This window comes from Eleutherodactylus coqui, chromosome 1, assembly GCF_035609145.1.
Source record: "Eleutherodactylus coqui strain aEleCoq1 chromosome 1, aEleCoq1.hap1, whole genome shotgun sequence".
NCBI classification, from domain to species: domain Eukaryota; kingdom Metazoa; phylum Chordata; class Amphibia; order Anura; family Eleutherodactylidae; genus Eleutherodactylus; species Eleutherodactylus coqui.
Window position 1 is genome coordinate 449,938,273 of NC_089837.1, and position 122,997 is coordinate 450,061,269.

General features: G+C 46.6%; 3 protein-coding genes and 1 non-coding gene across 6 annotated transcripts; 1 reads left to right on the forward strand and 3 right to left on the reverse strand.

Moving 5' to 3' along the window:
• Nucleotides 1-62,357: 62,357 nt before the first annotated feature.
• Nucleotides 62,358-65,804, reverse strand: RASL11A (RAS like family 11 member A). The gene is made up of 4 exons (XM_066583333.1): nt 65,618-65,804; nt 64,416-64,472; nt 63,485-63,564; nt 62,358-62,945 (listed from the first exon to the last, which is right to left on the reverse strand). Exons 1-4 carry the CDS (start codon nt 65,775-65,777, stop codon nt 62,481-62,483), a joined length of 762 nt encoding a protein of 253 aa, XP_066439430.1. The 5' UTR covers nt 65,778-65,804; the 3' UTR covers nt 62,358-62,480.
• Nucleotides 65,805-75,047: 9,243 nt separating this feature from the next.
• On the reverse strand, nt 75,048-81,119 carry RPL21 (ribosomal protein L21). Its single transcript, XM_066583349.1, has 6 exons — nt 81,038-81,119; nt 79,424-79,502; nt 78,027-78,088; nt 77,596-77,708; nt 75,368-75,518; nt 75,048-75,176 (listed from the first exon to the last, which is right to left on the reverse strand). The coding sequence occupies exons 2-6, from the start codon at nt 79,488-79,490 to the stop codon at nt 75,087-75,089; spliced, it is 483 nt and encodes a 160-aa protein (XP_066439446.1). The 5' UTR covers nt 79,491-79,502; nt 81,038-81,119; the 3' UTR covers nt 75,048-75,086.
• Nucleotides 77,435-77,568, reverse strand: LOC136594570 (small nucleolar RNA SNORA27). Its single transcript, XR_010788592.1, has one exon. It is a non-coding gene; the product is annotated as a small nucleolar RNA SNORA27 (small nucleolar RNA).
• An 18,054-nt stretch (nt 81,120-99,173) lies between the features above and the next one.
• On the forward strand, nt 99,174-118,794 carry MTIF3 (mitochondrial translational initiation factor 3). Of its 3 annotated transcripts, none has more exons than XM_066583380.1 (5): nt 99,174-99,194; nt 102,733-102,775; nt 105,599-106,078; nt 115,003-115,157; nt 118,509-118,794. In XM_066583380.1, the coding sequence occupies exons 3-5, from the start codon at nt 105,607-105,609 to the stop codon at nt 118,725-118,727; spliced, it is 846 nt and encodes a 281-aa protein (XP_066439477.1). In that variant the 5' UTR covers nt 99,174-99,194; nt 102,733-102,775; nt 105,599-105,606; the 3' UTR covers nt 118,728-118,794. The 3 variants fall into 3 exon arrangements, with proteins under 3 accessions (XP_066439477.1, XP_066439460.1, XP_066439468.1); XM_066583363.1 differs by lacking the exon at nt 99,174-99,194 and adding an exon at nt 99,307-99,448; XM_066583371.1 differs by lacking the exon at nt 99,174-99,194 and adding an exon at nt 99,337-99,452.
• Nucleotides 118,795-122,997: the final 4,203 nt, after the last annotated feature.

Consider the following 122,997-nt stretch of genomic DNA (forward strand, 5'->3'; position numbering starts at 1 on the left):
ACCGCGGACATGCTAAAGATACTCGTTGTCACCCTCATCCATTCCCAACTCGACTACTGCAACTCGCTGCTCATTGGCCTTCCCTACACCAGACTCTCCCCTCTCCAATCCATACTAAATGCAGCTGCTAGTATCATCTTCCTATCCAGCCCCTTCTCAGATGCCTCTAGCATTATATCACCCAGCCCGTGTTTTCTGTTCTGCTAACACACTCCAACTAAACGCCCCTCTAATACAAACTTCACATGCTCACCTCCAGGACTTCTCCAGAGCAGCACCAGACCTTTGGAATGCACTACCCCAAAATATGCGGACATTTCCCAATGCACAGAACTTCAGACATGACTTAAAAATGCACCTCTACCTCCCCACAACATGCCCCCTGCCCATCCCTATGGCTCCCCACATTTTGTGCACATTTCCCTGCCCCTGTACCTCCTGTCTCACCCCCACCCCGTTTGCTTCCAACTAATTGGATACGGGATGTAATTGTCGTACAGTTTGTGTTCCGCCGTGCTTTGAAAGCGCTGCAGAATAAGTTGGCGCTATACAAAGATTATTATTATTCCTTCTACAGTCCCAGCATAGACCGACTACCCACATTAATTTGGCTTCTAGTCAGATTCTTCCTAAGAAATGCTAAAATCGTAAAAGACCTAATGTTTATCGCTTATATAAACAATATTGCTTCCTGTTTAATGATCTCCTGGGATTTCACATTTGCAAACCATTTCTGTAAATGTGATGTTTTCTGAGAAACCGCTCCCATTATGAGAAACTAATCGAGATTTTCATTGTGTGCCTGAGAATAATGTCTGATGGTATATAGCTGTCAGACCATCTCAGACATCGTCTCTAGGAGGAAATTAATTGATTGGGGTGGATTTTCTCAGCCAATTCATTTTTCCATCATCCAACAGGAGATGCAAAGTCATAGGGGAATACCAGAAAATGATTCTACTTCGGAGGAGCTTAAAGGGGATTAAAGGGGCTTCCTGAAAAGAAAAGCTTAAAGTGGTTGTGCAGAGGCTTTAATTGGTTTATAAAATGGGGGAATTCCTTAAATTTGAAAAAAAAAAAACTGACTACACTCACTTCTGTTCTCCCCTCCGCTTTGGTCCACTACACTCCATTCTCCTGGTTTTCACTCACTTCTGGGTAGCACAAACATGTGTCTTCTAAACACTTGACTACTGCGTCCTGGATTGGCTGCATTAGTCACATGTTTAGGCAGCACATGATTTGCTGAGAGGCAAGTGGAGACCAGTGGGGTCTGGAGAGACAGTGACCAAGTGGTGGGGGCAGTGAAAAAGGTGAGTATGGTCTGTTTTTTAATTTCACAACATCCCGCCGCATTATAAAAAAAAAGAATAGAGCCGCTGGACAACTCCTCTAATTATTGTATAGTTATTGCAATATTATATTGCATGTTCTCATCAGTGCTTCTTGTCAAAAAGTGATAACATTCTTGTTTACATCCAGAGACTGAAAACCAATACAGATCTAAGACTTCTCACTGCTTAGGGTTTGCAATAATTATATCTTCAGACCCCTACATTCATTCATACCCCCCAAATCAGGCTCTAAAATTAATTCAAGCCCCAAAACCAGACAAAAAAAGAAAAAATATATACTTATCACCAGGGATACTTTAACCATAGGGCAATTCTGACATCTGCAACGTGCTTCCTGGCATCGGCACAACTTTCAACCATCCTCAGAATGTGGATAATGTTGTAAAGTATTGCAAAGTAAAAAAAACTAATAAAACAAGATATACTCACGTCTTAAGTGCCCCTGCTCCTCTAGTCCCGTTATCTCCCCTCATTTCTGGGTCCAGCGGTCATGAGCCCATTTAAACACTTGACCACCAGTTACCAGTCTCAGTAACCTTGAAACCAGTGATTGGCCACAGTGGTTACATGCTTAAATGGACACATGACCACTGGACCCAGAAGTTACTGGAGACCACGGGAACATTTGAACCACGGCGCGCCAGATTGTATAGTCCCTTACCTTTACATCATATCATACTTTTCTCATTAAATGCCAAAAATGAATTTATTGGAATTTAGTTTACTCCTGGAATGTACAAGGCTATAACATTTCATAGAATGAAGATTCGTAGAACACAACTATAGGAAGGATTGTTAGTGTGGTAATGTCCTGGTTCTTTCATAACATGCCCACAAGGCTTTTTCCTTCATTCCTCTCATGTCTGCGAATTCTCTGACGTGCAATGTAAACCTCAGTCTGCTACTATATTTAAGTCCATAGTAGTTCAGGTAAAGTTGTCTTATTTGCATATTTAGTTAGGAATTAAACTATTGACTTAATGACTTTGCCCAAATTCTAACATATGAAAACAAAAGAATGAAAGTGAACAGTTATGATAGCACGGTTAACCTTTTACCTGTAAAATGGCTTGTTAATAACTATGGCTAAGTAAATCCTAGGAAATAATATTTTGTATTCAGTACAAAATAAGAACACTGCTGGTATAACAGTATCAATTATGCCGTAAACTGATCAGTTCCGTTGAACATAAATACAAATCACGTAACGTAACACAGTTTCTTTTTAAAGGGTTCGCACTCTGTAATTGACAGAGTCGCCTAGAAACCTAGTGTTCACATCTGCTTGAGAATGTCTCTCCTTTCATGAACTGGTGCATCATCCCTTATATGTTTTCTAAATCTGACTGCCACGGTGTGCGTGATGAATGTTCACTCAATTGCATGATGTCTTCCTCACAGTTTGTAGATTAGTTAACAGGCCTGTTGACTTTCCAAGATCTTCCTTAATTGTGTACACACCTATTATTGGTATTGAGGCTGGCCCCACTTACAGTTCTATTGTATACTGCTACCGGTAGTTCCTTTCTACACTACTACTGACTCAGGCTTGCCCAGCTTCAGGAGTGCAACTCTACTGTACAGTTCTCCTTGGTTCTACATCATAGTCAATTGTTCCTATGAGGTTGTGGCTGTAACACAGCTACTTTTTTACTTCTTGACAGCAAGCAGTCCCTGGTCCCTCTGCACAGCACTCTTTGCCCTCTCTAAATGGCATTTTCACCTCCAGAAATACAGGCTTCTGCTGCTCCACTATGTCTCTCCAGCAGCAGACCCTCTGCAGATTATTGCGCCTCTCCGGACAGTGCTCCAGCAGTCACAGTCCCTGCACTCTTCAATAGTGCAGTAAGAAATTGTCCTTTTATTTGGGTAGCCTAAGCCAATGAATAAGGGTCCATTGGGAATGCTCTGTTTTACCATGCTCTGTTTGATGCAAATTTTGGTGACATGATAATTTGGTGCATACAATAATTTGGTGCAAATTTTGGTGTGTCTTCTGTCCACTGTCGCAGCACCTTTTAACCCTTTATGGAAGCCCCTTACATCCACCTGATTTCCCGCGACTGTATGCAATGGTCATGCCTACAATGTATGCCACTGCTGACATGGTCAGTTTTAGAGGAAGTGCAGCCTTGGGTAAAAGTAAAATGAGGCCCAAGTGTTGAACTATTGTACCAATAACACAGCGCTATTCAGACAATTCAGAAGGCGGTGATTGAGAAACTACAGCTACATCTGTAGTGCTTCTGGAGCATTGCCAGGAACTTTAAAAGATTGAGAGCACAAGCCACGAGAATTTGTCTCCACCCAAAGAAACATAAAAAATGATGTACATGATTTATATACATATATGGTTATTAACCCCTTAAGGACACGGCCTATTGGACGCAACGATTATTGGCGGATTTTCATCTCCATTTTTCAAAAGCCATAACTTATTTACTTTTCCGTCGACACGGACGCATAAGGGCTTGTTGTTTGCGTGGCGAACTGTAGTTTTTGATGGTGCCATTTTTGGGTCTATAGACTATATTGTAAAACTTTTATTATTTTTTTTATGATAACAAGAAGAAAAAAACACATCAATTCTGCCATAGATTTTTTTGGGTTTTTTTTTACAGCGTTAATCATGCAGCATAAATGACACAATACATTTTTTGTGCAAATCGGTACGGTTACAACGATATTAAAATTCCTATATTTTTTTTAGGTTTTTCCACTTTTCTGCAATAAAAACCCTTTTTTTGGAAATCTTTTTTTTTCTAAATCACTGCATTCAAAGTCCTGTAACTTTTTTATTTTTCCATGTACAGAGCTCTGTGAGGGCTTATGTTTTGCAAGACGAGCTGTAGTTTTTATTGGTACCATTTTGGGGAATATACAGCTTTTTTGATCACTTTTATTGCATTTTTTGGGAGGCAAAATGCTAAAAATTACATAGATCCTGGCAGGGAAGGGGTTAACAGCGGGGTGCGCATCTCCGATGCACCCCCGCTGCTGCAGCAGGAGGCCAGCTTTGACTGACAGCCGGCTCCCGTTGCAGGATAGCGTGAGATCTGTCATGATCGCGCGCTATCCCTGTGACGTAAGGGTACGTCATTTTGCGGGAAGTACCCTGCTCCCATGACGTACCCTTATGTCATGGGGAGTGAAGGGGTTAAATAATAATGCTCTATCAAGATCAAATACAGCAATTAAATTAAATAAAACACTCCATGCAAAGTTCATTATCATTAGAGATGAGCGAGCACCAAAATGCTCGGGTGCTCGTTACTCGGGAGGAACTTTTCGCGATGCTCGAGGGTTCGTTTCGAGTAACGAACCCCATTGAAGTCAATGGGCGACCCGAGCATTTTTGTATTTTGCCGATGCTCGCTAAGGTTTCCTTGTGTGAAAATCTGGGCAATTCAAGAAAGTGATGGGAACGACACAGCAACGGATAGGGCAGGCGAGGGGCTACATGTTGGGCTGCATCTCAAGTTCACAGGTCCCACTATTAAGCCACAATAGCGGCAAGAGTGGGCCCCCCCCCCCTCCCAAAAACTTTTACTTCTGAAAAGCCCTCATTAGCATGGCATACCTTAGCTAAGCACCACACTAGCTACAACAAAGCACAATCACTGCCTGCATGACACTCCGCTGCCACTTCTCCTCGGTTACATGCTGCCCAACCGCCCCCCCTCCCCCCCACAGCGCACACCAAAGTGTCCCTGCACAGCCTTCAGCTGCCCTAATGCCTCACCACCCTCATGTCTATTTAGAAGTGCGTCTGCCATGAGGAGGAACCGCAGGCACACACTGCAGAGGTTGGCACGGCTAGGCAGCGACCCTCTTTAAAAGTGGCGGGGCGATAGCCCACAATGCTGTACAGAAGCAATGAGAAATAGAATCCTGTGCCACCGCCATCAGGAGCTGCACACGTGGGCATAGCAATGGGGAACCTATGTGTCACACACTATTCATTCTGTCAAGGTGCCTCTGCATGCCCCAGTCAGACTGGTAATATGTACCTTAACAGTAACCGCGTTGGTGGTAATGTGGTGGTGACTGCGGACCTAGTAGCGCGGTTTTATTTTGTTGGTTTTCGGAATGTGGCCAGGATTAAGTGGGCCGTGGCGGGGGGATGGTGGGGGGGCTCTCTTGCAGTGTCGGTAAAGGTGAAATTCTTGGACTGCCACCAGACGAACCAATGCAAAGGCATTTGCCAAGAATGTTTGTTTTCCCTGTTGGAGGAGGAGGGGGATGTTTTTGAGGCACTACGTGTCCTCTACACGTGTCCGTGGTTATATGCACCTTTACAGTAACCGCGTTGGTGGGAAATGGCCTCGCCGCCATCATGTCTTTGGGAAGCCTCTGTTTCCACACCCCAGAGACATACCATTAGCAGCGGTATAGGCAGAGCCCAGAATTCGTAACATTTCAGCCGTAGCATTAGGACAGGCCCCACTAACATATCACTAGCAGCATTATAGCGGGAGCGCAGTCTTCGTTCCATGTTAGCAATAGTAGCACTCAAGACAGGCCCCACTAACATATCACTAGCAGCATTATAGCTGGAGCGCAGTCTTCGTTCCATGTCAGCAATAGTAGCACTCAAGACAGGCCCCACTAACATATCACTAGCAGCATTATAGCGGGAGCGCAGTCTTCGTTCCATGTCAGCAATAGTAGCACTCAAGACAGGCCCCAGTAACAATTCCGAAGCAGCAGTATAGTGGGAGCGCAGTCTTCGTTCCATTTCAGCAATAGTAGCACTCAAGACAGGCCCCAGTAACAATTCCGAAGCAGCAGTATAGTGGGAGCGCAGTCTTCGTTCCATTTCAGTAGCTGCAGTATAGCCAAGGCCCAAGTTACATTTATGTAGCTAAAGTGTAGGCCAACCCCACACACACTTCTGTACCATGAGTGCAGGTGAAGAACATACAAGTTGCTATGATTACACTGTAGGTGAGGGCCCCAAAAAATTGGTGTACCAACAGTACTAATGTACCTCAGCAAAAATTGGCCATGCCCAACCAAGATGGCAGGTGAAACCCATTAATCGCTTTGGTTAATGTGGCTTAAGTGGTAACTAGGCCTGGAGGCAGCCCAGTTTAACAAAAAATTGGTTCAAGTTAAAGTTTCAACGCTTTTAAGAGCATTGAAACATATAAAAATTGTTTCGAAAAATTAGATGAGTGAGCCTTGTGGCCCTAAGAAAAATTGCCCGTTCAGCGTGATTACCTGAGGTTTCAGGAGGAGGAGCAGGAGGAGGAGGAGGAATATTAGACACAGATTGATGAAGCAGAAATGTCCCCGTTTTGGATGGTGAGAGAGAACGTAGCTTCCATCCGCGGGTGCAGCCTACGTATTGCTTACGTATCGCTGCTGTCCGCTGGTGGAGAAGAGAAGTCTGGGGAAATCCAGGCTTTGTTCATCTTGATGAGTGTTAGCCTGTCGGCACTGTCGGTTGACAGGCGGGTACGCTTATCTGTGATGATTCCCCCAGCCGCACTAAACACCCTCTCCGACAAGACGCTAGCCGCAGGACAAGCAAGCACCTCCAGGGCATACAGCGCTAGTTCAGGCCACGTGTCCAGCTTCGACACCCAGTAGTTGTAGGAGGCAGAGGCGTCACCGAGGATGGTCGTGCGATCGGCTACGTACTCCCTCACCATCCTTTTACAGTGCTCCCGCCGACTCAGCCTTGACTGGGGAGCGGTGACACAGTCTTGCTGGGGAGCCATAAAGCTGGCCAGGCCCTTAAAGACTGTTGCACTGTCTGGGCTGTACATGCTGCTCGATCTATGCACCTCCCCTGCTACCTGGCCCTCGGAACTGCGCCTTCTGCCACTAGCGCTGTCGGATGGGAATTTTACCATCAGCTTGTCCGCCAGGGTCCTGTGGTATAGCAACACTCTCGAACCCCTTTCCTCTTCGGGAATGAGACTGGGAAGGTTCTCCTTATAGCATGGGTCGAGCAGTGTGTACACCCAGTAATCCGTAGTGGCCAGAATGCGTTGAATGCGAGGGTCACGAGAAAGGCATCCTAACATGAAGTCAGCCATGTGTGCCAGGGTACCTGTACGCAACACATGGCTGTCCGCACTAGGAAGATCACTTTCAGGATCCTCCTCCTCCTCCTCCTCCTCAGGCCATACACGCTGAAATGATGACAGGCAAGCAGCATGGGTACCGTCAGCAGTGGGCCAAGCTGTCTCTTCCCCCTCCTCCTCATCCTCCTCATCCTCCTCCTCCTCCTCCTGAACACGCTGAGATATAGACAGGAGGGTGCTCTGACTATCCAGCGACATACTGTCTTCCCCCGGCTCTGTTTCCGAGCGCAAAGTGGCTGCCTTTATGGTTTGCAGGGAAGTTCTCAAGATGCATAGCAGAGGAATGGTGACGCTAATGATTGCAGCATCGCCGCTCACCACCTGGGTAGACTGATCAAAGTTTCGAAGGACCTGGCAGATGTCTGCCAACCAGGGCCACTCTTCTGAAAAGAATTGAGGAGGCTGACTCCCACTGCGCCGCCCATGTTGGAGTTGGTATTCCACTATAGCTCTACGCTGCTCATAGAGCCTAGCCAACATGTGGAGCGTAGAGTTCCACCGTGTGGGCACGTCGCACAGCAGTCGGTGCACTGGCAGATTAAAGCGATGTTGCAGGGTGCGCAGGGTGGCAGCGTCCGTGTGGGACTTGCGGAAATGTGCGCAGAGCCGGCGCACCTTTACGAGCAGGTCTGACAAGCGTGGGTAGCTTTTCAGAAAGCGCTGAACCACCAAATTAAAGACGTGGGCCAGGCATGGCACGTGCGTAAGGCTGCCGAGCTGCAGAGCCGCCACCAGGTAACGGCCGTTGTCACACACGACCATGCCCGGTTGGAGGCTCAGCGGCGCAAGCCAACGGTCCGTCTGCTCTGTCAGACCCTGCAGCAATTCGTGGGCCGTGTGCCTCCTATCTCCTAAGCTGAGTAGTTTCAGCACGGCCTGCTGACGCTTGCCCACCGCTGTGCTGCCACGCCGCGCGACACCGACTGCTGGCGACGTCCTGCTGCTGCTGACACATCTAGATTGCGAGACAGAGGTTGAGGAGGAGGAGGAGGAGGGTGCTTTAGTGGAAGAAGCATACACCGCCGCAGATACCACCACCGAGCTGTGGCCCGCAATTCTGGGGGTGGGTAGGACGTGAGCGGTCCCAGGCTCTGACTCTGTCCCAGCCTCCACTAAATTCACCCAATGTGCCGTCAGGGAGATGTAGTGGCCCTGCCCGCCTGTGCTTGTCCACGTGTCCGTAGTTAAGTGGACCTTGCCACTAACCGCATTGGTGAGGGCGCGTACAATGTTGCGGGAGACGTGGTCGTGCAGGGCTGGGACGGCACATTGGGAAAAGTAGTGGTGACTGGGAACTGAGTAGCGCGGGGCCGCCGCCGCCATCATAGCTTTGAACGACTCCGTTTCCACAACCCTATACGGCAGCATCTCAAGGCTGATAAATTTGGCTATGTGGATGGTTAACGATTGAGCGTGCGGGTGCGTGGTGGCGTACTTGCGCTTGCGCTCCAACACTTGCGCTAGCGACGGCTGGACTGTGCGGTGCGAGACATTGCTGGATGGGGACGAGGACAGCGGAGGTGAGGGTGTGGGTGCAGGCCATGAGACGGTTGTGCCTGTGTCCTGAGAGGGAGGTTGGATCTCAGTGGCAGGTTGGGGCACAGGGGGAGAGGCAGCGGTGCAAACCAGAGGCGGTGAACGGCCTTCGTCCCACCTTGTGGGGTGCTTGGCCATCATATGTCTGCGCATGCTGGTGGTGGTGAGGCTGTTGGTGGTGGCTCCCCGGCTGATCTTGGCGCGACAAAGGTTGCACACCACTGTTCGTCGGTCGTCAGGCGTCTCTGTGAAAAACTGCCAGACCTTAGAGCACCTCGGCCTCTGCAGGGTGGCATGGCGCGAGGGTGTGCTTTGGGAAACACTTGGTGGATTATTCGGTCTGGCCCTGCCTCTACCCCTGGACACCGCACTGCCTCTTGCAACCTGCCCTGCTGATGCCCTTGCCTCCCCCTCTGAAGACCTGTCCTGAGTAGGCGTTGCACACCAGGTGGGGTCAGTCACCTCATCGTCCTGCTGCTCTTCCTCCGAATCCTCTGTGCGCTGCTCCCTTGGACTTACTGCCCTTACTACTACCTCACTGCAAGACAACTGTGTCTAATCGTCATCGTCCTCCTCACCCACAGAAAGTTCTTGAGACAGTTGGCGGAAGTCCCCAGCCTCTTCCCCCGGACCCCGGGAACTTTCGAATGGTTGGGCATCAGTGACGATAAACTCCTCTGGTGGGAGAGGAACCACTCCTGCCCAATCTAAGCAGGGGCCCGAGAACAGTTCCTGGGAGTGTTCCCGCTCCTGAGCAGGTGTCATTGTAGTGGAGTGAGGAGGCTGGGAGGAAGGAGGAGCAGCAGACAGAGGATTCGGATTTGCAGCAGTGGACGGCGCAGAACTGTGGCTGGACGATAGGTTGCTGGAAGCACTTTCTGCCATCCAGGACAGGACCTGCTCACACTGCTCATTTTCTAATAAAGGTCTCCCGCGTGGACCCATTAATTGGGCGATGAATGTGGGGACGCCAGAAACGTGCCTCTCTCCTAATCGCGCAGCAGTCGGCTGCGACACACCTGGATCAGGAGCTTGGCCTGTGCCCACACCCTCACTTGGGCCTACGCGTCCTCGGCCACGTCCACGTCCACGTCCTCTAGGCTTACCCCTACCCCTCAGCATGCTGTATTACCAGTGATTTGATTTCCCAGGCAGGAAATAAATTGGCGCAAGCCTGCAGGCCAAATATAATTTCTTTTCCTTTTTAGCAAAGGGAAGACCCCACTGCGTATATTCAATGAACAAGAAGTTTAATATCTGTGGTGTGGCCCTCAAAAAGTGTCACACAACTATAGTGTAGCAGAGTTATTAACTCTAGCAGAGCAGGTATTTGCCAGTCAGGAAAGACAATGGCGCAAGCCTGCAGTAAACCGTAGCTGGTTGCGTCTGATTTTTGTACGTTGTCCACGCAGCACACACGTACACGGAGACCTTAGGACTGACACAGGCAGGCCAAATATAATTTCTTTTCCTTTTTTGCAAAGGGAAGCACCCACTGCGTATATTCAATGAACAAGAAGTTTAATATCTGTGGTGTGGCCCTTAAAAAGTGTCACACAACTATAGTGTAGCAGAGTTATTAACTCTAGCAGAGCAGGTATTTGCCAGTCAGGAAAGACAATGGCGCAAGCCTGCAGTAAACCGTAGCTGGTTGCGTCTGATTTTTGTACGTTGTCCACGCAGCACAGACGTACACGGAGACCTTAGGACTGACACAGGCAGGCCAAATATAATTTCTTTTCCTTTTTTGCAAAGGGAAGCACCCACTGCGTATATTCAATGAACAAGAAGTTTAATATCTGTGGTGTGGCCCTCAAAAAGTGTCACACAACTATAGTGTAGCAGAGTTATTAACTCTAGCAGAGCAGGTATTTGCCAGTCAGGAAAGACAATGGCGCAAGCCTGCAGTAAACCGTAGCTGGTTGCGTCTGGTTTTTGTACGTTGTCCACGCAGCACACACGTACACGGAGACCTTAGGACTAACACAGGCTGGCCAAATATAATTTTTTGTCCTTTTCTGCAAAGGGAAGGACCCACTGCGTATATTCAATGAACAATAACTGTGTTGTGGCCCTGCCTACACAATTCTGTCCCTGTAGTATCAATGGAGGGTGCAATGCTCTGCACAGACGATTTTTAGAAAGAAAAAAAAATGCAACACTGCTAACAGCAGCCAGCACAGTACTGCACACGGTTAAATTTGGCCCTAGAAAGGACCGTTGAGGTTCTTGAAGGCTACACTCACTCCTAACACTCTCCCTGCCTATACACCACTTCTGTCCCTAATGCCGGGTGCAATGCTCTGCACTGCCGATTTTGAGAAGAAAAAAAAAAAAAAACACTGCTAGCAGCAGCCTACACACAGGTAGATGTGGCCCTGAGAAGGACCGTTGGGGTTCTTGAAGCCTACACTGACTCCTAACGCTCTCCCTACAGCAGCACCAGCACGATAGTACTTTCCCTCAGCTGACTCACAAGGCATGTGTGGCGAGCCGCGGGAGGGGCCGACTTTTATACTCGGGTGACATCAGATCTCCCCAGCCACTCACAGCAGGGGGGTGGTATAGGGCTTGAACGTCACAGGGGGAAGTTGTAATGCCTTCCCTGTCTTTCAATTGGCCAGAAAAGCGCGCTAACGTCTCAGAGAGGAAACTGAAAGTAACCGGAACACCGCGTGGTACTCGTTACGAGTAACGAGCATCCCGAACACCCTAATATTCGCACGAATATCAAGCTCAGACGAGTACGTTCGCTCATCTCTAATTATCATCATTGAACCAATAATGTCATTATAAAAGACCCAAATAGTGCCAACACACTATAATCACTACCATTATCACTCAATAGTGACTCCACAATATCACCATACTGTTAATGAATATAAGCCATAGCGCAATGAATAGAATTACCAGCATACAGTGGCCATAGAGTGGTAGATACCAGCTCTACACAGACCATATAAGTAAATACAATACAGTTAAAACCAAATCCAGGTAACGTCTTCTCTAATTCCAATAGTTCACTTTTCCTAACTTTTTTCCATCTGGATCAGACCAACAATAACACTTCTACCAGCCCTGACTTGTATCTGCAGAGGAGTTTGCCTGCACAAACACCTCACCCTGCTGCTACTATCAATTCTGTGCCTATTGCTGCACCATTTGCCCTGGTTACTGTACTTGCTTTTTTACACAGTGCCTCCAAATACCATACCAGAAATAATGGTGTCAGAACTAATGAATTCCCCTCTCCTAAAAAAGTTCCACAAAGACAGGTGGCACCCCTTAAAATAATACTACCAGATAGTGCCCGACAAAATAATAATGCCAAACACGTAGTTCCCCTTATTGTACCCCAAATTGCAATCAGTGTTCCCTAAGAGATAATACTGACATAATTTTCCTTCCAGACTACTCCACAAGGTTCTGCTGTCTTGTAGGCTGACCATTGCATTGCCATCAATTTCCTTACTTGATACAAGAGTTACCCTAAAACTGTTTTCTCATAGACATCCGTTGTCAGATTTACTGTGCGCCCCAAAATACATACTAGAGAGTGCAGGTGGAGTTCAACCTCAAACACCCTACTGATGGTTCCTACAATGCTAGAAGATACCGGTTTTTTCTTAACCCCTTAACGACCAGCCCATAGTGTTTTTGCGTCCTCCCGAAGTGGGCTTTATTCTCTGAGGACGTAAAAACATGTGTCCTGCAGAGAATAAAGCCTCTCGGGCTCTGGACGTGACAGCTCCATGCTGTCGGTGTCCGCAGGTCGCCGACAGCATGGAGCTGTCATCCCGGGCTGTTCGGACCCCCCCCCCCCCCCCCCGTCCCCCCGGCATATCCAATGGATAGCGCCGATCGCAAAAAAGTAAACAAAACTGCAAAAAAAGTTAAAGATTCAGCTGCCCTGATGGATCGGATCCATGGGGCAGCTGAAATTACTCACCGAGGTCCGCCGCACGACTCCCCGCTGTCCTGATGCTCCGGGCGCCGTAGCCGTCCTTCTGCGCATGCGCACCAGGCGGCATTACGTTAGCCGCATGCGCAGAAGGCCCGGCGGCGTGGGAGACTTAAAATCTCCTGGCTCCTGTAGGTAGCCGGGAGGCAGGAGATGTCAGCGGGGACCGCGGTGAGCGGTCCCTGGTACTGTGATCGTCGTTTTCCAATGGATAACGACGATCGCAGAAAAGTGAAAAAAAGTGTAAAAAAAGAAAAGTTTCACCTCCCCTCATGGATCGGATCCATGAGGGAAGGTGAAAATACTCACCTCAGGTCCACCGATGTCCTCCGGCCGGTGTCGGGACCCTCGCTGGCTTCTGCGCATGCGCCGATGTGGCGCGCATGCGCAGAAGGCCGGCGACCCCGGCAAATTCAAAATCTCCCTGCACCCGGCTGTCACAGATAGCCAAGTGCAGGGAGATATGACTGGGGACCGCTGTATGCGGTTTCCAGTCATATGATCACCGTTATCCATCGGATAATGGTGATCATATAAAGTTAAAAAGTAAAAAAAAAAAAAAAGTTAAAAGTTAAAAGAAAGTTTAAAAAGTTAAAGTTTCATCTCCCCTTACGGATCGTATCCGTAAGGGGGGATGAAATTACGTGACCAAGGTCCCGGATTTGTTCCCTGATGGGATGTTGATCTGCGGACCTTACCCCAGCTTCGGCGCATGCGCCCGTCAGCATGATGGCGGACGCATGCGCAAAAGTGAAATATTGCCCAAGAAATGTAAAATCTCCCTGCTGCTGGCTGCCAAAGGTAGCCAAGAGCCTGGAGATGTCACGGGGAGCCGCGGTATGCGGTTACTGGTCACGTGATCACCCTTATCCAATGCATAATGGCGATCACGTAAAAGTTCTTTAAAAAGTGGAAGTTTCATCTCCCCTCACCGATGCGATCGGTGGTGGGAGATGAAACATCTTCTCGGAGGCTTCCGCATTTGAATCCAGATGCGATTATCCTCCATGGACCCTTCCGGCTGCTGTGCATGCGCCCGCCGGCAAAATGCCGGACACATTCGCAGGAGCTGGGGAGCCCAGGAAATTTGAAATCTCCTTGCGACCAATGGTCGCTGAGTGCTTGGAGCAGTGACTGGTGGCCTCGCTGAGCGGTCCCCGGTCACGTGATAAAGTAGCGATCTAACATTAGGCCGGTCACGCATGACCGGAGAGGAATTACAGGTTCTGCATGCGCTTGATCAGCGGTAATCCACGGATCAATCACATGCATTGGATTACACAATTCCCTCCAATTAGCAGGTCGGAATTACGTAATCCACTCGCAGAAACAGAACACGGCATGCTATATTTTACCGCGAATATCCGCGACCTAGAGCCCATTGTGCTCTATGACCGCGGATATACTCGCAGCCCATATGCAAATACATTGTATACGGGCTGCGGGTTCCCGGGTCATCTCTAAGCGACGGCGCGGGAAATGCAAACAAAAAAAAGTACTGCGCATGACCGCCTGTGTGAGTAGGCTGTTATGCGCAGTACATTACGCGGCCGTACGCAGGGTCGAAGCTGGGCTCACAGATGAGATCCGCTGCGGGCCTCCGCAAGCGGATTCTGCATACGGCCGTGTGAGCCCGGCGTTATTCAGACCGCTACCTGTAATCCGTAATTTACAAGAAGCCCCGGGAACGCTCGCCTTCATGCAGTTCCAGGAGCAGTTTGTTGAGCGCCTTCTCTGTGAGACCGCTGCACCGCAGCAAGAATACATAAGCCTCACAGAGCACCACTTTTTACACCCCATCCCCGCCGCTGAGGTTACGAAATACCCCCCAAAAAGCATGAGAGGAGGGGGGATACCCGGTTTTCTTGCCCCATGTGGCCATCCCAAGCAGCCTCCGTAATTACCCCTGTCTTCGGACATAAAACGCAGATTATATTATTACCTTTATCTAATATTTAGGGAATGCCAAAAAATGGGGATGGCGGGGGGGGGATTATTTTTAGGAAGTCAAATTTTTTTCCGTATAAGTGGGCAATGGGGCCTGGAATTTATTCAGTTCTGCCCTAAAAACCAGCGGGCATTCCCTCCATTATGGGCCTAGGCATGTGTCCTGTAAGTAGATTAGGGCCACAAGGGGTATGTTTCTGAACACGGGACAAACGGGGGGATCCATTTTGGGGTGAACGTCTTCATTCCTATGTACACTGTACAAAAAAAAACAGTTTTTAAATTGACAAAATTGCCAAAAAAACAAAAATCGTAATTTTTTCCCTTTGCTTTGCTTAGATTCATTCAAATACTGTGGGGTCAAAATACGCAGTACACCCCTTGATGAATTTGTTAAGGGGTCTAGTTTTCAAAATGGGGTCATTTGAGGGGGTTCTCTATCGTTTTGGCCGCTCAATGGCTCTACAAGTGGGCAATGGGGCCTGGAATTTATTCCGTTGTACCCTGAAATCCAACGGGTGCTCCTTCCATTATAGGCCTAGCTATGTTTCCTTTAAGTAGATTAGGGCCACAATGGGTATGTTTCTGAACACGGGACAAACGGGGGTATCCATTTTGGGGTGAACGTCTTCATTCCTATGTACACTGTACAAAAAAAAACAGTTTTTAAATTGACACAATTGCCAAAAAAATGAAAATCATAATTTTTTCCTTCTGCTTGGCTTAGATTCATTCAAAAACTGTGAAGTCAAAAAAGTCATCATACCCCTAGATAAATTCGTTATGGGGTCTACTTTTCAAAATGGGGTCACTTGTGGGGGTTCCCCATCGTTTTGGTCACGTAATGGCTCTACAAGTGGGCAATGGGGACTAAATCTCCTTCAAGCAAAATTTCTGTTTCGAAAGCCACCGGTTGCTCCTTTCATTTTGGGCCACATTGTGCATCCAGACGTAAGATTAGGGCCACAATAGGTATGTTTCTGAGCACAGGACAAACAGGAGTATCCATTTTGGGGTGCAAGTCTTCATTCATATATGTGCGGTACAAAAAAAACTGCTTTTGAAATGACAGAATTACCGAAAAAATGAAAATTGTAATTTTTTTCCTTCGGCTTGGCTTAGATTCATTCAAAAACTGTGAAGTCTAAAAAGTCATCGTACCCCTAGATAAATTCGTTAAGGGGTCTACTTTTCAAAATGGGGTCACTTGTGGGCGTTCTCCATCGTTTTGGTCACTCAATGGCTCTACAAGTGTGCAATAGGGCCTAAATCTCCTTCAAGCAAAATTTCTGTTCCGAAAGCCACCGGTTGCTCCTTTCATTTTGAGCCCCATTGTGCATCCAGACGTAAGATTAGGGCCACAATGGGTATGTTTCTGAGCACGGGACAAACAGGGGTATCCATTCTGGGGTGCAAATCCTAATTTTCATGTGCACTATAGAAAAAAGTCCTGTCTTTAAAATTGCAAAAATATGAAATTTTAGTTTTTCTCTTCTAAATTGCATTGACTCCTAAAAAAAAACTGTGGGGTTAAAATACTCGTGACACCCCTCAGTGAATACGTTAAAGGGTGTAGTTTTTAAAATAGGGTCACTTGTGGGGGTTTCTATCATTTTGACTTCTATGAGCCTTTCCAATCTTGGTTTGGTGTAGGAAAACAAAGTGTTCCTCAAAATGCTGAAAAGTAATGTTAAATTTGTACGTCTCCTAAATGGTTAAAAAAAACGAAAGTTTTTCCAATGTGCGCCAAAAATAAAGTAAACGGATGGAAATATATATCTTAGCAAAAATTTCTATATTATGTTTGCACATATTTGAGATATTGCAGTTGGAAATGTGAAAAAATGACGATTTTTTCAAAATTTTCCCAATTTTGGCGCTTTTAATAAATAAACACAAATTCTATCAGTCTTTTTTTTCCGCCTAGATGAAGTACAACATGTGGCGAAAAAACAATGTCAGAATCGCTTGGATATGCAAAACCTTTCTGGTGTTTTTCCATGCTAAAGTGACACGTGTCAGATTTGCAAAATTTGGCCTGGTCATTAAGGCGCAAACAGGCTTGGTCACTAAGGGGTTAAGATAACATATTGTGATGTTACATAAAATTTCCACCATGAACCTGCCTATTGATAAATTAGAAATCGTTCTTGTGCTAGCTCTACCTCCACTAACCAGTGACCGTAATAATCCAGGGGTAGTATTTGTGCAACTTGGGCACTGCCCTGAAACCTTGTGTTCAGTGCGACTCGCTCGTCCAGAAAATTAAACTAATTTCGACTGGTGTGATGAGACAGCGGGATGCCAATATACAATAAACTGCAAACAATGGGATATTATTCTTCAATAACATGATTTACATTCCCATAATTGCAACACAGTAGAAATCATTATGTAATGGTTTCAAGCTGAGCAAGTTGTTTGTCTTCTTTTTTTGGTAGCATAGTACAAAACACAACCCATGGCAATATAAAGATATGTCTACTCATTTGGCCCTATGTTCTTCTGATCTAATCTTAGCGAGGTCAATGAATACATTTCAGCTTAATTACAAGTTTAACTTGTAGCATGCTAACCCAATAGAAACTTGGATATCATCTTTCAAATCTTTTCTTCTAAGCATTATTAAGGTTTTGTTGAGTTTAATGAGGGTCATTATCTGGCGAGGATGTTGTTGTGAAACAATGGAATATCAAATCCAGGACTTTTCCAATAACAGCAGGATAATTCACATAGCCTTCTTCTACACACTGTGGGATTCTGTCTGGGGGTCCCATCTCAGGTGCCGAAAATGGCATTGTGATGGAACTCCGAATGGACGTATTCACTATCATTGGTCAAATGGATAACACTTTGGTGTCCATTTTACAACGGTCCCATTAGTTTCTGCTGTAGTTGGACTATAAGTAGCCTAGTTGAAAACACTATTGTATATTTCAAATATAGCGGAAACAAACAGAACACTTGTCAAATGGGTCACCAAGAGATACTAACTAGAGATGATCGAATATACTCGTTTCGAGTAATTACTCGATCGAGCACCGCGATTTTCGAGTACTTCCGTACTCGGGTGAAAAGATTCGGGGGCGCCGGGGGGCAGGGGGAGGCATGGCGGAGCGGGGAACAGGGGGGAGCCCTCTCTCTCTCCCTCTCCCACCCACTCCCCGCTGCAACCCCCCACTCACCCATGGCGCCCCCCGAATCTTTTCGCCCAAGTACGGAAGTACTCGAAAATCGCAGCGCTCGGGCGAAAAAGGGGCGTGGCCGAGTAGGTTCGCTCATCTCTAATACTGACATTTAATAGGTGAAAGACCATAAAAGTTTAGACAAACTGAAGGACCACTAAGGTTTGGTATAAAAGTAATCAATAAAAGGTGCAAGAATTAAAATAAAGTGAAACCTCTCCAAAATCCCATCTAGACCACAATTTTCTATGAGGGATTTTTAATTCCACTATGTTCTATGTATGGCTCTTTTCACAGTTCCTTCTTAAATCCAGCATTGATTCTGTCCCGGTTTCTGTCTTCTATACAGAAAACTGCATGGGGAGAGACACCAGGATGGAACCCATATATGAGATGAAGACCACCAAGGTCTCTGGTTTACATACTTTCTGTCTCCAGAAATAGAATAATGGCGCGTAGATTAGAAGACGAAATTCTGATGATATAGCAACCTCTGTCCCTTCATTATCTTGGTTATCAAGGTCAACCCCCACCAATTAAAGCGTTAGAGCAGACCCTTGCAGTATGACATGAGATGAAAAGCTGGGAATACCACTTTAACTGTGGCAGTGATGATATTAATATTAATACTGTGAACACTTGTTATTTGTACATTTACATAAGTGCATGCATCTGAAGTGTGAGATGAGTGGTGCTTGACCCTTACTTGGTATGAGGTGCTAAACATAATGAAGTGTCACTTGTTCTTTCTGTAGAAGAGGATGAGTTACATTTAGTGCATTAATTTCTTTCATTTCTAAGACTCTTGTTCAGTTATTTACTGTCACATTATGTCCAAGTAGCAGGATATTTCTATTTTCTACCACACAAGTGAACCACACTAAATAATCCCAGATATACTTTAGCAGAAACAGCTTTTAGTTTATTGGTTACTGATTTGGAAAGATGTAACTGTAATCCTATATTTCCCCCGAACTGTGCTCTGAAGGACATCCATCAAATTTGTAGTAACTGAAAAGTGCGCACACTATACTCTTCAAGGGGGAGATAAGTACTTGTATTTACCATGAGGATACAGTCTGTACTTGTAATGTCTTCAGATGTGCCCAGACCGCTTTACATTTAGTAAATATCTATTAATAAACATCTAGGGGAGTTCATCAGAAGCCAAAAATGTTTCAAAATTTGTTGCATAACTTTTTTTTTGTCCCTTACTTGATTTGGTCTTTAGGCTGTATGCCATCACTTTCGGAAAACAGTGGAAGTCTATGAGATTTCTATGTCAATAACTCGCATTCATTGTAGCCACCATAAACCACTTTGGTGTACTGACAATATAGGAAAGAACTTTGTGCCTTATTATGACCCCCATCAGAGAAGTTATAAAAAATAGCTACAACATTTTCAAAAGACATCATATCTAGAGATGAACGAGCACCCAAATGCTCGGGTCCGCATCATTCGAGTCGAGCTTTTCGTAAAATTCGAGAGCTCTACCCGAGTAACGAACACCATTGACTACAATGGGAGACTCGAGCATTTTTGTATGTGGAACGCAGGGTCCCGAGCTTTTTTTTTACCTTGTTTCGTGTCTCTCTTTCTCTCCCTCTCTCGCTCCCTCTCTCTTTCTCCCTCCCTCTCTCTCTCTCCCTCCCCCTCTCTCTCTCTCTCTGTCTCTCTCTCTCCCTCTCTCTCCCCCTTCCCCTTCCTGCCAGACCAAAAATTTTCAAATGACGCGTGCTGTGGTGGGGAGGGGCCAAAACAGGCATGTCACAGTGGGGAGGAGCCAAAAACAGGGGCTGGGTCAAACACGGTTTGAGTAACGAGCACCATCGAGTACGCTAATGCTCAAACGAGCATCAAGCTCGCTCAACTCTAATTATAAACCTTTCTACTGACTTATATAATGAATAAAGCTAAAATTCAATTCATGAAACTTATCCTTTAAGGATTAGCTAGGTGCTTTTCCATTTTCCATCATTACACTATTTGATCTGTGCACAGTCTTCCCCGTGTTGCAGGTGGAGGTGTAACGATGCAAGATTCAGGATACAATGTAGCAGATGGAGTAACCAAAGTATACAGTATAAATAAAAGCGCACAATGTATGGTAATGGTATACTACCAGCTATAATGTAGTAATTCCTTCTAAGCAATATTGGGAAGACTTTACTACTGGCAATGCAATCTCCGTGAAATACACATATAATACACTCGCAATGTCTCATTATCCAGGACTCGTACACTACTCGAAGGGAGCTGTGAGTGTGAGTAAAGTCTGTTTTACTTTCCCTCTTGTGAAACTACCTCTGTCTGTGATAGGGATTCAAGCAATGGGAACTTGTCAATGGTCCTGTTTCCTCAGTGTAGTCTCTATTCCCTGCAGCTGGTCTGCTGACTAACTATTCATGACCCTAATGATGTGCACACCTGAAGTCCCAGTTGAGGCCGGCCTTTTCCCCTGGTTTCATGCAAGGGAGCTGCTGATTTTACCAGCCCAAGTGTTGTCCAGGCTTGATAGCACCAGTCCTGTCAGTGTTTCTCTACCAGAGCAATTCAATCCTACTCCTCTCTGTCCTAGGCATGCTGCCTCCTGCCTCTCCAGCTTCCATTTGATGCCAGCTCAGCTCTCCCTGTCCCGTGCAGCCTACAATGCCGTAAGAAACTGTCCTTCTTATGGTGGGGCATCATGTAAGCAGTCAGTTCCCAGTGAGCATACTCAGTTTTGTTGCACCAAAACTCAGTGCAAATTTTGGCGTATCTCTCCAGTTCTGTGGCATGGAGTCCCTTACAACTGTCACATTTAGTCACCCCAAATTAGAAAACCAAGAATTATCTGATTTCTGTTACCTATTTGCAGTCCAGTGCAGCTCTCCTGATCCCTGCCAGTAGCTTTCTATTGCTGCTCTGTCTACACATTCCAACTGTTATGTCATGACACAAGCCATCATCCATTATAGTACAGGGTTGTGATGGGGTCCACTTCCATAAATACGGTAGCTGAAACTCTGGTGCTGATATTTGAGCCATCTTCAAAAGTAGAAAGGCAGCCCCTCACTAGAGCTCGTGGCACCCGCCAGCAAGCAGGGTGAAAGTAGGCCCCTATCCCTGCATCTGTTGGAGGGCCCTGATACCACCCAGGGGTCCCGCGTTTCACCAGTTTAGTGCAATGGATTGTCTTCTATTTCCAGATAAAGCCACTATTTTATTTGCCTACTCTGCTGATTCTAAACAATTTGAGTAAAGACCACAATTACTTTACTATTCAATTATCTGGGCGCTATTGGATCTCTAAAGTTATACAAGCTATATGGTTGTATGAAAGTTTATACAGAATTGTATTAAGTATGTACTGTTATGTGCATGGAGTTTTTTGCAATGCAATTTGCATATCAAAGTGATATCACTGAGATATACCATCACTTTTTGATTGGTGGAGGTTCAGCTGCCAGGCCCCCTACTGACTAGAAAGTGATGCTGTATTACAAAAATATGCTTCCCTTGCTTCATAATAAATTCACTTCCCTTCTTTGGACCTGTAACATATATATAAAGGTTCCCATCAAGTCGCCCTCTCTCATCCTTCTCCTGTAACATATATAAAGGTTTTGATTATGCCCTCCCTCTTCCTTCTTTCCTCCAGGCTATACAGATTAAGTTATTTCCTTGTAAGCTTTGCTCTTGAGACCTTTCGCCGTTTTTGCACACGGTCTTTGGATTTTTTATCAATGTCTTTCTGTAGGTGAGGTCTCCAGAACTGAACACAGTATTCCAGATGTGGTCTCACCAGAGCTCTATACAGCGGGATCATAATCTCCCTCTTTGTACTGGTTATACCTCTAGCTATGCAGGCGAGCTTCCTACTTATTTTCTTTGTTGCCTGACAACTGTGGACTCATTATGAAGCTATCAGAAATCAGAACCCCTAAATTCTTCTCTTCTGAAGTCCTGGATTACACAGAACAGCCAATACAATACTCAGTCCATGTTCAAGACACCACCAGGAGTATAAACCTTATTATACACTTGTGTGTCATTAGCAAACAGAGATTCATAGAATCATAGACTGGTAGAGTTGGAAGGGACCTCCAGGGTCATCGGGTCCAACCCCCTGCTCAGTGCTGGAGTTTCTAAATCATCCCAGACAGCACTAGCCCCATTGAAAAGAAATGGAGAATGCTGCGGCTGTGGCAGAAGTCCGCGGCATGCTATCCCATTGCTTTCAATGGGATCGTCACTTCCCCGATAATCATCAATAAGTGGTAAAAAAAAATTTTTTAAATTACACACCTCTCTGCCGCTCACACGCGTCCTCCGCCTGGCTCCCCTGCATTGCTGTTAAGCTCTCTCAGCAGGCTGGGATTTAAAAATCCCCACCTCCTGAAAGGGCTGTGATGATTGGCTGAGGGCTCAGCCAATAGCAGCTACTGCTTAGCTATTGGCTGAGCGCTCAGCCAATGACAAATAGCCCTTAGCTATTCATTTATGAATAGCTAAGATAGTGAAAGCAATGGGATAGCATGCCGCAGACTTCTGCCACAGCTGTGACAGCTGTGGCAGAGGATTCCTTAATCCTCGCGGTCCCCGCGGGGATGAAGGAAACTCCTGTCACAGCTGTCACAGCTGTGGCAGAATTCTACGGCATTTTCCCTATGTTTTCAATTGGGCTAGCGCTGCTGCCGCTAGCCCCATTGAAAGCACTAGCGATATGCCGGTTCTATTCCGGCGTCTTTCTTGCGCTGCTAGGCGAGAGTTTTCCCGTGCTTTCGCAGCGCAAGAAAGAAAATATCGCAAGTGGGTGTTCACCCTCACTGTCAGAAAGTTTTTTTCTAATATCTAATCTGTGTCTCCTCCCTTTCAGTTTCATGACATTGCTTCTAGTCTTTCCTTGTACAAATGAGAATAGGGCTGATCCCTCTGCACTGTGACATCCTTTCAGATATTTGTAGACAGCTATTAAGTCTCCTCTTAGCCTTGTTTTTTGCAAGCTAAACATTCCTAGATCTTTTAACCGTTCTTGGTAACTCTTCTCTGAACTTGCTCCAGTTTGTCTATGTCTTTCTTAAAGTGGGGTGTTCAGAACTGGACACAGTATTCCAGATGAGGTCTGACTAAGGAAGAGTAGAGGGGGATAATCACCTCATGTAATCTAGACTCTATGTTTGTCTTAATACATCCCAGAATTGTGTTTGCCTTTTTGTCTGCTACATCACATTGTTGACTCATGTTCACTCTATGATGTATTAGTATACCCAAGTATTTTTCACATGTGCTGCTTGCTTATCCCAATTCCTCCCATTCTGTATGTGTTTTTTTTTTATTTGTTTTGCCCAGATGTAGGACTTTGCATTTCTCCTTGTTAAATACCATTCTGTTAGTCGCCACTCACTGTTCATGCTTTTCTAGATCTTTTTGCATATGATTCTGCTATAGAAGCAAATTAGATTTGTCTGGCATGACTGGTTGGTTACGAACCCATGCTGACTCTGGTTAATTACTCAATTTTTATCTAAGTACTTGCATACATGCTGTTTAATAATTTGTTCAAATATCTTTCCCGGTATAGAAGTCAGGCTCACTGGCCTGTAGTTTCCTGGATACACCTTCTTCCCTTTTTTGAAGATGGGGACAACATTTGCCCTTTTCCAATCTTCTGGGACTTCTGTTCTCCAGGAATTTTCAAAGATTATGGCGAGTGGTTCAGCATTCACCTGCTTCCTTTAGCAATTCATCTGGACCTTGAGATTTGAATTCATTTAAGTTAGCTGAGTGTTCCCTCACCATCTCTCTGCTTATAGATAGCCTGCATTATTTTATTCCCCAATAGCACAGGGAAGATCAGTTGATGTTGCATCTACTTTCTGAGAGAAAACAGATGCAAAATAGGAATTTAAAAGTTCGGCCATCATTCTTAACCAATTCACCATTTTCATCCTGTAATCATCCAATAGCATCTTTAACTTTACTTTGACATTACTTTTTAAACCTTCTTCTATGTCACTTATGAACTTTTAAAAATAATAGGACAGACCCCTTGGTCACCACTTGTAACTGGTCCCAGCTCTGAATACACTCTGATATCTATCTTATAACCAACTGCAAATCCACCAGACTATCTAAGGATTAAGTCCAATTTTCAATAACATATCTGTGAACTTTTTATGTCGAAGTGAATCAAAGGCTTTATCGACTTCCAGATATACAATATGCATGGCATGGCATCGCAGGCTGCAGGTTGTGCACCCCTGCACTAGAGGGATAACATGTAGGAAGACGTATTGCAGTGCTTTTTATTCGGGGAGGTCCACCCAATTCCTAGGGACTAAAGAGTATTAGTCAAGTACCAGTCTGAAATATTTTCATATCTTGTTTATTCCAAAAAAGCATATTTTCTGACATCCAGAAGATCTAGTAACTTAACCCTACAATACATGCTGTAGGATTTTGGATACATATGATTAAAAATCCAAAATGGACACAATAAAAAAGAACGGATTAATGCATTGTAGAGTTCATTTCCTATGTACTTAATGTGTATTTGCAATTCAATAAACAAGGAAATTAAAAAGGTTTTCCAGAAAGGCTTTTATAGAATATTGACTGGATAGTGGGAGCCTGTCTGCTGGGAACCCAACAGTGTGGATGAATGAAGATGTCCGAACCCTTTTCCACCACAGAAGTAGCTGCTCTTTTTATATTAATATTAATGGGGAGTGACCACACATGAGCAATAACTTCTCATCTAGAAATAGGAACTTGGCTCACTCTTTCTCTGACTTTTATGGTTTAGATGGAAGTTCTATTTAAAGAGGACCTTTCAGCTCTCATGACATGTTTCTTTTAGTTAATAGTTGCATTCCCCATTAAGTCACAATGCCGGAGAATGTTTTCTTAGAAACCTGTGTTATGCCAGTCATTTGTTAGGCCTCCTGGTAATGTATAAAGAAGTTGAAAACAATGAGTTAAGACGCTTCTACATTGGCCAACAAAAAGCAAGAAAATTTGTTGGAATGTTTGTTTTCCGGATTGTTAGCCATTGTGAAGCTTCATCCAATCAGCCGAGAAATGAGCTAGTGTACGTTTGTCGGCTTTGTGCAGCAAAGAAAAAAATCGTTGGGACCCAAGGAAGTGCTGCTGACAACGATTAAAACAGCACTCTGGACTTTTGGGGGGTGAAGGGGTCCTGCTTTTATCCTACATTAAAGTATGTATGAGTAGTGCCTGGAACACACTGCGAAATTGGAGTTTGGCAGCCAGGATCAGAGCAGTTTCATCTACAATAAAGTGTCTGGTAACCATACTGCCCAAAAAAGCACCACATTCTTCACCATGCAGAAAGCCAGACTAGATAGGTCATCAATAGTACATTGACAGTGAACTGTCAGCTCAGTAGAAGAACTGTGTAGACAACAGGACTACCCACTATCCACCAAGGGGAGGAATAGCAGTCGGTGCACGATCCAAGAGTTAGGTCCACACTTAAGGACCCTTGAAGATAGTATGCATAAATCAAGTGGAGCAGATCAGCACTCTGGAACTCAGCATATTATTTAGCATAAAATCAGGTCTTTTTAGTTCTCCAGCAGTTTAAAATCACTGCAATGTTTCAGTCTTTGTCGAGAGTGATCTGTCAGCTAGAATCCTTGCCAATCAGCAGTTTACAAGGCCAGTTGTACACTGAGCTGATTTCTGCAGAAAGCAGGAAGCAGACAGCTCCCTTCTCACTGCAGTGGCTAAGCTTGGTATTGCAGGCCAACCTCTCATTGGAATTAATGTGAGTTTGGCCTGCAATACCTGCAGAAATCAGCTCAGTGCATGAGAGTGCCAGCCTAGCAAACAGCTGTTCGGCGAGGGTCCTAGGTGATGGACCCCCGCAGATATACTATTGGTGATCTGTCCTGATGATAAGCCATCAATAGTTCACAACTGGACAACCCCTTTAAGGGCCAGGGGAAAATAAACACTAGACCCTTCTTTTCTGCATGGTAAAATCCAACACTTTAAAAAAAAACATATTTTGGGGGAAAGCCTGGCTGAAGACTAGAGTGGACACTACTTAGTGAGCTCTGGGAACCGGGACCTCTAATATTTATAAGCTGACTTACCAGCGGCAGCCAGTGAGCCATACCAGGAACAGAAACCTGTAGTGTTGCTATGACACTCTGGAGAGCAGTGAAAACGGACCCAACGAAGCTCAAAGACTTCCTCATCTCGCGGGAGAGTGGAGGAGAGCTGGAGCTCCATGATGTCAGCCATGCACTACCCATTTCAGGAGCCTCCGCCATGATGGAGTCCACATGCAGAAGACAGTAGACAGCAGACAGCAGTCCAGACAGTAGCCAGACAGTAGACAGTAGGCAGAGAGTAGACAGCAGTCCAGACTCTATAAGAAACAACCCAGAAAAGAGGGGACCTAGAAGGGAGATAGCTCATCAGATCCAAGATGTATTACAAGCACAGGAGCAACCAGTAAGAGGAATTGCATTGTCCGTTTCTCCAGCAGCACTAGCAGACTACCTGCAGTAGCTCATTAAAATATGTCTCCCTGTCACTAGTCCAGAAGAACAATCCTCAGAGTGCAAAAATAATCGCGCCCTAGAATGCTCCCAGAAAATCTTCCGAGGGATATGATTACCCATATCCACATTTTCCACATCAAGGAATTACTGATGAGTTGAGCTAGGAAATTAACAAATCAACACTATTTGAAAAAATAAAGCTCTTCTCGGATCTGTTGCAGGCAACTATGCAGGCCAGGAAGAAATTCTACCCCATTACTTTAGGACCAGGAATGGTCAAGCAGACCAAAATCAAATACATAACACTTCTCTACAAGTTCCTGTTATGATGACAAATCTTATTTGGTTTCATGGGTTCCATGTTGAAAATTTAGAGATTCCCATCCTTTATGGCTGGAATTATTTTCCCCAATGAGTATTCCTTCACTTAGGGGGCCACACCATTACCCAATACCCATTACCCAAGAAGGAACACACAAAAAATCCTTATGGTAAAGTATCTCTTGTTCTAAGTTGCCTTTCCTACACACACCCTACCTGGACTTCACCAGTTGTGAATGACTCTTCCCTGGTGATAAATTGCATCCTCAATTGCCTTCTCAAGACAAAATTGCTCCACCATACATTGGACCTTAGCCTCTGGATTGATTCTGGAAAGCCAGTTATAAGCACCAATCTGATCCATCATCATGAGAACTAATCACAGGGACGGAAAAAGTCTATATAACTACAGGTAAGCCCTTTTCACAGTAACAGACTAAAATATAAGTTCTTTATTAGGGGTATATTAAAAAACATAAATGGGCTAACACACAAACAAAAAATTATATAAACCAAAAAAGTCAGTTACTTTTTGGTATACCACTGGCCTCCACTCAAAGACCGGATATGTGTGTGGGGCCAGATAGCAGATCAGTACTACAGGTAAGTGATAGGAAGAGCTTAGTCACTTCCAAAAATGGTAAAGATCATGCAGCATCAAGATTTGGAGGTAAGGTGCTTCTGCAACTTGATATTGAGATGCTGCAGTGATCTACCAGAGTGATTGCTGTCATTTTTCACAATCGGACACTCATAGTCGGAGTGTTAGAATGAACTGTGCTCGACGCGTTTCCCCACAATAGAAAAATGTGGTTCATCAGGAGCTCAGATGGGTTCGACAGGCATTCGTATAGCACTGTTTATAGTAATGAATTAACAAACGATATTTTAAAATGAAGTCAGATAGTACAGATAGTGCAATGACTTAGAGGCAATCTGTATGATTGCTCAGTATATCAGATGCATAGAAGCAAAATTGCGTATTCAGGCATCAACTAAAGAAATACACGTGCACTCCCAGCATTAGTATGCAGAGTATGGTCTCTCTGCTTGATCTTAGTTGATAGGAGCTTATCAGTAGGAGGTCTGAGAGATATTGGCTCAATATATTATGAAAACTGCAGCTAAAGTATAGGCTCCCTGGGTAACAGAGAGCTATAAAGCTGAAAATCTGGATGCAGTATCAGCTTGGCAGTTTAAATGATAGCCCAGTGTCATCAGGACTGTCTCGTCTAGATGATATAACGGAGATAAGAGGAGGATGTTAGGTATATAGGAAAGTGGTCACCATATAAGTGTGGCCGCCTCTATAACCAAACTAGACTTCAGACCCAGGCTGAAACTATAGGCTTAATTTTAAATAGTATAAAGAGCCTCCCTGCATGCTACCAGGTATAAGGCAGCAGCAGGTTTCTCTGATCTACTCCTTCCTACAGAAGATAGTTGTTATGCCCATGCATCAAAAAGTCAAAAAGCACCAAAAATAAATAAATAAAGAGGTAAAGCCTGTGGCACTGTGGCTCACCATCAGAGCCACAGGCTTTACCTCTTTATTTATTTATTTATTTTTGGTGCTTTTTGACTTTTTGATGCATGGGCATAACAACTATCTTCTGTAGGAAGGAGTAGATCAGAGAAACCTGCTGCTGCCTTATACCTGGTAGCATGCAGGGAGGCTCTTTATACTATTTAAAATTAAGCCTATAGTTTCAGCCTGGGTCTGAAGTGTAGTTTGGTTATAGAGGCGGCCACACTTATATGGTGACCACTTTCCTATATACCTAACATCCTCCTCTTATCTCCGTTATATCATCTAGACGAGACAGTCCTGATGACACTGGGCTATCATTTAAACTGCCAAGCTGATACTGCATCCAGATTTTCAGCTTTATAGCTCTCTGTTACCCAGGGAGCCTATACTTTGGCTGCAGTTTTCATAATATATTGAGCCAATATCTCTCAGACCTCCTACTGATAAGCTCCCATCAACTAAGATCAAGCAGAGAGACCATACTCTGCATACTAATGCTGGGAGTGCACGTGTATTTCTTTAGTTGATGCCTGAATACGCAATTTTGCTTCTATGCATCTGATATACTGAGCAATCATACAGATTGCCTCTAAGTCATTGCACTATCTGTACTATCTGACTTCATTTTAAAATATCGTTTGTTAATTCATTACTATAAACAGTGCTATACGAATGCCTGTCGAACCCATCTGAGCTCCTGATGAACCACATTTTTCTATTGTGGGGAAACGCGTCGAGCACAGTTCATTCTAACACTCCGACTATGAGTGTCCGATTGTGAAAAATGACAGCAATCACTCTGGTAGATCACTGCAGCATCTCAATATCAAGTTGCAGAAGCACCTTACCTCCAAATCTTGATGCTGCATGATCTTTACCATTTTTGGAAGTGACTAAGCTCTTCCTATCACTTACCTGTAGCACTGATCTGCTATCTGGCCCCACACACATATCCGGTCTTTGAGTGGAGGCCAGTGGTATACCAAAAAGTAACTGACTTTTTTGGTTTACATAATTTTTTGTTTGTGTGTTAGCCCATTTATGTTTTTTAATATACCCCTAATAAAGAACTTATATTTTAGTCTGATCCATCATCATGAGTATTAATCTAATCTCTATTAATGCTAAAGGACTGAACTCTCCACAAAGAAGATCCGCCCTTTGGAAGTATGCTTTATCATTAAAGGCAGATCTACTGCGTACATAAGACACATTTAGCAAGCCAGAATTGCCCAAAATTCTCCCACCCCAACTTCCCTATAATTTTTATAGCTAATGCAGAAAAGAAGAGGACAGGAGTTATAGTGGCTATTAGAAATTCTGTGGACATTCGACTTGTTGGATCTTGTTCTGGTATGTAAAATTAACGTATCTCTGATGACTTTAGTAAATATGCATGCTCCAGGTTCTGCACAAATAAGCTTTCTTAACAAAGTCATGAGAAGAACAAAGAAGATCCAAAAAGGAAGTATGGTTCCCTGTGGTGATTTTACCATTATCAGTGACAGAGAGGTCAACCCAAATCGCCTGGGCAGGATGTTTGCACCCATGCTGTCTTGGTGGCTGATTAAAGAGGAACTTTATGATTCTTTTAGATGTTTGAATGTGAATTATAGAGAATACATTTTCTATTATACAAGACAAAGAACATTCTCCAGAATAGATATGTTCTTGGCGGATTTTTCATGCTGCCTAGAATTAAGAGGGCCTCAATAAGAACAGCCTCTTGGTCAGACCATGCTCCTATTCTCCCGACCTTGATGATGTCTCCCTCATCTTACTTCCCCCACAAGCCAGTGTGATAATACCTTTTTAATGAAAATCCCCTCATATGAGAAAATGGTACAGGAGTCCCTACAAGATTTTTTCAAAAACAACGACTCTCCAGAAATAAGCCCTTTCATAATATGGAATGCCCATAAGGTGGTAATAAGAGGAGTAATGATCAAAGAAGGTTCTATATACAAGAGAGAGAAAAAAACAAAACCCTAAATTCTATTCTGTCCCAAATAAAAGAATTGGAACTTAAACTCCAAATAAATCCAACTACAAATCCACATGATGACCTACTTAAAGTGAGACATAAACTAAAATACATACTATTAGCAAAGCAGATAAACAAATTAAATCTCCAAGAGCATACTACTACACAGTTAATAGCAAATGTAGTAAACCTATGGCAAACAGGGTGAAACGAAAAAAGTAAAAACTAGGATACTTTACCTGAGGGACACTGGCACCTCACATAAAATAAATAAACCTATAGATATAGCAGGATCCTTTAAAAAATACTGTGAAACAATAAGGGCTATTAGATGTTATGGGTTGTATATGGACAGGGAGATTGGAGAGTTGAGGGAAGAAAAATGAAAAAGTTGTTTGTTTTGCACCACATGAGTTGATTATATGTGTGGTTTTTTTTGAATGTTTACCTTAGGATGAATACCCACTTGTGGTTTTTTGCGTGTTCTTTTCACGCAATATCGCTGCGTTTTTTAACGCGCAAGAAAAACGCAGGTGGGTATTCACCCTTAATTCAACGTTTCTAAAGGAACTTGCTAAAGCTTTCAAGTTTGTTAAAAAGTGAATAATTCAATAAAATTATTTTGAAATGTAACAATATTATGAAATATTATATAATCTTAAGGAAGATGATTCAAATTCCCGACCTTCTTTAGAAGGAATAGAGATGTTTTTATCCTCTTATCCATTTACCGTCTCTGGGCCAGGAACAACTTCCTCAATTCACCTATCACAATACAAGAAGGAAAAATAAAAAAGTTATGGGACTTTGAATGCAACTACTGTATTTTCCAGCATATAAGATGACTGGGCGTATTAGACAACCCCCAACTTTTTCCCATTGAAATGCATTAAAACGCCAATCATAGTGATTCTCTGCCCGCGGGGGGCAAATCGCAGCATGTCTGTCAGATAGGCTCACCGCAGAGATCCGTCAGCTGGCTCCTGCTCCCAGGCGGCAGGTCTCCACCGTGGGATATCGCAACACCCGTGGACAGGCAGCCTAAGGGGTTACGCAGCTTGAGCACATTATTTCCCCATGGTGCAAGGATGCATCTGCAATATATCACAGCTCTGTGACTCATGGTGGATGAGCAGGAAGCCGCCACAGAAGCATCACCACCGGTGGCAGGGGAAGTTTAAATGAGATATTGCATTGTTTTTTCAGCCCCTCATAGCCTGCAGCAAAGGTTCACGGTAGGACTGACAGTCACAGGTAGCACTAATTATGTTTATATGTATTCTTTGTGGCAAACCATGACCAGTAGCCATGCAAAGTATCTGTTGGGGAGGGGGGGGGGTTGGTGGGTCTGTAAGAGCACCCAAGTTAAACTTTTACATCGGGGCCCATTGTGAGGGTATATGTATATATTGCCATATGTTTTTTATGCTTTTATACCTGTATGCAAGTTCTATTCAAAGTTAAAATGAGAAAAACTTATACAGTATGTCGCCTTACATCAGATATTCCAAAAGTTTGCAAGGCTGAGAGAGATGTGTCCAGAAATTCAGAGATGATACAGAACCGAACACGAAGGCCGCGTGCTTGGCTGTTTTCCCAGAGGCGCCGTATCAAGATAACGACTGTTTAACTACGTATATGACTATCAGTGCCTCAGCCAGAAATCCGGACTTAACATATATGGTTATGTGGTAAATTTGAGCCAATGAGACCATCACCCATTCCTAGTGATGAGACCAAAGGGTATAAGATCCCATGTAATCTGTAATAAAGTGCGCAGTCATGTCCCCGTGTGAGGAACTATACCGGACCTCCGTGTGTGGTGTCTCTTCTTTACCGCTGACAGCGGGGCATTGGGGTGGGCCTGATTGGTGCTGTACTTGGAATTTCCCTGACACCATGAGCTTGTAGTTATGCCCCTGGGAAGGGTGATACCCAGTTGCCCATTTATTGATACATAAATGACACATCATTAAAGTAATTATAGCTGCTACTTTTCATTTTGAAATTGCTAAACTACAGAAATAATTAGGCTCAATAAATGTACTTAAATACTTTGTTCTTCTATTACCACACACATAGCCCAGGCATTCTTGTAAGAAAATGACATCCATCTGTTCTTGCGGTACATGCTCCACAAAAAACAAGACGTGTCTAATATGATTCCATGCAATACGCTGCAAAGTATTCCAAAATTTCATGTCTTACAATCTGATATGAGAGACAGCCGGGCCAAAGATTGTAAAACTAGGTGAGCCAATGATTACAATGTAGGAGCCAGGACGGATCACGTTTCTTCATGTCCTGTGTTTGCAGTAAAAAACCGCTGCACCAAATACCTTCATATTAAAACCAGTTGTGTGGATGTGGATGTTGTTTCTAACATTCCTGTCTCATGATGTAGATCATTTAGAGGTATTCTGCTTTACTTCACCCCCACCGATGTCCACTGCCCTCTATGGTACAAATCTACGGAGTGATTGGACACAGCTAAATAGTTGTGAACACCATGTTTACTTCGAATAGTCCTGTGAACGAAGCCCCCTTGCCATCATAGGAAAAGTTCATTGAGTTCAATTTGTTTTTAGCTGAAGGTAGAAAGAACGCGGCCAGCTTTTCCAAATTCTCTCTTAAGGTATTATGGGTAGAGAGGTTTGCTAAATTTGCCTCTAAATCTGGAAGGTTTCAATGCATTTTATGGAAGTCCATTGACTTCAGTGTATTTTCTTTGCAGGGGGTTCCTTGGTATATAATTTGTACATCAGGTATATAGTTAAGTTTCTAATGTAAAAAAGCAGGAGATTGTCAAGAAAATCCATTAACCAGTTAGTGACAGCGCCATTCCCTTTTTACCTTCTGGCTTTCTGGGCTTTAATCCTCAGGGACGTAAAAACATGCATCTCCTAAGGATTAAAGCCCCATGGGCTGAGGACGTGACAGCTCCATGCTGTCAGCTCCCAGAGGTAGCCGACAACCTGGAGCTGTCACGGGGGACCGCGGGATTGCATTAAAGTAAATAAAAAGTGAAAAAAAGTTAGAGTTTCAGCTCGCCTCACGGATTGCATTCATGAGCAGCACTAAATATACTCACCCCCATCTTCTGTGATGTCCCACAATGATCTGGTCCAAAAGGGACCTTCGGCCATCTTCTGCGCATGCGCGCCAAAGGAAAAATGGCAATGCATGCGCAGAAGACCGGATCGTCGGGGACATTTGAAATCTCCTGCTTCCTGGCTACTAAGGATAGCCGGGAAGCAGGCGATGTCACGGGGGACCACGGTGACTGGTTCCCGGGCCAGTGATCACCGCTATCCAATGGATAACGACGATCATGGAAGTTTCACCGGATCCATGAGGGAAGGTGAAAATACTCATAGCCGTTCTCCGGGATGTCCGACGGCGATATGGTCCTTCCAGGACCTTACATCACCTTCTGCACATGTGCGCCTGACGTTTTCGTGCACAGAAGGGCTCACACCTCCAGGAGATTAAAAATCCCTCTGCTCCCGGCCAGCATGTGTAGCCGGGAGCAGAGAGATATTACCGGGGACCACTGCATGCGGTTCCCAGTCACATGATCACTGTTATCCATTAGGATAACAGTGATCATGTAAAATAAAAAAAAAAGTTTAAAAAATTGTAAAAAAAAAAGAAAGAAACCTTACCCCGGCTTCTGCGCATGTGCTAAAGCCGCAGATTGCCCAGGTATTTTACAATTTCCCTGCTCCTGGTTGCCAAACATAGCCGAGAGCCTGGAGATTTCACAGGGTGCTGCAGTACGTGTTCCATGGTCACATGATTGTTGCTATCCAATGCATAACGGCGATCATGTAAAAGTAAAGAAAAGTTCAAATATCACCTCCCGTCACAGATCCAATCCATGAGGGGAGGTGAAATTACTTACCTAAGGCCTCCCGTAATGTCCTCCGACGGCATCTTTATCCGCAGACATTTCCCCAACTTTGGTGCATGCACTACAAGTCGGCTGTGGGGCCTAAAACACCTTCAAGCAAAATGCCTGTTCTGAAAGCCACTGTCTGCTCCTTTCGGTTTGGGCCCCGTTGTGCATACGGACATAATATTAGGGCACCAACGGGTATGTTTCTGAACACAAACAGGGGTATCCATTTTGGAGTGTAAATACTAATTTTCATGTGCACTATAGAAAAAAATATGTCATTAAAAAAAGCATATTTGCAAAAATGTGAAATTTTAATTTTTTTCTCCTCTAAATTGCATTAATTCCTGAAAAAAAAATTGTGCGGTCAAAATACTCATGACCCCCCTCAGTGAATACATTAAGGGCTCCCACACACTTGCGTTTTTGTAACGCTGCGTTTTTTTCCACGCGATTGTCAATGGGACTTTCTAATGTTAAAAATGCAACGCAACTTGTGTTTTTGCTGCGCTGCATTGCGTTTTTAACATTAGAAAGTCCCATTGAAAATCACGTTAACAAAAAACCCAGCATTACAAAAATGTAAGAGTGTGGGAGCCCTAAGGGGTGTAGTTTTTAAAATGGGGTCATTTGTGGGGTTATCTATCATTCTGACACCTATGAGCCTTTGCAATCTTGGCTTGGTGCAGGAAAACAAAGGGTTCCTCAAAATTTTGATAAGCAATGTTAAATGTGTACGTCTCCTAAATGGTTAAAAAAGTTTTTCAAATGTGCGTCCAGAATAAACATGGATAGGCAAAACCTTTACAGGCACTGTTACTACTGGGGCTACTGTGGGGGATCACTATTACTACTGGGGCTGATATAGGGGACACTGTTACTACTGAGACTACTGTGGGGGTCACTTTTACTACAGAGGCCACTGTGGGTGCTCACTATTACTACTAGGGCTACGCTGGTGGTCACTGTTACTACTGGGGCTAATGTCGGGGGTTACTATTACTACTGGGGCTGATATAGGGGACACTATTACTTCTGAGACCACTGTGGGGGTCACTATTACTACTAGGGATGATATCCGGGACACTAATACTACTGGGGCCGATATAGGGGGCACTATTACTACTGAGGCCACTCTGCACGTGGCAGCATACCTCAAGCTGTCTTATGGTATTTTTACATGTGGTGAAAATGCTGTGGAATGTCCGCAGCAAATTTTGCAGCATTTCCACATTCAAAAAACAGTTAAAATCCGTACCATCCGTATCCTCACTGATGTCATACTATCATGTAACTGATGTCATACTATCATCTTTTAATGTTTCTTTAAGAACAAGCAGATCAATACATGAAGAGGTTTTCCAGGCTTAAACTATTGATCTGCAGTGCTCTTTCTCCCGGGACACTCACTGATTCACTGATCATCTTGCCATATGTAGCCAAAAACACACAACATGGCAGCGGCCCGGGGTGGTATTGCAGGCAATGTTTCCATTCGAGTGAGTTTATACTTCTGATATGGGCAGAGAACCCAATGATAAACTTTTCCACATACAATTTACATATCACTGACTAGAGGTATAAATGTGAGGTTCTTGGCGCACATTTAATTCAAATTGTGCGAGCCCATCTGCCCCGTCACGGCGACCTCATTCAGATGGGTCCCTACACTAAGACTAGATTTGTAGAAGAGGAGATACTCAGATGTGGCATGTGTCATTTCTCCATGTGGCTCATGTCATCATCTGTCAGAGCACAGAATCACATTGTCTTCTATAATGTATCAATATGATACAGAACCTTCTAATAACTGATCTAGTTTGCAGTTGTTACACTGCACACATTATATCTATACACTTCTAGGTGGCTTCTATTCTACATTATGTACGTCATTTTAGTAGGAGCCTTGCTGGATGCTACCTTATATGATAACACCAATGGACAGATAGTACTGATGTGAGTGACCATACAGGTAAAGTGTAAAATCACACTGCAATGGTAAAGCGTTCCCCGGGAATATATAACTAGCTGCTAGATAACCGTCACTAGAGCTGCTCTAACCTGTTATCCTCATCTATGGTCAGGAGCATCTTTACACTGTGCGCCCCCTACAGGCCAGATCCAGAGATCAGCACTCAGGGTTCTGTAGGGTCACAGTGAGGATACAAGAAGGTCAGAGCACATGTAGTGATTAGCTATGTATCTGCTATATAAATGCTACTTATATATAACCACTCTGCTCATTTAGTGACAATACTGAGTGTAATTGGAAGGCTGTGTCCATTGCAGCTTGTCCTGTATTCTGCTTCTTCTGTACGGTCAGTCACATCAGGGTCAGAACTTATCCCATAATACAGCCACATAAACATTAACAGGATACAATAAGAAGCTAGTATCTCAAGAAATAAAAAATACATTATTATATATACAATGTACATAAATACAATGACATTAACATTACATTAATTACATAACATATACATGTTCATATATATATTCATATAATATCTATACAAGCATAAATATACACATTATCAGGGCAAACAATATGTGCATTAAATATATAACATGAATATATTTGTGGACATCGGTCATATATACAGATATTGATGTGCTAATGCAGTGCACAGAAACATTAACGGGATATAGTAACATATCACAATGCTTTTGCTATCATTATACTGTATACAGATAGTCCCCGACTTGCGAACATTCGACTTGCGAATTTCGCTAGATACGAACTATCTGTTTTGCACAGTATGATGTAATGCTATGGCATTACATCATACTGTGCAGGGACCGGGCAGGCTTCTATCAAGCCTGATAGAAGCCTGTCCGGTCACATCGCGGTTGCTGGGCAGCCGGGGGCCTCCTGAAAGGCCCTAGGGCTGTCTATGCAGAGCGCCTAGCAAGCCGTGCGCTTGATGGGCACTCTGCATAGACAGCCCTGGGGCCTTTCAGGAGGTCCCCGGCTGCCTAGCAACCACACAGCGTCCCGCGATCTCATCGTGGGACGCTATACGGGCCCCCTGAACGCCGGGTGCCGGCTGTTTCTTACAGCGGGCACCCGGCGGCAGCAGTTCTGACGAGCCGCGCCGCTCGCCAGAACTGTTAACACTTTAAATACCGCTGTCAGAGCGGTATTTAAAGTGTTAACAGTTCCGACAAGCGGCGCGGCTCGTCAGAACTGCTGCCGCCGGGTGCCCGCTGTAAGAACAGCCGGCACCCGACGTTGTATGGAGCGGGATCCACCCGCGATCCCGCTCCATACTACTACTTGTTCGACTTGCGAACAAAACGGACTTGCGAACGGGCTCCCGGAACGGAACCCGTTCGCAAGTCGGGGAGTATCTGTATATGTATTATATACGTGGACATGAATATATCCAAACTTTATATAAAAATAAACAGGCATAACACACCAAAAAGTAAAGTACAAATATTATATGTGTAAACATATGTAGATTATGTATAAATATATATATAAAGCATGTGAACATTTATAAAATGTAGAGACATTGCAATATTAATAATGAATACACAAACACTGTATACAAAAATATGTTATGTACATTGCATATGATATTACCAACATGAATATAAAGTACATATTTGGACATTGCAGAATATATATACAGTGTTATATACATACAGATGCTGACACTATATACAAACAGAACATATGAGTATTCAGGATAGGTTATGACTCTAATGATTAAAAGGGTGGTCTCGCGGCAGCAAGTGGGTCTATACACTTCTGTATGGCCATATTCATGCACTTTGTAATGTACATTGTGCATTAATTATGAGCCATACAGAAGTTATTCACTTACCTGTTCCGTTGCTAGCGTCCCCGTCTCCATGGTGCCGTCTAATTTTCAGCGTCTAATCACCCGATTAGACGCGCTTGCGCAGTCCGGTCTTCTCCCTTCTGAATGGGGCCGCTCGTGCCAGAGAGCTGCTCCTCGTAGCTCCAATCAGGAGGCTGGAATCGGCAATGGACCGCACAGAAGACCTGCGGTCCACCGAGGGTGAAGATCCCGGCGGCCATCTTCACAAGGTAAGTAAGAAGTCACCGGAGCACGGGGATTCGGGTAAGTACTATCCGTTTTTTTTAAACCCCTGCATCGGGTTTGTCTCGCGCCGAACAGGGGGGGCTATTGAAAAAAAAAAAACGTTTCGGCGCGGGACAACCCCTTTAACATATGTTTACGACTTAATGTGTACGTTACGGATATGTTACTACTCAGACACATGATTTCTAAGAAACAAAAAGAACAAAACTACTAGCAGAGAACTTGTACTATGATAAAGAATGCAAGTGTGTGTGTGTGTGGGGGGGGTATCTTGCCTTCTTACCAATGGGAGGAGTGAAGCTGCTCTCAGAAGAAAGCAGACAGAGGGAGAGTATTCCCACAAGAATGCATCATAGAGAAGAATAGAAAAACCTTGCACATAAGAGCATATAATAGTAAACACGTTAACTATTTAGGTACTGCTTATACTAGCAGGGTGCTATATCTTTCCCAGGCTAGGAGTCTTAATACATATGTCCCCTTATCCCTTTTTACTATTTAGCTGCTGCTTATACTAGCAGGGTGCTATATCTTTCCCAGGCTAGGAGACCTAATACATATGTCCCCTTATCCCTTTTTACTATTAGCTGCTGCTTATACTAGCAGGGTGCTATATCTTTCCCAGGCTAGGAGACTTATTACATATGTCCCCTTATCCCTTTTTACTATTTAGCTGCTGCTTATACTAGCAGAGTGCTATATCTTTCCCAGGCTAGGAGACTTAATACATATGTCCCCTTATCCTTTTAACTATTTAGCTGCTGCTTATACTAGCAAGGTGCTATATATACTATATATATGCTTTGTATTATGCTCTCAGGGACTCCTATCATTATGTGGGGATTTTTGTAATTTAATGTGTTTTTATACTTGTGTGTATTGCTGTGTTTTTTACATTATTATACTTACCTGGCCTCCATTGATCACTATTATGAAAGTCTCATGGAACTCATCTTGTCCTTTGGCTCCTGTCATGTTCTCTTGGCGTCACTTGCTATCAGCACTATATCAACAAGATAATTTTGTATTTGTGACTGATAGGCTGTGATCGCTGTGAAATATCTATAATAGAGGCAGCGTTGACATATAACCATAAAAAGCAAGATAAGACCTCTGTATCCTGAGAGATAAAGACCCTGAGTCAGACTTACAAGTGAGGAGCCTGTGGGTAGCAAATGCCCTCCATAGGGGATAAGTGCCCGCTCACCCGAGTGTATGTGCACAGCATTTTACACGCACAAATTTTGCATTCATAAACCTCAGTAAATGAAACCCATTGATTTCAATTTTATGCAATGTGCGATCATATGAAAAATATGCAGCATGACCTTTCTTGGTGTCATTTGTGCACTGAAAGAGCCAATTTAAATTAGTGGGCATCAGAACATTTCGGTCATGCAAACACACAGCGTATTTCTGTGGCTGAATTGCCCTTACACCCGTGTAAATGAGCCCTAAACACAGGGTAACTGTAGACCTTCTACTAGAGCTTCCAGTATATGTTTCCATCATATATCTACTAGTACTGAATGGAGAGCAGTACATCACCCACCAATAACTGACTGCACACAACTGACAACTTTCAAATTGACGACCAACAATGCTATTGGTGGTCGCCTCCAGATGTTACTATGGCAACATAAACAACTCAAGATTTATAGAGAAATACCTCTATGCCATGAGACTGCATTTTCTAACATTTTTAAATGTAAACTACATTGACTACCTACCAACCTTGATACATACATTTGAGATATATATATATATATATATATGTGTACATTTACTATCTGCATAGGATTGTTATTATGATGCCTATTTTGCATAAAGAGTAAAAATATCAGGTAACTAATAGTTTTGAGTTCAAATAAAATATATTACTAAATCTATATCCTTTATGTGATACTGTTTTTCATGTAATGATACAGCACAGCGCACCTCCTCCCCCTCCCCCACCTTATCCCCGTTTCCACCTACTTACTGTATTGTTGGATGAAGAAACGATGTATTATTACTTCTGGTCTCAGATGTGTCTCCACCTATTCAGAGCTGGACTAAGTCAGCACTTTTGTTCAGGTGGCAGAGATTGGAATGTCTTACCACTTACTACAGATGTCTTGGCTAGGATGAGGTCACAATACTGGAGTTCTGCAAGTGCTTAAAGTGGTATTGCAGTAATATAAAGTTATCCTCTTTTCATAGGATAGGGCATAAGTATAGTTACTAGAGATGAGCGAGCACCAAAATGCTCGGGTGCTCGTTATTCGGGACGAACTTTTCGCGATGCTCGAGGGTTCGTTTCGAGTAACGAACCCCATTGAAGTCAATGGGCGACCTGAGCATTTTTGTATTTCGCCGATGCTCGCTAAGGTTTCCTTGTGTGAAAATCTGGGCAATTCAAGAAAGTGATGGGAACGACACAGCAACGGATAGGGCAGGCGAGGGGCTACATGTTGGGCTGCATCTCAAGTTCACAGGTCCCACTATTAAGCCACAATAGCGGCAAGAGTGGGGCCCCCCCCCTCCTAAAAACTTTTACTTCTGAAAAGCCCTCAATAGCATGGCATACCTTAGCTAAGCACCACACTACCTCCAACAAAGCACAATCACTGCCTGCATGACACTCCACTGCCACTTCTCCTGGGTTACATGCTGCCCAACCCCCCCCCCCCCTCCCCCCTCCCCCCCACAGCGCACACCAAAGTGTCCCTGCGCAGCCTTCAGCTGCCCTCATGCCACACCACCCTCATGTCTATTTAGAAGTGCGTCTGCCATGACGAGGAACCGCAGGCACACACTGCAGAGGGTTGGCACGGCTAGGCAGCGACCCTCTTTAAAAGGGGCGGGGCGATAGCCCACAATGCTGTACAGAAGCAATGAGAAATAGAATCCTGTGCCACCGCCATCAGGAGCTGCACACGTGGGCATAGCAATGGGGAACCTATGTGCCACACACTATTCATTCTGTCAAGGTGTCTGCATGCCCCAGTCAGACCGCGGTTTTTAATTCATAGACACAGGCAGGTACAACTCCCTATTGTGAAGTCCCTGTGGACCCACAGCATGGGTGGCTCCCTGGAACCCACCGGCGGTACATAAAAATATCCCATTGCATTGCCCAACACAGCTGAGGTAGTAATGTCGTGCTTAATGCAGGTGGGCTTCGGCCCACACTGCATGCCCCAGTCTGACTGGGGTTCTTTACAAGTGGAAACAGATGCATTTATAATTCCCTGTGGACCCACAGCATGGGTGGGTGCCAGGAAGCCACCGGCGGTACATAGAAATATCCCATTGCATTGCCCAACACAGCTGAGGTAGTAATGTCGTGCTTAATACAGGTGGGCTTCGGCCCACACTGCATGCCCCAGTCAGACTGGGGTTCTTTACAAGTGGACAGATGTAGGTTAAACTCCGTGTGCACCTACAGCATGGGTGGCTCCCTGGAACCCACCGGCGGTACATAGAAATATCCCATTGCATTGCCCAACACAGCTGAGGTAGTAATGTCGTGCTTAATGCAGGTGGGCTTCGGCCCACACTGCATGCCCCAGTCAGACTGGGGTTCTTTACAAGTGGAAACAGATGCATTTATAATTCCCTGTGGACCCACAGCATGGGTGGGTGCCAGGAAGCCACCGGCGGTACATAGAAATATCCCATTGCATTGCCCAACACAGCTGAGGTAGTAATGTCGTGCTTAATACAGGTGGGCTTCGGCCCACACTGCATGCCCCAGTCAGACTGGGGTTCTTTACAAGTGGACAGATGTAGGTTAAACTCCGTGTGCACCTACAGCATGGGTGGCTCCCTGGAACCCACCGGCGGTACATAGAAATATCCCATTGCATTGCCCAACACAGCGGATGTAACGTCAGCTGTAATGCAGGTGGGCTAAAAATTCATTTGATTACAATGTAGGCGAGGGCCCACAAAAATTGCTGTATCAACAGTACTAATGTACATCCAAAAAATTGGCCATGCCCAACCAAGATGGCAGGTGAAACCCATTAATCGCTTTGGTTAATGTGGCTTAAGTGGTAACTAGGCCTGGAGGCAGCCCAGTTTAACGAAAAATTGGTTCAAGTTAAAGTTTCAACGCTTTTAAGAGCATTGAAACATATAAAAATTGTTTAGAAAAATTATGAGTGAGCCTTGTGGCCCTAAGAAAAATTGCCCGTTCAGCGTGATTACGTGAGGTTTCAGGAGGAGGAGCAGGAGGAGGAGGAGGAATATTAGACACAGATTGATGAAGCAGAAATGTCCCCGTTTTGGATGGTGAGAGAGAACGTAGCTTTCATCCGCGGGTGCAGCCTACGTATTGCTTACGTATCGCTGCTGTCCGCTGGTGGAGAAGAGAAGTCTGGGGAAATCCAGGCTTTGTTCATCTTGATGAGTGTAAGCCTGTCGGCACTGTCGTTTGACAGGCGGGTACGCTTATCCGTGATGATTCCCCCAGCCACACTAAACACACTCTCTGACAAGACGCTAGCCGCAGGACAAGCAAGCACCTCCAGGGCATACAGCGCGAGTTCAGGCCACGTGTCCAGCTTCGACACCCAGTAGTTGTAGGGGGCAGAGGCGTCACGGAGGACGGTCGTGCGATCGGCTACGTACTCCCTCACCATCCTTTTACAGTGCTCCCGCCGACTCAGCCTTGACTGGGGAGCGGTGACACAGTCTTGCTGGGGAGCCATAAAGCTGGCAAAGGCCTTGGAGAATGTTCCCCTGCCTGCGCTGTACATGCTGTCTGATCTCTGCGCCTCCCCTGCTACCTGGCCCTCGGAACTGCGCCTTCTGCCACTAGCGCTGTCGGATGGGAAGTTTACCATCAGTTTGTCCACCAGCGCCCTGTGGTATAGCAACACTCTCGAACCCCTTTCCTCTTCGGGAATGAGAGTGGGAAGGTTCTCCTTATAGCGTGGGTCGAGCAGTGTGTACACCCAGTAATCCGTAGTGGCCAGAATGCGTGTAACGCGAGGGTCACGAGAAAGGCATCCTAACATGAAGTCAGCCATGTGTGCCAGGGTACCTGTACGCAACACATGGCTGTCTTCACTAGGAAGATCACTTTCAGGATCCTCCTCCTCCTCCTCCTCCTCCTCCTCCTCCCCAGACCATACACGCTGAAATGATGACAGGCAAGCAGCATGGGTACCCTCACCAGTGAGCCAAGCTGTCTCTTCCCCCTCCTCCTCATCCTCCTCATGCTCCTCCTCCTCCTCCTCAACGCGCTGAGATATAGACAGGCGGGTGCTCTGACTATCCAGCGACATACTGTCTTCCCCCGGCTCTGTTTCCGAGCGCAAAGCGTCTGCCTTTATGCTTTGCAGGGAACTTCTCAAGATGCATAGCAGAGGAATGGTGACGCTAATGATTGCAGCATCGCCGCTCACCACCTGGGTAGACTCCTCAAATTTTCCAAGGACCTGGCAGATGGCTGCCAACCAGGGCCACTCTTCTGTAAATAATTGAGGAGGCTGACTCCCACTGCGCCGCGCAAGTTGGAGTTGGTATTCCACTATAGCTCTACGCTGCTCATAGAGTCTGGCCAACATGTGGAGCGTAGAGTTCCACTGTGTGGGCACGTCGCACAGCAGTCGGTGCACTGGCAGATTAAACCTATGTTGCAGTGTCCGCAGGGTGGCAGCGTGCGTGTGGGATTTGCGGAAATGTGCGCAGAGCTGGCGCACCTTTCCGAGCAGGTATGACAAGTGGGGGTAGCTTTTCAGAAAGCGCTGAACCACCAAATTAAAGACATGGGCCAGGCATGGCACGTGCGTGAGGCTGCCGAGCTGCAGAGCCGCCACCAGCTTACGGCCGTTGTCACACACGACCATGCCCGGTTGGAGGCTCAGCGGCGCAAGCCAGTGGTCGGTCTGCTCTGTCAGACCCTGCAGCAGTTCGTGGGCCGTGTGCCTCTTCTCTCCTAAGCTGAGTAGTTTCAGCACGGCCTGCTGACGCTTGCCCACCGCTGTGCTGCCACGCCGCGTGACACCGACTGCTGGCGACGTGCTGCTGACACATCTTGATTGCGAGACAGAGGTTGCGTTGGAGGAGGAGGAGGAGGAGGAAGGTGCTTTAGTGGAGGAAGCATACACCGCCGCAGATACCACCACAGAGCTGTGGCCCGCAATTCTGGGGGTGGGTAGGACGTGAGCGGTCCCAGGCTCTGACTCTGTCCCAGCCTCCACTACATTCACCCAATGTGCCGTCAGGGAGATATAGTGGCCCTGCCCGCCTGTGCTTGTCCACGTGTCCGTTGTTAAGTGGACCTTGGCAGTAACCGCGTTGGTGAGGGCGCGTACAATGTTGCGGGAGACGTGGTCGTGCAGGGCTGGGACGGCACATCGGGAAAAGTAGAGGCGACTGGGAACTGAGTAGCGCGGGGCAGCCGCCGCCATCATGCTTTTGAAAGCCTCCGTTTCCACAAGCCTATACGGCAGCATCTCTAGGCTGATCAATTTTGCAATGTGCACGTTTAACGCTTGAGCGTGCGGGTGCGTGGCGTCGTAGTTGCGCTTGCGCTCAAACTGTGGCACTAGCGACGTCTGGACGCTGCGCTGAGAGACATTGCTGGATGGGGCCGAGGACAGCGGAGGTGAGGGTGTGGGTGCAGGCCAGGAGACGGTAGTGCCTGTGTCCTCAGAGGGGGGTTGGATCTCAGTGGCAGGTTGGGGCACAGGGGGAGAGGCAGTGGTGCAAACCGGAGGCAGTGAACGGGCATCGTCCCAACTTGTGGGGTGCTTGGCCATCATATGCCTGCGCATGCTGTTGGTGGTGCCTCCCCAGCTGATCTTGGCGCGACAAAGGTTGCACACCACTGTTCGTCGGTCGTCAGGCATCTCTGTGAAAAACTGCCACACCGTAGAGCACCTTGACCTCTGCAGGGTGGCATGGCGCGAGGGAGCGCTTTTGGAAACAATTGGTGGATTATTCGGTCTGGCCCTGCCTCTACCCCTGGCCACCGCACTGGCTCGGCCTGTGCCCACACCCTCACTTGGCCCTCCGCGTCCTCGGCCGCGTCCACATCCTCTAGGCCTACCCCTACCCCTCAGCATGCTGTATTACCAGTGATTTGATTTCCCAGGCAGGAAAGAAATTGGCACAAGGCTGCACTCAACCGTAGCTGGTTGCGTCTGATTTTTGTACGTTGTCCACGCAGCACACACGTACACGGAGACCTTAGGACTGACACAGGCAGGCCAAATATAATTTTTTTCCTTTTTAGCTTAGGGAAGACCCCACTGCGTATATTCAATGAACAAGAAGTTTAATATCTGTGGTGTGGCCCTCAAAAAGTGTCACACAAGTATAGTGTAGCAGAGTTATTAACTCTAGCAGAGCAGGTATTTGCCAGTCAGGAAAGACAATGGCGCAAGCCTGCAGTAAAGCGTAGCTGGTTGCGTCTGATTTTGGTACGTTGTCCACGCAGCACACACGTACACGGAGACCTTAGGACTGACACAGGCAGGCCAAATATAATTTTTTTCCTTTTTAGCTTAGGGAAGACCCCACTGCGTGTATTCAATGAAAAACAAGAAGTTTAATATCTGTGGTGTGGCCCTCAAAAAGTGTTACACAAGTATAGTCTAGCAGAGTTATTAACTCTAGCAGAGCAGGTATTTGCCAGTCAGGAAAGACAATGGCACTAGGCTGCAGTAAAGCGTAGCTGGTTGCGTCTGATTTTTGTACGTTGTACACGCAGCACACACGTACACGGAGACCTTAGGACTGACACAGGCAGGCAAAATATAATTTTTTTCCTTTTTAGCTTAGGGAAGACCCCACTGCGTATATTCAATGAACAAGAAGTTTAATATCTGTGGTGTGGCCCTCAAAAAGTGTCACACAACTATAGTGTAGCAGAGTTATTAACTCTAGCAGAGCAGGTATTTGCCAGTCAGGAAAGACAATGGCGCTAGGCTGCAGTAAAGCGTAGCTGGTTGCGTCTGATTTTTGTACGTTGTACACGCAGCACACACGTACACGGAGACCTTAGGACTGACACAGGCAGGCCAAATATAATTTTTTGTCCTTTTTAGCAAAGGGAAGACACCACTGCGTGTATTCAATGAATAATAAATGTCTTCTGGCCCTGCCTACACAATTCTATCCCTGTAGTATTAATGCCGGGTGCAATGGTCTGCACAGCCGGTTTTGAGAGAAAAAAAAAATATGCAACACTGCTAACAGCAGCCTGGACAGTACTGCACACGGATAGAAGTGGCCCTAGAAAGGACCGTTGGGGTTCTTGAAGCCTACACTAACTCCTAACACTCTCCCTGCCTAACCCCCACTTCTGTCCCTATTGCAGGGCGCAATGCTCTGCAGATCCAATTTTGGACAAAAAAAAAATAAAATACTGTGCTAACACAGTACTGCACACTAGTAGATGTGGCCCTGAGAAGGGCCGTTGGGGTTCTTGAAGCCTACACTGACTCCTAACGCTCTCCCTACAGCAGCACCAACAGCAGCACTTTCCCTCAGCTAAGTCACAAGGCATGTGTGGCGAGCCGCGGGAGGGGCCGATTTTTATACTCGGGTGACATCTGATCACCCCAGCCACTCACAGCAGGGGGGTGGTATAGGGCTTGAACGTCACAGGGGGAAGTTGTAATGCCTTCCCTGTCTTTCAATTGGCCAGAAAAGCGCGCTAACGTCTCAGAGAGGAAACTGAAAGTAACCGGAACACCGCGTGGTGCTCGTTACGAGTAACGAGCATCCCGAACACCCTAATATTCGCACGAATATCAAGCTCGGACGAGTACGTTCGCTCATCTCTAATAGTTACAGATCAATATTATTCAACCCCCCCTCCCCCCCTGCAAATTAGGTTTGTCAGATTTACAAACTTTCAGCTGTTTGCAAAAAGCAATCAAATAAAAACAATTTAAATAAATCTACACAACTAGTATAAAAGTGGTTTCTCCAAATTGAACCCAAGATGCCACTCTTAATAACTACTGCAGTCTCAGAACTATTCACCCCTTTGGTGACAAGCGTCTTAAAGCTGTATTTACACCATCAGTAATAATATGGGGGTCCTGTGTTGTTGCGCGTGCGCAGAACTTGCGTGTTTAAAGGGGTTGTCCCGAGGCAGCAAGTGGGTCTATACACTTCTGCATGGCCATAATAATGCACTTTGTAATGTACATTGTGCATTAATTATGAGCCATACAGAAGTTATAAAAAGTTTTATACTTACCTGCTCCGTTGCTGGCGTCCTCGTCTCCATGGTGCCGACTAATTTTCGCCCTCCGATGGCCAAATTAGCCGCGCTTGCGCAGTCCGGGTCTTCTCCTCTTCTCTATGGGGCTCCGTGTAGCTCCGTGTAGCTCCGCCCCGTCACGTGCCGATTCCAGCCAATCAGGAGGCTGGAATCGGCAATGGACCGCACAGAAGCCCTGCGGTCCATGGAGACAGAGGATCCCGGCGGCCATCTTCAGCAGGTGAGTATGAAGACGCCGGACCGCCGGGATTCAGGTAAGCGCTGTGGGGGTTGTTTTTTTAACCCCTGCATCGGGGTTGTCTCGCGCCGAACGGGGGGGGGGTTTAAAAAAAAAAAAAAAAACCCGTTTCGGCGCGGGACAACCCCTTTAAAGAACCTATTATCTTCACTGGAGTCATTCTCATCAGCAATGTTTTGCTCGTACCAATACGGCGCTTGATGAACTAATTAGAGCAATCACTAGCTGGAGGTGGGGTATTCAAGCCCCGCTACCAGGAAAAAATGCTCTGCCACTGCCGAGGACTACACAAAAGCCCTGAACGCCAGCTACTAGGTGAGTATTGCTTTTTTTTCTGTAGTGTAGCAAGGGGTTATTTTCGGGGAGTGCCCAAAAATTATTGCTTATTATCGGGTAGGTCTTATTTTCAGGGAAACACAGTACTATATCCTAATTTTCTTCATTCTCGCTGCAAGCACACCCACTTTAGTGATCAGACTTCTTGTATTCATTGCCATACAATTTATACGATTGTTGCTCTTCTGTATATTCATTATGCTATTTATGGTCCTAATAGCTGTTCTATTAGTTCTAACTGCACTAACCTCACCCCCCCCCCACTCGACCCCCATTCCCAATACTTGGTCCCAGGTCACTGTCTACACTGTCTTGCCTATTACTCTTTTTGCCCTCCCCCCTAGTCCCTAGTTTAAACACTCCTCCAACCTTTAAGCCATCTTCTCCCCCAGCACAGCTGCACCCTCCCCATTGAGATACAGCCCGTCCCTACTGTAGCCGATAGCAAAGTCAGCCCAGTTTTCCAGGAACCCGAACCCCTCCTTTTTACACCAACTCCAGAGCCACTTGTTTACCTCCCAAATCTCCCGCTGCCTTTCTGGTGTGGTTCTTGGTACAGGTAGCATTTACGAGAAAAACACCTTGGAGGTCCTCTCCCTAAACTTAGCTCCAAGGTCCCTGAAATCGTTTTTGAGGGTCCTCCATTGACCTCTTTGTCGTTGGTGTCAATGTGCACCATGACCGCTAGATCCTCACCAGCCCCTCCCAGTAATCTGTCAGCCTGATCTGCGATGCGTCAAACACAGATGCCAGGAAGACAAAACAGTGTTCGATGATCCTTGTCTTTGTGGCAGATTGCCCTATCTGTCCCCCTTATAATTAAGTGCACCACCAATATGACCTGTCTAGCCAGTCCTGCACTCCCCTTCCCCTTCTTACTGGAGCAGTCATCTCCCTGGCATTCAGAGGGCATGCGTGCTGCAGCGGTGCTGGCTCTGTAATGGTGCCCCCCTCATCTGCCAACTTTGCAAACTTGTTGGAGTGTGCCAGTTCAGAACTAGCCTCCCTGGTTCTCTTCGCTCTACCCCTTCTTCTATCTATCACCCAGCTGGCTTCACAACCACTCATGTGCCTCCACCGGTTCACAACCACTCTTGTGCCTCTGCCCTTTACATCTTAATATTTTTTTTATTAATCGATCACATGCTTTCACTGCCTGCTCCTTCTCAGCCACAACTGATTCACTTCACTTACACACTCACTCTCTTACACCCCCTTACTTACCCCCCTCCCTTACTCTTTTACACCCTCACTTACTCTCTTACACCCCATTCCTTATACACTGACTTACTCTCTTACACCCCCCTACTTACACACTTACTTATTCTCTTACACTGCCTCACTTGCACACTCACTCTCTTACAGTAGCACCAGTAGTAATAGGGACCCCACAGTAGAGCCAGTAGTAATAGTAACCCCCCATAGTAGCCCTCAGTAGTAATAGTGACACCCCACAGTAGCCCCAGTAATAATAGTGACCCCCCCCCACAGTAGCCCCAGTAGTAATAGTGACCCCCACAGTAGCCCCAGTAGTAATAGTGACCCCTACACAGTGGCCTCAGTAGCAATGGTGTCACCAGAGAATCTTATACTTACCTTCTTTTTGCCGTTGGAGTTCTGCTGCTTCTTTTTAGATAGATAGATAGATAGATAGATAGATAGATAGATAGATAGATAGATAGATAGATAGATAGATAGATAGATTTTAATGAGTGCAGCAAATCGTTGGGCCTAGATGGAATACACCCAAGGGTTCTTAGGGAACTAAGTGACATGATAGACAGACCGCTCTTTCTTATACTTAGGGACACTTGTGAGACTGGGGTTGTATCACTGGATTGGCACATTGCCAAAAAGGGGTCAAGAAGAGAGCCTGGTAACTACAGGCCAGTAAGTCACACTTCAATAATTGGAAAAATATTAGAGGGGTTTCTGAGAGACGCCATCCTGGAATGCCTCAAGGAAAACAACGATAGAACTTCTCATCAGCCATGGGTTCACGAGGGGTGAATCAAGTCAGACCAGTTTGATCAGCTTCTACGATAAAGGAAGTTCTAGGCCAGACCTGAGAGAGTCTATTGATCATGTGTTTTTGAAATTTTCAAAAGCATTTGACACCGTGCCGCATAATAAGCTGATATATAAAAGGAGACAGCTCGGACTGAGCGAAAATGTGTGTATCTGGGTAAAGAACTGGCTCAGAGATAGAAAGCAGAGGGTGGTAATAAATGGTTTGTACTCTGATTGGGCCACCGTCGCCAGTGGGGTGCCACAGGGTTCAGTATTAGGCCCCATTCTACACAGTAAAATATCGATATTTGCAGACGATAAAAAATTATTCAAGATAATTAATGCAGCCGAGGACGATGTACGGCTGCAAATGGACCTAGCAAAACTGGGGGTTTGGGTAGAAAAATGGCAAATGAAGTTCAATATTGATAAATGTAAGGTTGTGTACATGGACAGGAGAAACAGATGCCACAAATATACACTAAATGGGGTACTGATAGGGAAAAGTGATATGGAAAAAGACCTGGGGGTACTAGTGGACTGTAGACTTAACTGCAGCAATCAATGTCAGTCAACTGCGGCAAAAGCAAATAAAGTCTTGGTGTGCATTAAAAGAGGTATAGGGGCGAGGGAAGAGAACATTATTCTTCCTATATAAAAGGCACTTGTCAGGCCCTATATGGAATACTGCGCACAGTTCTGGACACCAGTACTCAGGAAAGACATTGCAGTGCTTGAGGGGGTTCAAAGAAGAGCAACTAAATTAATAAACAAAATGGGAGGACTGGAATACCCAGAGAGGCTATCAAAATTGGGATTATTCACCCTAGAAAAGGGGCAAACAAATAACTATGTATAAATACATTAGGGGACAATACAAGGATGTCTCCCATGATCAGTATATAAGGTAACAAGAGGGCATCCGCTATGTCTAGAAGAAAGCAGGTTTCATCACCAACACAAAAGGGGGTTCTTTACTGTAAGAGCAGTGAGACCCTGGAACTCTCTGCCTGAGGACATGGTGATGGAGTTTTAGAGGGGACTAGATGTCTTTTTAGAGTGCTATGATATTACAGTATATAGACATTAAATAACCAGCGGGGTTGTTGAATCGGGTCTTGGAGTCAGGTAGGAGCTTTCAAAACATTGATCGAGGGATTATTCTGGCTGCCATTATGGAGTAAAAATTTTTTCCTCCACATGGGCTGAGTTGGCTTCTGCCTCATTGGGATTTTTTTTTCCTTACTCTGGATCAACAGGGGGGAAGTAGAAGTGAGCTGAACTGGATGGACATTGTCTCCTTTCGACCTAACATACTATGTTACTATGTGGGGGAACACTATTACTCCTGGGGCCACTGTGGGGGCTCACTATCACTACTGAGGCCAATATACGGGTCAAAATTACTGCTGAAGCCACTGTGCATGTGGCAGCATACCTCAAGCTGACTTAGGGTATTTTCGTGGCAATTACGCAGCATTTCAGTATCCAAAAAAGTCAAAATTTGCACCGTTGGTGGACATTTTGACTGGTAAGCAGCCGCATATCCACAGCTGATTTCATAATAGGCAGTGCTTCCCTCCTCTGTAGGCTTCCTGCTGTCAGCGCTCCCTGGCTTCCAGTTCCTTGCGGCCTGGTCAGGTGCAGCGCCGCTGGTCAAAGGATACCGGTTAAGTGAGGCCACTACAGACCACTGGAAACCGAAAGCCGGAGAGCACTGACAGCAAGAAGCCTTCTAAGGAGGTGGGGGGAGCACCGCATAGTTTGAAATCAGCTGCAGATACATGGCTGATTTCTATTCAAAATTCACACCAATGGTACTCCAGTGCTATAGCTAGAGGAAAAAAACACAGCATTCTTCCTGTCTATTTTGAAACAGCCTTGTTCTTTTTATAACGATGAAGGGAAAATCATACATCATGATAAGCTCCGCCCCCTGAAGTGTTGGCACTTTGCGATAAATAAGTGGGTTTTGGGTTGCAGTTTGGGCACTTGGTTTCTAAAACGTTCGCTATCACGGCTCTAAAGCTTTCAGCTCAGCTGTAAGGACCTTTGCTAATCATCGCCTTAAATAGCTGAGCTGGGACTTCCTTTCAGTGCTTCAGTGTTGTTGTGAGGTCTGCTCCCTGACTTTCTGCTTACCTCCTGCTTCTGCAGTGATTCTGTTAGCATCCAGTGTCCTGCGCTTTGTTGTACTTCCGTTCTTCAATCCTTCTGTCTGTAGTCTTCACCTGTTCCTCAGTGTTATCCCTGTGAGCCCGTTTTCTCCCTCTCTTTCTTTACTCCTCCTGGTCCTGTCCTGTCAGGGTCAGCTAGCGCCTAGAGGAAGACCGCGGGGTCATCCTTATCAGGACGTCAGCCCTGCTTATAGACAGGGTCTTCCTTCTCCTTCATACTAGCTCAAGGCAAGGTACCTTCCCTAGTTCTCAGCCCCGGACTGGGTTTCAGTCATCTGGTATCTTACCTCCATACACCAGAGGGTCAGCTGTCAGCCTTGCTGCACTGGGCATCGCCTACCTAGTAGGGTGACACAGTGGATCCACGTCCACAGTCCTTACAGCCACTTTCTTACAGGCACTCGCTCTTTTATGATTGGAGCTTCCTTGTATGCAAATTAGACATGTGATCCGGGAGTGCAGCACAAAATCAAGTAAGCTTTCCATGGATCAGTTTTGGTGTGAATCCACATTAGAACAGGAAGATCAAGCGATCTGAGCAACTGCGAATGAAGCATGGGCATTAGTGCTAAAGGAGCTGGAGCCAGTATTTCATACACTGTCAACCTTGTGGGGTTTTCTTTTGCAAGGGTGTGGAGAATATACTCAGAATGATGTGATTGAGAAGAAACATCCAGCGAAATGGGATCCTGCGGCAGTACACAACTGAGCAACAAAAGGGGTCGGAGGAGGATGTCAAGAATTGTTCAACAGAACAATTGCAAAATGCAGTGCTCCCTCTATGTTTTTTAATTTTGCACTGCTTCTTTTAGTTATTTGATATTCATGTCCGACAGCCAATGGAGCTCCAACTCACTACCAGATTGGTGTCTCTAATAAAGTGCCGATTTAGTGCAAGTATATGCCGTGTTCCTATGTCTCAGAAAATCCTTTTATGCAACAAATATATATTTAGAAATCTTGCACAAGAAGCAAAATGTGTTTCTCGTTACAATCAGCACCAGAACACGGAAACAAGACAACGATACTAGATAAAAAAAGGCCAGTTGGATTGCAGACATGTCTAGAAGCAGCGGGTAGCAAAGGATCAGAAGACTGCGTGTCTGCATTCTGTCTGACAGCAGGAAATTGTGCTACTACAGCACTGGACGGGGGCCATGGCAGGCATCTGGCTTATGTAGATGCGGGAAAATACATTCCGAAAATAATTGATATGAAATCCCTGGAATGCTCAACTAAAAGGAGTAGGTGGGGAGCTGCGCCAAATTAACATTCCTCCAGACGTGCCGTAACCCAAAGTGTCCAAGCAGTCGGAAGGATGTCTAGTTGAGCAATGAGATGTACTCAGTTAAATGATAATGCAAGAACGTTAAAACTATTAAAAATCCGATTGTTTTTTAAAGAAATAAGTGGATTAATACACAAAATACTAAAAAAAAGGCATTATACTAAAATGATAGGCATTGGTTATACTGTGCAATGTAATTATACATATAATGTGATTACATCATAATACCATAAGGCTATTCTAGTTTTTGGGTCTACCACAATGTAGTTACACTATACTATGTGATTAAAGAGGTTGTCCAGGACTTTTACTATTAATGTCATATCCTCAGGATAAGTCATCAGCAGTTGAATGGTGGGGGTTCACCGGTCAGGATCTCTGATGATCAGTTGATTACTGGGCCCTGTCAGTCTGGACAGTGTGGAAGCAGATAGCGCTGTCACTATTGCAGCAGTCTGGTTTCATCCTACAGGTACAGTTCCATTGAACTCAATCGGAGTTGTACCCGCAGTACCAAACTAGGCCACTACAATACAGACAGCGCTATCTGTTTCTAGTGCTGTCCACACTGACAGCAAGCCAGCCAATCAGCTGACTAGCAGGGATTCTGAGCAGCAGACCCGCACTCATCAACTGTTGAGGTTATGCTATATTTTATGGTTACACCATACAATCATTTGATTATATCATACAATGAGGCTACATTATACAGTGGGGTTTATTTATTAATACTATTTTGTTTTACCTTGCCTGTGCCCACTTTTTGGAAAGTGGGTGTGGCTTATTGGGAGGGGATGTGGCCACACTGGGCTAATAGATTCAGGAAAATGACATAAATTATACCATCTGCTCCAGTTCATAGCTGGCCTAGATTTCTTTCTGTGTTGTATATATGGCCAAAAATGCAACCAGTTATTAACCCATTAACAACCCAGGACATACAGTTAGGTCATGGGGATGCCAATCCCACTCCATACAATATGGGTGCCAGCAGTCTTTGACAGCTGACACCCACCCACAAAAGCCGCAATGAGCGTGACTGCTGATCATGGCTGCTAACCATTTTAATGCCCTGATCGATATTCTGGGGCCCCAAATGGCCCCCCCATGATTACGTAGCAAGGTTCCATATGGTTACCATGGCAGCCTGGGCCCTATAACAGAGCTGGTATAGCTGATAGGCCTGTGGCTTGGCTTGATCAGAAAGCAGTATAATGCAATGCTATGTTAAGCAATCCCCTATGGAAACAAAAAAAATGTAAAAGTGAGTTTTAAAAAGTTTTATTAATTATTAGAACAAATAAAAGTATTAAAAGCTAAAAAGACCCTCCTCCCCTATATATAATAACAAATAAAAACAAAAAGATATTCAGTGTCGCTGTATCCTTAAAATACTGATCTTTCAAAGTAACACATTATTTACCCCACTGCTTCTTTTGAGGCAAAAATTATTATAAGACAGTGTCTTATTTTCAGGGGAAACTCATTAGTACAGGAAAAAAAAAACTATATAAATTTGGTGTAATTGTAATTGTACTGACTCATCGAATAAAGTTATAGTGTACGCTGTAAAAACAAATCCCCCTCACAGATCACTTTTACAGGTTTTCAGTACATTATATGGTACATTACATAATGCCATTGAAGAATACAACTCGCCCAGTAAAAAAACAAGCCATACAACCACATACAACCACATACAACCATGCAATAACCATCCAGTTATTTTCTCAGTAAGCATTTATAAATTCCTTCATTTCATAGCATGCATTGTGGAGACGGCTGGCTTGTGTTCCAGCTCATCCTTCAAGTCATGAGTTGTTTTCCCAGAAGTATTTTAGTCTAAAGAAGAAGATTCTGATAAAAAGGTGAGTAGAACACGTTTCTGGGGGGATGAAACAAACTACTAAACATAAGTTATAGTAATAGCATTAAGAGGATGAATATGAGGCCACCAACCACCGTCATGTCTTATCTTGGATTTCTCCTTCTTGATCCGTTACTCCTTCCTCCCAAAGTCGTATTTGCAGGACACACGTTACTATAGGTTAGTCTGCTTAGCGGTCGCAGGATTTGTGATCCCTGATTAGTTTTTTTTGCAATCCTCATTATTTCTAACAGCCTGAATAAATAGAATATAGACATTTTTTTCTGCGGTGTTTTCTTCTTCGCAGGATGAACACTGATAAAAGTATTTGCTGTCTGCTTCTCTGATCTCATCATGACTCTAAAAGGTTAAAATGAAGGGGAACAATGAGTAAGAACAATAGTTGATGAGATTCAGATCATCGTACAATTCACCAACGTTCCTCATGCCTAATTTATAGTTATTTATGATGGGACGAGGGAGTGAAGACCTGGAAGATACTCTCAGAGTTAGAAGAAGGAGCAGGGTTCCCCCATAAACAAGGGGAGAAGAGTGTGCAGGTCTTGTGAGAGATGTAGATAAGAGTATGGGAGACAAGTGGGAGATTACAAGAGTATTCCAATATGTGCCTTCTTTCCAGAGGTGTAACTTGAAGCTTCTGGGCCCCAATGGAAAACCTGTAACAGGGCCCCCAACTATAATGCTTTATTCATAGTACGGGGCTCCCTATATGGAGAAGAGAGGTCTTATGGGCCCCCTAAGGCTCCTGGGCCTGGGTGCAACCGCATCCCCTATAGTTACGCCAGTGCTTCTTTCCTCACCCTTGAACTTAGTCATTACTGTGTTGGGCTGGGACAACGTTATGGTATAAAGAGTAGAATGCAGCCAAATCTGATAGATAACACGGGGATCACAATTTTTGGTGACTGAAATATTAGAACTTTTTGGGATATTTGGGGGCCATAGATTCTGAAAGTGACATCACTTTTTCTCTATCGGATCTGCTTATCAAGATATGACATATGTCCATCAAAAGCTAAAGGAATGAAGATAAATCCCAAGAAGCCGAGAACACAAACACCAAAACAAGTTTCCTCATTGAGGCATGTCGATGAAACTATATTTTAGTGATTTCCTGCAATGTGATGTTTCTGGACAATTGCACTGGAGGTCCCAACAGTAGTCGTCCATCATATGTCTGTCCCATCGTCCGCAGTACCGTTCTTTCATGGTTCTTATGTCCTGGTGAAATAACTCACCCAATTTGTCGCTTACAACTCAAAGACTGATCAATCCAAATAACTGTGCCGGTCATACAATTTAATGCTTATGTACAAAAAGAAATGAGTTAATCCCAGTTAATCCCATTGGTGTCTTCTATATTCACCAAACAAAAGTAAGCATCATCATACCATTGGTATGCCAAATTTCATTCACTTCCTTTTCCCGTTTGTCCATTATTGTACATGTTTTAAGGCCCATTTAGAAGCAACGATTCTCGGTCAAAATTCGCTCAAAGCCATCTTTTGAGCGATAACTGTTGCGTCTAAGTGCACGCACATCGTGCAGTTTTCGTGCCCAATTCATTCCTCAATCAATTCTAGTCTTCTAGAATTCAGCGATGAACTCTTATCAGCGGTGCAGTCTGTTATCACATTGGGCAGCGCTGATAAGATTCTTTCAGCTCCTGTCCCGCTGGTAGTTCACAGCTGTAAGTACGGAGAACAATGCAGCTGTTTGCTTATGCAAAACAGCTGTATTGTTCGCCAAGCAATAGCGGCCGGTATCCTGCTCCTCCTGCATAGCTCTTTAGTAGCTACTTAGCTACTTTAGGCTATGCAGAGATTTTTGAGCGATCATCTATTAGTGTAAATGGGGTCTTACACAAAACGTGAGGCGCCCAAGGCTAATCTTGGTCCCCCAGTTTTACTTTGAAATCGGCCACAAATAAGCTCTTTATGTGAAGTCAGAGCTTGTCTATGATGAACGCGTGCTCCCTGCAAATGAAACAAAAAACATCAGTATGATTTTGGCATTTTCATCACGATGCCTGTAAGAGAAATTAAACCCGTCAGAACATGTAAAGGACACACGCTAACAACATCAACAAGAGAGCATCAGCAAAATCAAAATTATCATGTGTACTAATAGTAACAAATGCTAGCAGGAAAATAGAGTAATAAGAACAAATATCTCAAAAACTAGAGCTTCTACAACGACACAGATGGTGCTTTTGGAATCAGCGGCACAAAAATACCCAGAAGGAGGTCTAAAATTCCAGGCATCGCTAAAAAAATTTTTTGGCTTCCCAGTGTAAGGCCGTCTTTGCATAGGTGAGAGATTTGCACCCATTGATTTCAATGGAAAACATCACATCACATCTGCATGCACATCACACAGCATGAGAAGTGCTGAACTATCCCATTGAAACCAATGGGCGATGTGTTCCGAGGGACGCAAAAAAAATAAGATGCGCAGCGATTTTTTTTAACCTCAAAGCATCGCTGTGAGGGATAAGACTCATACTTGTGTGAATGTAGCCTCAGGCTAGTTACAGATGAACGTATGCGAACACGTCCATAATACGGATCTATATTACGCACGTGTTAAAGATGACATAACATCCATACGTCATCATTAGTTCATCAGTTTTTGATCCCTTTTCTACTGGACATATATTAGTGGGGACAGGGCTACATATTCTGCTAATGCTCATTGAGTACAATCGCCGTAAATGATAAATTATGCCCCAAATATCTCTCGTAACTACCGTGTTTCCCCCGAAAATAAGACCGTGTCTTATATTAATTTTTGTTCAAAAAGGTTTAACTTTTTTTTTTTACATGTATAGCTGCCTGGACACTATTTAAATTGACTTTTTTAATTAACTGTTAGCAGGGCTTAATTTTGAAGTAGGGTTTATATTTCAAGCATCCTCAAAAAGCCTGAAAAATTATTTTGCATCCTCAAAAATTCTGGAAAATCGTGTTCTGTCTTATTTTCAGGGAAACAGGGTAGTACGAGCATTAGTGTGATGACGGAAATAAAGATCATTATTAAGATGAAAGCGTGAAGTCTATTATGTAGACTGTCCTTAACTTGGGTCTGTTCTTAGCTTGCCTGTATGATAATCTGGGGCCATAGAGCGTCTGTAAGACACAGCCATTCATGTACTGTAATTAAGGAACATACTGTAGAAACACCCAATTACACAGTTAGGCCTTAGTCAGACGGGCGTTTTTAGCCGCGATTTGCGCATGCGTCCGGCGATTTTATAAAACCATTGCTTCGCAATGGTATCGGACACATGAGCGCTTTTTATGCGCTCGTCCGATAAATTATAGAACAAAAAAAAAAAAAAAAAAAAAAAAAAAAAAAATCGCAGATCGCACCTATCTGCGATCTGCGATTCCTGTTCTCTTCTGTATATGCGCTCAATGGGGCCGGCGGCAGCAGCGCCGACCCCATTGAGAACATATAGAAGACAAATCATTCTTCTCTGCCACAGCTGTAACAGCTGTGGCAGAGAAGAACGATGTTTGCCCATTGAATGCAATACAGCCGCTCCATTGAAAGCAATGGGCTGCCGGCGTGCGCAGGGTGAATTGTTGGGAAGGGGTTAAATATATAAGCCCTTCCCTGCAATTCATTCTAAAATGTGTTAAAATAAAAAAAAAAATTGTATACTCACCTTTCCGCTGCAGCCGGAGTCCAGCCGCGGCCGCTGTCAGTTCTCCTGAACTGCTTCTCGGCACTATTCAGCCGGCGGGGCTTTAAAATCCCCGCCTGCTGAATGATCTGCCTCTGATTGGTCACAGCCCTGACCAATCAGAGGCTGGTTTCACTCACACACCCATTCATGAATTCATGAATGGGTGAGTGACTGCTGCCTCTCAGCGCTGAGCCAATCAGGGGCAGGTCTGACTCACATCCATTCATGAATTCATGAATGGGTGTGAGTGAGGCATGCCTCTGATTGGCTCAGCGCTGAGCCAATCAGGGGGCAGGTCTGACTCACACCCCCTTCACACCCACTGCAGGACGGCCGCGCGGAGCTCCGGCTGCCGGGAGAAGGTGAGTATACAATTTTTTTTTTTATTTTTACACATTTTAGGATGAATTGCAGGGAAGGGCTTATATAGTTAAGCCCTTACCGACAATTCATCCCAGGCTCGCCCGCAGCGCATTGCTTTAAATGGAGGCGGCTCTATTGCCGTCTCCATTGAATGCAATGCGCTGGATAGCTCCGGCCCGTTTCTAATGAAACGCGGCTAGGAGCAGATTTTCAGGCGATTTGCGGGCGACTTGCGCGCACCGGTCACGCGATTTGCGGATGCGCATCCGTCATGCGATCCGCAAATCGCGCGAAAAAACGCCCGTCTGACTAAGGCCTTAGCAACAGGCATACACTTGTTTTTTTTTCTGTTTGGGACAAATGTACAGTACAGCTATACAAAGCCCAATATAACCAATAATACCACCATATAGTGGTCAAATACCTGTTCTACACAGGAGCTTTGCAGAGTATCATCACATTGCAAACTATGCAAGAGAATAGAGAACTGATTAGACACAGTCACAGGCAGAACACACAGCAGTTAGATCCAGTGACTCACAGAGGTCTTCTCTGATTGGAGTTTTTTTTTTCTTTTCCATCCATCCCAGACCACCATGACAACTTCTCATTATGACTGCACGGTTTTTCTTCCCAAACATCTTTTGGCCTCTCAATTCTATAACCCCCTCCCCCCCTCCCTATCCAATTTCAACCTAGTCCATTAACTCTGCCATCTTGCTGCTACTGTCCCATGTGTACCCTGAAAAGGTGCCTAGAGTACTGCCAAATGCCCCTGAATGCTAGAAAAATAATAGTACCTGTGGATGTGTATACAGGGACATAACTAGAAAAAGAGCATCCTCCTCACATGTTATATTTTAGGCTAAAAGTGTGGAGTAATGGAAAAGTAGTAGGCAGTATCGGCAAATTGTGTATCAGGTGTTTAGCACACCAGTATTAGGAATAGCTACCTTGTAAGCTAGGATCAAATGTCTTAGCAATACAATCTAAGTAAAACATTGCTGCTACCTTACATAGGAGCATTTATCCAGTACTTACCTTGGTACAGCAGTACATTATCTAGTGCCCGGCGGGATGCTCTGCAGGGTCCAAACCAACATCACTAACACTCAGACAGGGAATGCTCTTCAGGGCAGAGGATATCCGCGAGTGAATCACATATAATAGTACTGCACTTAGTGGAAATAATAGCAATGTACAGGGCACCTCTAATATTTCTGTATCATAGAGGGTGCATAATAAAGAGCGGTTATTTTATATCACCCATAGTGTATAATCCTATTAGTGTTCCGCTCTACCATTAGCGGGTGACTAACTGTACGGCTGTATTACTGTACTGAGATCACAATAATACTGAATTGTAATCAGGTCAGGGGGATCTCCGTGGAAATAAAAGATGAAAAATGTCTTTTAGCCTTTTGTCATTGGAGTGCGTGTTACACTAATACACTAAATATCTTAACTATTGTTGTGGCAGCTGCTCACGCCAAGCGGTGTCCCCTACCTCCCTCCTCCCGTGGCGTAGCCAGCACCATGTTGTTTGCTGTTCCCATGGGGTCTGCACATGCACCCAGTCACTCTTAAAGGGCCAGTATGTGTACCCAGCTTTGCAGTTCCCCAACCAATCCTGACAGTTCCTGCGCTATTTAGGGCTACTCCGCCCATCAGTAAGTGCCTAAACAGTTTTTTTTATACTCTGTGAAGGTGCAAATTTGTTTGTGTCTGATATCTTCTATGCCAGAACCACCCAGCTTGCCCTGACCTCTCTAATCCTGACCTTGGCTCATTACGTGACTACACTCTTCATATCTGCTGCCTGCCCTGATCTAGGTTTTGAAAGTATTCCACCCACCCTGACTCCGGCTCTGTTCTTCAGCTACGTTCCGGTCTACACCCACCAGTACTGCATTATGGAAAGCCTGACCAAGTGAGTCAGCTGCCTCTTCTTAACTGGGACTATTTTTAAGGGTAAAAGGTCTGAGGTTTCCGCAGCAAAAACCAAATACTGATTTATGGGGTGAAAGCATGAGAAAAAAAAAACAGTGCTGCCCCTGGATTTAGACTCAAGTCCCATCCGTTCTGAGGCTCTGTGGGTCCACATCATTATACATCATTAGTCTAAGACACTACACGCCGCTTTGATTGGCCAATGCCGTCTACCTGAGCAGCACAGGCGAATCAGTGTTTTAGACCTACGATGCAGAGTAATGCACAGTGTGCAGCAGGTAGTGAGAGAAGCGGTGCGCCCATCTGTCTCTCCAGGACCGGAGGGTCACCTTAAATAAGCAACACCCTAAAGTCCTCTCAACTACACATACATAGTGACTGCAGGGTTTAGATTCAAATGCAAAGTTGGGTTGTCCACAATTACCCCATATAGGACCTTTTAATATTGATCACATGACACCATTCTCACAACCCATTATTGCATCTAAACACAAGAGCGACAGGAACCAACAGCGGCCGACGACGGGAATCGGCAGCAGAATTTAAATGGTGGCTAGATTAGAAAAATTGTTCTTTTACAACATAGGGATTTGAGGGATTGCCTATCCCCACAACCAATCCCAAACTGACTTTTTTAAATAAGTGCTTTATAGCAGCCCCACATGTGAGCACCGCTCTGTGTAGGATTTCAGTGTGATTTGCATTGTTTGAGTTTAACCCCTCGTTCCCTTTACACCGGTTTACCTCAATGCGTTCAGTTAGCAGACGAACACGGGTCATAGTTAAATAAATACTGATTTATGATGTATGCATGCCGACATACAGATTGGAACGTCCATACAAAAATAAATTACTCTGCAAAATGTAGAAAACGAGTCTTTTTGTACACAAGTTCATAGCTATGCCACGGCGGAGGGGGTCTTGACTTTCGGTGACAACACCTGTTTGAACCGTCGCTTTAAGTCCTGCATGTTGGGTGACTTTGGTCGGGGGATAACGGTGCCTCGCCTCTTCTCTCCGTTGCTGGACTGGTGTTTGCTGATCTCCTTGCAGAGATGTTGGAACACGTCACAAACGTCCTGACAGTTTTCACTAGTGGAAATTTCCACAAAGGAGCAGCCCAGTTCATTAGCGAGCTGAATGCCAGCTTCTGGGGGCACCTGCCTCACATGCAGAAGGTCCCCCTTATTGGCCACTAGGATGATGGGACTCTTAGCGTCTGAATTGACTTTTCGGATGTGCTGATGAAGGTGACGGATGTATTCGTAGCTCCTGTAGTCGGTGATGGAGTATACCAGGAGGAAGCCTTCTGCGGACTGCATGCACCGCAACATATCTGTCACCTGGGACACGTCATCGGCCATCTGCGCAAAAGACATAATGCGAATGTTAAACATGGCTGCACATCACGTAACTGTACATTACACAATACTCTTTAAAGGGGACCTGTCACGTCTGTATTAGTATATACTAGTATTCCCTATGAAAAAAGCAATTACGGATCATCCTTTTTTTAAAAACTCTTTTGTGTTGAGCTATTCCTCTATTATTCTTCCTGGAAAAGTATAAATAAACTGGATATTTAAGATTCTCCTTGACATAGGGTGCCTCCCTACACAGTCTGACATTGTCCAGTCAGTTCTGACAGAGTCAGATTGTGTAGGAATATGCCCCTATTGACAAGGAAAATAGTAACACCCAGCTGCCAAATTATTTCCAGGAGGAACAACAGAGGAATGGCACGATAAATGGCTGGAAAATAAGCTGGCAAACTGTTGCAGAACTACAACTACTAGCAAGCCCTGACAGCCAGCTAGCTGGGAGTCACAGTTTAGGAACAGGTGAACAGACACAGGGGGGGAGACTGCTGCTTCAAAGTGTACAGATATTATGGGATCCTTACCTTGACGTAGCCTGGGGTGTCCTGGATCTGCACAGACATGTGTTCTCCTTCTACACTCACAAGTCTGGAGTAGAGTTTTCCTAATGAGGAAAAGAAAAATATTGTGTATTAAGAACGATGTAAAAGGAGTTCAACTGCTGTTAAAGACATTTTGCTCCCATGACAGATCTTCTTTAATTATGCCCCCCCCCCCTCCTTTGCCCTGCTCCACCCTCCAAAACTGCCAAGAAATATTCAGATGTCTCAAACCAAGTGATAGACACCTTACAGGACTGATCTAAGATGTAGGTGGTTTGCATAGTAAAGAGCTCCAGTTAAAGAGGTTCTCTGGGACTTTTTTTATTGGTGAGCTATCCTCAGTATAGGTGATCGGCAGACATCCACCACTTGGGATCTCCACTGATCAGCTGATCACTGGGCTTGTCGTCAGTGTGGAGAGCACTGGAAGCAGATAACACTGTCTGTATTGCAGCAGCCCAATATGGATAGCTCATTAATAGTAAAGCTCCTGGAGAACCCCTTTAAATATTCTTGGTATTAAACATAAGAGAACTTCCATAGATACATTAAGGGAGATTTACCAATGCAGTATCAGCATTTTTTTGCATAACTGTACTGTAAAATATACCATTTGAGCAAGCATCATATTTCTGAAACCCAAATAGTGGTATTTGTGTCCAAAAGAGCAGACGGCCCCGAACTGGTTTATTAACATTCTTCACTTTTTACATGACTCAAGATTCCTCTTTTGTCTACCTGACCCATGGTACTGACCAGCCCTGACATACAGTGGGGGGCAATATCCGTATGTCTTCAATAGGGTTAGATAGCAAAGATAGTATTAGGGACTAACGGGAGGCATGCTTCATTGGAAATTTTAGTTTTGACCCCCCAAATAAATGGCGTTGCATTCTTTAGATAGGTAACTCACCAGTATTAGTTTCGTAGTCTCCAATAAATCGTTTTGTAAGAAATCGGACAATCATTGCTGAAAAAAAAAAAATAGATGCAATTATTGCTAAGAAAAGTAAAAACAATGAAAAAAAGTTTAGGCACTAAAATAAAAGGAGAGGGGTAAGAGGTGGTAACCAAAATATTATAAACAAGTCAGACACAAGATGAGAGGGCAATACAAGTGCCCATAGATGTACCCAAAACTTTGAGGATGCGACTAAGAGTGACCACTTATGGAAATAATACTATAGAAGTCAGAAGCCCATATGAGGCCTGTACAAGCCAAAGGGACTCTTAGTGGCCCGAGAAATAATGCAAAGAGTTCTTCCACCTAGGGGCATTGACTTTGACCCTAAACTTTGTCTTAGTGCATCTATGGGAATGCTAAAATCATTTCTAGGGGTTCGTGTACATCATTGTTCAGAACCTCCATTGCTGAATTCCATTTAAAAATGGGGATGACAGTGCTGCAGTCGGTGCCATCTCATCCTACAAAAAGCAGGAAGCCTGGCCAAAATCTGAAAACACCCCATTATAGTCAATGGCGTCCATTCTGCACGGTTTGGTTCCATCATAAAATACATCTGTATTGCCAGCTAGGGATCACTTTCCTGAACCCCTAAACACTGATGTGAACGAACCCCAACTAAACCCTATTAACATGAACTAGAAAACAGCAGGCTTGCTTGGAAATTAAAATCAGCTGCTAGTGTGGCATTAAACAATGTTTCCATTTAGGATAATGCACACAGTAGATACAAATGGCTGAGTGATACATGTGGATTCTGTTCCCATACTACAGTGGTATCTGATGCCCATTATATCCTAGGTCTATGGCCAATTTAGGAAGCAAGAGCCGTGCTCTGGAAATAATGTGTGTTTAGTCTGCAGTGCTGTATATAATATATATAATACACTGATCTGATGTATCTGCAGTGCTGTATATAATATATATAATACACTGATCTGATGTATCTGCAGTGCTTTATCTATTACTAATCTCCATGATGTGATGCAGAATATGTTGGTGCTTTACATGCATGCTGGTACTGAGATTAACAAAAAAAATTATTATATATATATCTCCCCTATTCTTGGCTACAGAATTAATTTGTCATAATGGGATATTGTAAGAATTCATTTCATGCACGCCATGATGCCGATGATCAGGGCACTTACCGGTCTTGCCCACACCGCTGGCCCCCATCACAGTCATTTTAATATCCCGGACAGTGAAATAGTCGGGCGACTCCGGAATTGGTGCAAGGAGGAAGTTGCCGGACATGGTCGGTAGACGCATGAGAGATGTCGTGGAGTCCGCCCGCACAGCGCCGATCATCCAAGTGAGCAGCTGCAGCACAATGCGCCTCCTCCGCCGCGCCGCGCCTTATATAGCCGGCAGGGAGGGCGGCCCGGAGGGGACTGGCGCTGACTACGCAGAATGACGCTCCGGCTGCTGTCATCCACATAATGGTAGCAGCCGGGGGATCCGCACGGAGGGACAATGCTGATGACCTGTACAAGGCCAGGAGGGGGCTGCAGTCCTCTGGGGGGCATGTAAGCCCCTCCGTGGGAGGCAGAGGCGGCTGCTGCCAGGGGAAGCACGGTCCTGTTCTAGGCAGCTCTCCGACACTGCCCTCTGGTAGAAGCATATTATTATAAGCATATTATAGGGGGTTAATGAGGGATTGGATCCCAGGAGCCGCACAGGATGCGGGACTGCTGGGCCAGGAACTTTACTAAACTCTACACTTCCCGATCTAATGCGAATGCAGCAGTCAGGCTCATCTCTCTGTCGACCACTGCACTCCCTGCCAGTCCCTGCACCCATGCCTCCAGCCTGTGCCAGTCCCTGCACCCATGCCTCCAGCCTGTGCCAGTCCCTGCACCCATGCCTTCATCCTGTGCCAGTCCCTGCACCCATGCCTTCATCCTGTGCCAGTCGTTGCACCCATGCCAATCCTGTGCCAGTCGTTGCACCCATGCCTGCACACCCTGCCAGTCGCTGCACCCATGCCTTAATCCTGTGCCAGTCCCTGCACCCATGCCTTCATCCTGTGCCAGTCCCTGCACCCATGCCTGCACTCCCTGCCAATCACTGCACCCATGCCTTCACCCTGTGCCAGTCACTGTACCCATGCTGCACACCCTGCCAATCACTGTACCCATGCTGCACACCCTGCCAGTCACTGCACTGGTTACCCAGCCACTATAGAATACAATTTAGGACAACTTCACAGGAGCATAATTCGTATCAGACAGTCACTCAGCGCACAGCAAGTACACTGATATTACGTACTTACTGAGTGCCACCAATTGCCGTGCAGTATCTTGGAGGGTATGGACGTGTAACACATGCCAAGGCAGAACATGCTGCAATCTTTATTGGGTCGCATAACAGTATTATGCATGCAAAACCCGCATGAGTAAACGCGGTCACTATATGTTCGTGTGGAGGAGCCCTCATACTCATCACTCTCATCCATAAATCTCTCCACAGTGCTGCACCATCCTATAGCTCTTCCCTCATCTCTGGCTACTGGCCTACCCGTACTCTACATTCTATGCACGATCCAAGACTAACATCCTACATAATTCAAATCTCCCTCTCCCATTTCCAAGACTTTTCCAGAGCTCTACCCCAAAATAATCAGGTTAAAGGGGTTGTCTGAGACTTTGCCTATTGATGACCTATGCTTGGCTTGGGATCTCCACCAAGTAGCTGCTTTCCAGATAACTGTGGAACTGGATAACAGCACTGTCCGTATTACAGTGGCTTAGTTTAATACCACAGGCACAACTCCCATTGATTTCAATGCGAGCTGTGCCTATAATACCAAACCAGGCTCCTGCAATACAGACAGAACTATTCACTTGTAACTATCCACTTGTACCGGAGAGCAGGCCTGGCAATCAGCTGATTGGCAGGAATTCCCAGTGGTGGACACATGCCAATCAACTATTGATGACTTCTGATTGGTTATTAAAGGGGTTGTTTGGGACTTTTCCTATTGATTACCTTTAAACTATTACCCACAGATTTAAAGGGGTTGTCCCCCGAAAGCAAGTGGGGTTATACACTTCTGTATGGCCATATTAATGCACTTTGTAATATACATCGTGCATTAAATATGAGCCAAACAGAAGTTTTTCACTTACCTGTTCCGTTGCTGGCGTCCTCCATGGTGCCGTCTAATTTTCAGCGTCTAATCGCCGGATTAGACGCGCTTGCGCAGTCCTGTCTTCTTCTTTTCTGAATGGGGCCGCTCGTGCCGGAGGGCGGCTCCTTGTAGCTCCGCCCCGTCACGTGCCGATTCCAGCCAATCAGGAGGCTGGAATCGGCAATGGACCGCACAGAAGACCTGCGGTCCACCGAGGGAGAAGATCCTGGCGGCCATCTTCACCAGGTAAGTAAGAAGTCACCGGAGCGCGGGGATTCAGGTAAGCACTATCCCGTTTTCTTTTTTAACCCCTGCATCGGGTTTGTCTCGCGCCGAACGGGGGGGGCTATTGAAAAAAAAAAAAAAAACGTTTCGGCGCGGGACAACCCCTTTAAGCATGCCCTAAAACACATCACTAGGCAGGCCTACCAGATATTTTAGCAGGATAAGGGATAAATGTCTTATAGCTGGGGGTTCAACCAGTGGGACCCCAAGACCAGTGCACTCAAATACCCTATGTCAGGGGTCCCCAACTCCAGTCCTCAGGGACCACCAACAGGTCATGTTTTCAGGATCTCCTATAGTAAGAACACCTGTGGCAATGTCTGAGGCACCGACAATAATTACATCACCTGTGCAATACTGAGGACATCCTGAAAAAAACATGACCTGTTGGGGGTCCCTGAGGACTGGAGTTGGGGAACACTGCTTTATGTGAATGGAGCGGTGGTGCATGTGGATAAATATGTTAAACAGGGTTTTCCATGCAATGCATTATTCCTCAGAAGCTGACCCATTCATCCATCAGCATCTTGGACACCCCATAACTTCAGATGCAGCTTTATACTATTTAGAAGGAGATAGCTGGACTATTGTACAGAACCTTATATTATGTGACATAACAGAGATATATCACCTTTCTGCAGCTTACCACCCAGTTGTCAGTCAGTTCAACAGAAAATCAGTTGCATTCATCCGAAAGGGGTTGTTCTGATGGTAAACAAATGGATTTCTGCAAGCTGCATTCATATAAATGGGACAGTTGCAGACAAGTCTGCATTAAATCTGTCAGGTCCGACTTCACACATGCAGCACCAAATCTACATCAAGATCTGCAGCAAAACACATGGATTTCACCGCAGATTTCACCCCTCCTCTGAGAAATCTGCAGTGAAAAATCGCAGTATTAGGCTTCTTTCACACAAACGTATAATGGGCGCCGTTTTCACAGTCGGCCGATATACGCTGTGATCTGATGCATTGAATTCCAATGCATCAGATCATATGGCCGTATTCCCGTGACATAAAAGCGCCTGGCCGGCCCAATATAGCCCCGTGCGTTTTTACGTCGGGCACAAAAGATAGTCCTGGAACTATCTTTTGGGCCAGAATACGTCTACCACTGCATGGGCTCCTATGGTAGCCCATGGCAGTGGCCGGAGGTGGGAGTTTAGCAGCCTCTTCTTGCTTCCCTTCCGGCTGATTCCAGTGAAAGGGGGCGGGACAGGGCGGAGCTAAGTGCCACCCTATCATGCCTCCTCCAATTGCTGTCTGCGGACAAGGAGCTGGATGGGGGCGGAGCTAAGCTCTCACTTCTGTCCCTTGTCTGCAGCCAGCAATGGGAGGAGGTGGGACGGGGCAGCGCTTCGCTCCTCCACACCGGCTGATTCCAATGGGAGAGGAGGGCGGCAGAGCTAAAAGGTGAGCTGGGAAGGGGGAAGCTCAATGACATGGCAGCCTCAGCGTTTATGCGCTGAGGCCCATGCCGTCTGATTGGGCGCACAAATGTTAGATTTCTGTGCCTATTCACAAGTTTTTACTCCTCACATCGTAGCGTATATCGGCCGGCCTTAGGCTGCCTAAACACAGGCGGATTTGAATTGCAGAATATGAAGCAGGTGTCCACCTCCGGATTCTGCAGCAAATCCAGCCCATAGCATGCTATGACAATACGCAATGTCCTGCCCACGAGCGGAAATAGATTGCGATGTACCGCTCGTGGGGATCATTGCAGTATGGTCACGGGTGCCGCCTCATCACCATAGCAATTTCAACTGCGCATGTGTGTCGGCACATCCGCAGCAGAGAAGACGCCGGAGAGGTACACTGGGGTCACCTGCTGTGCACCGACTCAGATCCTGCAGATAGCCAAAATTGTTGTACCGCACATTTGCTTTTCTGCAATGCGTAGATGACATTTGTTGCTGGTATGGAAGATGCTGTGGATTTCCCAAAGCCATTCCTGCTATATACTGCAGCATTTACAGCACAGGCCACATGGATGAGATGGCTAGCAAATCTCATCCCCATGGTGCAAGAAAAATCCCTGCAATTGATATATGCTGCTGGAGTTCATCCTTAGGAATGCAAAGGGAAAATCCATGGCGAATTCACAGCATTGGTTGCAGAAGGCTCATTTACATGGAACAATTATTGCTGTAACAAGTGAAAATGAACGCTACCGTTTAGTGTAAACGCCGACAGGCGTAAAAATATTTGTTGACTGTTCAGTCGTTCTCAGGGACTTAGGCTACCTACACACTGGCATTGTCTGTCGCGAGAAAATTGCAAGCGGCAGCGAAGTTTTTGCAAGAAAAAGAATCGCTGATGCTCAGGCATCTCATGAGCAAAGTTGCAATTTTGCTGCTATTTTCTTGCAGCGATATCGCAATCGCCAGTGTAAGGCCAGCTGTCCACGGGCGATGCGGTATCCCATGGCTAAGCTTCGCTGCGGGTGCAGAAGCCGCCGCATCTCCACCGGGCAGCCCTATTTAATAGACAGGCTGACCGCAGAGAATGGGGGCAATTCGCAGCATGCTGCGAATTGCCTGCCGCGAGCAGAGAATCACAATGATTCTCCGCTCGTGGACAGGTGCCGGCGCTTTCCATAGCAATGCCTTTTTTTTTTTAATGATTCCTGCATTTTATTGTTACACAAGTTATTTTTGCTTTGCTTTTTTTTTTCCTATGAAGAAGCCTATAGGAAAACTTAAGTGGGGTGGGGGGAGGAAGGAAGCTGCCAAACTCAGAGAACGCTACAATTTTGAAAACACAATAGACCCACACCACAGTGCGATAATGGCAAAGCCAAATTTTATGACCATGGACTTCACCTATGCTGATCCAAGAAGTAAAGTCCACATAACACATGCAGAATGCATCACATGTTTAGGCCATTTTCTACAGAATAAGGGCGCCTGTAGACGTCCGGGTCAGATTCGGCTGCGAGAAATCTCGCAGCGGGACCCGACCCGAATGTCTGCAGAGAGCAGCGCGGGCACTCACCTCTTCCGCGGCCCCAGCTCTTTCATGTGCCAGCTACCGGCGCAGAGCGGAGCCGGTGACCGGTCAGTGACATTTCAGAAAAGAGCATGCCGCGATTTGTTTGCCGTGCGAGATTTCGCGTGGCCTTCTGCATAGGATTGCAGCCTAAGGCCTTTGTCACAGTATTTTTTTTTTACGGACTATAGATGGACAGAATACAGACTAATTTTATAGTGCAACATAGGTTTTTGGTTTTTTTTCAGATACATGAAAAAAAAATCCTCATTGCATGGACTATTCTTATCCAATTTATGGGTGACACTTGCCGATTCAACCCAGTGGGGAGAGGGAAAAAAAACAGGTAGTAAATGGATGCCGTCAGGGTGCAGTTTGTTTTATAAAATGCAGGAAAAAAAATTTGGCTTGTTTGAATTTTTTTTGTGGATGTGAATAACAAGGTTTACAGAGAAAAACTGAGACCTGAACCAAATACAGAGGCCCCATAGAGCTGCACAAATGGAAAAAAGGGTTTTGGACACAAGACTTACATTGTTTTTTTACACGAGTGTGCAGGTAATTAAAGGGGTTGTCCCGCGCCGAAACGGGTTTTTTTTTTTTTTTAACACCCCCCCCTTCGGCGCGAGACAACCCCGATGCAGGGGTTAAAAAAACAAACCGAAGAGTGCTTACCTGAATCCCGGCGGTCCGGCGTCTTCATACTCACCTGCTGAAGATGGCCGCCGGGGTCTGCTCCCTCCGTGGACCGCAGCTCTTCTGTGCGGTCCATTGCCGATTCCAGCCTCCTGATTGGCTGGAATCGGCACGTGACGGGGTGGAGCTACACGGAGCCGGCATTCTGCACGAGCGGCCCCATTGAAGACAGCAGAAGACCCGGACTGCGCAAGCGCGGCTAATTTGGCCATTAGAGGCCGAAAATTAGTCGGCACCATGGAGACGAGGACGCCAGCAACGGAGCAGGTAAGTATAAAACTTTTGATAACTTCTGTATGGCTCATAATTAATGCACAATGTACATTAGAAAGTGCATTAATATGGCCATACAGAAGTGTATAGACCCACTTGCTGCCGCGGGACAACCCCTTTAAGTTTTACACATCTAACTCCATTAACATACAATGTGTCAGACTTGTAGCATTCCTCCATTTAGTCTCTGCCTGCTGTTACTTGCATGGTATGTCATGACTTCATGCACCTGCTGTCTTCACAGAGTACTTGAGACAATCAGCTGTGAAAAATCCTGGTAAAACTGGGGTATGAAAAATATATTCCTGGCTACACATAGCTGCATCTACGCCAAAGCAACACTTGCAGATCCTCACTCCTGTGGAATGTGACAATACCGAGACCACGGACAACAGCAGGACACCGCTCACTAAATAGATTTGTTGCAGAAGTTTGTGAATCTGCTGTCATATCCAAGTGTGACTCCCAGCAGATCTACCACATGGTGGCAGCAGAGAGCACACACAACCAGGTTTTGATACACATTTTTCATCCAGTTTCCACAATGGATGTATTTGCCACCCCAGAAAACCTAAAATAAAATTACAGCAAAAACTGCAGATGACTTGCTGCACATTTCCTCCTATGAATTAGATAGACTGAAACCTGCTGTGAAAATTCACAGTTGACATGCTGTAGATGTGAAATCTGCTTCACACCATTTTTTTTTTTGCAGCATGCTTGGGATTGTAATATTTTTTTACTGTACAGGCTGCAAACTTTCCACATGCAGTCCTGCTGTAGAAAATCCACACATCTATGCCGTCTACACTTAGGATATTCCATTAAAGGGACCAGTTAGGGAAAATCAGCAAATGTCTTTAAAAAAACTACTCCCCTCTTGCATTGAGCTCAGCGAGCCACCTATTCTTCCCAACAAGCAGCAGAGCACATAAAAGCTGCAAGCGGAAGCCTCAGCAGTCATGTACTGTATTCGAGGATCATGGAGCTGTGATCACAGATATCACATTTGCTGTTTTTTCAGAGTCCACAAACTCCTCCGAAATGTGGCCATATTAGCATATATAGAGTACACAGATCGTGTTAGAAGCCCAGAACCGGAGAGGTCACCCCTGAGACCTAATGACTATAAGAATGCGGATCTGCATTTATAGCGGAGCCCATGGATGATTCCACTGTCTGGTTACTACCGTACATGAACTCATGAAGACTATATAAAGAGTCCTGGGTAGCCCAAGTTTGGGTCAATAAGACTTCACCCCTCTACATGGGCAGCACAGACATCCGGAATTCCCAACTGCCATCTCCCAGAAAAGAGGTAGTCTATTAATGAGATATAGGTCATTTCTGCATAAATGTTGTGCAACTTTCATTTGGAGATCTATGAATTTACAAATACACATAGAATCCTCGTGTGCAAAAAGCCCAATGGCAGGCGAGACGGCCGGGGATGGGAAACCTTCAGTGGTTCTGCTGCAACAGGCGAGAACTCTCCAATGACAGCATTTAGAGGTTTAAAACCCTCAGGCAACATATGATGAATATGGTAGAACTGAGATAAAAGTTTTTGTGTTGGATCCCATTTGCAGTGTTTCCAAAGTTTTAGTATCTTACTGATTTATCACAATTGTAGCATTTCAGCAGCTACTAAACATATACGGCACTGAAGATCTCCAACAATCAGACATTACAGTAATGGAAAGTGTCCACAGACCCGCTCACAGCTTAAAAGGGGGTTGTCTGGTTATTGGAAAACTTTCCAGCTATAGCTCCAAGTGTCTTACCTAACAAAAAGAGCAGTCCTTACCCATCCTCTGCCACGGGGATCCAGGGCCACTGCCCCGCCATCCTGGCGATTGTTGTAAAGAGTAAAAAAAAAGACGAAAAAGAAGGGTAGAGCAAGACCCAGTGCGTGGTGAAATAGTTCTGGAGTTAAGAGTTTTAAATAATGGAGGTGCTGCCAACCAGATGATGCTCCAAGGTGAGTGCGAGTATAGCGAAAAGCATGTGGAAAAAAATACTGGTGTGAAGGCTAAACACTAAGGTACTAGAAGATTAAGGCCGCCTGCAGACGAGCGGGTCGGATCCGGCGGCGAGGATTCTCGCCGCGGGACCAGACTCGAGCACCTGCAGGGACGAGCGCGTACTCACCTGCACCCGGCGGCCCTGGCTCTTTCATGTGCCGGCTGCCGGGTGAGTGACGTTTGTGTGGGGCTCTGCAGTTTGTTTGCCGTGCGAGATTTCACGCGGCCAAACTGCGGCCGTCTGCATAGGATTGCGTTTGTTAACGCAATCCTATGCAGGCTTTGAGCGGCGGAAATCCCGCCGCGGGATTTCTGCCCGTGTGCAGGCGGCCTTAGGTGCAATATGTCATAGAGCAAGCACTTTTTAAAAATTTTGCAAAATAAAAAAACAGCATTGTTGTGAAGAGGACATCACAGGAAATCACCTGACCGCTGCAGGGTCCTTGTTCTGGCGTCATGGTGCCCAGGATGTGAACGATAATGCGGCAGCCTCTGATTGGCTGTATAGGTCAGGTGACTTCCTGAGGACAGCAAAGCAACAGCACTGGTTTCCTGCAGCAAATGAGCAAGTATAGCTTTTTGGTATTTTTAAAGACACTTGGAGCTACAGTAGAAAAGCTGTGCGATAACTGAAAAACCTCTTTAATGCACTTTGTCATGTAACTGTAAAATTAAGGTGGCAAACTGGTGTTTTGCCAGTATTCATTATGTAACTAGACCCCCAGTATATTTGTATCTAGTATTACTACCTTGGTTAGTTATTTCTATCTGAAACGTCTTGGGAGTCCTTCTCTTCAGGTGGTCATGTGATTTCATTCTGAATACCTGAGAGTTACTTGACTTTATCCTCTCTCAAGAAGTCAGCTTTTCGGTCACCATAATTCCTGTGTGCTGATATTACATGGACCAGCACCAGCTGACACTGCAGATGGGCTGTGGATCCCACGGGAAAGCAAGAGATTTATAGGAGAAAATAAATAAAAAGGAGAGCACAAAGAATCTCAGCAGTAAGATGGTGCCTGATAAGCATCCGATAGGAGACTGCACTGTATGGAAGTGACTGCAATATACATTGAAAACGTCCAGAGTACAACGCAATCAGGTAAGGGGGCAGGGATGGGAAAATGTGTTAAGCTGAAGTATGGTGCCGGTAATTATTCAAGGAATCAAACACACTTTGGCTTCCAAAAAGAAGAACGTTTTAATTGTGACATATTATGCCATAAATTCGTAGGGGATTGGCTCAAGGAGCTCAGGTTCCTTTCCATAGGTGCGGACGAAGTGAGCTTCTCTTGGTTGGGCTGGCTGTAAAGGGAAAAAGAGAAAAATGTATTACCAGTTTGTATCAGACGTCTCAGGCCACTAGCAGCCGTGTAAATGCCCTCAGTACCGGTGAAATAATTAACTCATATTTACACCATTATGAGTAAATAGTTCGGAGAAAGATCATCAATGAGCATCTAGAAGTACAGACAGACCAACAAGAAGCCCCATACCTGACGCTTCAGCTCCACCCAGACACCCTTCTCCTTGGCTTCCTTTTTCTTCCTCTCGTTCTCCTTGACACGCTGCAGGAAGCTGTCTCTGCTCTTGGAGTGGCGGATGTGCTCCACACGGACATTGATTCTCTTGGCAAGGATCTTACCCCTTTAATACAAAAGGAAGCATTATTGTACCCGTCTCCTACAGAGGAGCAACACTTTACAGCCAGCACCTGTGATACAGTCCCTTAAGTAACTGCATGTGAAGGACACAGCCTCAGCTAGCAGTTAACACGCACCCAGTTTATGCCAGCGATGCAGCTGCACGCAGCTCGCTAACTAAGTGTTTAGTGGCTGTTCATAGTTAATGGACACAGTTTTAGGATAATAGTAGCACCCCATGAGAAAGCAGGTGGTGAAACGCACACCGAGGCTTAGAAACGCACTCTACTGGAATATTTGCCATCCTACGTGTTTTCCTTATGCATATTGTGATTGAATCATCACATATAAAAAGGACTGAGTACTTCTATTACATGTAAACAAAACAATACATTGGCATAAAAATGTAATATTACCAGACTGTGAGCCCGCGTGTTTGTATGGACACTATCATCGGTTTTATATTTATTTATTTTTTTTAAATAATCTTGATTTCTAATAAAATGCTACTTCCTATGCTTTTGTGTCTTGTACTTGGTGATTTGGTAAAAAAAAATAAAAAATAAAAATTCTGCAGTGTGTCAGTAAAAACATACTTTGAAGTCCGATTTGGAGCCGAGCTGGAACGGAGCTCGGAGTCAAAGAGGCAGGCTGCTCCAGGTTCTCCCAACCCGCAAGCTAATGGACAGCTTTCTCCATACACATCAGCAGGGAGAGGAGCGGTCAGCCTTGATTACACGGACAAGGAGAGCCGGCACGGCCCGCCTGACTCGAGAGCTCTGAGTCAAACTGCCAAGAATATTTTTTCTGAAATGCTGCAGCTTTTCAGAATTATAACATATGTGTCATACAGACGGATATCTGTCCAGGGTTCATGCTGCCCATGGTTCGGGTAGCATGAACCTGGTGAAAGGTTCACTTAAAAAAAAAAAAAAAAGGCTGTCCAAGACAAAAAGGCATATGGAAACTCATCCTAGATGGGTGAATAGGTTTCTAGACCAAAAGGCGCTATGCGCAGGACAGAGGCCAACGAAACACTGTTTGTTCCTGTCAGACGTACCATTCAGTCCAAGGACACCTTCACATAGGGGGAAGATGCTGTGGATTTCCACTACTGGAATCACAGTGGAAATTCCGCATCATTTAAAGTTACAATGCAAGTAGAGGAGATTCCTAAAACCTCCATCATATACCATAAAAAACGGCCACAATAAATCGACGCAGGGAAATTTTAAGTCCGCAGCCAATCTATCTTGTGGATTTCACTCTTCAATCCGAGCAGATCTGCAATGAAAACGCAGACAAATCCGCGCCATTTAGATGCCTAATTGGCCGCTGCAGACTTGATGAGCATTTGCTGCAGATACATGGGAAGGTACCCTAAAAGAACCGAACAGTGACATTAAGGCCTAAGCCATACTAGGGCAGATTCCAAGGGCTGCACGGATGGTGGAAATTTGTAGAATTTCTGTTCAAGTCTTAAAGAGACTGTCTGGGCCTGGAGAAAAAGAAGGTTACACCAGCATCTCTAACTGTATGATACATCAGTCTAAGACACTACACCTGCTTTGATTAACCAGTGCTGGCTGCATGAGCCCCACTGACCGGCCAGAGCAGCATATAGTGTCTTAAGACTACTATCGCAGTGCACATCAGGTAGTCAGAAGTGGTTTGGCCACCTTTGTTTCTGAAGGCCTGGAGGGTCGTTTTAAAGGAGGTCTTCCAGGCGGCACTGAAGTCAATGCGGAAGCTGCTGCTCCAAACGCTGTGTAGTGGCCGGCACTCGCTACTGCAGGTGCAGGAACATGAAAAGTTCTCAAAATGTCCCATTATAGCCATTTACTGCCAAGACTTACTTCTATGTGGCTGCCCACAATAACTGCTGCTGGATGTGTCATAGTTATTCTTGGATGCACATAGAACTGTCTCCTCTGACAGGACACAAGCAAGATACAGAGGATTTTGCTTGGGTTTTAAGAGGATGTCTTATATAGCCCCCCTGAATGACCAATCCAGATATATACAAATCTAAGTGGTAAAGTAAAAGGGCTCTGGATATACATCCCAACCTCTCCACTTACTTGATCTGCTTGTTGACAATTATACCAACGGCGTGCTGGGTAACATTATAGATCCGGCCAGTCTTGCCATGGTAACATTTATGGGGCATGCCTTTCTGTACGGTGCCTGTACCCTGCAAAGAACAAGTTTGTACGTGAGTAATCTGGCCAAAAAGCATGGTAATTTCTAGCAGAGCTTCAGAGTCTATGTATGTAAAGTTGGAATATAGAAGTGATTTTCAGTCCTAACTTCAAATGAATCGCAGTTTGTGCTCTCAGAACCGGTGAAATGATTGACTCACATTTACTTAGAAAGCAAATAGTTAGGATAAGGATCATCATGGAGCACGAGGAATTAGTAAATGGAGCGGCGAAGCACAAGTCATCACTGCGACACTTATGTCTGATCACCAAATTATATTCTGTATAACGATCTCAAAATCCACTTTTACCTTGATGTCCACGATATCGCCCTTCTTGTAGATACGCATGTACGTTGATAGGGGGACCACTCCTAAAACGAGGAAGAGAACATTAACCACATCTGGGGAAAAAGCGCTATACAAAAACGTGACATTAAGATGTAGAAGCACTTCTCAATCCTGAGAGCTCAACACATGAGCAGCACAACTCTTCTGTACTGGTGGTTTGCTGCAATGCATCAGTGCAGGTAAAATGCATCCGCCTGGAGTTCAAGCTGTAGCAAACCCTCAGCTGTGAGAAGCGAGAGGCATTTAAGGTTTTTATTTATTTATTTTTTATTTAATATTTGAACATAAACAGCAGAAATCCCAAGGGTGCTTTTATATGGAACGATTATTGTTCGAAAAGAAAAAAATCTGGGTCGTTCGAATTCAGATAATCGTTCAGCGTAAACAGCCAACGAGCGAACAATAATTTGCATGAAATAGTTTGCTAATCGTATGGTTTAAATATCAATCCTCAGTCGTTCCCATTCACCAGTACAGTAAATGCGAACAATCTGCCTATATAAACAAGGCTGTACCAACGAACGAGTGAATGATCAGTCAGGTGGGGGGTCTGAACTCTGAGAAGCCCACCATTGCTGAGAATGAGGGACCCTTAGTTAGCTAGAGAGCATGATGAAGGATTGCAGTGCCTGGCATCACCACCTAGCAGGTTATGAAAAATGGTACATGTGCCCTACAACTGGAATCTACAGCGGCCAAATCTGCAGGGGCTTCTCTGTCAAAATGGATCCCAGTGGCTTTTGTGTTTTATATATGCAGGTCCGCTGCTGCCCCCTGTTCACAACTTCCGCTTCCCCCCAGTCGCACACACTGGAGAGGAGCTCTGGAGGTCTATACACATTACAGAACGAGCCGAGTGCTCTTCAGGTACAAGTAGGCTGATGGGTGATCACCATCTGGTGACTGTTTGGCAGGCGCAGTCCCACACATTGTAGGCCATATTGGTTGCTACAGTTCTTTAAGCTGGCCATACATGTTCACTGACGGCGGCCGCTCAGACAAACCATCTTTTTGGGATCACACTTTCAAAGAAAGTTTTGCCAAATGAAAATGTCAAACCCCGCTGCCTTCTGTCCAGTCTGCCATAGGTCGGCTAAAACTATGTCACCCAATAAACGATTGTTTTGGATGATATCGTCCATTTTCCTCAACTTTTGTTAATGTATACGAGGTCCTTTAGGTAGAGCTGCTGTTGTGAGCCAGTGAGAGGGTGTGTGTGTGTGTGTGGGGGGGGGGGGGGTCACATGACCAGCAGTTCCGGGGTCCCAAAGATGGGCTGCACACCTATCGGTCATTTTCTGTGCAAATCCCATAGATATGAAACTGACTGCAGAACACGCGGTGTGGCGGTATCTTACCATGTTTACGGAAGGGTCTGGAGAACATATAACGGGTTCCACGCCTTTTGCCTCTTGTGTTCGTCATGTTTGCACCTTACTGTGAAAGAAAGAAAAAAGGAAGTTAGAATTATTCTGCACACAGAGGCAGCGGATGGCGAGGAGTGAGGATGCAACCAACTGCTGGGTACCGACTACACGGAGCAGAAGCACTGCGGCACCCCGGACATTACAGTCACAACGCGGCACCTTACTATCCATCTAGCTTTAGAATACGGATGTCATATATAAGGGGTCGCGGCTGAAGACCCCCTTTATTAGCCAAAACTGACAGCAACTACCAAAACCTCAGAAACGAAGCAGCGGCCATAGATGAAGAGTGCAGCCAGAAGGAAACTACTGAGCCGTCTGACCAATCCGTGGCTGGAGGAGCTGTGTGGTGGGGGGCCGATAGTCGTGTCCATCACTGGGACCCTCACAGCTAGTGGGGACAAACCCCCCGGGGTGCCCACATGGCACAGATCGCACCCCTGCAATAAGGCATGGAAAAGTGCGAGAGCTGCAAAACAATGTGCAGCAGACCAGCTCTATGTGAGGCCATCTGTAGGGACCTATTAGCCCCGCGCCCCTTGATGGGGGACAGGCGAACTAGATGGACAGTAAGTGAGGCTGAGGACGATGCCACTATGTGCGTACGGCTGCTGCGGGGATCCTGCTCTTTGCCGCGGCATGAGAATTGGCTTATAGAGATGAACAATTGCGCGTTCGCCCCTGCAGGCCGGCGGTACAGCTCACCTTCACGCGGGAAACTGAACAAGCAGCGCTCGCTCGTCTGTCAGCAGATCGGAGCTCCGTTAGGCGCCTTCGCAATATCGCTGTTTTGTTAGCGCAAATGTCAGCGGGACTTTCTACTTGCTGCGATTTACTGCGCAGGACGTAAAATGCGGACATAAGACGCGATTCGTGCATGAGCCCGCCCTCGTGCAGAGCGCGACAGACGGAATGATCTCTGGTGATGTATCTGCTTGTATAACCGGGCAGAGCGGACGCCGACGTCACTGGCGCGGTCAGACGATAAGTCCGCTCGCCTACAACGTCCCTAACGCCATTGTTCACCCTCATACAGGATGGCGCCATCTGTACAGCCGGGGGCATCTGTATTCACGTCTCCGGCGACGATTTCTGCATGCATCCACAACGCAGCAGTGCCGTGCAATATCCTCCAGGGCGGCGCCACCCTGCAAAACAGCATCCGGACGGAAACCATGCTACTCAACCGACTGGTCATTGGTCAGTGCATCCCGAGAAGCAACCAGCTCTGTACCTGGAGGGTAACAGCTGACCGTCCGGCTCCCCCGCAGCACTCAGGGGTCGGGCCTGGGGGCCAGCTTCCCACCACAACCCCAAGACACAGGGGGGGGGGTGATAGACACGACACACTCAACTCTGCTACACCACTACCCGTGTAAGCCGGCCAGCAGTGTACCGGCCCTCCCCGCATACAGCGCGACCCCACACACCTTCCCCGCCGCCTCCGTCACCTCCTCACACACCGAGGACAGTTCTACACCGACAACCCCCGGAACTACCGAGAATCCCCCTCTTATCCCGGAGCCCGAGCTCTCATGCGGCTACCTGCAAGATGGCGGGTCCAGCGGAAAGAGAGAGCTGAGGCCCCGCCTCCTCGTACATCACCTCCCCCAGGACTGTCTAACTCACTGCCTGTCCGGAAGTGTGTGAGCGCGCACGGAATACTGCAGACAGGCAATGCGTTGGACAGCTATTTCAGGGCTGAAGGAAAGAGACGGTCATAGAAGCTATAAGCCCCGCCTCTGGGCGGTGACGTCACGGGCCGCACACAAGTGAGGTCGTTTACATTAACCCTTTATGGACGCGGCCCTTTTTCTTTTCATTTTCGTTTTTTTTTCTCCCCAGTTTAAAAAAAAATAAAAAATCTTAACTGTCTGCGGGGTGTTTTTTGCGGGACGAGTTGTGTTTTTCAATGATCCTGTTAAATGTGCCATATAATGCACTGAAAAACTTTGTGAATGGAGTGGAATGGAAAAAATAATGCAATTCCAACATCTTTGGGGTCTACGACGTGGACACTTAAAAAAGGGGGAAAAAATGACCTGATCACTTTATTCTGCGGGTCGGTACGATTACCGCGACACCAAATTTATATCATTTTGTTGGAGTTTTTTTTTTTTTTTGCTGTACGACTTTTAAAATCTAAAATATCTTTGGGGAAAAAAATGATTTTCTTCCGCCGTCTTCTGACAGCCAGAACCTTTTATTCTTCCATCAGCGTAGTTGTGCGGGGCTGGCTTGTTGGGGGACGTTCTGTAGTTTCTATTGGTACCATTTTGGAGAACATAGAACATTTTGATTGCTTTTACATTTTTTTGTTGCTGCCGGGGAGACCAAAACAGGGAAAATTTGATGCATATTTTTCTTTTTTGACGACATTTGCCGTGCGGGATAAATAATACACGACTTGGATAAATCAGATTTTACTGATACCAGATATGTTTTTGTTTTTTATTATAAAGATGGGAAAAGTTTTTTGTTTTTCTTTTTATTACCCTTTTTTTATAGTTAATAAAAGTTTTATTTACTTATTTTTTTTCTTTTTTAGCGCTCATAGGGGACCAGAACCTGTGATCATTTCATCAGACCTGCAGTATAGCGTAATGAGTAGAGATGAGCGAACACCAAAATGTTCGGGTGTTCGTTATTCGGAACGAACTTCCCGCGATGCTCGAGGGTTCGTTTCGAACAACGAACCCCATTGAAGTCAATGGGCGACCAGAGCATTTTTGTATTTCGCCGATGCTCGCTAAGGTTTTCATGTGTGAAAATCTGGGCAATTCAAGAAAGTGATGGGAATGACACAGAAACGGATAGGGCAGGCGAGGGGCTACATGTTGGGCTGCATCTCAAGTTCACAGGTCCCACTATTAAGCCACAATACCGGCAAGAGTGGGCCCCCCCCCCTCCCAACAACTTTTACTTCTGAAAAGCCATCATTAGCATGGCATACCTTTGCTAAGCACCACACTAGCTACAACAAAGCACAATCACTGCCTGCATGACACTCCGCTGCCACTTCTCCTGGGTTACATGCTGACCAACCGCCCCCCCTCCCCCCCACAGCGCACACCAAAGTGTCCCTGCGCAGCCTTCAGCTGCCCTCATGCCACACCACCCTCATGTCTATTTAGAAGTGCGTCTGCCATGAGGAGGAACCGCAGGCACACACTGCAGAGGGTTGGCACGGCTAGGCAGCGACCCTCTTTAAAAGTGGCGGGGCGATAGCCCACAATGCTGTACAGAAGCAATGAGAAATAGAATCCTGTGCCACCGCCATCAGGAGCTGCACACGTAGGCATAGCAATGGGGAACCTATGTGCCACACACTATTCATTCTGTCAAGGTGTCTGCATGCCCCAGTTAGACCGGGCTTTTTAATTCATAGACACAGGCAGGTACAACTCCCTATTGTGAAGTCCCTGTGGACCGACAGCATGGGTGGGTGCCAGGAAGCCACCGGCGGTACATAGAAATATCCCATTGCAGTGCCCAACACAGCTGAGGTAGTAATGTCGTGCGTAATACAGGTGGGCTTCGGCCCACACTGCATGCCCCAGTCAGACTGGGGTTCTTTACAAGTGTACAGATGAGTTAAAAACTCCGTGTGCACCTACAGCATGGGTGGCTCCCTGGAACCCACCGGCGGTACACAAAAATATCCCATTGCATTGCCCAACACAGCTGAGGTAGTAATGTTGTGCTTAACCCTTTCCAATCCAATTTGTATATGGTTTTCCTAGGGGGCTTACTCTTTTTCTGCCGTTATACAACGGCGCTATATGCTGGCTAAAGCCAGTACTGCATGAGCTGACACGTAGGATAGGCTCCGACAGCAGAGAGGCTGGCAATATACAGTAAGAGAACCCCGACGGACGTCTACCAACAACGGAGCTGTACAGCCTTAAACCCTAATGTCTTCACAGGTCACACAGTGGACTGGAAAGGGTTAATGCAGGTGGGTTTCGGCCCACACTGCATGCCCCAGTCAGACTGGGTTTCTTTATAAGTGGAAACAGATGCATTTATAATTCCCTGTGGACCGACAGCATGGGTGGGTGCCAGGAAGCCACCGGCGGTACATAGAAATATCCCATTGCATTGCCCAACACAGCTGAGGTAGTAATGTCGTGCATAATGCAGGTGGGCTTCGGCCCACACTGCATGCCCCAGTCAGACTGGGGTTCTTTACAAGTGGACAGATGTATTAAAAACTCCGTGTGCACCTACAGCATGGGTGGCTCCCTGGAACCCACCGGCGGTACATAAAAATATCCCATTGCATTGCCCAACACAGCTGAGGTAACGTCAGCTGTAATGCAGGTGGGCTAAAAATTAATTTGATTACACTGTAGGCGAGGGCCCACAAAAATTGCTGTATCAACAGTACTAATGTACATCCCAAAAATTGGCCATGGCCAGCCAAGAGGGCAGGTGAAACCCATTAATCGCTTTGGTTAATGTGGCTTAAGTGGTAACTAGGCCTGGAGGCAGCCCAGTGTAACGAAAAATTGGTTCAAGTTAAAGTTCCAACGCTTTTAAGCGCATTGAAACTTATAAAAATTGTTCAGAAAAATTATTTGAGTGAGCCTTGTGGCCCTAAGAAAAATTGCCCGTTCAGCGTGATTACGTGAGGTTTCAGGAGGAGGAGCAGGAGGAGGAGGAGGAATATTAGACACAGATTGATGAAGCAGAAATGTCCCCGTTTTGGATGGTGAGAGAGAACGTAGCTTCCATCCGCGGGTGCAGCCTACGTATTGCTTACGTATCGCTGCTGTCCGCTGGTGGAGAACAGAAGTCTGGCGAAATCCAGCCTTTGTTCATCTTGATGAGTGTTAGCCTGTCGGCACTGTCGGTTGACAAGCGGCTACGCTTATCTGTGATGATTCCCCCAGCCGCACTAAACACCCTCTCCGACAAGACGCTAGCCGCAGGACAAGCAAGCACCTCCAGGGCATACAGCGCTAGTTCAGGCCACGTGTCCAGCTTCGACACCCAGTAGTTGTAGGGGGCAGAGGCGTCACCAAGGATGGTCGTGCGATCCGCTACGTACTCCCTCACCATCCTTTTACAGTGCTCCCGCCGACTCAGCCGTGACTGGGGAGCGGTGACACAGTCTTGGTGGGGAGCCATAAAGCTGGCCAGGCCCTTAAAGACTGTTGCACTGCCTGGGATGTACATGCTGCTCGATCTACGCACATCCCCTGCTACCTTGCCCTCGGTACTGCGCCTTCTGCCACTAGCGCTGTCGGCTGGGAATTTTACCATCAGCTTGTCCGCAAGGGTCCTGTGGTATAGCAACACTCTCGAACCCCTTTCCTCTTCGGGAATCAGAGTGGGCAGGTTATCCTTATACCGTGGATCGAGCAGTGTGTACACCCAGTAATCCGTCGTGGCCAGAATGCGTGCAACGCGAGGGTCACGAGAAAGGCATCCTAACATGAAGACAGCCATGTGTGCCAGGGTACCAGTACGCAACACATGGCTGTCCTCACTAGGAAGATCACTTTCAGGATCCTCCTCCTCCTCCTCCTCCTCAGGCCATACACGCTGAAAGGATGACAGGCAATCAGCCGGTGTACCGTCAGCAGCGGCCCAAGCTGTCTCTTCCTCCTCCTCCTCATCCTCCTCATGCTCCTCCTCCTCCTCCTGTACGCGCTGAGAAATAGACAGGACGGTGCCCTGACTATCCAGCGGCATACTGTCTTCCCCCGCCCCCGTTTCCGAGCGCAAAGCAGCTGCCTTTATGGTTTGCAGGGAATTTCTCAAGATGCATAGCAGAGGAATGGTGACGCTAATGATTGTAGCATCGCCGCTCACCACCTGGGTAGACTCCTCAAAATTACCAAGGACATGGCAGATGTCTGCCAACCAGGCCCACTCTTCTGAAAGGAATTGAGGAGGCTGACTCCCACTGCGCCGCCCATGTTGGAGTTGGTATTCCACTATAGCTCTACGTTGTTCATAGAGCCTGGCCAACATGTGGAGCGTAGAGTTCCACCGTGTGGGCACGTCGCACAGCAGTCGGTGCACTGGCAGCTTAAAGTGATGTTGCAGGGTGCGCAGGGTGGCAGCGTCCGTGTGGGACTTGCGAAAATGTGTGCAGAGCCGGCGCGCCTTTACGAGCAGGTCTGACAAGCGTGGGTAGCTTTTCAGAAACCGCTGAACCACCAAATTAAAGACGTGGGCCAGGCATGGCACGTGCGTGAGGCTGCCGAGCTGCAGAGCCGCCACCAGGTTACGGCCGTTGTCACACACGACCATGCCCGGTTGGAGGCTCAGCGGCGCAAGCCAGCGGTCGGTCTGCTTTGTCAGACCCTGCAGCAGTTCGTGGGCCGTGTGCCTCTTATCGCCTAAGCTGAGTAGTTTCAGCACGGCCTGCTGACGCTTGCCCACCGCTGTGCTGCCACACCGCGCGACACCGACTGCTGGCGACATGCTGCTGCTGACACATCTTGATTGCGAGACAGAGGAGGAGGAGGGTGCTTTAGTGGAGGAAGCATACACCTCCGCAGATACCACCACCGAGCTGGGGCCCGCAATTCTGGGGGTGGGTAGGACATGAGCGGTCCCAGGCTCTGACTCTGTCCCAGCCTCCACTAAATTCACCCAATGTGCCGTCAGGGAGATGTAGTGGCCCTGCCCGCCTGTGCTTGTCCACGTGTCCGTAGTTAAGTGGACCGTGGCAGTAACCGCGTTGGTGAGGGCGCGTACAATGTTGCGGGAGACGTGGTCGTGCAGGGCTGGGACGGCACATCGGGAAAAGTAGTGGCGACTGGGAACTGAGTAGCGCGGGGCCGCCGCCTCCATGATACTTTTGAAGGACTCCGTTTCCACAACCCTTATACGGCAGCATCTCAAGGCTGATGAATTTTGCTATGCGGACGGTTAACGTTTGAGCGTGCGGGTGCGTGGCGGCGTACTTGCACTTGCGCTCCAACAGTTGCGCAAGCGACGGCTGGACGGTGCGCTGAACTACACTGCTGGATGGGGCCGAGGACAGCGGAGGTGAGGGTGTGGGTGCAGGCCAGGAGACGGTAGTGCCTGTGTCCTGAGAGGGGGGTTGCATCTCAGTGGCAGGTTGGGGCACAGGGGGAGAGGCAGGGGTGCAAACCGGAGGCGCTGAACGGCCTTCGTCCCACCTTGCGGGGTGCTTGGCCATCATATGTCTGCGCATGGTGGTGGTGGTGAGGCTGTTGGTGTTGGCTCCCCGGCTGAGCTTTGCGCGACAAAGGTTGCACACCACTGTTCGTCGGTCGTCAGGCGTCTCTGTGAAAAACTGCCAGACCTTAGAGCACCTCGGCCTCTGCAGGGTGGCATGGCGCGAGGGGGCGCTTTGGGAAACACTTGGTGGATTATTCGGTCTGGCCCTGCCTCTACCCCTGGCCACCGCACTGCCTCTTGCAACCTGCCCTGCTGATGCCCTTGACTCCCCCTCTGAAGACCTGTCCTCCTGAGTAAGCGTTGCACACCAGGTGGGGTCAGTCACCTCATCGTCCTGCTGCTCTTCCTCCGAATCCTCTGTGCGCTGCTCCCTCGGACTTACTGCCCTTACTACTACCTCACTGCAAGACAACTGTGTCTGATCGTCATCGTCCTCCTCACCCACAGAAAGTTGTTGAGACAGTTGGCGGAAGTCCCCAGCCTCTTCCCCCGGACCCCGGGAACTTTCGAATGGTTGGGCATCAGTGACGATAAACTCCTCTGGTGGGAGAGGAACCGCTGCTGCCCAATCTAAGCAGGGGCCCGAGAACAGTTCCTGGGAGTGTTCCCGCTCCTGAGCAGGTGTTATTGTAGTGGAGTGAGGAGGCTGGGAGGAAGGAGGAGCAGCAGACAGAGGATTCGGATTGGCAACAGTGGACGGCGCAGAACTGCGGGTAGACGATAGGTTGCTCGAAGCACTTTCTGCCATCCAGGACAGGACCTGCTCACACTGCTCATTTTCTAATAACCGTCTCCCGCGTGGACCCATTAATTGGGCGATGAATGTGGGGACACCAGAAACGTGCCTCTCTCCTAATCGCGCAGCAGTCGGCTGCGACACACCTGGATCAGGAGCTTGGCCTGTGCCCACACCCTGACTTGGCCCTCTGCGTCCTCGGCCGCGTCCACGTCCTCTAGGCCTACCCCTACCCCTCAGCATGCTGTATTACCAGTGATTTGATTTCACAGGCAGCTAATAAATTGGCGCAAGACTGCAGGCCAAATATAATTTTTTCCCTTTTTTGAAAACGAAAGGCCCCACTGCCTCTAGTGAATGAATAATCTAAGTTTAATAACTGTGCTGTTTTCCTGCTAATGTGTCACAGAACGTGAGGGTAGCAGAGTTATTAACTGTGGCAGAGCAGGTATTTTTTTTCCCAATTAAGGAAAGCAAATGGCGAAGCCAGGAGTAAAACGTAGCTGGGTGCGTATGATTTTTACACTTTGCACACGCAGCCGACACGTGTCCACCGGCGTTAGGACGGACAGAGGCAGGACAAATAGAATTATTTTCACTTGTTTTACAAGCAAAAGGCAGCACTGCGTATATTCAATGAATAATAACTGTGTTGTGGCCCTGCCTATACAATTCTTTCCCTGCAGTATCAATGGAGGGTGGAATGCTCTGCAGAGGCGATTTTGAGAAGCAAAAAAAAATGCAGCACAGCTAGCAGCAGCCTGGACAGTACTGCACACGGATAAATATGGCCCTAGAAAGGACCGTTGAGGTTCTTGAAGGCTACACTCACTCCTAACACTCTCCCTGCCTATGCAGCACTTCTGTCCCTAATGCCGGGTGCAACGCTCTGCAGAGCCGATTTTGAGAAAAAAAAAATGGCACTGCTAACAGCAGCCAACACACAGCTATCAGTGGCCCTAATAAGGACCTTTGGGGGGTCTTGAAGCCTACATTAACTACCAATTCTTTCCCTACAGCAGCTCCGGTACAAACAGCACTGTCCCTCACTAACTCACACGGCATCTGAGCCGAACCGCGGGAGGGGCCGACTTTTATGTTCGGGTGACACCTGATCTTCCCAGCCACTCACAGCAGGGGGGTGGTATAGGGCTTGAACGTCACAGGGGGAAGTTGTAATGCCTTCCCTGTCTTTCAATTGGCCAAAAAAAGTGCGCTAACGTCTCAGGGAAGGAAGTGAAAGTAACCAGAACACCGCATGGTGTTCGTTACGAATAACGAACATCCCGAACACCCTAATATTCGCACGAATATCAAGCTCGGAAGAACACGTTCGCTCATCTCTAGTAATGAGATAGTATGGCATTATGCTGCAATCTGACAGGCAGTCTATCAAGCAGGGCTTTATAGGCAACCTACAATGGCAGCCCTGGAGGCTTTCAGAAATCCCCCGCCTGCCATGGCAAGCGAACAGCAATGGAGCCCCAGTGCCTTGGAAGAAGCCGGAAGCCAGTTTAAAGGGTTTTCCAGGGAAAATACTAGTGATGACCTGTCCTTAGGATAGGTCCTCAATAGCTGATCGGCTGGGGTCCGTCGCTCGGGACCCCGACTGATCAGCTGATTGTGAGCCCACTGACTGCACCGCAAATACACAGAGGTTGGAGCGGAAGTATCTCTCCGCCCTGTGTGGTGGCTGGTGTAACTGCAGGCATGGCTTCCACTGACCTCTGTGTAGCAGCCAGCACTGTTAACTGCAGGCACAGCTCTCACTGAAATCAATGGGAGTCATGCCTGCAGTTACAAGCACTGGCCACTACAGAGTGGTCGTCGCAGAAACTCCTGATCGCACAATCCGCTGATCAGTCAGGGTCCCGATCTCGGCCAATCAACTATTGACCAGCTGATTATCCTGGGAATAGGTCATCAATAGTCTTTGCCCCGGAAAACCCCTTTAAGTGCTGTTCATTGGGCAGATGACTGCTCAGCCAGGCACGTCCTATTGTGGTCGAGAAATAGGATGTGCCCATGCATGTGCCATGTCTGTTGGACAGGGCATAGGCTGGCGTCCATGTGTTGTCCAATGTAAGTTGTGCCCGAGTGTCTCGGATGCAACTCGAAGTTATGGCTAGTGTGCACCCAGCCTAAGAAGGGGGGTGGGGGATAGGCATCATAGTATGTGGATGCTAAAGCCGGCCTCATATGCGCCAACGGGGTCATACACATGAGCGATTTTTTTTTTCCTGCATGGCACCGTGATACAGAAATCAAATCGCGGCATGTTCTATTTTGTGCATGCTATCGCATCGCCTATTCTTTTCAAAGGGCCGGCGGCAGCATCGTACAATGTGATTGGCGCACGTGATGCGAGGTCTCCCACTGAGAACAATGGGAGAAACTCTCTGAACCTGACAGCCGCGGCGGGGATTCACTTCATCCCGAAGAGATTTGAGGCTTTCACATGAAAATGCCTCGCATCCACAGGGATTTCACATGGGGGCGAGGGCGATATGGGGGCGGGATTCACAGCCCCATATCACGCTTGCCCGTGTGAAGTTAGCCTAAGGCTGCCTGTCCACGGGTGGGCTTGAATTGCGTTCCCCGCGGCGATAATCTGGCCGCAGGGAACGCAGTGAAAGCTCTCCATTGCGTTGCTATGGAGAGTGCTTCCCTCCTGTCCACGAGCGGAGAATCATTGCGATTCTTTGCTTGCGGGCGGCAATTCGCAGCATGCTGCGAATTTACCGCGATTCTCCGCGGTCAGCCAATCTGTCAGGTAGGCTGACAGCAGAGATCCGTCTGCTGGCTCCTTCTCCCGGGCGGCTGTATCCGCCGCGGGGTATCGTAATGCCCGTGGACAGGCAGCCTAATGGGGCACTTTTTCTATGTGTGGGAATTAAAGGAGTTTTCCCTTATTGCAATCTCAGCTTTTCAGTGGAAACCACTGTTATAGTTACCGGTTACCTGGCCAGAAACTACGAAAACCACCGGGGCTTCAGCGCAGCACCGTTATGAATGGGACGTACAGAAACAGCGTAGCACAGCTTGATACATTGTTTCTGTAACTCGGGGAATTACGGAAACAGAGTAGTGCACAACTTGCTATACTGGTTCCGTAGCTTCAATTCACTTCAATGAGAGCTACTCAAACTGCGCGAAAGCCCCCGGCTGTTTCCAACAGGTGGTTGGAATCGGAGGCCCAGGTTATACCATCATCTTGCCATGAAAAGCTGAGATGGGAACATTTCTGTAAGTAAGCAGCTTTACTAGTAGAGGGCATCAGTACTATCAGGGGGCATCATACTGTATGGAGGGCATGACTAGGGGCAATTGTTCTGTGTAGTGCACTAAGTGAGACTCTTTACTGTTTGGGGGGCTTCACTTGGGCCACTAAGAGGACATAATACTGTGAAGGGACTCTAAAAATTAAACCCATCTGTGTGGGCACTAAGGGGGCATTTTTATTGTGGAGGAGGGCATAAGAGGGCATCATACTGTGGTGAAGGCACTAACGAACCGTCATACTGTTAAGGGGGTACTAAGAGGGCATCCTTTATGAGTACCACTAAGGCATCTTTACTGTGAGCACTAAGAGGGAATAATTAATGATGGGGGCAATATAATTGTGTGCCACACAAAGGACAGTATGAAAGTGTGTGGGGCACTAGGGTATATGGGCCGGGTTAGACGCATGGTTCAATGTACAAAAGTTTGTTGCGGTTCTCTGTTGTATGTGCCACACACTGTTTTCATTATTGCAGAGTTGGGAGGTATCGGGGCTGAGATTGGCCAGTAGGGCTCATTCACATGGGCAGATTATTACACGCATGCTTTATACGCAGCGCTAAAAGCCCATTGATCTACATTGGGTCACTCATTACAGGCTATGGGAGCCTAAATACATAGAAGATACACCTGTGTGAGTGAGCCCGCATGGGAACTCTTCACCTGGGCACTGTGGCTGGCATAGTGGGGGCATCAGTTGACTCTTAACAGGGCCAAAATGGAACTAAAATTCAGCCCTGGCATACGAGTCCCACCAGCCCACATACAAGGTGTGTCATTTTTACAACTATCTACTCGAACCATTACACCCAAAGTTTAACTAAGGGCAATGTATATGGTACCAGAACCATGCTCAGTAAACAAATATAGTACCAGGACCAAGCACAGAAAATAAATACAGCCTTATTGCTTCCTAACACTACGGTATTTTCACATGTTTTTGTGTGCGTAAGATCTATGTGTGCACTGCGCAGAGAATAGAACCCATTGATGCCAATGGATTTGCTCTCATGAGTGTGTTTCGCACACGTATTTCGTGAAAGCAAAAAAATAGGTCCAGCTCTTCCTTTCTGCGTATTGCATAGAAGTCTATGGGAGGTGCGCAAATACACAAAGGGATACGTGAAACACTGCGCAAAACTGGGGAAAAGAACACATCTGGACCTCATTTGGCTAATAGCCTTTTAATCCACGGAACGGGTGTGTCATATGTGAACTGGCCCTGTGTACGCAAAAAGGAACAGTAAGGCTGGGTTCACACAGGGCGGTTTTGCCGCAGCAGATCCACCCGCGGCAAAACCGCCCGCAACTGCTAATCTCGGGATTAGCCAGCCATGTGGACGAGATTTCTCAGAAACCTAGTCCACACGGGACGGCTAATCTGCTGCAGTAAATCTGTCTGAAACCGCAGCTGCGGCCGCCACAGCCGCGGTTTCAGAATATGCAGCATGTCCATTCTTTTTCTCATTCCACTGCGGCCGCGCTCTCCTCTGTGGGAGCGCAGGCCGCAACGGAAAAGCAAGCGGCCGGGCCGCTTCAAAGCCGCCGTGGTTCTCCCGGCGGAAATCTCGCGGTTTTTGCTGAGGCCAAACCGCGAGATTTCCAACGGGAATCCGCCCAGTGTGAGCCCAGCCTAATTGCACAGACACGTGCGCAAATCTACCTCAGCCTTGTTCACTGCGCAAATACGTTGTGCTGAGATGCAGATATTTGTGCCTATGCTCATGTGAAGCTGCCATTAGAATCAAGATCTCTGGATACAGGACCACGCTCATTACATAAATACAGCCCCAGAACCAAAATCAGTACATAACTTCTGTCTGGAATCAAGATCAGAAGAGAATTACAGTACTAGAACTCATAAAAGGAATGTAGCCTAAGGTGAGAACAGGAATACAGTCCCAGAACCAACATCATAACATAAATACAGGACCCGCACCAAGATCAATGGATATAGTACCAGAACCAATATAACCTAAACACAGAGCCAGCACCAAGATCAATGGATATAGTAGCAGAACCAACATCATAACATAAATACAGGACCCGCACCAAGATCAATGGATATAGTACCAGAACCAATATAACCTAAACACAGAGCCAGCACCAAGATCAATGGATATAGTAGCAGAACCAACATCATAACATAAATACAGGATCCGCACCAAGATCAATGGATAAATACAGCGCCAGAACCAACATCATAACATAAATACAGAACCAGTACCAAAATCAATGGATATAGTAGCAGAACCAACATCATAACATAAATACAGAACCAGTACCAAGATCAATGGATAAATACAGAACCAAAACCCACATCATAACATTAATACAGAACCAGCACCAAGATCAATGGATATAGTACCAAAAGCCACATTATAACATAAATACAGAACCAGCACCAAGATCAATGGATGTAGTACCAGAACCCACATCATAACATAAATACAGAACCAGTACCAAGATCAATGGATATAGTACCAAAAGCCACATCATAACATAAATACAGAACCAGCACCAAGATCAATGGATGTAGTACCAGAACCAACATCATAACATAAATACAGAACCAGCACCAAGATCAATGGATATAGTACCAGAACCCACATCATAACGTAAATACAGAACCAGTACCAAGATCAATGGATAAATACAGCACCAGAACCAACATCATAACAAATACAGAACCAGCGCCAAGATCAATGGATATAGTACCAGAACCAACATCATAACATAAATACAGAATGAGCACCAAGATCAATGGATACAGTACCAGAAGCCACATCATAACATAAATACAGAACCAGTATCAAAATCAATGGATACAGCACCAGAACCCACATCATAACATTAATACAGAACCAGTACCAAGATCAATGGATAAATACAGCACCAAAACCCACATCATACCATTAATACAGAACCAGCACCAAGATCAATGGATATAGTACCAAAACCCACATCATAACATAAATACAGAACCAGCACCAAGATCAATGGATAAATACAGCGCCAAAACCAACATCATAACATAAATACAGAACCAACACCAATGGATAAATACAGCACCAGAACCTACATCATAACATAAATACAGAACCAGCACCAAGATCAATGGATATGGAACCAGAATCAACATCATAACATACATACAGAACCAGTACCAAAAATCAATGGATAAATACAGCACCAGTTCCAATATCAATGGATAAATACAGCACCAGAACCAACAGCATAACATAAATACAGACCCAGCACCAAGATCAATGGATTTAGTACCAGAACCAACATCATAACATACATACAGAACCGGCACCAAGATCAATGGATATAGTACCAGAACCAACATCATAACATAAATACAGAACCAGCACCAAGATCAATGGATAAATACAGCGCCAAAACCAACATCATAACATTAATACAGAACCAGCACCAAGATCAATGGATAAATACAGCACCAGAACCAACATCATAGCATAAATACAGAACCAGAACCAAGATCAATGGATATAGTACCAGAACCAACATCATAATATAAATACAGAACCAGCACCAAGATCAATGGATAAAGAACCAGAACCAACATCATAACATAAATACAGAACCAAGATCAATGGATAAATACAGCACCAGAACCAACATCATAACATAAATACAGAACCACCACTAAGATCAATGGATAAAGAACCAGAACCAACATCATAACATAAATACAGAACCAGTACCAAGATCAATGGATATAGTACCAGAACCAACATCATAACATAAATAAAGAACCAGAACCAAGATCAATGGATAAATACAGCACCAGAACCTACATCATAACATAAATACAGAACCAGCACCAAGATCAATGGATATAGAACCAGAATCAACATCATAACATGAATACAGAACCAGTACCAAAATCAATGGATAAATACAGCACCAGAACCATCATCATAACATAAATACAGAACCAGCACCAAGATCAAAGGATATAGAACCAGAATCAACATCATAACATACATACAGAACCAGTACCAAAAATCAATGGATAAATACAGCACCAGAACCAACATCATAACATACATACAGACCCAGCACCAAGATCAATGGATATAGTACCAGAACCAACATCATAACATACATACAGACCCGGCACCAAGATCAATGGATATAGTACCAGAACCCACATTATAACATAAATACAGAACCAGCACCAAGATCAATGGATAAAGAACCAGAACCAACATCATAACATAAATACAGAACCAGCACCAAGATCAATGGATATAGTACCAGAACCAACATCATAACATACATACAGAACCGGCACCAAGATCAATGGATATAGTACCAGAACCAATATAACCTAAACACAGAGCCAGCACCAAGATCAATGGTTATAGTAGCAGAACCAACATCATAACATACATACAGGATCCGCACCAAGATCAATGGATAAATACAGCGCCAGAACCAACATCATAACATAAATACAGAACCAGCACCAAGATCAATGGATATAGAACCAGAATCAACATCATAACATACATACAGAACCGGCACCAAGATCAATGGATATAGTACCAGAACCCACATTATAACATAAATACAGAACCAGCACCAAGATCAATGGATATAGTACCAGAACCCACATTATAACATACAGAACCGGCACCAAGATCAATGGATATAGTACCAGAACCAACATCATAACATACATACAGAACCAGCACCAAGATCAATGGATAAATACAGCACCAGAACCAACATCATAACATACATACAGAACCAGCACCAAGATCAATGGATATAGTACCAGAACCAACATCATAACATACATACAGAACCGGCACCAAGATCAATGGATATAGTACCAGAACCAACATCATAACATACATACAGAACCGGCACCAAGATCAATGGATATAGTACCTCATACACGCTTCATCCGGCGGTGCTCTAGAAGTGCTGAACGGCTGTGGAGGAAATCGCAAACGTCCGCAGACTTCCTCCACTGCAAATATATGCTCAGAACCTACAACCTCGCCCTCCACCATGCCAAACAAGTCTACTTCACCTCTCTAGTCTCCTCATTATCGCACAACCCTAAACGGCTCTTTGATACTTTTCACTCCCTTCTCAGCCCAAAACCGCAGCCCCCAGTGACGGATCTCAGTGCTGAAGAGTTGGCTGCTTACTTCAAAAAGAAATTAGACGACATCCGTCAGGAAATAACCTCCCAATCCCAGACTAGCCCTGACCCTAGTCCTGTCAGCACTGCATCTAGCTCCTGCTCACTGTCTGTACTCAGACCAGTGACAGAGGAAGAAGTCTCCAAATTGCTCTTCTCTGCTCGCCCCACCACCTGCGCTAGCGACCCTCTCCCCTCACACCTCCTCCGTTCCTTCTCCCCAGTGGTCATCTCCCATCTCACCACTATATTCAACCTCTCTCTGACCTCTGGCATCTTTCCCTCTTCTTTCAAACACGCCATCATATCCCCACTGCTAAAGAAACCGACTCTGGACGCGACTGATGCTGCCAACTACAGACCCATCTCAAACCTCCCCTTCATCTCCAAACTACTAGAACGCCTAGTTTACTCCCGCCTTGTAAGCTATTTATCAGAGAACTCTCTCCTAGACCCCCTACAGTCTGGCTTCCGACCTCAACACTCGACAGAAACTGCCCTTACTAGGGTATCCAATGACCTACTGACAGCCAAATCGAGGGGCGATTACTCCCTACTGATCCTCCTCGACCTTTCTGCAGCGTTTGACACTGTTGACCACAAACTCCTCCTCAGTATGCTACGCTCCATTGGCCTAAAGGACACTGCCCTCTCCTGGTTCTCCTCTTACCTATCTGACCGCTCTTTCAGTGTCTCCTTTGCTGGCTCTACCTCCCCTCCTCTTCCCCTTGCTGTTGGGGTCCCCCAGGGCTCGGTCCTTGGCCCCCTTCTCTTCTCTATCTACACAGCCCCTATTGGACAAACCATCAGGAGTTTTGGCCTCAAATACCACCTGTACGCTGATGACACCCAGCTATACACCTCTTCCCGTGACATCTCTGCACCCTTCCTCCAAAACATCACTAACTGTCTGTCCGCTATCTCTAACACCATGTCCTCTCTCTACCTAAAACTAAACCTCTCTAAAACTGACTTACTGGTATTTCCACCCTCCACTAACCGACCTCCTCCTGACATCTCCATCTCAGTGTGTGGCGCCACCATAACTCCTAGACAACAAGCCCGCTGCCTTGGAGTCATATTTGACTCTGATCTCTCTTTTGCCCCCTACATCCAATCTCTAGCCCTAACATGTCAGCTGCACCTCAAGAACATCACAAGAATCCGCTCTTTTCTCACTGTGGAGACGTTAAAAATGCTTATTGTCGCCCTCATCCACTCCCGGCTCGATTATTGCAACTCGTTGCTGATCGGCCTCCCCTGCACCAGACTCTACCCTCTCCAGTCCATCCTGAATGCGGCAGCCAGGCTCATCTTCCTGTCCAGCCGCTACTCAGACGCCTCTGCCCTGTGCCGGTCACTGCACTGGCTGCCCGTTAAATACAGAATTCAATTCAAACTCGCTACCTTCATCCACAAAGCCCTCCACAGTGCAGCGCCACCCTATATCGCCTCCCTCATCTCAATCCATCAACCAGCCCGGGCTCTCCGTTCTGCTAACGAAACCAGACTGAGTGCCCCTTTAATTCGAACTTCTCATTCCCGCCTCCAAGACTTCTCCAGAGCAGCACCAGTCCTCTGGAACGCACTACCAAAGGCTACCCGAGCAATCCAGGACTCGCAGAACTTCAGGCGTGCTCTAAAAACGCACCTCTTCAGGGAGGCATACCACATTCCCTAAACAAACCCCTCTGTACTCCGCCTGATAACATGCTCCCTGACCTACTGACTGCAATCCCTGCTAGCCATCATAAACCGCTCCTGCAGTCACACCGTTTCTGCTGTCACACGGCTAAATGTCTGACCATTGTTTATGTGTATAACATCCCTCACTCTCCACCTCGCCATACCGTGCACATCTCCAGCCCCTTTACCCTCTGTATCACCCCATTACTTGTAGTATGTAAGCTCGTTGGAGCAGGACCCGCACCCCTATTGTTTCCATCAACTGATTACTATATGTAACCGTGGTTCTGTAATGTTTGTATTTTGTCTTTTTGTATTCCCCCCTGTCTATGTAAGCGCTGCGGAATATGTTGGCGCTATACAAATAAAGTTTATTATTATTATTATTAGTACCAGAACCAACATCATAACATACATACAGAACCGGCACCAAGATCAATGGATATAGTACCAGAACCAATATAACCTAAACACAGAGCCAGCACCAAGATCAATGGTTATAGTAGCAGAACCAACATCATAACATAAATACAGGATCCGCACCAAGATCAATGGATAAATACAGCGCCAGAACCAACATCATAACATAAATACAGAACCAGTACCAAGATCAATGGATATAGAACCAGAATCAACATCATAACATAAATACAGAACCAGCACCAAGATTAATGGATATAGTACCAGAACCAATATAACCTAAACACAGAGCCAGCACCAAGATCAATGAATAAATATAGCACCAGAACCACGCTCATTACATTGACAGCCGTCTCACACCAGCGTAAGCGTAAAACGCTGTGTGTATAACGCGTTTTACCGCTATTTGAGCCAGCAGTGAGCAGGCATATCGCTGAGTAGGGCAGCAATTTTGCGCTGCTCATGGCAGCGTATCTCACGCCCGCCGTCATGTGCAGTCTCACTTGTTTTTTAATTTCCTGCTTTTGTCACTTAGCGACGTTGCGTATAAACGCTGCACATACGCGATGTAATTTCATATTTACAGCATTTATTACGCGCCCATAGAGGACAATGGTGCGTAATATGCAGTAAAATAAAACATGCTGCGTTCTTTTTTACGCGCGTATTATATGAAATAAAAACACGCTAGTGTGAAGGGGGGAGGGGCTCGGTGAAAATCATTGTACTTTCATTAACTCCATTCACTGCATAATACATGATGACATTACGCTCATGTGAGCCTGCCCTAAGAGTGCATTGACACGGATGGGTGCGTACTTCAGTCCGTGAATACCCAGCATCGTCACTGGGCCAAATACGCTGCTGCCCAGTTACATCTTCTTACTCGCACAAGTATGCGTCATATTCACGCGCCTAAAGTTTAAAAAAAAAAAAAAACGCACAGAAAAACATTGTATAAAAACGCAACAAACGCACAGGCTTCTACACTGCGTAAAACGCACCAAGATGCGGCATGCCATATTTTTTCATGCGATCGCACAGCGCATGAAAAGGTCTGCTCAAGTGCAGAAACCCATTAACCTCAATGGCGTCTATTCACTGTGCACAAAAATAGTGTAATAGCGTATTTCCGCAGGTGTGAACGAGCCCCGAGGGGGACGCTGGCTGTCCTGTCACGTGATCACTATTCCGATGCCGGGGTCCCAGCTGCAGACACTGGTTGTCGGGTACGTGCAATCAGATTGGGACAATTTTCTAAGCCATGACTGCTGTCCTCTAGCAGGCGCACTGCCGGCCGGCGCCGCTGATCTCCTGGGCTGGAGTGACTGCAGCGGGCCTGGCCCTTTAAATGACTCCGCGTGCGGTGATGGGGAAGCAGTCATGTGACCCTCCGTCACCGGAGCACCCCTTGTTGGCCGGGTGACAGTTTCTCTGTTTGTGCTGCTGCTGCACGGTCCCGGGATCGGTGCTGGACGGGCCGGTAGGTGCGCGCAGTCCTGGCAGTGACGGCCCTGGCTTAGTCACGGGCCTGTGTATCGAGGAGAGGCCGAGGATGCAGCGAGGCCTACTGCTGCCTATAGAGCTCGGACATGGGGGTGCGGAGGATACATGGGGGTGCTGCAGGGACCGAGGTGACCAGTATATATACATGGGGGATGCTGCAGGAACTGAGGTGACCATTATACATACATGGGGGGTGCTGCAGGGACTGAGGTGACCATTATACATACATGGGGGGTGCTGCAGGGACTGAGGTGACCAGTATATATACATGGGGGGGGGGCTGCAGGGACTCAGGTGTACCTTATATACACATGGGGGGTGCTGCAGGAACTGAGGTGACCATTATATATACATGGGGGGTGCTGCAGGGACCGAGGTGACCATTATATATACATGGGGGGTGCTGCAGGGACTTAGGTGACCATTATATATACATGGGAGATGCTGCAGGGACCGAGGTGACCATTATATATACATGGGGGGTGCTGCAGGAACTGAGGTGACCATTATATATACATGGGGGGTGCTGCAGGGACCGAGGTGACCATTATATATACATGGGGGGTGCTGCAGGGACTTAGGTGACCATTATATATACATGGGGGGTGCTGCAGGAACTGAGGTGACCATTATATATACATGGGGGGTGCTGCAGGGACTGAGGTGACCAGTATATATACATGGGGGGGGCTGCAGGGACTCAGGTGTACCTTATATACACATGGGGGGTGCTGCAGGAACTGAGGTGACCATTATATATACATGGGGGGTGCTGCAGGGACCGAGGTGACCATTATATATACATGGGGGGTGCTGCAGGGACTTAGGTGACCATTATATATACATGGGAGATGCTGCAGGGACCGAGGTGACCATTATATATACATGGGGGGTGCTGCAGGAACTGAGGTGACCATTATATATACATGGGGGGTGCTGCAGGGACCGAGGTGACCATTATATATACATGGGGGGTGCTGCAGGGACTTAGGTGACCATTATATATACATGGGGGGTGCTGCAGGAACTGAGGTGACCATTATATATACATGGGGGGTGCTGCAGGGACTGAGGTGACCATTATACATACATGGGGGGGGTGCTGCAGGGACTGAGGGGACCATTATATATACATGTGGGGTGCTGCAGGGACCGAGGTGACCATTATACATACATGGGGGTGCTGCAGGGACTGAGGGGACCATTATATATACATGGGGGGGGGGCTGCAGGGACTCAGGTGTACCTTATATATACATGGGGGGTGCTGCAGGGACTGAGATGACCATTATATATACATGGGAGGTGCTGCAGGGACTGAGGTGACCAGTATATATACATGGGGGGTGCTGCAGGGACTCAGGTGTACCTTATATATACATGGGAGGTGCTGCAGGGACTGAGGTGACCATTATACATACATGGGGGGTGCTGCAGGGACCGAGGTGACCATTATATATACATGGGGGGTGCTGCAGGGACCGAGGTGACCATTATATATACATGGGGGGTGCTGCAGGAACTGAGGTGACCATTATATATACATGTGGGGTGCTGCAGGGACCGAGGGGACCATTATATATACATAGAGGGTGCTGCAGGGACTGAGGTGACCAGTATATATACATAGGGGGTGCTGCAGGGACTGAGGTGACCAGTATATATACATAGGGGGTGCTGCAGGGACTGAGGTGACCATTATATATACATAGGGGGTGCTGCAGGGACTGAGGTGACCAGTATATATACATGGGGGGTGCTGCAGGGACTCAGGTGTACCTTATATATACATGGGAGGTGCTGCAGGGACTGAGGTGACCATTATACATACATGGGGGGTGCTGCAGGGACTGAGGTGACCAGTATATATACATGGGGGGTGCTGCAGGGACTCAGGTGTACCTTATATATACATGGGAGGTGCTGCAGGGACTGAGGTGACCATTATATATACATAGGGGGTGCTGCAGGGACTGAGGTGACCATTATACATACATGGGGGTGCTGCAGGGACTGAGGTGACCATTATACATACATGGGGGTGCTGCAGGGACTGAGGTGACCATTATACATACATGGGGGTGCTGCAGGGACTAAGTCCTATAGACAGTGCCCCATCATACATACATGCACACAGCACTGCCATCTGCACCCCAATGAATCTAACAGTAGCAGCTGCCCGCACCTCCAACACCAGCCCGGGCCGCTGCGCTATGGTCAGCGCTTCCTGTAGTGACCGCAGCACTGGGGATCAGCTGATCGCCGGGGATCCAAGTGGCGGGTTCCTGACCGTCATCTATAGCAAAAATAAAAATTTCCCAGAATGCCCCTGGAAGTTGGTCGTAACTTAAGGCCGGCTTCACACAGGCGGATTTGCATTGCGAAATCTGGAGCGGGCGTCTGCCTCCGGATTCCGCAACAAATCCAGCCCATAGCGTGCTCTGACAATGCGCAATTTCCTGCCCTCGAGCAGGAATCATTGCGATTTTCCGCTCGCGGGGGAGAAATTGCTGCATGCTGCGATTTTGTCAGGGCTACGCACGGAGGGCTTCCATTGAAGTCAATGGAAGCCGTCCGTCCCGCGGCCACTCTGCTATCATCATCAGAATGGTCGTAGGGGCCACATCATCGCCATAATGACGGCGCAGCGTCGTCTGTACTGTGCATGTGCACTGTCCAGCACATCGGCAGCAGAGGAGAAGACACCGGACAGATGTGCAGGGATCACCAGCCGGGCACTGGGTTGAGCCTTGCTGCGGGATCCCGCATGCAGGGTCCGACCCGGCTGTGTGCAGGCGGTCTTGGGCTTCATGTCCACGCCATGCGCAAATTTGTTTCTGCGGATTTCTGCAGCTGGTGCATCGCGAGTCATCATTAAATTCAAATTAAAATGTCCGCAACCTCTCCTCCCTAATTGGTTTTAACCTTCAAATTCGCAAATGTATTTGCGGATGCACTGCAGATCATAAACTCCCCCAGAGATGAATGGCGCAGCCGCACGTGATCCGCGGTAAAATAGAGCATGCTGCAATTTATTATCCACAAGTGGCATCTGCAAATCAAATAAAAACAAATCCGCAGGTGTAACATGAAGTGCGGACGCCCCATGCTTCGCTTGCTCATCTGGTACAATCAGACCCCTAGGGCTCCTTCGCGCAGCCGGATTTGCGCACGTTCCGCAGAGAACCCATTGATATCAGTGGGCTGCTTTACATGCAGGTGGTTTTCCTGGATTTGTTCTGACAGTGTATTTCCCTGCAGGATTTGTGAAGCACAATGATCTGACGGCACCTACTGTGAGACGGTAAGTGATACAATCTATCCCGTCTGTTTAAAATACGCCGAAGGGCCACTTTATAAGAGACACCAGCTCTTTCTTCATTGGTGCTTCTCTGTATGCAAATTAGACACATGACCCTGCGGCTGCAAATCAATAAGCTTTCAGCGTGGATCAGTTTTAGTGTGAATCCACGTTAGAATGGGAAAACCCAGCGATCTGATGTCCAAGTCTACACAAGCAGGGGCTATAAAAGCACAAGCAGTTCCCGTACCGTTAGTGTCAGAGAGAAACAAAGTGACAAGACTGCAGGGGGGAAGAACTGGATCACTGAGCAGTGGAGAAACATCTCCTGGTCAGATGAATCCAGATTGCTGCTGCACCGTGCTGATGGGAGGTCAGGAATTTGGCGTGAGCAGCATGAATTGATGAACCCTTCCTGTCGGGTGACAACAGTTCAGGCTAGTGGAGGGGGAGTAATGGCGCGGGGAATGTTATCTTGGCACACCCTGGGTCCTCTGATACCTGCGGGTGGACGCAACAATGAATTGTTGCAATTCTAAAGGACGAAGAAGGTCTAAGACTGGATTCACACCTGCGTTAGGGTCAGTTCGGGGTTTCTGTCTTTCTGCTCTGTTTTTGGAGGAGAGGAACTGAAATAAAACAGAAATAAACTGACCTGTTTTTCCCCACTGATTTCATTGGGGTTTCAAAAAAAACCCAAAAACGGAAAGGCTTCAGTCAATTTTTTTGGACCTGATGGAATGGAAGTAAATGAAAGCTCATTGCTCAATTTGTTTTTCATTTTTTTTTTTTTTTTTTTCACTTTCTCTTCTCCAAAATTGGAACAGAGAGACGGAAACCCTAAGGCCTCATGTCCATGGGGAAAATCAGGCCCGCCGCAGATTCTTTATGCAGAATCCCGCACCGGGTCCTTCCTTTCCCGCGGACATGAGTCCTAAAAAGAAGAATTACTTACCTGCCCGGACGCTGCGGATCTGCCCTCCGTCGCAGCTGGATCTTCTTTCTTCGGCCCGGCGGATGTGCTCGGCACACCGGCAGCGTGCCGCGCGCATGCGCCGTGCACACTTTTTTTTTTTTAACTCCTGCTCTCCCGCGCCAGAGAGCAGGAATTCAGCTGCAGGTGTGCCGCGGATCCAGACTGCTTCCATAGGCTTCAATAGAAGCCTGCGGGAGCCGTCCACACGGGAGACCAGCACGAAAATGGAGCATGCTGCGGGTGTTTTCCCGCACACGCAATTCGCGCCTCAAGGGAAAATTACATCTGCAGGTATTTAATTACCTGCGGGTGTCCAATGCATCCCTATGGGGCGCGGATCACGCGTGTGGGACACCCGCTGCGGATCTGTCCCCGTGGACATGAGGCCTAATTTAGGTGTGAAAGGGGCCTATGGCACTACTAGATGGATGTCTGTGATAAAGTGGCAACTCTGTGTCTGTTGATGGAGCGCAGTGCTACATTTTGCTCTACTACAGAACATCATACACATTGTTTATAAACATTAAGGTCACTTCACACCTGGCAGACTTACAGAACATCGCCCTTGATTGTCCGATTCATCTGGATGGTGCTTGTAGAAATCTGTGCACTTGTCTCCATAACACCCGCATTCAGATGTGCGCAACTGATTTTTGGTCACAGAACTTTCTGCAACCAATCTGCCGCGTGTGAATTTGCCTCTTTTAGACCGCCTGCACACGGGCGGATATGCATTGCGGAATCTGGAGCGGGCGTCCACCTGTGGTTTCCACAGCAAATGCCGCCCATAGCATGCATGTTCCATTTTTGCACGTATTCCATGCGGGCGGCTTCCATTGAAGGCATTGGAAACCGTCTTGTCCGTGGCCCTTCCGCAACTGACATTGCAAAAAGTCGCAGATTCCGCGTCATCGCTGTGAGATGACGTGGAAAAAGCGGTTTTGAAAAAAAATCTGTACTGCACATGTCTGATGGTGAGCCACGCAGACCATCCGCAGTACAGATGAAGCAAAGCGAAAGCAGGTATGCGCGGACGGCGCTGTTGCCAGGGCCAGATTCCGCTGCGGGATTCTGCATGCGGAATCTAACCCGCCCATGTGCAGGCAGCCTTAACCACTGACGGCTAAACTAGCTTCAAAGGGACCCTGTCCACGCAGCATACTGAGCATGTAAGATCGCCACATTAATAAATCTGCAGAAACTAAGGGACTGTTTAAACCAGCAGAATTGTAAATGCAGCTGTTGACTATAATAATTGAATTCAATGGGAGCTTGTAGTACCAAAACAGGCCACAACATTGTGGACAGCGCTCTCTGCTTCTAGCACTGTCTGTCTTGATAGTGGACCCAAGGATCCTGAGCTGTGAACTCCCACCAATCAGCTATTGATGACCTATCCTGAGGATAGGTCGTCAATAGTAAAAGCCTTGTACAACACCTTTTAATTATAAATCTTCTATTGTTTTCCTCGAACAGCACCTGTGCAGATCTATGTGTCTCCATGGTAACAGACAACAAACAAAGGCTGTGTAGTCTGATCCTGCAGTCAAACTCCCATCTGTTTCCAACTTCATGCTAAAATACTTTTGGTGGTTTAAGAAAAAAGATAGGGGAGACATAGAAAGAGTATGACCGGAGCGTCAGACTATATAGGGGTTGCCTCTGTTATCATGGAAACAATAGTTCTGCATAGGAGCTGTAGACCCAAAACGATGGGACTTTTTCAATTAAAATCTATTGCAGAGTTGCTTAATGTTCAATGTATCAGGATGGTAAAAGACACTGAGGATTCGAGAAGGTGACTGTTATTGGTGACGACTCAATGGATTGCTTTGACTTTTTTCTCGTAGTCTGCACAATGTCTGGACTTCACTTGAAGAAAATAATTTGCCAAGCTGCAAATAATAGCAGGTACTATTTGGGAAGACACTTTGGTCTGTGTCACAGATCACTTAAGACCACAAGTTATCTGCCATGGAACACCATTGGATGGACGAGAAAAGGACTCCTGACAGTGGATGTAAAACCATACAGTACTACTGAAGAAGAGGTCTCCAAGAAGCCAAACCCTACCAAAAAAGTCAACCTCAATGCCAGGAAGGTGATTGGGCAAGTTGGCAGATTAATCCCCTATAAAATAATCCAGGTGTTAGATAGAGAAGGCAAGGACATGGGGAAGATGCTGAAAAGGGATGTGATACGCCTCATGGAGAAGGAGAACCTGAAACTAATATCCGTTTCGGAAAATGCAGAACCCCCGTTGTACAAGCTGCTAACTGGTAAAGAGCTGTACGAAGAGCGGCTGAAACTACGAGAGAAACCGAGCCCCCGTATGTATTCAACATCACTTATTTCTCGGCCACCACTAGCTGGTCGTACACGTTATTTTGGCCATATTCTATAGTTCCAATGTTTAGTTTTTATTATCGTCGGTCGTTAGGGACTGTTCGCATCCCGCTTTAACCATCAATCATGCGTATATGTATTGGTACAAAGAAAAGTATTAAAACCTGTTGCTTCACGTACCCATTATAGAGTTGTGGATGTATTTTTGTGGGTCAGGCATCCCGATGCAAAAGTGGGAAACAGTGAGAACACCGATCCACTACTGTTAACCCCTTACATTCTACAATCAATGTTGATTGTGGCATGTAGGAGGTTCACAGAGGGAAGGCGCTCCGTCTGTGACGTCATCGACCCTCTGCCATGTAGTCGCGGAGGGTTGATGAATTGCCATGGCCAGTCAATGGCATCCTGGTCTGCCTTGGCCTATAATTGCTGTCATAAGCGATAATGCATTGCAATACGAAGGTAGTCACTTATCAGTGCATGAGCAGGTTCAAGTCCACTGCAGGGGTATAAAAATAAACTTTTTTGTAAACTCTTCCTTTTTTTGTTTGAAAGTATTAAAAAGCCACATGTTGGGCGTCGTCGCATCCATGGCGACCCATACAATAAATTGAGCACGCTTTGTAATGGGTATGACAAATACTGTTAACCCCTTAACAGGCTCTTTTTATTTCCATTTTCGTTTTTTCCTCCCCCCTTTTAAACAAATCGTAACTCCTCTATTTATCTATCGACGTCGCTGTATAAGGGCTTGCTTTTTGCGGGATGAGTTGTATTTTTCGAAGGCACTATTTAATATATATATATATAAAGACGAAAGCCCTGACTGACTGACGCGCCACTAATTCCCCAACTTCCCGATGTCGTAGAAACTTGAAATTTGGTGCAAGCATAGATTATGTCTAAAATAGGAAAAGTTAATGGGTCCCAACTCGATTATTTAATTCTAGCGCAAAAGAATTAGTGTCCAAATTTTACGTGCGTAATCTAATTCTCTCACTTCCCGATGTCATTTTATATGAAGGAAATGTCGCATGGTTACCTCCACGTGGTGTTTCCTGGGTAACGCAGAGAACTATGCAAAATGGTGAACATATTTTTTTCCTCGGTATCTCTAAAGTAACCACGACTTCATAAGATTTTCCGTGTGAACACCAGATAAACACCAGTACCAAATTAACTCGGGCGAAGCCGGGTATATCAGCTAGTATATGATATGTGTGACAGAATGGAACAAATAGAAACTATACCTCGCCACGCTAAAAACAAACCCTCATTCGACCATGTCGACGGAAAAATAAAAAGTTATGGCCTTTGAAAGGTTGAGATGAAAATACCCCCCAAAAAATCATCGCATCCTTAGGTCCAAAATATAGTGTCACTAAGGGGTTAAAAAAAAGTGTTTAACTACAAAACTTTATTAGAGAAGCTTTACAGTGAAAAAGTTTGGAAAACTGGGGCTAAGTGCGACCTTGTAGTTATGAAACAAAAACAGAATTTTGGGATGAACCTGACTGCGCCGTTTATTGAAACAACCACCAAATATTCCGCGTTTTGAGGCTGCTTGGTTATTCTTGCACCACATGTGCACCGATAAGTAACTGTCAGAACCGGCAACTCTCGGGGCCGCCGTGCCCGCACCACCGGTCCGGCCACCCGGGGTACAGGAGCGCGGCGCAGAGGTACCCCGGTTCTTGTGATCTCCCCGGGCCGCTGTAAGACTGGTCGCCGCCGGGTTGCTAGGGAGGCAGCTGGTGCTTCTAGTGTCCTGACTACCAGGCTGGCTTCCCTAGTAACTGTCTGTGCAGCTAGACTGGGGGCGTGTCCCCAGCACCGCCCTGATTAGCCCTGCTGCTGTCAGGCTCCCCGCCCCAATCAGCTTCTGGGGCGGGAGCGCTGACAGCATTTAAATAGGTGTGTTTTCCTCTCAGGCCTCGCCAGTGTTAGTTTGGTTCTCCAGCTGCACCCGCGTTTATCCTGACTGCTCTTGTGACCTCGGCCTTTCTGACACCTGCTTTTGGACTTGACTACGTTTTTGCCTGACCCCTCCGTACTGCGTACCCTCTTGTTGCCTACCCGGATTGTCTGACCATTCTACCGTTGCTTGTCTCAGTGTCTGTTTGTCTCCCGTGTCCCGCTTCCCTAGTGAGGGTAGGGACCGTCGCCCAGTTGTCGCCCTGGGGGTTAGCCCAGGGGGGCAAGTAGGCAGGGACAGGGGTTGCGGGATATCTCAGGGACCCCCATATCCCGGACACTGTCCTGACAGTAACACTGGCCGAACTAAGGTCAGACCCTTGCATCCGCCCGGCAACTTTGAGCCCCTCGATGGAGGCCGTGGCGGCTTTAGCGAACCAGGTCCAGGTCCTTACGACCCTTGCCCAGGACCTAACAGCCCGCTTGCAGCCACGGGAACAAGTGGCAGCTGCAGGTCCCATGCAGCCCTCGTCCGCTCCAGGAACGATGTCAGAACCTCGAGCCACGCTTCCGGATTGCTTCTCCGGAGAGAGAGATCAGTTTTTTGCATTTAGAGAGAGCTGCAAGCTCTACTTTGATCTCCGCCCCCACTCCTCTGGTACTGAATACCAGAAAGTGGGAATCGTAATTACCCGCCTGAGGGGAGAGCCCCAGAATTGGGCTTTCTCGCTACCAGCTGGCTCTCCAGCCCGACTATCCCTTGACGCCTTTTTTTTCGCCCTGGGTCAAATTTATGACGAACCCGACCGGGCGGGCTATGCAGTCTCCAAACTTCTGGCCCTGCGCCAGGGTTGTAAGATGGCGGAGGACTACTGTTCCCAATTCCGTCAACATTGTACGGAATCCCGGTGGAACGATGCCGCCCTAAAAGACTTATTTTTGACCGGTCTGTCTGAGGGTCTCAAGGACCTACTTGTGGCCCACCCAGAGCCTAAAACCCTGGAGCAAGCCATGTCGCTGGCTATTCGAGCCGACCGACGTTTGAGGGCCAGACACGCCGCTCGGACCACCCCACTCCCCACGTCTACTTCTTCGACTGACCCGACCGTTTACCCTCCCACCACCGAGGCCATGGAGCTGGGAGCTGTGAACCCCGAGCAACGACGGGAACACCGCCTGAAGAAGAACCTCTGCTTCTACTGTGGGGAGCCGGGTCACCGCATTGCTACCTGCGCTAAGAAGCCACGGCAGGAAGAACTCCCGCTCCTAGGCAGTTATCGGGGGGACTGTCTAGGAGCCAAGGTACTCCCTGTGTTGTCCAAAATGTTAGTGCCTTGCACCCTAGAATTTCATGCTTTCCACCGTACTGGGCAAGCCTTTGTTGATTCGGGGGCTGCGGCTAATTTCGTTAACTTTAATTTCGTTGCTCAACTGTCCGGGGTTTTGTTACGTTTAGAAACTCCGATTCTGGTTTCAGGAGTGGACTCCACTCCTTTGCAAGCAGGGGTGGTTAATCTGGTAACCCCTGAAGTAAGGTTTACTATAGGAGCCTTACACGTGGAAACCTGCACCTTTCTAGTGATGAGAGATTTGTCTGTGGACGTCGTCCTAGGCCTCCCCTGGCTCCGGGAGCACAACCCGGTAGTAAATTGGGACACGTTGGAACTGGTAAAGTGGGGTCCCCGCTGTGCCAACCACCTTTGTGCGGTGAAGGTGGGAATCTCCACCTGCGAGGGGAGCCCCCTACCAGAATACCTCTCCGAGTTTTCTGACGTGTTCTCCAAACAATTATCTGAAGCTCTGCCCCCTCATAGGGAATGGGACTGTAAAATAGACTTGATTCCTGGGGCCAAACTTCCTAAGGGCCGCATTTATAACGTTACGGTTCCAGAGAGAGAATCCATGAGGGACTACATCCAGGACAGCCTGGCCAAGGGGCACATCCGGCCCTCAGAATCCCCGGTGGGTGCCGGGTTTTTCTTCGTTGAGAAGAAGGATGGGGGTCTCCGGCCCTGTATTGACTATAGAGAGCTAAATAAAATCACAGTCCGAAACCAGTATGCTCTTCCACTCATTCCTGACCTCCTCAACCAGGTCGCTGGTGCCCGATGGTTTTCTAAACTTGATCTCAGGGGAGCATACAACCTCATCCGCATTCGGGAGGGGGATGAGTGGAAAACCGCCTTCAATACGCCCCTCGGGCATTTTGAATACCTAGTTATGCCTTTTGGATTGTGTAACGCCCCCGCCATTTTTCAGGGGTACATGAACTCAGTGTTTCAGGATATCATGGGGGTGTTCGTGGTTGTATATCTAGACGACATTTTGATTTTTTCCTCCGACTTGCCGAGTCACCATACTCACGTTCAGACTGTGCTAGCTCGACTCAGACATAACAAGCTGTTTGCTAAACTCGAGAAATGTGTTTTCGGGGTACAAAAGATATCATTTTTGGGGTATATCATCACGCCATGCGACTTCCAGATGGATCCTGAAAAGGTGAAGGCCATCACGGAGTGGGCTCAGCCAGGGTCGTTGAAAGCCCTTCAACGCTTCCTCGGCTTCGCCAACTACTATCGCAAATTCATTAAAGACTTCTCCGTGGTGGCTAAACCTCTAACGGACCTCACCAGAAAGGGGGCAGATGTGAGGACCTGGTCTTCTGAGGCTCTGAGGGCCTTCAATACCCTAAAGGCGGCGTTCTCGTCTGCACCTGTCCTAGTACAACCGGATCTGTCCAGTCCTTTTGTGGTGGAGGTAGATGCCTCTGAGTTTGGTGTGGGAGCGGTACTGTCCCAAGGTCCCTCCACTCTCACCAACCTTAGACCGTGTGCCTATTTTTCTAGGAAGTTTTCGTCCACCGAACGGAACTATGATATAGGCAACCGGGAATTGCTGGCGATTAAGTGGGCTTTCGAAGAGTGGAGGCATTTTTTGGAAGGAGCCCATCACCAGATTACGGTACTCACTGACCATAAAAACCTCACTTATCTAGATTCCGCTAAGAGGTTAAATGCTCGGCAAGCCCGCTGGGCCTTGTTTTTCTCTCGGTTCAATTTTGTTGTTACCTATAGACCCGGTTCTAAGAATATCAAGGCTGATGCCCTGTCTAGGAGTTTTGGTTCTCCGGAACCTTCCGAGCCGGAGCCTGAGAGCATTCTCTCCCCCGGGGTGGTCCTCGCTGCTGTCTCCTCCGACCTTTCACCTCTCATTCACGCCGCTCAACAATCTGCTCCTGAAGCCCTTCCGGAAGGCAAATTATTTGTCCCGTTGTCACTGAGATTGAAAGTGTTAGAGGAGACACATGCTTCAGTCCTAGCTGGACACCCCGGTATCAGGGGTACTCTGGAGTTAGCGGCCAGACTCTATTGGTGGCCGCACATGGCCAAGGATGTACGGGTATTTGTGTCCGCGTGCCCGGTTTGCGCAAGGGGGAAGAACCTCAGGAGACGTCCTGAGGGGCCTCTTCTGCCCTTGCCCATTCCGTCCAGGCCATGGTCCCATTTGTCCATGGATTTTATTACTGATCTGCCATCCTCGCTGGGGAATACGGTCATTTGGGTAATAGTTGACCGTTTCTCCAAAATGTCTCATTTTGTTCCACTTGGCAAGTTGCCTAACGCCAAACTTTTGTCTGAGATGTTCATCAAGGAGATTGTTCGGTTACATGGCATCCCCGAGGATATTGTGTCTGATAGAGGGGTTCAGTTCGTCGCTCGCTTCTGGCGAGCCTTCTGTAAAAATCTAAACGTTAATTTGTCCTTTTCCTCCGCTTTCCATCCCGAGAGTAACGGACAAACGGAACGGATGAACCAAGAACTTATCCAGTATCTGCGACTGTTTGTCTCTGATAACCAGCATCAGTGGGCCAACTACTTACCTCTCGCCGAATTTGCTATTAACAACCATGGTAACTCGTCGACCCAACTGTCACCTTTTTTTTGTAACTATGGGTTCCATCCCCGGTTCTCGCTTTCTACTCCTTTGGTCTCGAACAATCCGGCCGCCGACATATCCGCCGAAGAACTGTGCACAGTTTGGGCCCAGGTTCGTAAGAACCTTCAGGGTTCCCAAGAGAAACTGCGTAAATACGCAAATAAAAGACGTACTATCTCTGCACCTTTTGTGGTCGGGGAGCAGGTTTTATTATCATCTAAGAATCTGAGACTTAAGGTTCCCTCCCTGAAACTTGCTCCTCGGTTCATTGGCCCATTTACGGTTTCTCAGGTTATCAACCCGGTGTCATATAAGTTGGCACTTCCTGACCCCTGGAAGGTCCACAAGGTTTTTCACAAGAACTTGCTTAAGAAGTATGTGACTCCAGTTCTCCCCACCCAGAACCCGCCTCCTCCCTCTCTGGTACAGGGGGAACTGGAGTATGAAGTAGAAAGGCTTGTGGATGCCCGACGGGTTAGAGGTGGGCTGCAGTACCTGGTCCACTGGAGAGGATTTGGCCCTGAGGATAGGACGTGGGTCCCTGCCAGGGACGTTCATGCGCCACGCCTAGTCCAGGCATTCCACAGGGCTTTCCCGCTTAAGCCCGCACCTGGCCATGGGGGTCCGGTGTACCCCCGTAGAAGGGGGGGTACTGTCAGAACCGGCAACTCTCGGGGCCGCCGTGCCCGCACCACCGGTCCGGCCACCCGGGGTACAGGAGCGCGGCGCAGAGGTACCCCGGTTCTTGTGATCTCCCCGGGCCGCTGTAAGACTGGTCGCCGCCGGGTTGCTAGGGAGGCAGCTGGTGCTTCTAGTGTCCTGACTACCAGGCTGGCTTCCCTAGTAACTGTCTGTGCAGCTAGACTGGGGGCGTGTCCCCAGCACCGCCCTGATTAGCCCTGCTGCTGTCAGGCTCCCCGCCCCAATCAGCTTCTGGGGCGGGAGCGCTGACAGCATTTAAATAGGTGTGTTTTCCTCTCAGGCCTCGCCAGTGTTAGTTTGGTTCTCCAGCTGCACCCGCGTTTATCCTGACTGCTCTTGTGACCTCGGCCTTTCTGACACCTGCTTTTGGACTTGACTACGTTTTTGCCTGACCCCTCCGTACTGCGTACCCTCTTGTTGCCTACCCGGATTGTCTGACCATTCTACCGTTGCTTGTCTCAGTGTCTGTTTGTCTCCCGTGTCCCGCTTCCCTAGTGAGGGTAGGGACCGTCGCCCAGTTGTCGCCCTGGGGGTTAGCCCAGGGGGGCAAGTAGGCAGGGACAGGGGTTGCGGGATATCTCAGGGACCCCCATATCCCGGACACTGTCCTGACAGTAACATCTGCTGCCATAGCTGTATGTGTAACAGGAAGAGGCATGTAGCCTCAAAACGCATTATATGTGCTGCTTCTTTCAGTAGACAGAGGAGTTCATCCCCAATAACAGGTCACTCCTAAGCCCAGGTCTGCATCTACATCCTGATTATAGTGAGGCCTCGCCTGTGCTGGCAGCGCTTCAACCAATTATTTTGGCACCATCATCCACAAACTCCTTGGCCTCGCGCCACTCCTAAGAGAGTAGGTGCTCCACTATTCCTCTTTTACGCTGGGCAGCAAAGATAGTCCCGGAACTATCTTTGTGCCCGGAATACGTCAACAGCTGCATGTTCTCCTATGGGAGCCAATGACAGCGGACAGAGAAGGGAGTTTAGCAGCGTGACTGCTAAACTCCCTCCCCCTTCTGTCCTCCTCTCTGGCTGCTTGCAATGGGAGGGGGCTGAGCTAAGCTTCGCCCCTCCCGATGCTGGCTTTAGGGAAAGGCAGGTGCTTAGCTCCAACCCCGTCCCGCCCACTCCCATTGCAAACACCCGGAGGGAAGAGGAGGCAATGGCATTGCGGCCTCAGTGTATATGCGCCTGGCCTGTGCCATCTGAACGGGCGCACAAACGTTAGATTTGTGCGCCCGTTCACGCGTTTTTACGGTGCCGGCAGGCACACGTAAAAACGCCTATGCTCATGGGAAAGAACCCTAAAAGGGCATTTAAAAAATTGGTTCCCTATCCTCAAGATAGACCGTCATTCCCCGATCAGTGATCACTTCAATGGGACAAGCCTGAGGTACTCAGAATGGCTCCTTCACACTGGGTGATAAAATCACGCGTTTTTTGAGCGATGCGCGTGAAAACGCAGAATAATGAAACCAATGATTTTCAAAGGTTTCATTCCCATTTGCCAAGTTTTCAAAAAATTGCAGCATGTCCTTTCTTTTTGCGTTTTTTTTTTTTTATCTCTCACATTTCCCTATGGAGCCTCTTTTTAATTGCATTGCAAAGCACGAACTTGCGATTTTCGTGCAATGCGTTTTTAACATTAGGAACTCCTATTGCGATAGAAACGCAAGCGGCAGTGATATTTTTGCAAGAAAAAGCATTGCCGACGCTCGGACATCTCATGAGCAAAATTGCAATATTTTTTTTTTTTGGCCATGATTTTCTCGCGGCAAAATCGTGATCGCCAGTGTGAAGGAGCCCTAATAAAGCATCTTGAGTGTGAGCACGATATAAACATTATATAGGCTGCATCGCTCACTGGAGCACCTCAGCCCTTTTCTATCAGCTGATTGGCAGGGATGCTGAGCCGTGGACTGCCACTGATCAGATGTTGACGACCTATCCTGAAATGCAGAACACCCCCAGAAGAGTAAAACGACTGCTTCTACTTTTCCTAGTAACCCAAACTTATAGCATTTCTAACAATATACTATACATTCTTCTGCTTTTGTTAAATATGTTGCAACAATGACAACATAACCTTCAGCAAAACGTACTTGTCTACAAGCCAGGTTACATTATTGTCGGCTGCGCAGCCCCGTTTACAGGAGGTGATGCGCCGCCAACAAATGATCATTTTTACGTCCTTGTAAGATATGCGACAAACCAGCATTTATTACAGTTTATAAACTCTTCTGCGACCACGAATCCTTTTCTACAGTACCCTCCTTCCATTCTGAACCCTTTTCCTTGTGCCTTACTATATATGGTCCTGGTGGTGTAATACGTGTGTTTTATTGCACAGGTCCCGTCCAGATCAAGGAGATGTCATTTCTCGCCAGCATTGCTCAACATGATTTAGATGTGAAAAGGAAACAGCTTATTCATTGGATTGAGAAAAAGCATCACATACGGATTTCTGTGCTGAACAGTCGCACTGATAATGGACCAGACAAGCTGGTAAGTGGCACTGTGGCTGTTAATGGGGTTGTACGTAGATTGACTTTTATCACCTATCCACAGAATACGTGATAAAAGTCTGACCAAGGAGGTCCCCTCTCTGAGGCTGGCATCGGTCCTGAGAATAGGTGGTGGTGGTGGGGGGGGGGGGTGCCATGGTTTCTCCTTCTCATCACTCGCTGCACCTATTCGTGGTAATTGAAAGAAGGAGGGATAGTCGCACCTGTGTGGCTCCACTTCCTTCATTTCAATGAGGCTGATGAAAGTAGCCGAGTACAAGCGCTCAGCTATCTCCGACAGTCCATTGAAGATGAATGGAGCGGCACCACGTATGCTTGACCACCGCTCCATCCAATCTCTTCCTCACTCTGGCGGGGTTCAGAGAGAGTACAGTGAGGACCCCTGTTCTCGGGATCAGTTGGAGTCTCATTGGTGAGACCCGCACTGATCAGACTTTTATCACCCTTCATGTCAAAGTCCGTCTCGGTACGACCCACTTACAGAATGTCTAAACCTAAAAGAATAATGATCCCAGGTCAGCATAACTCATTGAGCTGTCCTCTTGTCTTGATGAGACAGCCAATTTGTTTTTCGATAAAGCTGTCCCAACTGACTTCCGAAACCCCTGGTAAATGGCTGAAATGTCACCAAGCGACGCTGTAGCTGGCCGTACATTTCCTCTGCAGAGATGACCGAAAAACCATGTAGTAGTCGGCTTGGCGAAGTCCTCCAGAATTGGAGCTGCTTGTTGTTAGCAGCCTACTGCTCTGGCTAATGGACACGGGTTCCCAAGCCGGCATTCCATAAATGTCAAAGGTAGGAATGTCCCTTTAAGGGCTTAGTTACATGGGCGTTTTTTCGCACGATTTTTTTTGTGCGCATAACTGATGCGCTCAAATTGCTTTAAAATCCCTGCCTGCTGAATGGGCTGCCTCTGATTGGTCACAGTGCTCAGCCAATCAGAGGCAGCTCTCAGCTACTGAATGACAGCTGAGAGATGCCTCTGATTGGTCACAGTGCTCAGCCAATCAGAGACAGTACTCCCTCACCCATTCATGAATTCATGAATTTTAAATCCTGCCTGCTGAATACTACTGAAAGCAGTTCAGGAGAAGAGTTGCTGGACGCGGTTGAGCCCCGGCAGCTGCAAAAAAGGGGAGTATAGATTTAAAAAAATTTTTTTTTTACACTTTTTTAGGATGGTTTTCAGGGAAGGGCTTATATTTGAAGCCCTTCCCTGAAAATTAATACAGCGCTTGCCGGCAGTCCATTGCTTTCAATGGAGCTGGCTGTATTGCCGACTCTATTGAATTCAATGGGAGAACATCATTCTCCTCTGCCACAGCTGTGGCAGAGGGGAACGATCTTTAGTATATGTTCTCAATGGGGTTGGTGCTGCTGCTGCCGGCCCCATTGAGCGCACATACACAGAACACAACGATTTGTCGTAGAACGCAGTTACATGTGTTCTGCGAATCGTTGTGTCCTATAATTTTCGCCGCGTCCGATTAAAAAAAACAGACGTGATCGCTCCCATTGCAAAGCATTGGGTCTATATAGATGCGGTTCGCAAACGCAACTGTAAATCGAGTGAAAAAAAACCCCGTGTGACTAAGCCCTAACAGAGTTAATATGTTATTGTTTACGTTGCTACCCCCTTTACATTAAATTACTGTTGATGGACACCACAAGTTAGAACTGGTTCCAATTTTTTTATACCCATTTCTGTCTGGTAACTACTGACCAGCACAGAATTCGTTGCCAAAGGCTTCTGGTTTTTTTTTCGTCAACAGTAATGTGAATAGTAAGCTTTGTGTTGTAGCTTTCATGTACACTTGTAAGAAAAAGTGAACCCTTTGAAATTACTGCATAATTAGTAGTAATATGTGGTTTAATTGATGTCTAGGTCACAATTATAGACAAACACAATCTAACTAAATTAATAACTCCCAAACTGCTGTACTGTCCAAGTCTTCCACTGAGCACACTGGGTAAATATTTACCATGCATTGAGAAAAACTACGTAAACCCTTGCATTTAATGACTAGTAGATCCCCCCCCCCCCCTCCTTTACCAGCAATTGCCTCATCAAACGTTTCCTATAGTTGCAAATTTTGGATCATTCCTTACTGAAAATGTGTTTCAGTTCATCAATATTTCTGGGATGCTTTGCATGCACAGTCCTCTTCAGGTCATGCCACAGCATCTTGATAAGGTTAGGGTCAGGACTGTAGCTTGGCCATAGTGAAACACATCCTATTAAACCATTCTTTAGTTGATTTATGATACAGATAGTCCCCGACTTGCGAACATTCGAGTTACGAATTTCGCTAGATACGAACTATCTGTACAGTACAGTATGATGTAATGCTATGGCATTACATCATACTGTGCAGGGACCGGGCAGGCTTCTATCAAGCCTGATAGAAGCCTGTCCGGTCACATCGCGGTTGCTGGGCAGCCGGGGACCTCCTGAAAGGCCCTAGGGCTGTCTATGCAGAGCGCCTATCAAGCCGTGCGCTTGATGGGCACTCTGTATAGGCAGCCCTGGGGCCTTTCAGGAGGTCCCCGGCTGCCTAGCAACCACACAGCGTCCCGCGATCTCATCGTGGGACGCTGTACGGGACCCCTGAACGTCGGGTGCAGGCTGTTTCTTACAGCGGGCACCCAGCGGCAGCAGTTCTGACGAGCCGCGCCGCTCGTCAGAACTGTTAACACTTTAAATACCGCTGTCAGAGCAGTATTTAAAGTGTTAACAGTTCTGACAAGCGGCGCAGCTAGTCGGAACTGCTGCCGCCGGGTGCCCGCTGTAAGAAACAGCCTGCACCCGACGTTGTATGGAGCAGGATCCACCCGCGATCGCGCTCCATACAAGCATTTGTTCGACTTGCGAACAGGTTCCTGGAACGGAACCTGTTCGCAAGTCGGGGACTACCTGTATTATGATAAACATCTTCTCCATACCATGTATGGCATCTAAATGGTGTTCTGTTTATATTTACATGTGACAACTTTAGGTATGTACAGTATAGTCTTACATTGTGCACTCTTGCCATCGGTTGTAAAGAGTGTCATAGCACTCAGCTGGTGCCATCAGGCGGATACTGGTGCTGTTAGCAATTACTTCCCTTCATATTATAAAAGTGCTGGGATCCACCAACAGCGGCTTCTTCAGTCTAATGTGCATGGAGATAGCCCGACTTTTTTTCCAAATTCTTCTGTCAGAGGAAAGCAGGATACGGTTGACATGCCACCCAGGTTAACCGGGTGATATAGTACCGACGGTCAATTATCTCACAGCTACAAATGCCTATTTACTAATAAACTTCGCTTTTTCTGCTTCTTCCTAAGGTTGTTCTGCAGCAAATGATAGAAAGCATAATGGATTGTGCTACTTGCATGGTCCAACCAAAGGAAAGGCAAGACGGCAGAGCCATGGTTTGTGTCCTGCGGCCATTGTCTGACAAGGAGCTACATAAAAGCAAAATCAGACCAGCACTGAAAAAGCATGATGACACTGCTCCTGCTGAAGATGCCAATATAAAGGACACCCATAGCCCAGTCTCATAAAGGGCATATTAGTGACTCAATTTTGGACTCATGTGCAGCCCATTAAAAAGAGATATTTTCATTACAACGTTGTTTTAACGTGATTTACCATATTTTTCTAACTATAAAACACAATTTATAACAAGATAAAATCTTGCTGAAAAGCGTCTGCACCTTATTGTCTAGAGGCAGAGGGGTCTGGTAGATCCAGAGGCCCCTGATCGATGTCCTCATGATCTGACAGTGCGCTGCTCGATCATCGGGAGAACTCTGCAGACATACATACCGCGGCTGCACAGACTTCCCTATTATCACATATCCTTTCCAGGGTGCAGATCCTCCTCTGTACACACAGGGACAGATAATAGGAATGGTCAAGGTCTTGCAGTAGCAGCAGGACCATAAATGATGTCATAACCATGTGCCTAGGAGATTTGTCACTGGGAAGCAGCTAGAACAGGTAATGTATTACTACACTTCTATGTGGGGGTTTAGTGCTAATAAAATTACTGTTAAACATGACAACCATAGATGCCTGTGTGCAGCAGAGCCGCGCGCGTGCCTTGTGTGCAGCAGAGCCGCGCGCGTGCCTTGTGTGCAGCAGAGCCGCGCGCGTGCCTTGTGTGCAGCAGAGCCGCGCGCGTGCCTTGTGTGCAGCAGAGCCGCGCGCGTGCCTTGTGTGCAGCAGAGCCGCACACAAGGCTTGTTTAAGAAGTCTGACTTTGGCTTGAAGGAATGCTACCTTCCAATAGGTGGCGCTGTAGAAGTTTTATTCCACATTTATTAAATACATCTTATATAGTAAACTTGGTAGTTACGTGAGCTGATCACGAGCTCGCCCCATCAGCATCCAATCAAAATGTAATAAGTATTTCACTTCGAATCATAGTAAAGTTATGGCGTGCGCACATTAATAAGCATTTCATGGACAATTTATTTTCAGTGATGTAACAAAATAATAAAAGTGAGACGATGAAGCCTTGAAAGGGTACAACTATTCGTAACGCCAGTACGTCTGGAGTACATGATTACATTTGTCTAGTCCAACAGAACAGTTCATTATAAGGTGTGGACTTGCTGCTTGTTGCTCTGTGGTGCAGTAATGATGTAAAACAGCACTATTTCCAGGTTACTTGCACATTTTTAAATATTTCTTCCTGTAAACCTGGGCTGCGTCTTATAGTCTGAACACAGGACGTGAGTCATCGATAAACACTAGACTCCGGAAAATGACTGCAGTTTTACACAAATTATTAAGGGTTGCCCTTTGAGTGAAACACCCTGTATATACACTGCTGTTCGGACCAGATACCTTTTACTATCCATGTCTGCAGCGCGAGTACATCCAACGTATATAAAAAACAGTGATTAGAGAGTGAATGTTAGGGCAATTTTGGTTCATGATTCATACTCCGGCCCTTTCACACGGCCGAAGGGGTTTTTATGTGCACTCGGCGGCCTCATAAAAACGCAAGAACGGTGCACAAATCTAATTTTTTTTTTGTGCCTGTTCAGACGGCACGGGCCCTAGCGCATACAGGCCAAGCCCGCAATGCTGTTCAGCCTCCCCCCTCGTTGGCTCACCTCCTTTTTCCTCCCAGCTGTTTGCAATGGGAGAGAGCGGGGGTGAAGCTAAGCTCTCTCCCCACCCCTTGTCCGCAGCCAGCAATAGGAGTGAACAGGGTGGAGATTAGCTCTGCGACCATCCCGCCCCCTTCGATTGCAAACAGACGGAGGGGAGAAGAGGGAGGGAGTTTAGCAGTCACACTGCTAAACTCCCTCTCACCTCCCTTCTCTGGCCGCTGTCATTGGCTCCCATAGGAGCCCATGCAGCGGACGACGTATTCTGCCCCGAAAGATAGTTCCAGGACTATCTTTGCAGGGCAGTGTGAAAGCACTCGGCACTATATTAGGCGGCCGGGCACTTTCATAATGCGGAAATATGGTCAAGTGATCTGATGCATTGGAATCCAATGCATCAGATCATAGCGTATATACACGCTCATGTGAAAGAGGCCTCAATCTTCATTCAGTCTGATGCCAGATTTTCTCCCACTGACGACTACTTGTGTAATGCAGGAAATATTGAGCCTTTGCAATGTCCAATAAGTAGTCCTCTACTAATGTAAGTACTATGATTGTAGTAGATCTTACTACCTAGCCAAAAGAAGACAAAGTGGCACAGCGATCAGTAGGATCTGGATCTCCGCCGATTAGATATTGGTTGGGTAACCTAACAGTATGCCACCAGTGTCTACCCCTGACAACACAACTATTTTGCAACTTGAGGACAAAGCTTTTTCTTTTTTTACTACTGTATTCTGATATTTTTTTCCATCAATGTAGCCGTTATCAGGGTTTTTGTAGACACACTACACCAAAACATGAGTCGCAGCATAAGCAATCGCTATAAGGGCTCATTCACATGGCCGTGTGCGTAAAACACTGCATGGGTTACGCAGCATTTTACCGGTCAGTGTGAGCTGGTGGAGACCACGTATGGCAGCGAGTGCACTGCGCATGACCGCATATCTCATGCACGCTGTTATGCGCAGTGTGATATATATATTTTTTAATTCCCCGTTCTGTTTCATAGCAAGGTTGCGTATGTATCATCACCCAAATGCAATGTATTGTGTAGTATTATATACTTCCAGTGTATTGCATATGGACAGCATTGCATACGCTGCTCATAGAAAAGAGTATAACCTAGAAAACCACACTAAAACCATAAGAATAGAATATAGCCATGTTAAGGCATATATTACTATAATATACAGCATATAACACACGGTGTCACATGTTATCGTAAGATACTGGTAATTATAAAGTGCAAGTGCAATAGTAAGGGAAGAGAAAGTTATATAATATCGCTTAATTCAGGAGAATATGCCTAAAACTGCATAAGGCAGTGTAAGGCTGGGTTCTCACAGGGCGGATTCTCGTCGGAAATCTCGCGGTTTGGCCGCAGCGAAAAACAGCGAGATCTCCGCCGGTAGAACCGCCGCTACAAAACCCGCGGCGGCTTTGAAGCGGCCCGGCCGCTCGCTCTTCCCATAGAGGAGAGCGTGGCCGCAGCGGACAAAAAAAAACGAACATGCTGCGGCCGGCAAATCCGCACCGCAGCAGCGGCTTCTACCGGCTTAGCCGCAGCAGATTTCCCATCCCGTGTGGACGAGATTTCTGAGAAATCTCGTCCACTTGGCTGGCTAATCCCGGGATTAGCGGCTGCATGCCGTTTTTTCCCGCGGCAAATCCGCCCGTCTGAACCTAGCCTAAAAGAAGCAAAGTATATTAAATGGCCATATAAATAAAGTGACAAACTAAGCGGTAGCGGTAGCAAACCTCAAGTCCGACGCGCATTTCACCCTGCGCTTTTTCAAGTGATAATGTGAGCCGTTCCCCATGTTTTGGAGTAGTGTGTCTATTGATTCACAGCTTTTCGTTACTTATGGTCTATGTATAGGTGTTGTCTACTTGTCTTTTGTGGGACGATTTGTATGTTTTATTGCCACCATTTTGGGGTACATGTAATGTATTAAAAAACTTTTTTTTTTCTAATGAGGTAACGGGAGGTGGCACTTTATTTACGTCATTCACTGCGGTATAGAAAAGATAGATGTCAGCAGCACTCAATAAAGTATAAGCCGGGAGTCACTACTGCTGGAGCAAAATTTGAGCGTGCACGCCAAAAACTCTGGGCTGGATCCCTGTCCCAATAGATCAATAGTAGAAAGTAAGTGTCAGTCAGCACAACAATAAATGACAAAATTTCTTTATTAATCCTCCTGTGAATCCCTTGGCACTTTGAGACTTGAAGAAAGCCCTCAGTTAGGGGCTGAAACGTTGCCTTTTTAGTGCTGATTATGGAGGATTAATAAAGAAATGTTGTCATTTATTATTGTGCTGCCTGACACTTACTTTCTACTATTCACTGCGGTATAAATGACATGTTACCTTCGTTCTGCAAGTCGATTTGATTATTAATACTTTGTTTTTTTTATGTTTTTCTACTTTTGTACAATAAGAATTCTTAAAAAAAACTCTTCTTGTTTCTGCACTTTCTGAGTCTCAAAAAAACTTTTACTTTTCTGTGGCTGGAGATGTATTTGGGCTCGCTTTTCTTGTGGGATAAGCTATAGTTTTTACGGGTACAATTTTTGGGGTACATACAACTTTTTGATCACTTTTTAGTCCTTAATTGGCGAGATGAGACGAGCAAAAAAAATCTCTCTCTCTTTCTCTCTTTCTCTCTTCCTCTTCTTCTCTCTTTCTCTCTTTCTCTCTTTCA

Bases quoted from the DNA above. Each gene is read 5' to 3' on its own strand.
- RPL21 (XM_066583349.1), bottom strand. From the start codon at position 79,490: ATGACGAACACAAGAGGCAAAAGGCGTGGAACCCGTTATATGTTCTCC. The intron at 75,519-77,595 runs GTAAGTGGAGAG...TTTGTATTAAAG, and splicing joins ATTGTCAACAAGCAGATCAA to GGGTAAGATCCTTGCCAAGA. The intron at 75,177-75,367 runs GTATGGGGCTTC...TTCCCTTTACAG, and splicing joins GGGTGGAGCTGAAGCGTCAG to CCAGCCCAACCAAGAGAAGC.
- MTIF3 (XM_066583380.1), top strand. From the start codon at position 105,607: ATGTCTGGACTTCACTTGAAGAAAATAATTTGCCAAGCTGCAAATAAT. The intron at 106,079-115,002 runs GTATGTATTCAA...TTTATTGCACAG, and splicing joins ACGAGAGAAACCGAGCCCCC to GTCCCGTCCAGATCAAGGAG. The intron at 115,158-118,508 runs GTAAGTGGCACT...CTTCTTCCTAAG, and splicing joins ATAATGGACCAGACAAGCTG to GTTGTTCTGCAGCAAATGAT.
- RASL11A (XM_066583333.1), bottom strand. From the start codon at position 65,777: ATGATCGGCGCTGTGCGGGCGGACTCCACGACATCTCTCATGCGTCTA. The intron at 64,473-65,617 runs GTAAGTGCCCTG...TTTTTTTTTCAG, and splicing joins CAGCGGTGTGGGCAAGACCG to CAATGATTGTCCGATTTCTT. The intron at 63,565-64,415 runs GTGAGTTACCTA...TTTCCTCATTAG, and splicing joins AGACTACGAAACTAATACTG to GAAAACTCTACTCCAGACTT.